Source organism: Amblyomma maculatum, chromosome 11, assembly GCF_055883805.1.
Source record: "Amblyomma maculatum isolate TAMU_Amacu chromosome 11, ASM5588380v1, whole genome shotgun sequence".
NCBI lineage: Eukaryota > Metazoa > Arthropoda > Arachnida > Ixodida > Ixodidae > Amblyomma > Amblyomma maculatum.
Window position 1 is genome coordinate 51,018,408 of NC_139354.1, and position 144,179 is coordinate 51,162,586.

At 43.1% G+C, this 144,179-nt stretch overlaps 1 protein-coding gene across 1 annotated transcript; it reads left to right on the forward strand.

Annotated features, from left to right (window-relative positions):
• Nucleotides 1–25,490: 25,490 nt before the first annotated feature.
• On the forward strand, nucleotides 25,491–26,473 carry LOC146173788 (uncharacterized). Its single transcript, XM_084583156.1, has 5 exons — nucleotides 25,491–25,638; nucleotides 25,768–25,812; nucleotides 25,993–26,040; nucleotides 26,113–26,154; nucleotides 26,252–26,473. Exons 1-5 carry the CDS (start codon nucleotides 25,529–25,531, stop codon nucleotides 26,382–26,384), a joined length of 378 nt encoding a protein of 125 aa, XP_084439282.1. The 5' UTR covers nucleotides 25,491–25,528; the 3' UTR covers nucleotides 26,385–26,473.
• The last annotated feature ends 117,706 nt before the right edge of the window (nucleotides 26,474–144,179 follow it).

The window sequence follows — 144,179 nt, forward strand, 5'->3', positions numbered from 1 at the left end:
ATCTCGGGCACAATAATGATGGGGCCAGCGTCGGGAAGCAATGTGTCTAAGGGCCGTAAGGGTTCTCTTCCAAAGAGAAGATAGAATGGAGAGTATCTTGCACTATCATGGCGCGAAGTGTTGAATGTGAAAGTCACAAATGGCAGGGTAATGTTCCAGTCGCGGTAATCGTCGGATATGTACATAGCGAACATGGCGGTAAAAGTGCGGTTTGTCTGAGCATGGTAGGTTGTGGTGAACTTGTGACTATTGGAGCACTAACAAAGTATTTCGTCAAATCGGGAAAGAACGGCGGCCATGGTCGATAAATAGTTGACGAGGAGCAATATGGTGGAGTATTACGTCGTGCCAAACGAAGTCAGCAAGGTCAGTGGCGCATCTGGTAGGAATAGAGCGAGTGATCACGTACCGCGTGGCTGATGCCCCTTGAAGTCTGCGCCGAGTGCCGTCTATCGCAGCGCAAGTTCTAATAAATACTACCCCGTAACAATATTGTTCCCCTAACATCATGAACCACTTTGTTAGTAATGAAAATATCATGCCATCGAATATAGATTAGGTAGTTGAGCGAGAACGCAGGGCAGTGATCACGTTAGAATTTAAGCAGCAAGCAGACGAGAACGTATGTCTAACGTTATAAACGCAAAGGCGAAATTTTAGCGCTGGTATGAGCATTTGTCGACTACTTAAGCAGTCCCTGACTATTATTGCAATTTGTAATTGGGTCTTGCTTGCAATATATATCAGAAAAATATATTGCAGCGAAGAAAAAATCGGCAGTCGCGCGAGAGGAGCCCTCGCTCTCGGCCTGTCATTAAGTCATCTTTCACCATGCCGCCATGTTCTGCCGTCTTCTTGTTTGTCGCCACGTAACATTTTGGTTAGAGGTGCGGTGTAAATCATCTTCATTCTCACCTTGGAGCGTCGATGGCATCCGTACGCCAGAACTATTGGCCGAGAGAGCGGGGATTTCGCCGCGCATCTTCGCCCCAGCCCTTTCTGCCCAGACCGGCCAGCCGCAAATACCGCCGCACCGATCCCAGCCCGGACCTGAGAAAAGGCGCACAGACGACCAAAATAGAGCCGAGACCAGTTTAAAGACCGAAAAGACCCCAAGGTACCGAAAGACACGAACACGGGAACCCCACCCATTTCCGACACGACCACGAGTCATCAATCACATGGATGCTAATGTGACGGATGGCTGAACTGCTCCAAGGGAGGTGTTTCACACAAGCATCATCATAGTTGTGGTCATTCTGGGGGCAAATAATTATCTTCTATATTTTGTTCAGCATCCTCACTGTCACATCTCCATCCACCCGATCGCTCGTTGGCTCCGGTAAGTAGTGCGAATATCAGCAGTGGCATGATAGGAGCCCTCGCGCTTGGCCAGCCATATATCATCTTTCACCCTGTCCCCATGTTGCGCCGTGTCACGAAAGTCACGAAAGTATCATGGAGTCACGAAAGTCGTCTGCCAATGATTGCCCAAGTATGTAACATTGCAACCGCCCCCATGTTACGTCGTGGCACCCAATATTGGGCTGCGAGTCTCCAACGGGATGTAGCTTCGGAAAAAAATAATTGGGAAAAAGAGCTTGATGCCCAAAATGACAACCCTAGAGAAAACGGTGCTAAGAGTGCTTCCTTAGGCGTCCCTTCCATTTTCGCCGAAAAACGTATTATTAAGGCTGACGTGTGAAACGAATATTTTTCTTTCATCCAATATTATTAGATGTAAAAATGAAACGAACCGTTATGGAAGGTATAGCTATTCTCGTTCACCCTACAACCTCCGCGCACCATCCGCAAACATGTGGCATGGATAAGCATATGCACCGCAGCCTGGGTGGTATGCTGGCAATGTATATTGCTTCTGACGACTCCAACTGGGACTGTGTTCTTCGATTCGGCACTAGTGCTTGTAACTCCGCAAGTCAAGCAACCACCGGATTCCCGCCATACTTCCTCCTGCTGTGCCTTGAGCCCTCTTGTAATACGGACATCATTTTCCATACCCACCTTATTCTCCTGAGTTAACTACTATAGTTGGCCGCTCCTTCACTTCTCACGCCCAGCAGCAGGAGAAAGCCACTCGCGATCAATCTGCACCTCTTCAAACTTATTTTTGGTCTGGCTATGGGCACTTAGGTCCCACTCTTTCCTCAATAATTCTCAGCAAGTGCCAGGGCCCCTACCGTATTCTATAGCAAACATCCCCGGTCAATTATCTCTTCGCAACCCTTATGCAGTCCACTGACCACCGTCGCCGCCACCATGAAATAAAATAAAGCAAACGCTAGAAACCTTATTACGATGCCGCCATCGTTCAATATCCATATGACGACAAGATGACGCTTTTTACCCGGGGAAGTGGTAGGACAGGCTTGTTGAAGAGTTCACTGCATGAAGCTCAAGGGCGACGACGACGAGAACCGTACAACGCTCGCCCCGAGGGTCGTGAGTATGCTCGCACAAGATATGACGACAAGTGATCACCGGACGTTATGTTAAACTGTTCATGGCGTAGCAACTTGTGAGCATTCATTTTTACAATATAATAATTTTTTCTTGAAATCAAAAGTTTGAAGCGGGAACTATAGATTATCTTCAATTATTAGCTGCTTGAGCTGTGTTCATAAAGCGGGTGTTTACTAAATATTGTTTGTTTGCCTTCATTGAAATCTGTCAAATTAGTGTCTCGTAGCTTAAATCACAGAAATAGCGCACGCCTTATGTTCCCTCAGGCTAGACCGGTTCAGGGATAGCAGATTTGCTTCACCAAATAAGTTTCGGAACACTGAAATGTCATCGCTGCGGTTACTTTTTTTCCTCTACGGGTAATAGTTACCGTAAAAATAAATATATTTACCACAAGTTCCAGCACAATGAAACAAAAAACGCAGCGATTCGTCTTTCGAGAGGAGGTATATTTTGTAACATTCTTGTAATGGCTTTGCTGGGCGGGGTTTTGGGGAATTCGCGTTTACGGCTTTTGTGAGACAAAATCGTACGACTGATAATGTATTCGCTGAAGGTATAGAAAAACCAGTGATGCCTTTTTTAAAGATTGCCCTGCAGAAAGCCAGGTAATTTACACAAATTGATATCTTTTAGGCTTAATATTTCGAACAGCATTGAAGATAAAAGCAATTAAACTACACCAAGGTATTCTATTGACAGCCTTAATATCGTTAATCTAATGTTGGCGTCTAAAATAAAGAAAAATTGATTATTGAATTTATTAAAAATGTCCTTATTACTAGAATTTATAGCCTACAGAGTATCCGCCTTTATATACAGCCAGCATTCAAAGACTACACAGACCTATATCTCACAAGATTTCAACTAATGATATACAAAGAGAGAGAAGACACCTGTCACCTTCGGAAAAGGTTTCCTATTAGGAAGTGATAAATTAAAAAACACGACTGATAAAAGCGTATTGCCAAGGAAATATTTATTTCATTCCCTGTAGCTATCTCAGCATCTTCTGGATTTCGCTGCCATTTAATGTTTGGTTTTCCTGTACAGTGGGGAGCGCGTAATCACGACGATGCAGGAATGACGTCATCTATACAGTCTAAAACGAGAAATGCTATTAAATGCGCATTGATTTCTTTCAGGATTGTTGCCTGATCCTTGATTCATATAGCACACATGAAGCCACCTACTATGTTTACAGAGTTTCAATAGATGCTTCACAATTATTGGGTAACTATATATTTATACATAAAATTTTGTTAGCAAATTATTCAAGATAGTACCTTAACTGACTAAATTTGTAAAACTGATCATGATTTTAAATGACCGCGGTTGTTCCCCACCTTCCACGTACATTTTTCTACTGAGCATTAGGAAAGCTTTTTATAGACCTTTGCAACGAGGGCCTCTTGGACGTCACCATTTTGCTCACTGGGCTGTTGTGTGCGCCTGACGTCAACACGGTGGAGGCGGCAGCGTAACCGGTTTGCAACAGTCCAGAGAGGAGGCCTTTCGGCAACCTCCTCGCCCGATGCAAAGGTCCATAGGTACCTCCCTTCAAAGAGCAAGCATTGAATAGGAAGTTGAAAGGAAGAAAGAAATCTAACAAGGTTAAGGAAACGGAAAGAAAAATGAAGCGGAGCTTATCTCTGCCACATAAGCAAGTACACAAAGGACGCACACAGCCGAAGTGTCAATATGGCGCTTCTCGCCTCGTTACACCTGATTATGCAAGCAACAATTTGATATTTACAGCCTAATTCCTACGTTGAGAATCGAGAACTCAGAAGTGCGCAAATCAATACTTTCTACGGCGCTTTAGACAAAAAAAGAACAACTCGTTTCCACCGAGTGTGGTTTCAAAGCAAAGCAATTAAAGGCACCTGCACATCTCGTTCTGCCTAATGAGTCAGGCTAGCCATCTTCTCACCTTCCTGTGCAGCGTTCAACAGTGGATTGATGTGGTGGTACGTTTCTGTGAGGGCTTTGAACTCAATATTATAATATGGAAATGGGAGTTTTTTGTTTTCACTACCTTTACCAAAAGATTGTGAAGCAAATTATGTGTAAAAAACTTCAGTATTCATAACAGGATAGATCATCCCTTAATTACTTGAAATAATAGATATTTTGAAATAACAATACATGAACTTTGCGACGACTTATGAACCTGCCTGGTATAAGTTGCAGTTGATGCAATAAAAGAAAATGTTGCACTAAGTGTGACAAAAAACAGGACAACGAAAGAAACACGAAAAGCTTTGATGAAATAGTTCATATCGCGTATTAATAATTAATTACTCTCGTGGATTCCTTTTCATTTTCCCCATCTGCTTTATGTATCGTATCTGCAATTTTCACGCATTGCTTCTATTTTCGTTTCTCGCCCACTGTTAACTGCGACTACTATCTCGGTCATCTGCCCACCTCTTTAGCGTCTTCCTTGTTCTCATTTTTCTAGAGTAGTTTATAAGATCCGTCCATGCAATATTTTCATCATTTAGTGATGTTTGTCTCTTTGCTAGGTTGTGATTGCTTCTATACCAATTTTGTTATTTTATCAGTTTTCGGTCCTCTCGTTCTAATCAATTTCTTTTTCAGTATATACTCATTCTCAACTCAGTGACATGGTACACTTCAGATCATCTCCAGCCGAGCTCAAATCTTCTTAACGTGATGTTCACCGTGTCTAACTCTCTAATCATGCTGCTGCCCCATGCTGCTTTACGCTTCTCAAACTGGCTCTGCATGCTTTTATATTAAAATCCTTTCCTCTTCACATACCAAACAAGCAACTCGCTAGTGCATCTTTTTTTTGAAAATCCCAGTTCAAATATCCGATTGTTGTGAACGCGTTTCCCTGACGAAGACAAATCCTCTGGTGAAAGTGCTGGACAGAGCTGGGAGTGTTCCCTCAATCTTTCTATTCTTCTTTTGTTTATTTAACTTCTTTCTCTGTTTTTCTTTTGTCAACTAAGTAGAAACGGCATTTTAGATCTAGTGATGATGACACAGACACAAAATGTGCATTTCATCTTTTTTTTTTTGCATTAGCAGCACAATGTCTTGCACTGCAGGTAGGCCTCACAACTGAAAAACTCTGAATTTGAAAAGAAGGCCATATAGTGTTATACTCGAGCAAATATCGCCTGCATTACCGGCAAAAATTTACAATGGTCTGAAGAAGTCTTGATCACAACCTCCAGTCATGATAGCACTAAAAGGTATCAGAATGTTCAGAACCAGTTCATTAAAATCAAAGACAAACATATTTCAAAAACAATTATTGCGTTCACTGACGTTCACTTCACATGTGAAGCAATGCATCAACAAAAAGCGTGTGTACTCTAAACCAAAACTAAGAGCCATGGATAATGATTGAAAGCTTTACAGGAATCACCATAAATAGGCGAGAGTAATTGAAGTGTCTACAGAGACATGCTTAGAGCGAAAAATTTTAATGGCTCATGGACATCGACAGACGCGGTCAGCAGAGGTGTCACTCCTTCGAGAGCTAGAGTTAAAAATAAATTAATCAACCTTCTCTCCACCAGGAATCGAACCTCAATCTATTCACTTCCCAGCCAGCGTGGAGCCCAGTGCTTAACCAACTGCACCTCTCCCCAATTTTTTTTTTCGTTATTGCCTGACTTTGGCACACGACATAACACGAAATGAAACTCTGATCAAAACATAAAAAATGACACGCAAGGTCTTTGCCAAGCGTACCCAGGCTGCATGGTGTCTTTTCACTTGTATTTTAAAGCCAATTTGTAATCCCAGGTGACCACAACTTGTTAAGAAGTGAAGACAGGAGCTCGCCTTTACTTTGTACGGACTGAAAGCTGCAGAAATGGTACGAATTCTCTGCTACCCCACTGAGAAGCGGAACATGCAGCCTGGTTACTTTCGGCAAAGATGGTATATGAATGAATTTTATGATTAACCACTGTTCGACTGGCCTCGTCGCTTTAAAACTCGCGCAGCGACAACAAAGGTTCTAACCTTGAGAGCGATTCGGGAGGTCCTGCAGCCACATTTTTAATTACAATGAACCACTCCGAACTGCCTCGAAAAAAACATTCGAGCAAGTCTGGCATTGCTGTAACAGTTATAGCCTGCCATTCTGGAGCGCCATATGCAGTGGAGGCCCATAAGCATAAATACGTCACGTGAAACCCCATGCTCATTCTTCATCGAATGCCGTGCGAGTCCAGTGGGATATTTTTTTCGTGATCCGCTTTAACACATCCCACAAATATGCCCTTCCTGACAATGTAAAAAACATGATCCATTGTTTCCGGCTGCTTACTGATTTAACAATGGGTTTCACGCACAAAAAAAGCCCCTTCCTTCCAAAAACATCTGTACTGGTATTGTCCCGGTATGTCACTTGAAAAAAAGTTTTAGCTCCTGCCGGAACTTGCATTTTCTTTACTCTGTTTAATACAACTGTACCAAAGTATCCACTCTATACACCCTGCACAAGGTTTCTGAGAAGACAATATCACACAGATCGTGGTAAATCTTTTTCCTCTTTACACCAAACGAAAATTCCAGATAGAAACGCATTGAAAGAAACTTAACACTCTCGTTGACCCCACTGGAGTATTGATAAATCCCACACGCTTCCGTTATGGTGGAGACAACAAAATCAGGCAACAGGTGCCGCCGACTAACTTGGCAGAGGGTGCGCCAGATTGGGTCGGGCACTTAGTGAAAATCAAACATTGATTGAAAAAACATGCCCGAGGCCCAAACATTTATCTTTAACCTGCGGGAGCAGATTCGTCCTATTGCAGCGTTCCAATTCCGATCATCAAAAGAAAACGGCAGAAATCCTGCGAAGCTCTTGTAAGTATAGCCGCGAAAAATGCAGCACTTGCAACACGCGCCACTGCTTGCTGATGAAAAACAGATTACATACTGCCGCTCTGGCGAAAATGGATATGTTAGCGCCTTCGCAGTTCTCTGCTTTCTCCCATATTTCTTGCGTCTTCCCTTTATATTGCTCTTTTTAGCGGTAACTATCCAGCTCGATACCTAAATACTTTGTCGGGGTATCTGCCCACGTCACATTGGTAAATGGTCAGGCTTCGATAGCCACTGTCCATGCCATTGCCCAAGGCAATTGGCCCAGTTCACCCTTTGTTACCCGCAGAAGGACGAGGAGGAATTGGTTTGAGGGACTGGAAGAGGTGTACGAGACCATGGAGCGCCCGTTTAGCATATTGAAAATCGTTTGGACATCGTGGGAATAAATATAGTCATAGGCGGCCTTGGAGTTCGCCCTCCTTATTTTACAATTTTGGTGTCGAAACCGGGGAGGTAGTGTGAGGTCCTTCATCGATCCTTCCTGGAGGTTACTAGAGGAACGACAACGACCATCCAGGAAGATACCAGGAATCGAACCCCACCGGACGAAGAGAAGAAGGCTGCGTTTGGATAGCATAGAGCGTATAGAAAGGAAAAGCGATATTAAACAAGCTTTTCTCTCACAGCTGTTTCTCAAGGAAAGAGAACTTTTAAATTTGAGCAGAGCAAATATTCTAGCGCTAAAATTATCTATTTCCATCGTCGGAAAATAATTTAGAGGGGACAAAAATCTTGTTAAACCACCAACGCTGACCTGGAACATAATCGAATCACATGCGCGGGGCTGGCAACCTTCGAGATACATCTAGACACATCTTGCACGAGAAAGGAAATAATGAAGCCGTGTATCACAACTACGATCATGTACAAAGTGTACATAATCTATCCGTGTGCTGAAATCAAAGCGAAAAGGAAGCATGACGGTAGCTCTTAAAAAAAAGGTAAATAGAATAGAGAGGTTCGGGGCAGTATTAATGGTTAGGTGTGGTTTAGTGTGTGGGGATTAACGTCAACAAAGCGACTCAGGCTATGAGAGATGCCGCAGTGGAGGACTCCGGAAACCTAGACCTCATGGGGTTCTTTAACGTTCACTGACACAGCACAGCACACCGGCGCCTTGCTTTTCGCCTTCATCAAAAACCGGACGACGAGGCCGGGATTCGATCCCGCTTCCTTGGGAACAGTAATCACGCCGTAATCGCAGCGCCAACAATGGCTCTGTTTCAATTGTGGAGTGAATTGATTACTCTGATCGAGGTAGTGTATAGTACGTTGTTTTTAGTACAGCTCGCTACGACCTTTCCTGCAGCTAAAGTGATGGCATAACGTTCGACTCTAAACACTGATGCAGATTCAGCCAGCCCACCTTTTGCGTTTTTTTTCTACAAAACCCCAACAAAAGAAAGCTGTCTTCGTATTCTCTGTCTAAAATGCTCAGGAAATGTATTTACCGTAAAGAAAAAAGTTCAGATTAGGTGGGCATATCGCCGAGAAAGAGGAAGAGAAAGTGATTTCGCGGAATAGCTTACTGCAAGCTAGGCCACCCCCGCTCCGGTCCTGCTCGCTACCAGTGCCCGCTACCAGTGCCTGGATCCCCGCTTAACACTACATGAAGAGTAAAGACCTCTTCTCGTATATGTGTGCAGTATGGTGGATTGTACTAAGTGTGTGGATTTCTTCGCATCTCCATTTAAAGCGGAAGATGCGTGTTCTGATTACATGGAGCTTATTAAAACGTATCCTGAATCAGCATTTTATAATAATTAAATAACAGATATGGTATAAAAGTCCTCAAATGTTTGAATATGTCAGCATGTAGCCATGGTTTTAGTGGTTGAAAACGGTGATTTGCTAAATTCTACATGCGTAATATTCTTAAGCGACGCCCTCTTTAAAGCAGTTCGAAAACGCAAACGTAAAATTTGTTCTGGATTCGATTTTTCTCATGACAGTCTCGCTGAGTATACACATTTCATCAATAGCGCTCTCCAGAATGTAATTAACACCGCTTCTTGGGAATATTGGTGCATATTTGAATTGGTGAAAAACTGCGCCGCGCAGAACACACCACAAGAAAGGATAAGGGACACTCTCGTCTTTTTTCTTGGTCTGTGTTTCGTTCGGCACGGTGTTTCACAAATTCAAAATATCCTAGAGTGTAAATTAGTAGAATGAACTATCTATCTCCCTCCCAGCACTTGAGTGGAAGGAAGTTTAGTATATTCCAATATCTGAAGCTTCATTTTCGATGCTTTGATATCAGGCAGCAAGGTCCCTTTTTTAAGGTCGGGACTAGAATGTTTAATTTCTCTTTTACCACTAACACGGTTTTGGTTTGTACAGTGTAGCATACTTTCAGGAAGTTCTTCACTTCGGAAAGGTAAAACAACTTTCAGGACAAGAAAAAAATGTTTAATGTTGTGTTGCATATGACTGGGAGAGCCAGCCAGAGAATCATGAAGTAGATTTCAAACACGATACCATCTGACATCGGGGCTTAGGAGTAATGCACCATATGTGCGTATTAAGCTTATTTCATTCGTGGCTGTGATCCAGTAGATTTTCGAATCTGGAATCAATGAATGAAGCCCACCGATCTGTAAAGTGCAACGACTGGTTCCAAAGGGATCAAAGGGATTAAAATAAACACTCAAAAGTTGTGGAACGCAGATTTACGTTGTTCCTCCAGGTGTAGCTGACGTACACGACTCAAAGCCAGTCGTCATGGTTAGCTCATTACTCACGCACGGAAAATGAACACGGGCTTAGGATCTTTCGACTATATTATTTTTAGTCAGCCCTACGGGAGTTTTGGCGTCAGGAGCAACACAATAAATTCAGATAAATTACGAAAATACATTCGAAGGCAACGACATCAGGTGCCCTTTGGTGTTCCGACCTCTCTATTTTTGTTGTGCTCGAAAAGTTATTTTTTCCACACGCCATTGAAAACGCGTGCATTGACACGGCACAGCAATCCTGATATTTTTTTTCTAATAAAAAAAAAGAAAATCACGGGAAAATATGCGTTACCTTTGCTAAACATTGAAGTATTCATTTTTTAGCTAAAATATTTTTACAAAGCGGTATATAGCTGTACTTTTTTCATACTACCTTCTTGTAATGCCAAAACATAGGTCTTTGTTGACTAAGATGAAGTGTACGGGCTGAAGTTCTGCAAAATATATGGCAAATATTTTTTTTGCATCATTACCTTAGGTTTTTTCTCCACTACTTATCTCTGATAAAAGAAACTAATTAACTCGGTTAATCTTGGAGCCTATGGGCCTGCACAAAAAAAAACAGTGATCATTATAATCGTAACACTAAAAATATTAGTCTTTAGACCTAGGTAATCTCAAAATAAAGCCATTCAGGTATGTCTTTACTCTCATCACGTCAATAATGGCCGACATTTTTAACCTGGCTTTCCAAATAGAAGCATTTCCCGACCAGATTACGACATGCTAAAATTACTGTTGTCTAGAAAAACGGTCAGAAAAGCCTGCCTATATTTCTGGTATTTTCGAAAGCACTTGAAAATATTATTGAATATCGTGCATCAAATTTCACTGACAGGATATGTGTTCTAATATATTGACAATGTGTTTTCCTAAACATATGTCGACTTAGTGCGCACTTTGATAATGTAAGAAAGTTTATACAAAACGTCGACGGCAATTTGTACTGTTTGGCATTCTTCGGTATTTTAGAAAAGCATTTGATTTTGTCTATGATAACTCATACTCCTAAGTCACCAGCATTAATATGAAATTTTTGGAGTACTATTGGTATACCTGAAATCTTAACTCGCGAATCGGGAACAATGCGTTTGTGCACACAATAAATTACCCTTTGTTCAAAAATAAAAGTGAAATATATCAAGGAAGTGTAGATATCAGGTACGCGAGGTAACTGAGGACGTTGTTTTGGCTTGAGGCAGAAAAGAAAGCGGTGCAGCGGTGGCGTAGCGGTAGAACATCCGCCTCGCATGCAAGAGGACCGGGGCTCAAATCCCGGTGCCGCGCAATTCACCACCGGATTTAAAAAAAAAGAAATCCGCCTGTCGATTTAATTACATAAACAGGTTTGGGGTGAGACCTGATGCTGGTGAACACCTCCGGCAACGCACTCCCTCACCAGAACAGGAGTTGGCCACCCTGGTGCAGTAATTGGACGCAACCTCTCATGATGAGCTCCATAAAACCTCTGCCCTCAGTCACCAGCAGCTGCGGAACAACTGACCACGGCGGCGGTCAGATCTGTGACGCAGCAAAGGGTGCTAAGAATTCCTGGCTCCGCTGGACAGGCCGCCATTGGAAATTGATCCTGGCAACGTTTAACGCAAGACCCCTAGCTAGTGAAGCTAGTTTAGCAGTGCTGCGAGAGGAACTAGAGGGTATGAAATGGGATGTCATAGGGCTTAGTGAGGTTAGGAGGCCGAAGGAGGCATATACTGCACTGAAGGATGGGCATGTACTGTGTTATCGAGGTTTACCAGAGAGGCGACAACTAGGATTCGGTTTCCTTGTCAATAAGTATATAGCGGGTAATATAGATGAATTCTATAGTATTAATGAGAGGATGGCAGGCATTGTAATTAGGCTTAATAAGCGGTATAAACTGAAGGTTCTACAGGCTTATGCACCTACATGTAGTTATGATGACCAGGCAAATGAAATCTTCTACGAAGATATAGAATCGGCAATGCGAAAAGAAAAGACGCAGTATACAGTACTAATGGGCAACTTCAACGCCAAGGTAGGGAAAAAGCAGGTAGGAGACCGGGCAGTAGGTGACTATGGCATTGGTTCTAGGAATAACAGGGGGGAGTTGCTAGTTGATTTTCCAGAGCGCAATAACTTCAGAGTCATGAACACCTTCTTCAGCAAACGGAAAAGGACCGGAAATCGACAAGGAAAAGTCCTAACGGGGAGACTAAAAATGAAATTGATTTAAAAATGTGATCAACTCCCGCATTGTGCAAGATGTAGAGGTAATCGGGAAAGCGCGATGCAGTGACCACAGGATGGTTAGTTCCCGAATTAGCCTAAATCTGAAAAAGGAACGCAACGGATTAGTAAGAAATAAACCCATCAACGAATTAGCGGTGAGGGGGAGGGCAGAAGAATTCAGGATCTCGCTATAGAATAGATATTCAGCTCTAACCGAAGATGGCGACATTACCCTAGAAGCAATGAACAATTATTTCAGAGATATCATTACTGAGTGTGCGGTAGAAGTAAGCGCTAGGATAATTAGAGAGGATACCGGTAAGCTGTCTAAGGAGACGAAAGATTTGATTAGGAAACGACAGAATATGAAAGCTTCCAATCCAACAGACCAGATCGTATTGGCCGAGATATCAAAGCTAATCAATAAGCCCAAGGTAACTGATATAAGAATGTATGACATGGAGAAAATTGAGCATGCTGTAAAGAACGGGGAAAGCCTTAAAGTGGTCAAAAAGAAATTGGGCACAGGCAAAAAACCAGATGTATGCTATAAGGGACAAGGTGGGCAACGTCATCACGAATATGGACAAGATAGTCAAAGTAGCCGAGGAGTTCTATACAGATCTCTACAGTAGCCAAAGTAGTCAGGACCGTAACGAGATTAGCGGCAGGGAAAAACAGTCCGACGTCCCACCAGTGACGAAGGAAGAGGTTAAGAAAGCATTGGAAACTATGAAAAGGGGGAAATCTGCTGGAGGGGATCAGATAACTACAGATTTGCTAAAGGACGGGGGGGGGGGGGGATATCGTGCTAGAAAAACTGGCCACCTTGTACACGCAGTGCCTGGTGTCATCGACGGCACCGGAACCATGGAAGAATGCAAACTTTATCCTCAGTCATAAGAAAGAGTACTCTAAGGACCTTAACAAATACAGACCAATCAGCCGACTGTCTGTTATGTAAAGGTATTTACTAAGGTAATCGCTAATAGAATCAGGACAACCTTAGACTGCAATCAAGCAAAGGGTCAAGCAGGTTTTCGGAAACGATAATCTACTATCGATCATATCCATACCATCAATCAGGTGAAAGAAAAATGCTCGGAATATAACCAGCCCTTATACATAGCATTCATTGATTACGAAAAAGCATTTAACTCTGTTGAAACATCGGCCGTGATGCAGGCATTGCAAAATCAAGGGGTAGACGAGCCGTACGTGAAAGTGCTGGAAGATATATACAGTGGCTGCACGGCAACCATAGTTCTGCATAAAGAAAGTAAAAAAATTCCCATAAAGAAACGTGTTAGGCAAGGAGACACAATCTCCCCAGTACTATTCACAGCTTGCTTAGAGGAAGTATTCAAAGACTTGGAATGGGAGCAGTTAGGGATAAGGGAAGATGGAGAATACCTCAGTAATCTGTGAATTGCAGATGATATTGCCTTGCTAAGCAACTCGGGGGATGAACTGCAAATTATGATTGATGACCTAGACAGAAAAAGTGAAAAGGTAGGCTTGAGAAATAATATGCAGAAGACTGAGGTAATGTTCAACAGCCTAGGGAAGGAACAGCAGTTTACATTAGGTAGCGAAATACTAGAAGTAGTAGGCGAATATGTCTACTTAGGACAGGTAGTAACCGCAGATCCTGACCATGAAAAGGAAATAACAAGAAGAATATGATTGGGATGGAGCGCATTTGGCAAGCACTCGCAGATTATGACTAGCAGCTTACCGGTATCGCTCAAGAGGAAAGTATGCAACAGTTGCATCTTACCTGTACTCACCTATTGGGCTGAAACGTGGAGGCTAGCCAAAAGAGTTCTACTTAAGTTGAGGACAACCCAGAGGGCTATGGAACGAAAAATGGTAGGGGTAACATCAAGAGATAGGAAGCGTGCAGAGTGGGTCAGAGAAATAACTCAAGTTGCCGACATTCTAATGGACATTAAGAAGAAATGGGCATGGGCAGGACATGTAGGGCGAAGAGAGGATAACCGATGGTCGCTTAAGGTAACAAACTGGATTCCAAGGGAAGGAAAGTGTAACAGGGGACGGCAGAAAGTGAGGTGGGCGGATGAGGTTAAGGAGTTCGCAGAGGTCAAGTGGATGCAACTAGCACAGAACCTGGTTAAGTGGAGAAATATGGGAGAGGCCTTCGCCCTGCAGTGGGAATAATCAGGCTGATGATGATGACAATGAGAAAAGCATATCACCAGCGAAAATAGACATATTTTCAGCAAAATATGGGAGACATTCTATTAGAGTTTAATTTCACAATTATTTGAAGAATCCGCCACCTCCAGAAATAACCGATTCAATCCGGCAGCGAAAACGGCTGCATGCACGAATCAGGCGGTCCTTACAGATTCGTCCATTGAGTCAGGAATGGCGCCTTTCAGAAAGTTTTTTGTAATATGTCTCCTTTTTGTTGGCCGTGCTCTCAACAACGCCCGAGACATAATAGTGGAGTGAATTGAAATCTGCGGAACGAAGAGGCCACAAGTTCGGAATGACGTAGGCATGGAAGGTGTCTGTCAGCTACTTATGGTTGACCCAGCTAGGTGGCGTGGGCCGGAGCCGAATCTTACTGAAAGACGTAAGGTGTTCCTTTTGAGACAGTATAAGTCCAGGGCTTCACAACGGTGACAATTACCTCCATGTTCGCGGCCGCATTAACGCGGAGTCCTTCTGCAAACGAGACTGGCAGCATGACGTCTCCCCCATAGCTGACAACTGCTAGCATTATCACATCGGACGGAAACTTTATATGCATCACTGTAGGTACCTCATTAGCGCTTGCGCAAAACCGTCTGTCGTTACAGCGATGAGCTTTTTGGTGTTGGTTAAAGTTCTTGTCATCTAAAAAAACAACCAAGGTACTCCCAGGCTCATCAGGTCTCTTCAGCTGTCGAAGCAAATGCTTGCACCGGAGTCGAGAATTCTTTCTGCCGAGTTTTATTGGACAAAAATTGCCTCCTCCTTCTGACACAGAAATGGTACATGAAGTCCTCCATCACCAACAAACCTGACAGTTGGCTCTCCGACTTGGAGCTAGTTCACTTACAGTTGACAGTAGACTCTCCTACTTGGGCACCTTACCAACTTCCCCTACTCTCCATATTCTGCAAACTTAATTCACTAGTTACAAAAGAAAAACATTGCCAGCGCTGCGCAAAGCTGCTGCCAGCAATATGCGTCAATAAGAGGTTATTTTTAGCATTTGTGTAAGGCTACTGGGCATAGCATGTATTTTGAACTACTGTTTTTTATGCGAGACAAGATCATATAAATGGCGAGGTTGCAGATTTCAGACACTTTACTTGTTTATAATATGACAGTACGCCACTGCGGTTTTTCTAGAAAATAAATATGACGTAAATAAATAACAGAGCCATATTTGTGACGAGAATAAAGTACTCGACTTTTTATTACTTCACCTCAGCTAGTGCAGATATGCCATAAGGCAATCAAGCCAACATCGAAGGTGTGCCTTTTTCACATTTTCTCATATGGATCGCCAAAACTATGCTCGTGAAATCGTGCTGACGTGGCTTTGCCCCAGCACGTATTTATAAAATACCGCCCATATCACTTTTCAAACCTAATATGCAAATACATCTGTTTATTTGATGTAGCTGAGTAGCCATTCACGCCATGGTGCTGTGCTCGCGAGCGCAGTTTTGCCAGTTCTTTGCAGAAAAGCCAACCCAGCTTTGTAATGATTATATAAGAAAGAAAAAATCAAACCGAAACTGAACTTCAATATTTCGGCTTTCTCTTTTGGGACCATAATCATTTCCCGTGCTATCATAATTATTTCTTATATTTATTTACAGTAACAAGCTTTTTTATCAGTAAACATACACTGAGAGTTCGGAGATGTCCTTGGCAGATTTAGCGCCTAAATAACATGATCTGCTGGGATAGTTGGTTTCGAGCGCGCACACAGTGAGGAAAAAATGAGATAGAGCAGAGGCGCTGTGCTATTCCCTATCTCCTTCTTTCCTAATTCCTTCTTCCTATCTCCTTTTTTTTTTCCTTATTGTGTGCGCGCTGCTGATAGAAAAGGTTTAGCAGGACAGTTTTCAATTGGCGTTTGCTCAGAGATAACCGTCAGTGACTCCAGTCAACGCGGAAGTGATGCGAAGCAGCAACTGCACCCGTTTATCTCGCGACAGCCGCAAAGCTAATCACTGTGGTTATCAGCGCATAACGCGCGCATCTGGCAGCGCTTCATCAAACATCAAAAGTGATCGTGGGACTAGTGGTGGAGTGGCAGCAGAGCGCACTGCCATATATTTTAATCCATGTCGTGTTTCGTTTTTGAAAAGTAAAACGAGCTATCCTAAGGCATCCTCGTCGGCACCACTTCGAACTTGTGACGTAGACAGCATTACATTACTTTGCTAATATGAAGCTATATCGAACATGGCCACTTATTGTGAAACGGCCCAAGCTCTAAATACAGCCACAGTCATTTTTCTGAATAAAATTTGGCGTATTGGCAATTGTGGTAAGGCATTTTGTGAGAGTCGTTTTAGTGAGACGATAGTTTTAGTGATTCGAAGAGAGGAAAACCGATTGTCGCTAAGGGTGACAAACTGGATTCCAAAGGAAGGAAAGCGTAGCAGGGGGGAAGAAAGGTAGGTGGGCGGATGAGGTTAGGAAGTTAGAGGTCAAGTGGATGCAGCTAGAACACGACCAGGTAAATTAGGGGAATATGGGAGAAGCCTTCACTCTGCACTGCGTATAGTAAGGCTGATAATGCTGATGTTAAGTTTGTGGCGACTAAGTGCGCTGCACATACTACAAAGTTTTGTTGGTCCAAGCGTAGTAGGGTAGCGCCTAGGGAGTGTGTTTCGATGGGTGCAACACAGGAGCGCCATTCTAAGTACTACACTATATCTTATAATAAAGCAGAAAAAGAGGGAAAGATGAGAATGTTGCTATAGCGTTTTGCGGTTAACACAAAATTTATATCGGCCTTCAAAAGCTTTTTTTAACCTGCGCGGAAACCCTACACTTTGTCGATTGTAAATGTTCCTTCCTGGCAGATTTCTTCTACCTCATACAGTGGTCCCTATGTGTGACATTTCGCAGCAGGCGCCGATTGCATCGCCACTTTAATAGCGTCTTGGACGAAAAAAAAATGGCTTGAATTTGAATTTGCTCGCTTGAGAAGGACCTCATGAGAAGCATGCTAGGCAGATTAAATAAACCAGGCCGGATTTCCCTCGGCATGCAAGCCTGTTCTTGCGGCGAGCGTTTGTTAATGCTGACTTGTGTGTCTTCCTTCAATAGCGTGCTTCGTTCACCCCATAAGGGCCTGTTTGTTGTTATTGGTCTGGTATGAGTCGTATTCTTACAAAAATGTGGCGATGAGATCATCTTCATTGCTCTCATTGTGATATGTCAACTATAGGCGATTTTTGTAATCTGCGGGCCGCATTAAAGAACATTCCCTTACAGCAGGTCCTAGGCATCCTTCCCTCTCAATACAGCCATTGTATCCTGCAACATTATTGCATAAGCGACGCGAAGATGAAAAACGTAAAAAAGGCCCCTAGACATTTGCAAACAAGTTTATGTCGAAATTAACCACGAGAGTTGTTCTCGGGGACACGAAATAACCGCTATTTCTGATTATTTCTGCTAATATAGAGAACAGAGATTCATTATTACATCTGTTAACTATTTCCCCCTAAAGTGTGATTGTTACAAATATTATGGCTTTGATTATTTTGACAAACTTACAAACTACTAGTATTTTTTATGAGTGCTTTGTATAGAATGAACTGCATATTTCTCTTTGCTTAGATTTATCTAAGAAATAAAATGTACTGTTTAAAGGCCTTCTAGCCATGCATAGAAATATATTAAACTCAACTCTGAATGATAATGACTTCTTTTTCTGCATTTTATTTTATTTGATTTGTTTTTAATAAGCCAGAACGGTCGGTTAAGTCCTACTTAAAGCATTGCGACAGTGCTTATTGGCTGTAATCGGCATCCAGCGCGCACGTGTTTAAGCCTTGGGTGCTACAGCCTGCTTGCCAAGCTTGTACGTAGCCGACCATTAGCCGGTAGATGCCCTAGAAGTCAATGCCGAAGAATTCTGTGTTCATTAAGGGTTGCAGTCACGGAAAATCGGCGTTAAAGGACCTCAGTCCAACAGAGGGCGGCATTCGGCCGCCTAATGGCCCAGCCACCGTGCCAAATTTGTAGGCGTTCAGTCAGATGTCCCATATTCGGCCTTGGAAAATGGCCGACGTCTGCAGAGCCTGGCACTTGGACAACCATGGGTCATCATTTGACCGCACATCGATGGCCAGCCATGTCGTCTACTTACCAGCTGCTGATGGTCGGCAGTTTTATAATGCCATCTGTCGGATAGCCACCCTCCAGAGGCGCACGTGCATCAATAGCTCTTTTAACCCATAAAGGTGCTTTGGAGCTCAAAACAGCCTATAGCATATATATATTGAAATAAACTTCTTCTGTCAGAGCACAGCCGGACATGTGTGCTATGTATTAATGAAAACGGACTGCGCAAGAGTATGTGTAGCAACACTCGTACTGTCTTTCAACCACTAAGTGTTAGATTCGCTACATGGGCAATATTATTTCATCAAAATGCATATTATGTGGCACACTTTGCTGAACTTTTCAGAATCGTTTGGGAAGTTGCGACAAAGCATGACGTCATAAATCTACCTCCACCGCCGTACTCGCTCTTACACAATTGTTAAATATAGCTCTCCACTAGAATAAAATTGCTGTCGTCGTATATCTCAATATAAAGAAGGCATTCGACAAAGTTAACCGCCAGATATTACTGAGAAGATTAGCAACTCTGGGTTCAGAGGTAAAATTATGGACCTAAGTCATAGCTATCTGAGTGACCGTCAAAAGCATATAGTAATAAAACATTTACTACTACGTCTCAAACGGTTTTAAGTTGCATCCCACAGGGGTTAGTACTTGGGCCCGTACTTCTCTCATTTTACATAAATAATTTCCCTGTAATCTTCAAATATAGACAACCTTTATTGTATGCCGATGACACCGCCCTCGCGTTTACAGGAGAGAATATGAGTGAAATTCAAGGAAGAATTTCTGCTGAGTTAGAAAATGCTTTTATGTGGTTCACATCTAATCAATTCCCCTTAAATCTTAATAAGACAATTTTTGATTTTAGGAAAAAGAAGTTGAACTATGAAGAACTCAGTATATCATTGCCTGGAACAAAATTTCAAGAGGTCCTTTCGTACAAGTATTTAGGTGTATTTTTTTAATCGGACATACACTGGAAAACACACATTACGCACCTTTGCTCGAAGTTGGAATGCGGATGTTTTATTTTACTTAGGTGTCGTGAATGTTTTGATAACCCATTCTGTTCATTCTTTGCTTTTCCTTTATTCAAAGTCAACTCAGTTATTGCATAGAATCATGGGAAAACATATTACTATTTACTAAGAACCTGTATTGCGTCTACAAAAACGCGCATTAGGAATTATTTCCTTTTCAGGGAGCTCGCCATGTAGCACGTACCTGTATAAGACTATTTCTGCTCTCCCAGTAAATTCACTGTACGAATACAAATACAAAATTGCTCGGATTATTCCCAGAATCATAGCAACTAAGGATCCACTTCCCATCAATTTCTTTAAAAGTCCGTTACTAAAGAGAACAGCTGCCACATTCCAAAATTTTAATCTTTCTCCGTGTCAAAACATGTACGGAAAAATCCTCGTAGCATTTAACGGCGATCTTACTTGGAATTCTATGCCACTAAATATAAAAGAATCCCCTAATTTTACTCTTGCCTGAAAGAGGTTCTTTTTTCAGAAATATTGTGTATGATGTGTAACTGTATATTTATTTCGTACAAACTATGCATGGTTATAAGCTATTGTGTTATGTAGTGTATTTATTGTTTCATTTGTTCGCGCGCTGCATTGATTTTTTATCCTATGTTGATTATGGACACGTTACTAGCCAATGGCTGTCGGTCCCTCAATATTTGTACTTTGCAAAATACGCAATAAACAAATAATGAATTAATGAATTACGGTAAGGTAAGGCCAGACGAATAAAATATTGATTTAAAATTGCTTCTGCGTGGATTGAAAAACGTTTTCCACTTTCTTCCACCGTTAGCTTATTAGTTGTCGTCTCCTTCAGGAGATCCGTTTAGACGTTAGCGCCTTCTATTCCGTGCTCAGCAGGACAGAGGAGAGGAGGAAATGTGTGGTGGGTAGAGGTGTATTAGTGGGAGTGGCTTTAACCTGCCATTTCCACTATCATTGTAATGAACATGCAGTATTCCCTAAGAGAATGCCGGTTGCCAGGGTCATAGCCGTTCACAAAGGTGGAGACCAGAATAATCTGTCAGATTACCGTCCCATATCTATTTTACCGGCTTTCTCAGAGTGTTTTGAAAAGATCTTGCTCCCACAGATATACGTTTTTGTGATAAAAACAACAGAATGACGCCCAATCAGCATGGTTTTAGAAAGAAGTTTTCATCAAAAACTGCAATACTAACACAAAAAGAGCTAATTTTTGACTCTTTTGAGCACAGACTTCTAACGCTTGGCATGACAGTTGATTTTTTAAAAGCATTCGATCGCATCAATCACAAACTTTTGTTCGCTAAACTCGAACACTACGGTTTACGCGGACAGTTCCTTCATATAATACAGTCCTATTCAAGTTCTCGATCACAAGTAAAAAGAAACAATGCCTTATCACATGTCAAACACGTGGTTTCTGGTGTTCCTCAAGGTAGTATCTTGTGACCATTGCTGTTTCTTATTTACGTCAATGACGTTGTCCCGTATCAATAATCTACCAAAATTAGTGATTTATGCTGACGACACCAGTTTATTTATCAGCGCTGCCCAATTGGTAGATCTTGAGAAACAAGCATCAAACTGCCTACAGTCGCTTCTAGAATGGTTTCAAAATAAGATTTTAAACATCAGTTCAGTTCAGGCGTTCAGTCGTGTCCGACTCTTCGTGACCCTATGGACCATGTCACGCCACGCTTTCCGGTCTCTCACTATCTTCTTAACATCTCATAGCTTCATCTGCAATGCCTCGAGAATGCCATCTAACCATCGCGTTCGCTTCCTACCCCTTCTCCGGCGACCCTCAACCTTTCCCAACATCAAATATTTCTCCAGCGACTCCTCTCTTCTCATCAGATGACCAAAGTAGCTGAGCTTTAACTTTAGAATTTGACCCTCCAATGAGCAGTCAGGGTTTATGGTCGACAATATCGACTGATTTGATCTTCTGGCAGTCCAAGGAACTCTTAAGAGTCTTCGCCAGCACCACAATTCAAACGCGTCAATTCTTCGGTGGTCAGCCTTTTTCACAGTCCAACTCTCGCATCCATACATCACAACTGGAAAGACCATAGCACGGGTTATACGGATCTTGGTTGGCAGACTAATGTCTCTGCTCTTTACTAGGCGGTCAAGGCTAACCATTGCTCTCTTTCCCAGAAGCAGGCGTCTCCTAATTTCATGGCTGCAGTCTCCTTCCGAGGTAATCTTGGCGCCCAAGAACAGAAAATCTGTCACAGTTTCCACTTCTTGTCCATTGATGCTCCAGGACTTGATAGGGCAAGACGCCATGATCTTCGTCTTTTTAATGTTCAGTTTAAGCCCAAACTTCTCACTCTCTTCTTGTACGCGCATCAGAAGTCTCTTGAGTTCCACTTCACTTTCTGCCATTAAAGTGGTATCATCCGCATATCTAAGGTTGTTGATACGTTTTCCAGCAATCTTCACTCCAGCTGAAGACTCGTCCAGACCGGCCTTTCTCATGATGCACTCTGCATATAGGTTAAATAGGCAGGGCGACAGTATGCAGCTTTGCCTCACCCCTTTCTCAATCGGAAACCAATCAGTAAGACCATGCCCAGTTCTGACTGTGGCCTCTTGCCCTTCATAAAGGTTCCTGAGGAGACAGATGAGGTGAATTGGAACTCCCATATCTTGGAGAGCTTGCCACAATCTGCTGTGATCTACGCAGTCAAACGCTTTCGCATAATCAATAAAGCAGAAGTAAATGGGTTTCTGGAACTCTCTTGCTTTTTCCATGATCCAGCGAAGGTTGGCAATTTGGTCTCTAGTTCCTCTGCCCTTGCGAAACCCAGCTTGCACGTCCGGAAGCTCCCGATCCACATACTGCTGCAGCCTACCTTGCAGGATTTTTAACATCACCTTGCTAGCATGCGAAATAAGCGCGATCGTGCGGTAGTTGGAACAATCTTTGGCACTGCCTTTATTTGGAATGGGGATGTAAACTGACCTCCTCCAATCCTGTGGCCACTGCAGGGTTGTCCAAATCTTTTGACATAATGTATGCAGTGTGTTAACAGCGTCGTGGTTAAGGTTTTGAAGCAACTCAGCTGGAATACCATCAATTCCGCTAGCTTTGTTCTTAGCAAGGCTGGCTAAGGCCCATTCAACTTCACTCTTCAGGATGCCCGGCTCGAGATCAGTAATCACAACCGGCTTATGTTGGGTTTGCACATCCGGGTCCTTCTTGTACAGTTCTTCTGTGTATTCCTGCCACCTCTTCTTTATCTCTGCGGCTTCAGCGAGGTCCTTGCCTTGTTTGTCCTTTTTCACGCCCAGCTTAGCACAGAAGCTTCCTTTGATATCTTTGATTGTCTTATACAGAGCTCTTGTGTTCCTTAATTGGCTGTTGTCCTCAACTGCTTGACACTGTATGTTCAGGAAGGCATTCTTATCTCTCCTTGCTATTTTCTGAAAATCCGCATTGAAAACCTTGTATCTTTATTTTAAACATAAACACTGAAAAAACGAAAGCTGTGAAATTGAGGCCTCGAAACAAGTTGACAAACATGCCACCACTTTGTTAAAGATCGGTGTGTCACGCATCCGAGTGCCCTCGACGGTAAAAAGCTTGGGCGTTATTTTCAGCGAGAATTTGAGTTGGAATAATTATGTTGATGTGGTGATGAATAAGCTGTCAAAGGTTGTCGGTATCATGTGTCGATTGAAATATTTTATGCTGAAGCGTATCAAGGAAATTTTGTATAGTGCTTTGTTTTCTTCTTTTGTTATATATTGCTTTTTGGTTCCGGGTACCACGGCGTTTACTAATATTAACCGCATATACCTCCTTCAAAAGAAAGCCGTTCGAATTGTTATGAATGCCCCCCGGATTGGACAAACTGAACCAATTTTCAATGAACTTCGAATTATCCGCTTGCCACAATTATACGAAACTTTACTCTTGCGGCGGTATGAAATCGGCATTCACAATAACAACTGCCTGCTGATAAAGCTGTCAAGATTTAAAGCAAAAAGTCAATATGCACTGCACGAACGACGCCCAAATGGCTTGTACCTAAGATCCGAACAAATTATGGTTACCAAATGCTGAGCTACTCCCATGCGCATTAATTAAATAAACAGTCTGAACAAATTTATACATAATGAAAAATCGGTTGTTTCATGTTTGTGCTTCTTTGTAAAAGGGATAATATGCTATATATCACTGCAATGCCTCTGTAGGGTGCGTCGGAATCGTCACACTTTCTACTGGCTTTTGCCGGCGCACCCAACATCATCAACATGTTAAATAAACATTATTCCTATTCTTATTCTTATGACTAATCTTCATGTGAATCTCGGTTTACATACGAGCGTTACTTTATTGCGGAAACCCTTTTTTTCTTCAAACCTGGCAAGAAAGAAACAACTTGACTTCTCCACTGGAGTGCATGCTCTGCTGGCCGTTTCTGTCTCTGAATGGTGCCCTGTCGTTAACGTCTTCAATTGCTTTCATGTAGCGAATAATTTTGGCTTCTGAAGGTATACCCGAAGTCGCGCAAGCGCAATACACCAAACATACTACGTAAGATTATCGCAGGTTAATGGTGAATTGTGTTAAGGCACGCTCACACTAGCGGGAAAACGCGCAACGCTGGACGTTCTCCGCGTGCCGCTTCCCGCAGAAGCCGGTTTTTTTCCCGCAGGCTGACTTGTTTGACGTTCCGCGGAGCGATGGGGTTGGGAGCTATTTTTCCCGTCCCGCAGAACGGAGTAGCTAATCGGAGCGGAGCGCAGACCGTGACGTCAGTCCAAGTTCATGACTCCCGGCGGCGGCTGCGCGGGCGAACAGAGCATCGCTGCGGTTGCTGTTTCAGCATGAACATGCGGCTTGAGGTATTTGAGCGTTTTTTGGAATGCATTCGACCCTACCGCGTCCTCTACGACAAGACACACGGCGACTATAAGGACACGGATCTAAAAAGCAACCGATGGGAATTAATCGGACTAGAGTTTGGCCTGACAGGTAAGTTTATTTCGTTGTGGAGTGTCTAGTATCTGTTGTCGATACAAGTGTCTGTCAGCATGAGAAAAACATTTTCTGCAGCTTCCCAGGCGTCCGCAAAATTTAGAAATGCAAGGGACCGTTGGCTGAAGATAGTCAGCGGCATTGACGCCACATGTCGGAGTGGGGCACCCGGAAACGGCGACAACGGCGCGAAAAAGTGGGCGCTTTTCCCCTTGATTGACGGCATGCTGCGAAGCACGCCGCACTACGCCAGCAGGTTAGTATACTGACACCTTTGCCGCTATGTTTTACCTTTTCAGTGTGCATATTTTTATGACTTGGTACATAGCCACAGTGCTCCAAAAGAGGTTCCGCTACCATTTGCGCAGTGGGAAGCTGTAGCAGTGATGTATGTTTCCTTCTTTGCTTGCCCTACTCGGAACTTTTTCAGCGCCATAATTCTTTCTCAACAACCCGTACCGCTTCTTTTCATGCAAACCTTTTCGTTCGCACTTTCGAAACGCGTGCTTAGCCCCAATATCATTGAAAAGCTAGTTAGATTTGGGTCCGACCAGGCTGCGCTAGTGGCAAGCCATACTTAGCAGTCTCCGGCTCCATTTGTGCTTGCGGCACTTTGCTATTGTGAGGTGCGAATTTAAAACACTCTTTGATATCTCCCGGGAAATATTGCAAATTCCATGTTCTCATTTCGCGTCGTTTGAACGTTTACGCCTCGGAGAGTTAGAAGAATTAAGCATATTGCCTCACTGACAGTGCTGTAAACATGTTTCTTTTTTTTTTTTTTGCACTTCAGGATCCCGACAAACATACGAAAGAAAACCGGGTATGTATAGTTATGACCTGCAGCTGTGATCTGCATGCATGCTTGTATGCCTGAGCACCAAAATGTTCTTGTGTGGCGTCTGTTATGCAGACAATCACAGGGGCCGAGTCAACCGAGTTGCAGCAGGTTTGCTACCCCAGAAAGGTAGGCAGTATTGTCGGCATGTTTGGCTGGCAAACGTATGCAATAATGTCAAGCTTCTGATTGTATTTTAAGCAGTGTTGAGGCAAGGTGAGAGGGCATTTCAATCTTCAGTGGGCTTATTTCATGCAGTACTGACACAAGACAGAGCTCTCCAGACATGGAGCTTCTAGGAATGTAAGTACACACTCAATAAGCAAGTGTGTACTGTGCTATACACTACACACTACAGGTTTCGACGTTTTTGTACCTTACAAGGATAAACCATACATTTGTGCTTCTCAGTATGTTTTCAAGCAGTGTTGGTACATGGAGAGTACAAGGAATGTCATATTTCAATACAATTATTTCATGCAGTGCTGATACAAGCAGCCAGAGCCCTGCAGAGGCACAACTTCTCGCATTGTAAGTAGACACATCCATATATAAGTCATATCATGCCATAAGTTCAGTGAACTGACATTTTATGCAATCCAGGTATGACGACACAGTTGTCAACTCGGATGACGACGACAGCAGGTAAGCATCTACCAGCCTTTTTACTGAAATTAGCAGGAACTGCCTGCAGTAATTGATATATATCAGAAAGTTTGGAAATGCATTGTTTGTCATGCAGCCCGGCACCTGCCCAAGCTAGGGTTCCAGGGTCTAGCAGCCCTACAACGGCTCAAAACTGGGGGCCGCCGCCTCTTAGCCCTGCACCAGCTGAGACTGAGCTACTTGGGCGATACACACCCCCAGCCAGGTAGACAAGCAAGCAAGCAAACTTTGTCATGTAGTCATTTATTAACTTTTTTGTGCTTTTTCTTCTCAAGGCTGTCCAAAGGAACACCTTCAGGTGGGCCATCTTCACGGTATGTACTTGCAAGTGTCATATTTCCTAAGATAAAAGATTAAAAAAATGGTGTGAAACAATGCAGTTTTCATCATTTTGCAGAAGAAAGAAAAGGACAGAGGACACTTTTGAAGACTGCGTCAAGGCGAGCCTTGACAGATGTGCTGGCAGTCTTGCTAGCATGACGAAAAAACAAAAGAATGAACAAGAATGTGACGACAGTGACGCCGCGGGCCGCTTAGTCACTGCGAAGCTTCGTGCTCTAACACCAAGGCAGCGATCGGAAGCTATATTTAAGATTTCTAAAATTTTGTACGAAGCCGAGCAAGAAAGTCTGGAATTTTGAAGGAAAATAAAGCTAACAATTGTTTGAATTCAAGAGTATCATGCCTGCATTAATTTTAAAGAATATCTTTTAGAGCAGATGCAGCATTATCCTGCTTGTTTTACCTTCCGTCCTGCACGGTTGACAATCCTTTCTTGCCATGGAACTTTGCCATCCGTGACAAAATATTGTGCAAGTCTGTCACGCACATCCATAGCAGACCTGCAACACAACATCGGAGTAGCTCAAGATACACTGCATAAAAATGTTGATTGACATAGGCTTTCCCTATTTACCTTGCAGAGTGGCAGCCTTGTCTACTTATTCCTCTAAGTCCTGGAAGGTCATTGCCGTCTGTCCTCCATAAGCCAGCAGTCTCATTTCCCTGCCAGTCCTCACTGTCGGCATAGCCAGGTGGGCTGTAGGCAGATCGTGCCAATGCGCTCTCCGACATCATGAAGTTATGCAGCACAACACATGCCTTGCAGATATTTTCCGTCGTTTCCTCTGATGCTCTAAAGGGCCTCCTTAATATTCGCCATCTTGCCGCCATAATTCCAAACGAATTTTCAATGACCCGACGAGCCCGGCTTAAACGATAATTAAAAGTAGCTCTCTGCTGGTACTCCTCACGTCCAGATGGGCTTAATCTGTGCTTCTGCAGGTCTGTAAATGAAAGCATGAGGCATATTAATTGAAAGCAACTTGCCACATTAAATCATTTTAAATCTTAGCACTACAGCATGAAGGAACAATGAAAAATAAAGTGGATAATGGCTGTATTTGACCAAATGCTTACTGCTCTAGATCATCATCAGCAGCAGCCTGACTATACCCACTGCCGGGCAAAGGCCTCTCCCATATTTCTCCACTTAACCCGGTTCTGTGCCAGCTGCATCCATTTGACCCCTGCGAACTTCTTAATTTCATCCGCCCACCTAACTTTCTGCCGCCCCCTGCTACGCTTTCCTTCCCTTGGAATCCAGTTTGTTACCCTCAGCGACCATCGGTTATCCTCTCTTCGCACTACATGTCCTGCCCATGTCCATTTCTTCTTATTAATTTCTACTAGAATGTTGGTAACTTGAGTTATTTCTCTGACCCACTCTGCACGTTTCCTATATCTTAATGTTACCCCTACCATTTTTCGTTCCATAGCCCTCTGGGTTGTCCTCAACTTAAGCAGAATTCTCTTGGTTAGCCTCCACGTCTCAGCGCCATAGGTGAGTACAGGTAAGATGCAACTGTTATATACTCTCCTCTTTAGCGATACCGGTAAGCTGCTAGTCATAATCTGCGAGTGCTTGCCAAATGCGCTCCATCCCAATCTTATTCTTCTTGTTATTTCTTTTTCATGGTCCGGATCTGCGGTTACTACCTGTCCTAAGTAGACATATTCGCCAACTACTTCCAGTACTTCGCGACCTAATGTAAACTGCTGTTCCTTCCGAGGCTGTTGAACATTACCTTAGTCTTCTGCATATTGATTTTCAAGCCTACCTTTCTAGTTTTCCTGTCTAGGTCATCAATCATTATTTGCAGTTCATCCCCCGAGTTGCTTAGCAAGGCAATGTCATCAGAAAATCGCAGATTACTGAGGATTACTGCTCTAGATGGCGCATTACAAAACGCGTCATGTCACTAAGGATGGCTTGCATTCTATATTTGACTTTAAAAAACGAGTTTGATTACTGCAAGTACCGTTGCTTTTGAGAAAAAATATGTGGCTGGTTACTGTGACAAAAAAAAATAGAGATTTTAATGTGGACTTCAAAGATCACAAACTAAACTGTCTGTTTAAATGAGCATAATGCTCTTTGGTCCCATTCGACTAGGGTACTTCACCCAGATATTTGCTCTAAAATGGAAAACAAATAACAGAATTACCTCCTGGGCAACAAGAGCAACTTTAGTGAGCATCAGGAAATTACTGGCTATAAAATGTATAATGCTATTCATAAACAGGCTCACCACGACGGGCATAGGGACGCATGAGGAATGTCTTCAAAGGGAAGGCTTCATCACCTACAATAACGTAGGGAATGTCACCTGCCGACCCGACAGTGGTGGGGGCTGGAACACCACACCAGTTGTTGGTGAGATCTTTCAGCAAATCTGAACGTAAAAATATTCCTGAGTCCCCTTCACCACCATAGTGGCAAAGATCCACATATGTGAATCTGAAACAAATGTCATAAGAGAAGGAAATCAGTAAACTAATAATGAGTGCTATACTAGCAGGTGAGAAAGACTAGGTTAAACCTCTCCAAAATAAATGACGCCACTATAGGAGAATATTTTACTCTGATATTGCTAAAAATATTAAATGCATGCTATCAGAACGTGTCTAGGACTCGTGTTTTTATAGCGCTCCGTCGTAAAATATTTCTCTGCAGATGCTCATTGTCTGCTGCTGCATTTCTTACAGCAATCAGTCAGCTTTGACATTAACGTTTACCGTTGCTACAACCAAAAGAGCAAAACACCGAGCTGTACATGGCTAGAAATAAGTTGAAACCAAGTGCAGGTAATAACTTTACCTGTAATGTGCATCACAGCAGGCCAAAAGGACAACACTGAAAGTTTTTTTGTAGTTCATGTTTCTTGACCCAGAGTTATTCGGGCATTCAATGTTTACATGCTTGCCGTCAAGGCTTCCAATGCAATTTGGAAAATTCCAATAGTTTTCCATGTCCAATGCAATCTGAAACAGACACAAATTTGGCAGCAGTAGCTGGCTTAGTAAATAATTTCATAGAAGTGGGGAGAGAGAATAGTGCATATAATGATCAACCAATTAAAATTATGCAAACATAAATGTCCTCATCTCTGCTTCCTGTTTGTTCGGCTGAAACTATTTTCTTTATGAAACATAAATAATTTCACGAGTTTCAAACATTTACACGTAGGTCTTGCAAAACAAAACAATTCATATAAAAAAATACTTAAAAACCTCTGAAGATGCGAGATTTCACTGCGTAATCACAGCACAAAAAGAATAAAGTAAAGGAGGCACTCCAGGGTGTAGCACTGACCATTCCATTCAACTTGCACTACATGTCACGGCAACATGTGCATACAATGTTTTAACAAGTTCTGCAGTTTGTTGGAGAAAAGAGATGTTTGTTTCCCAAATTTGTTTCCTTAATTTTAGATTAAGGGTTATCTGAACTGTCACTGCAAGGTGGCATAAACAGTAACGTGAAATTTATAGTCGTCCATGCAATGAGCTAGTACTGAACACCTTTGCACTGTTAGGAATGAGGTGGCAAGGTTCATATGGATAAGTAGAGTGCATATTTTTTCAACGCAAAATTAAAGACTGGACTAAAGGAGGAGACAGACAAGGAACAAACGCTGAAAAATTCATATTGGATGTTGCAACACAGCATCTATGGCCTCTATATTACGTTTTCACATTGCTATTCGTTTTCTTTTTTTTTTTTTTAGAAAAATAATTTTCTTACTTTTCTCCATTCTACCTCAGTCTGAGGAAAAGGAATGTATTCATCCCATAGATTCGTCCATATTGCAGCTGTGGTTTCTCTTATGAGGACTGAAGCTGTTGATCGGCCAATTAAAAAATTATACGATAAGCTGCGGAACGTGTCCCCATTTGCAAGAAACCTGGAAAACAATCACATATATAATAGAGATATTGAGCAGCAATAAACTGATCGGTACCTTTTGTAAGAAGACAGAACTAATTAAAAATTAAAACAACAATGTGTCTAGTTGCACTGCATTGAAAGGTACTAACAGCGCACCACATTATACGGAGCAGGTTCAGCAAATACATCTGCGGTAAGCTGTCAACCATTTTAATTGGATAAGATTCGTCATAGACACTCACCGTACTGTAATTGCCAGTCGATCGTGGGCCGAAATCGGATCTCTAAATGGAGTCACCTGACGGCTGAGGCTGTGCTTGACGAAGCCCAGCAAAGTGTCAAAGGTGCTTGGAGGCATCCGAAGGTAGCTAAAAAGGGACAGGTGATATGTCAGTTATACCCCGTACGACGAGCACCGACTTTACGAATGCATCACAAGAAACAGTACTTACTCGCGAAAGTAGGCCTCGTCTTCCGCTCGCAGCCGTGGCAACAATAGGCGTGCCTGTCCTTCTTGATCTCGACGGCGAAACATGGGTCGCACCCAAAATCGGCGCTTCCGTGCATTCCGTGCACGGCGACGGTGCACAAGCAACGAACAGACAAGTATTAGTACGTTGACCGTAGCCAAAAGTTCATCGTTAGAACCAGCCATCCTCCGGACAAAAAGGGCGACGGGAGAAAAGCTAGCAGACGATCAAGACGACGACGCGGGAAAAGTGCGCGTTTTCCCGCCTTCTCTGGTGTCACGTGACTATCACGTTCTCGCTCAACTGGTTTGGGTACTCCCTCAGCGCCTCCTCTCTCTGCATTCCACGACAACCGCAGCGGAAAAACGCGCGTAGTGTGAGCTTCATTCCGAGGAGCTGCGACGCAGCGGCGCCGTTGACGCTGCACCGCTGCGGGAAGTTTCCCGCCAGTCTGAGCGTGCCTTTAGAAGGCATTATAGTACTTTGCTCATGAGATTATCGAAGGTTAATGGTGAATAGTGTCAGAAGGCATTGTTACTACTTTGCTGTTCACATTATCGGAAGGTAAAGGTGAATATTGTCAGAAGACATGTTAGTACTTTTGTTCATGATTTTATCGCTGGTAATGGTGAATGGTGTCAAAAGGCATTGTTAGTACTTTACTCTTGAGATTATCGCAAGTTAATGGTGAATATTATCAGAAGGCATTGGTAGTACTTTGCTCTTGAGATTATCGCAGGTTAATGGTGAATAGTGTCAGAAGGCATTGTTAGTAATTTACTCTTGAGATTATTGCAGGTCAATGGTGAATAGTGTTAGAAGGCTTTGTTAGCACTTTGCTTTTGAGATTATCGCAGAATAATGGTGAATGGTGTCAGAAGGCATTGTTAGTACTCTGCTCTTGAGATTGTCGCAGATTAACTTTGAATAGTGACAGAAGACATTGTTATTACCTTGTTATTGAGATTATCGGAGGGTAATGGTGATTTGTGTCTGAAGCACTGTTAGTGCTTTGCTCTTGAGACACTCAAGGGCATCAGATGGGGGTCACATGCATCATCATCATCATCAGCCTGACAATACCCACTGCAGGGCGAAGGTCTCTCCTATACTCTTCTAATTAACCCAGTTCTGTGCTAGCTGCATCCACTTGACCCCTGCGCACTTCTTAACTTCATCCGCCCATCTAACTTTCTGCCTGCCCCTGCTACGCTTTCCTTCCCTTGGAATCCAGTTTGTTACCCTAAGCGACCATCGGTTTACCTCTCTTCGCTCTACATGTCCTGCCCATGCCCATTTGTTCTTCTTGATTTCCGCTAGAATATCAGTCACTTGAATTATTTCTCTGACCCACTCTGCACGCTTCCTATCTCTTAATGCTACCTCTACAATTTTTCGTTCCATAGCCCTCTGCGTTGCCCTCAACTTATGTAGAACTCTATTGGTCAGCCTCTACGTTTCAGGCCCATAGGTGAGTACAGGTAAGGTCACATGTATGTCTAGCACTTTTTTGTTGTGCCGAATTGTTCTTCCTCTAAAGAGTGTGCATGATTGTTTTTCTTCTCATTAAGCCCAGTTATAAGAATTCATAGGTACTGTTTTTCGGGTTAACGGAGGATAAGTTTCAACAGCTGACTGCAATTGCTGAAAAACTAGGTTGGCATTGATATAAAATATTTGTTAAAAGGCCCTAAATAGCAGAATGTATAGCCGCTGTTTTTACTCAGCAATTGATTAGTCACCTCTTTTACGACTTGTCAGCCAAACCAGCTTAATGTAGTCCTGTTCATTAGTCTGCAGTATATATTGTGTGGGAAGGAGACGAAGTGAAACTCAGTGAAACGTTTTTCAATGCTGATCATAGTTATTTCTACTTTCTAACACCCGGTGGCTATGTAAGAATTTACTTCCGTTCGTATATGCAGTCATCTTTGTGAAGTTCGATTCCTTCTTGACCTGTATGAAGGCACTTACTTTCGTAATAATAAGAACACTGTAACGGAATAAGTTGTCCCATTTTTGAGGCTCTGAATAGAAGTTCGCAACCTGTAAAAAAGTAAAAAAGAACAATGAGCTTGAACCACAGTTAACGATCCCGTTAAAATGCAATTTGATGGCGCAAAATGATATTTATCACTTCACCTATATAACAGTACAAAATGGTGAGATCTTCAAAAGCACGGGGTTATCTTCGACGACGACTTTTAACAAGAGAATATTCGCAAACTGTTGTATGAATTAATTTTGTAGTACGCTAACTAATGAGGACGGAAGAAAAGATAATTGAACATATATGGTTGGGAATAAGATATAGAGGGGTAAATGAAAATGAATGGCACTGCCAGGCACAAAAAAACCTGCGTAAAAACCTCGACCGCCGCAGCTCTCTCCCTTATCGGTTTCCTCCATTGCTATCATTGCTGAACCGCTTCGAAAGCCGGTGTTCCCACTGACTACAGTACCGCGAGGAGGTTCATTGCTCTCGAGGTTCGCTACTCGGGCATTTATATGTTTTAATTTGTTGATTGCACCAAACAGTAGCTTCCTCATAGACGCAAAATGCTTCAGGATAGTGAGAACTGCCAATATTGTGTTGCGAGCCGCAATATAAACAGATCAACAAAGCTAAGAGCGGTGTTTTCATCGGGTCACACACCTGATACACGACAGCAACCAGTAGCGTCAGCATAGGTGTACACGATGAACACGAATAGAGGAACTATGTTTAAGCTCCTATAAATAAATATTGCGCCCCATAATATGATTCACTCCACTGTTGGGTTCCACATTGTGAGCCTCTATAAAGACCGCCACGCTTCGAGAGATTTCTAGACAATTATATCCTTTAGTGAGGTCAATGTCGCGTCAAGCCTGAAACATTCAGTTGCGTTAATTTCTTTGATAATTTCAAACGGTTAATTTTTTCACTCTTTAGTAACATAGCGGTCAGTGCCAATTGCAGCATAACCAATGATCTACTTACAACAAAAAAGTCATATCTTCTTAAAGTCGTCAATGAAGTCCTAAAATTATTAGCGACGAAATTTAGCGGTTGCAAAGATTTCAGAAATGAGCATTCATGTTTTCTTTATTGCGACGGCGTTAATTAGGACATTTCGCAAAAATATCGGCGTAAATGTGGTTGCTTTGGCAGAAACTATTCAAAGCATGGCAAAAAGAGTTATTTCTAAAGAATGAAAGTCTCGACGCCCTGTGCTGGGTATTGTACCCAGGCCATCTACTTCCCTCAAAGACGGGCGAGATAGTTCCCGTAGAGGCTAGCAGTTAAGTGCATATCGGCGACGGCGTAGTGAGTACAGTGAGCGCCTTTTGTTGTGTGCGCAATGATAACATATAATGCAAGGGTGCTGTATGGTCTCTTGCTGCAATTTTTAGCATCAATGCCTTAACGAAAGCCGCTATCACGCCACACTCTTGAGGCAACTCTTACGCGACCTGCATTGTTTGCTTATTTCGTTGATAGAAGACTGTTACGAGCATATTTGCCTTTCGGCCTAGATTCTCTTATATCTCACTGGTGCTTTGCCTAAACATAAATGAGCAATGTGGGTGTCACGAAATCGGCGCACATTTTCATCAAGCCGGTACGGCGCTAGGCCCGCGCGGCGTCGCGTGGAGAGCATGGAGAGAAAAGCCCCCTTCGCCGCACGGGAGAGCGCGTAGCTTTGTACGCGTTGCCGTCACCCTCTTTCCCTTTGCCCGGGGAGGACGGTGGTTCATCGGTCTGGAATCCGCCAGAAAATTCCAGAATCTTCTATGGGACCTGGCCACTGACGACGCGCGGCTCGACGGGAGGAGAAGGGAGCGCTATAACCAGCGAAGCTAAGTGTGTGTGCGCGCTAGCTTTGTCGCGTTTTAACAGACAGACGCGGCGCGCCCTATTTAAAGAGACCGCGCCGCTTGTTAGTCAGTCAGTCAGACAGTCAGTCAGTGTTTGCGATGTGTTCGCCTGTGCTTCGGCTGGACTCCCGGGGATCACCCGCTGCTGGCAAGCCCACGGACCTACAAGGGAGCGGCGCTCGTCTCGTATGGCAGCCACATCATGACTCTTGAGGCGTCGGACTGCAACAGTGCCCGGTGAACAATTTGGTGTTTGTTTATGTAACTCTCTCGTGTTTGATCTGTTGCAAAGCCTCTGTATTTTGAAACATTCTGTAGTTGCATGCTTAGCGTTTGTATTCTGTGAACCTCTCGTCTATGTATTTCAAGTGATCTTGTGTATTCCTTTGTAACGTCTCTTGCTGTACATAAATTGTGTTCTGTTTGTTACGTCTGGCTCCGACCCTTACTCTGGCTTGAACCGGCGACCGCTGGGCACCAAACGACCACCCCCTTTTGTCACTACAAGGTAGTCGAATTCCGGCTGAGCTTGCCACGCAGGTCGAGGGCATCTCCTTTGCGACCGGAACAGCTACCCCCACTCACTCTAAGGGTGTCTGGGAGTGTGCGCACCGTTAAGGGCGCATCGTTAATAATACCCCCGTAATTATTAACGGGTGACAGTGGGACGGAACAGATAGAATTATTTTCCACACGTCGCTGGGTGATTCGATGCAAAAAAATCTCGTTGTTGGTAAGCAGCGATTTCTTCTTATAAATTTCCATAAAATGCTGCAAACATGGGCGAGAAACGAAATGTGGGAGACGGTAACATTTATTCTAGAATTTGCAAAAATGAAAAAAAAACGTCATAAAAGAAAAATGAGCGTAAATGAAGACCATACCGTGCAGATGATACATTCCATTTGGACCTTTTAGCCTTGCTCTGTGTTCTTTGGTATATACCGATGAATTCGTTTAACAATTCTGGGAAGCAGACTTTGATATTAAAGTTTCAAAAAATGAATATAAAACCGAAGATATCGAGGTAGGTTATTAAGAACTTTTAGAAAATTCGCAGATGCTGTTGTATACTGATACAAGTGGAGAATATATGGAGAGAACAGTATTTTGAACGTTGACTGGAGCAGGAATACCTTCCCTCAAATTATGTTGTGTAAAGGGAAAGTTTATTTCGAGGCAATCGGAAAGGCTGGACACAACTACCCCAGTATGGTCATCTCAAATTATTATAGATTTGAGAAAGCAATGAAGCCGAGGAAGACGGCATAAGTGTACAAGCGATGGACGATACCATCGCAGATACCAATATTTTGTATGGGGTAGAAGTAGCAGGCAGATAAGCGAAGATACCGATATATTATCGAAGAAGGCGATTAACTTGACCCAGAACAGGACAAAGTATCGTAGCCTCGAATCAAGCATAGGGGATAGAGCTGTCAGAGATATCAAAGGTAATCAGTACGTGCAAATGGCCCGATATCAAGAAGTATTATACGGAGGAAATCTAGCTTTCTCTAAAAAAGCGGTTGCAGCTTGGAAGGGATGAACAGATATTAAGTATAAATAAAAAAATTAGGTAAATGAAAAAGGTGTCAAGGCGGACAGCACCAGTGCTATATATGGACAAATAATTGATGTCACCGAGAGATTTTGTACTTGCCTGTTGAGTAGACGAACTAGTCAGGACAGTAATCAAATGGATCAACGAACGACGCCGTTAAGGTAGGATTATTTGCTGTTGAAGAAGTAGATAAAGCGCGTCGTTCAGTTTACTGTTAACGAGCAATATTTCAAAGCATTGAGATCACGAGTTTCCTGCTGCGAAATTCAGGAGGACTGTTAACTAGTATATGCGACTGCCGCTGCCTGCATCGACACTTTGAGATTGAGGACAAATTAGAGAATGTTATACTAGAAATAGCATGCATAGCGGTTACCATATGCGACAACTGTCGGCCGATTACTCTTCTCGAAACACCGAATTTCCCTCCCTTATTGAAATCATACTTTCCCTAGCAGGCTTTGGTAATCGCATCAGTGTTTATAAGATAATGAAAAGGGGGCTTTAATTTGGTGGCGAATATTGTCACAACCTAGATTTCACTGCTTAGACTAAGCACTGTTACACAATTGTAACGGTAAAAAATAAAAACAACACGTGTGGACTGCATGAACTGATCATGGGAGCAATCCTCCTAAGGTGGAGTAGTATTCCAAAAGCTGAGTTATGGCGGTCGCCTCTTTTTCACACCCTTATAAACAAAAAGATACGGCAACGGCTCATCAGTTATTCACCCTGAGAACAAGTTTGGGTTCCGGGCTATGTGAGACTCCGAGGACTGTCGGTAAATTGATGTGCGGATGCTTCGGTTCATACGGAATCATGCGCAGTTTAATGGAACTCACGTATGAAATCTTTCCCGAAGCTATCAGTCAAACGAGCCGTCGCCAACCTCACTTCCATGTTGCACATTGTGTGACAGAAACTTTACATTATCAGGTGATTTGTGATGCCGTTGTGGGGACGTGTTACCCCGGGGTGTTAACCCGCACATTGATTACCTTCTACTGCCGCATCTGATGCTTCTATGATTTTGTTCTTTTCTTTTTAATGGGAGAAAGTAACGTCACCTGGCTTACCAGCTGGCAGAGAAATAAGAAAGTGCTCGCGCAGTTGTGTGCTACAAATGCTGACGATGCACTTTAAGCTTACATGCTTATACCTGGATATTTGAGGTAATATTACCAGCGCTGCAGTGAATGAATGCGAAGAAATGAGTCAGTTAATACAGAATTGCCGGATAATTTTAGAGATATGCAGCGTAAATCGTAGGTGCTTGCCCCTAATTGCAGCCACAGCGTTGTACTCAATATTGCCATTTACAGCATATTTCAGCAGTCTCAAGAAAGCCACAAGCCTAACTGCTATCCTTTATTTTGTTTAAGGCAGTTTTCAGCAGTATCTGAAAGAATGCTTGCATCTTCCTCTAGTACTTATGCTAGGTGCCACACAGTCGCTACTTTGCTTATTTCACTTCGAAATATACAATATCGTATAGCTGGAGTGCACTCACCATTGTCGCCGTCGCTGTTTTCTGCGTAAAGTACAAAACATGACCCTTCATCGTCGGTCTTCATAAGCATCAGGGTAGTATTCAGTTTTGCTAGAACGTTATTAGAAACAATTAAGCGCGTTAAACAACTTGTGCATCATGAACAACATGCAGTTAGGGCGCGCATTTAGAATATCTCGTTTCCAACAGCTAATTGCTTTATTGATTTTGGTGTCAGCTCCACTTTCCTCATATTTTTCGTATTGTTTATTACCCTCAACGCGTATTACGTATATTATGTCATATTTAAATAACGAACTTTGTGTGGTAGGGGGCGTAAAACACCGTGGATATGTTTCAATGTCCCTAATCCGAAAAGCTTTGAAACGCATAGATTCGAACATAATGAAGCTTGTGCCTCGCTCACGTTCTTGGTTCGCCAATATGAGCACGGTTACATGATATCTTGTTGCTCGCATGATGAATCATCAGTGGCTAAACTAGGAAGCGCTGCCCATTAATCACTCTACTTCACGCACTCTATTGTAAATTGCGGTTAACTACGAAAACAAACCAAACAATTGTTGTTGCGTTATGAGTACGAGATCATCTCCCTTTACTCTGTACGTGGCTAAACATAATTATCTATAGATCTCGGCAATCCCTGCTCATTGTAATCGCGTCCTGCGCCTAAGAATACCTATCTGGTACACCAGAATTACTGCCGCAGATCCCGTAGAATCTTGTAATCCATTTGGACTGTCATTAATATTAGCCGTACTTCAGGCAACATTTTATTAGAAGTTCACATTAATATTCATTTAGCCTCATAGCAATATTTCCCTCACACATCACGAAATTATAAAAACAATATATATCAACGACCATGTGCGTGAGGGCTGAACCTGACGCTAAATACCCGTCAGTGTTTGTACTCCCTATTTTGCTGCACTCATAAATGAGTAAAATATAACAGTTTTAAGCAAGTGAGCCGAATAATTTCATAATAGCACGCACAATATTATCGACTTAACTAGCCGCCCGAGCATTAGTAATTAAGGTTTCGTCCTTTGCCACTGCAATATTGTAAACGAAGCTTGATTGGTAAAAGTAAGGCTGAGGACAAGAATCGCCAAATATTATATTTTGGAATTGTCATCCAAGTTAAGTTATTTTAAATCGGTAAGAGACGTATCGCGAAGTATGCGCGGTTTCAAAATATGGTTTTTTAGGGCTCACTTTTGTTGTATTGAGGATTCTTGCTTTGGAGAGAAGCAATTTTAAGGTGTGGCGTAAAATTGTAAAAAAAAAGTATTTATATCTGCTGTAAGATATTTTTTCATACATATGCATATATTAGGATGTTATTCAATGCGCTCACTCTGCCACAAAGAAATATTCTTTTTGTACCTAAAATTATCTGGACAATTACTTTCGGGTAAAAAATACTTGGAAAAATGTTTCGCTTGTTCTTAAAATAAACTGGACACTTGCTTGCGGGTGAGAAATACTTGGCCTTATAAATGGTCGGGTGTTCTTTGCTCGCAAAAAAGTCTACAGTTACATCTACGTCAGCGCTGCAAAAGATTACACTACGTTAGCACTTCTTGCCAGCAGAAACCCTTAAAAAGAGGCAAAAAATAGCCATCAGTAGTTGGTCATGCACACAACGGTTAACTAAAAAAAATCCTTTTGTTGCTTTAACCTAATTGCGTTCGCAAACGAATGCCCGCAAACTAATATGTGCGCAAAACGAGAGGCACAATGTAAGAGAGTATATCATAAATCCATAGAAAAGCGCGCACACGAGGATCAGCATGCAAGTACCATTAACGCTACTGTGTAATGCTGGTATATGGCGGCCTCAACTGTTTCTTAAATATATATATATATATATATATATATATTGTTTGTGGGTGTGTCTGTGGGTGTAGGTGTGTGTGTGTGTATAGAAGCTATATAAATTCAAAATTGGCTTGATATGATGATCGTCTCAATCAATGAAGTAGTTCGCGTGGCAAAGGAGAACATTTGGTCATTGTTTTCCTTATTGTGGTGTTGAAGTGTATTATTACTATAATTTTCTCGTTTATAAGTGCAAAAAAATTACACAATGTAGAAGAAAACATCAACCTACCGCTAGTAGAATTATGCATATACTGGACATTGTGGTGAGACTTTTTGGAGTAAAAAATTATTCTGTAATATTCAGGGCTTCCTTTCTTGCAGCGCGAACAATGCCGCTCGTTGCAAAGATATTACAGAGAGTAAATTTTTGTTCGCATCTTGAATAGGTCAGTGGTTAGGGAATTGAGAACCAAATGGGATGTTATTTACAACAAATAATTGAAGCAGCTAAATGCATGAATGAGGAGTTTCAAACGCAGCTGACAATATCAAAAATGCTTTTTGAGGGCACGCTGCTTCTTATTGTGCGGCTATCTCCGCTTCAGAGAAAAAGTAATAGAGTAATAGCTACCAGAGTATATTTCTTTGTAGCGAGACACATCTCTATTTGTAGCGAGACATATCTCTATTTACTCACTAAGAAGCCGAAGCGGATTCGCCATTTCTTCCACGCAGTTTGTACTCATACTGAGTTGTTTTTATTGCTTTCACCTTCTTCGCCGAAAGGCACCTGTACTGCGTTTTTGTGTGATGCGTTCGTCTCACAACGACAAGGGCTTCATTCACCTTTGCCATCTGAAAGATTAGACAGGCATCTGCTGTTACTAGGACAAAAAGGCTTTATTTATTCAGTAATTAAAGCAGCCAAGATATATTCTAAAAGCTGCGTATTAGCTTTCTTTCGTGAATTTTCTAGATGTACTTAGAAAAAAGTCATTCCTTCAGGCGACAGTTCTCGAACTAAGACTGTCAAGGCAAAGAGCTGCGCTGTTCCCAAAGTTTCTGTCATTGTTATTGTAACAATGTGTTTCCGTAGGTTAAAAAAGAAGCCACACAAAAAAAATCCAAATTTCGCATGCTAATCGGTGAATAAAACGGCATTTCCTTCGGATGTCAAAGCACGGATTACCGAGGAATACAGTGTGGCTATATGTGTTGGCCAATGATATGCTTGTTTGTTATATATCTTGAAATTCAAGTGTATTATTATGAAAAGCACGTGAACTACGCGAACAATGCTGGGACACAAGATGCATTTGCAAGAAGGAGGACAAGATTGAAACTTTGATAAAACTTACTTGCTCCTTCTCGCTTTCAGTGATAAAATATTAAAATTTGGAATTTCTTGTTCATAAATTATGTCCGTGATTCAAGCGTCAAGTAACATGCTATAATAAGAACCGGTGGCATTAAAAAGTGCCCGAAATGATTGGGGAACTACTTTCGCTTCTTTAAAAAAGGAACTATTTTTCCACTACTGTAGCCCTGTATTTGACTGGCCATTCTACGTTGAGGAAAGACACAGTAAATATTTATCTGACGCTGAAAGTCAAAATTGTAAATGGAGATTTTACACCGCATTCATCTGCCAAAGTAAACTTAGATATAATTCTCCGCCACTCTAAATTAAATAAAAAGCCGAAAAACTTGCATATTTTTAGTTTAGCAGCCATATCTATAACCTCGTTTCGAGTTCTGAAGCGAGTGCGGATGTCCGCTCTCACTGCTGACACATAAAAAAATGGGGTCGTAGTGCATAAATGCAATACAATACAATTAGGCAAAAACCCCGAAGTTCGGAAGTTTGCCTGATGTGACGCATTTGCAAGCGTGGATTCTCACGAGCATCCACATAAGCCTCCGCATTTTGAAGACATGATTCGCCAAATTGTCCGTGATGAACTATCACGGCATCAAAATGTTGTGAACCACAGTGCAATCCCCTGTGATAGCTGCTCCCTGCAGGCTGCTCCCATCCAGTTCTCTTCTTCTTGGGGTTCTACCGCTCCTCTCCTTGTCCGTGATCCCCGAAACTTACTCCTACGGCCCGGCACCCCTACCTCTTTCTGACTATAGAGCGCCACCTCCACTGCAACGATCCCAGCGGCTGGACGTTGCTGATCGCTTCGATTACTTCAACTAACCAGCTGATGTGCTAGATTCATTGAATTGACTCCTGCGAACTTACCCTCATGAGCTACCTAAGTTTCTGCCAAAACTTGATAGGCTTTCCTTTATTCATAATCTAATAAATACCCTTTTCGACCATCACATATTCTCCTCACTTCATTCGCTCCCCATCTACACTTCTTCTAGAGTTCTAATGAAAAATGATTAATCCGAGTTATACACACAAAGTACTTCAACTGTGCTTTTTCAAATATCATAGTTATGACGTTCTTTATCTAATTTGTGAACTTTGCCGGCAAATTTTACGTTAAGCGTAAGTATTCATTTGCCTGCAGTGTCCAATATTAGCCTTACACTATTGCCGAAATCTGTCCTGGCAAACTCACGTGCTTATCGTTCTGGTGACTGGCTGCCTGTGTGTGGTGAATGCAGGGACAATTCAGCAATCTGATATTTCTTCCGGGTCAATCGATACATTTGGCGCTTATAGCGAGACTGTACCTGGCACTCTATCAATGACGCTGCCTTAATGTTCAAACGTGTAAAATTCCTACTTAAAGTTTTTTGATCCATTTGAAATTTAATGGCATTCGTACGCACGTGCGACATGGCGTGTGTATCATGCATTGATAAAAAAATATTGACCTTCAAACGACTCGGTTTTTGTTTTCCTTGGGGCTGTTCCTGATCTAGGCTCATAGGTAAAAATTGTGATCGCATGAAAGATGGTAAAATATCTAACTGTCCTGTAATGCACCTAATGCAAGCAGCGAACAGTGCCGATTTAAATCTTGGATCTTCAACATAAACTGCTCTTTTGACAGTAAATGTAGCGAGAATACCATTCATGCTTAACCGCTTCTCATCAATCTCGGTTGTTGCATATTTGCGCGCTTTTTTAAATAAGTAGATATTCCAGCACTTACAGAAGTCAGTATTAAAAATGACTACTTTCACCTACTTGCATTATGTCTACTAGATCCGTATCTTTAGGTGGCTCGTTTGCCTTGACCGCTGCAGTTGCGATGGCACCGAGGCATAGTGCGAAAGTGAGCATGATGCTTTTCGATCTCTTTGGTGGCTGATCTGGAGAGTGCTTCTTGAGGTCATGTTAGAGCGTTTTTATAATAAACCTTGCGTGTGATTGATGACGTCCAGGTGCACGCAAAGGTGTTAGATTGTGACTTCTTATTCGAATAAATACATGAAAAACTAAAGTATATGCTTCAGGCAACAGCAGATGTCAAGCGCATCAACATACAGTTACAAAAGGGTGAATAAGGAGTGGAGAAAGATCTTACAATGATGGGTATTTAATTTTATTGTTCGTTTTAACACATGATTGACGTACGGTCTGCATACATGAATAGGCTAGCTCAATGGGATTATCATATTTAACGCTCCTACTATCACTAACACCGTTTAAAAGCTCAATTTCAAATCCTGTTTCCCCTCATAAACTATAACACCTTATCTTAGATACAAAATAGAGATCACAGCATAGGATGCAAGGGCGTGTGGCAGGACATAATGTTCCCTGCAAAAGTCATAAATTCGATTTTATTTGGTTGTATACGCAAGCGCTGAGTTGAAACTGTTCGCGCAGGTTAATCATAGAGAACAGATGCCCGCTGAACACACCATATTTCTGCTGAACGTAGAATATTTCTGAAATAGTAATGCAGAACAGGTGTTAGTAACTACAATTATTTTTATTGCGACTGCATCACACACACCTCTTTTGGTCTGTACTGCACCGTGGATGATGCTACCAAGAGCGTAAAGTGTCACAATATATCAGATGCCAGTCTGTCTGCTTCATTACAATTGAAGGGCACACTGAGAGGGTATCCATTGCGGTATAACGTGTGGTAGCTCGCAGACGTTAACATGTCACATATTATACTCGACTAGATGTATTGAATACGCACTAATTCAGCTAATACAGTACAGAGTGACATATGAAAGACCATATATATGCTGATGTGGGTTGTTCGAGATTTAAAAAAAAATAAACCCTTCACGTCGATCAGCGAACTTGGTAGTAGATGTCTAAGGCAATGGTTGAGGCTTGTTGAGCTGCTCGTGTGTTTATGGTATCGAAAACATGACTGCATTTAAGGTGGAATCTGCACAGCGGGAAATTTAGCTGTAGCTGTGAGGCCTGTAGCAGCCAGGGAGTAAGTCAATATAATGTATTTAACTGTCTGCCCGTGGCTGCAAACTTTGCCTTAATGTGAAGTATTATCATAGAGATTTAGTCAGAACACAATTTAGCGTCTGCAAGGTAACATTACAGCGCTGATAATGCAGTTGGAAATTATCGGAAACTTCGGACGTGCTTTTCGCTGCAAGTGGATCGCTAGGTTCGTCCATAACAACCCGCAGCTGGACAGGAAGCTAGCAAGGCTGCCAGCATGAACGTGTGTTCTCTGCTCAAGAAATCATGCTGGTGTTGTCAAAGAAAGCCGGGACGGGCACGTAACATTGAAACTTGCAAGATTATAGTTAGCTTTTTACTTCATTGTGAGAGGCTCCGAAAAACAGAATATGCCAAACAGGAATAGTATAAAGCACTCCATGCATAGCCAACGATCATACCATACGCGTTTTAGGAATGCAGTGCATGTCTAGGCATTCATATCCTCGGTACAATTCTAATCGGACACAGGGAAATTAACCTCGTCCTTCAGCCATACAAGCTACAAAATTTTATTTGAGAAACACTTTGTGACTTTAGGCCATATTCATACTATCAAGATGAGAACTACTGCATCATTTACCAGTATTCTACAAAAAATATCAATTCAATTTCACTGGCGCACGCAGAATAAGGTAGATGTGTCATGGTTAGGCAAAAGGGAAGGAAATAAAGGCTGAAAAGTTCGTAAATATATGCAATGCAGGCATTGGTATAACCTAGATGAAGAGGTTGACCACCACACCAACAGGACAACGGCACCCTAGTCATTTATGCGGAAGAGCTAACTGAGATGCCCACAGCATGTATCATCAAAGCACTTTAACCAACAGCTGTCGGTAACTGCATGGACTCCGGCATTGTGCGAGCATAAAATGATTTTCTTATTTCTTGATGAGATTAGAAATCTTATGGACATAAGCTGCTCCACGCTTAGTAAAACACAAACATTTGTGTTGCGCCCCAAGCATTTAGATTGGTGAAGGTATAGAAAGCCCACACAAAATTTATACCTATCAGGAGTGCTCGTTCTCCTGAAGTTTATATAATATAATTCTATCTGCTCAGGCCGATTAGCGTTCAAATACTGCCAATGGCTATGCATACTGCTCTTACTATCGGTGACCATGCTTTCTTTCACGTTGAAAGAAGCGCAAAAAACAAGCACTAAGAAGTGGGACACGAAACGAGCGCCTTTCTTAATTAAAATTTTATTTAAAACGACGGAATAAAACCACCATCTCATAAATATAAAAACAAAATAACGTGATAGCATCATGATAAGTGTACAGGCCACCAAATTTGGTGGGAAGGGGGGGAGATAATGTGGAAAAACTAGGAACTTCATAGTCACAATGGCGAGCAACAATTATTGAAAGGAAGGCAGGATTCGACGGAAGAGATTAGTTCGTATGTGGTCTAGATATGCAAGCTTCTTTTTTGGTAAAGAAATTTAGCGGTGCATTTATGCATGTATTTGCTTGTTTAAAAAAGTAAAAAGTATCCTTGATTTCATGTTTAAGTCGTTCCTTAGGGGTTGATTATACTTATGCCAGCTCATAAAGGGGCTTACATTTTTTTTGCACACCGCCCTACATTCCGGCTTACTGTTTGGATTACATTTTTCACATTTATGGCACTGGTCAACCAGAGATTAGCCCCTGAACACCGATACTATTTTTCATGTACATTTAGCCATATATTTACGCAACGTCGCGTCGGACCTATGTAGGTATTTCCACAGGAAACTGGTAGCTCGTATACAAGCTCCGTTTGGCAAGCAATTATCCCTTAAATATGACATGGTTTACATCTTTTCTCATTCAGCAACACATCCACCAGGTTGTCAGAGTTTGGAACAAAAAATGGGTATATATTATGTATTCAAGATAAGTACTGTAATAGATAGCTATATATGAGATGTTGCCATCTGTTCCTTTCTGTAACAATAACATGGATAGGTATATTGGCTGTTGTGTTTTTGCAGAAAAGATGATAACCAAATGCGTACCTCTCGCAGTCAATACTCTCGTTGCAAGACGGTGCAGGATTATACCTATTATATGCTTGGTAGCCTGCTTTGTAAGCTTCGACACTTTGTGACATGGTTTAGATATTTTCTCATTTTTATTTTTACCATCGTTTTTGCTAATATTCTGCTTATTTTTTTTTTGCTTTATCATCAGTTGCTTTTTCTTTTGCGTCACATTTTACCCAGCGGATAAGTGTATTGCGCTGTCCGAATAGACTGATGCTTTTATTCTATTTACGTGTTCATGACAGTATTTATCGATGTCGCGGGTGGAAGGGGTAACCAGGACTGAATGTAGACATGGAAGAACAAGTCTATTGTTCATTGCAGTTTATCTCCGGTTGGAAAATTAAACGCGAATTATGCTATTTCTATATTCTCAGAAGACCTTGAATATCTTCACGACACGACAGAACGCCAAGGAGGACCCAAAGATAGGACGGGTTTAATAACCAACTAGGACGAGTCTTGCGATCAAACTTGCTTCTCTTCCAGGCTCTCGTTTGTGGGGCCAGTCATATCTTTGGCGTCGTCTTCTATGCGGCATTTGCCCCCCTCCTTAGGAAGCATCGTCCCGATTAGCATAAAAGGAAGCAGGAGGTCAAGGTCAGTCAGAGTTGTACGGCTTCATGCGTACAAAGTGGACGACGTCGGCTTGGTGCTGGCGTCGCTTTGAGGTCAACACCCCGTCTGGCTCCACCTCACAAGTGACGTCGGTTAAATGTCGCTGAACAGAACGCCCAGAACTATTGCCGCAATAGTTTTTCAGTCCACGGCGGCGAATAGGCGTCCAGACCCACACTTTGGCGCCAGATTCGTACATGATATCTCGGTGTCTATGATTGTAGCGTCGTGCATCATGCTCTTGCTGTTTTGTGATCCACACAAGCGCTAGTTGGCGAGATTCCTCTGCACGCTGAGTTACTTCCTCGGCGTCCTGATCGAGATCATCTGTGTCGGCATTCGGGAGCAACATTGCATCCTGCATAGTTGTTACTGGTCGCCCGTGTATGAGGCTGAATGATGTATACGAGGGGTGTCTTGGCGTGCGCCGTATTGTAGGCGAACGTGACGTAGGGAAGAATTTCGTCCCAATTCTTGTGGTTCACGTCAACGTACATGCAAAGCATGTCTGCGATGGGTTTATTGAAGCGTTCCGTCAACCCATTGGTTTGGGGGTGATAGGCTGTAGTTTTACGGTTACTGGTTCCACTGAGGCGGAGAACGGTTTCCAAAAGTTCGGCCGTAAATGCAGTTCCTCGGTCAGTTATAATGAGCGCCGGAGCGCCATGCCTCAGGAAAATGTTCTGAATGAAGAAGCGAGCTGCTTTAGATAATCTGTGGCGACAATTATCCATTTATTCCCGGCTTTAGAAGTCGGAAATGATCGCAGGAGGTCCATGCCGATTTGCTTAAAAGGTGTTGTTGGCACTTGAAGAGGGCGGAGTAGGCCAGCTGGTTTTACTGGGAGTGATTTACGGCAGTGGCAGTCTATGAATGTACGTACATAGTGTTTCACAGACGCCGGCAGTTTTCGCCAGTAGTATTCGTGCTGGAATCTAGCCAACGTGCGGGTGTAGCCTAGGTGACCGGCGGTTGACTCGTCGTGACACGCTTGCAAAACTTCACTGCGGAGAGGGCTGAAGTTCTTTTAAAGCACGTTGTAGCGAATAAAGAATGAACAGATCACTGGGGCGAAAATATTAGGCGCGAACTTAGTTCGTTTTTGCAAGAAATCAATAAGAGAAAGCAATTCCTGGTCTTCTCGCTGCTGCTGGAAACGCGATGCGACATCTATGACACCTAAAAACGCAGTGTCTTCATCAGTCATAGTGGAAGGTTCGACCGGCGCTCGCGAAAGGCAGTCAGCATCCATGTGCTTTTTCCAGATTTGTACATAACTGCCATGTCGAATTCTTGTAATCGAAGTCTCCAAAGTGCGAGTCTCCCTGAAGAGTCCTTTGGATTCGTCAGCTCACAGAGCGAGTGATGGTCGCTAACGACTTGAAAGGGGCGAGCGTACAAATAAGGGCGGAACTTCATAACTGCCCATACTACTGGAAGGCGTTCTTTTTTGTTGCCGTGTAGTTCGCTTCTGCTTTAGATAGGGTCCTGCTGGCGTAAGAAATTACTTTTTCAACACCATCCTGGCGCTGCAACAGCACAGCACGTAAGGCCACGTTGCTGGCATCCGTATGAAGCAGTGTAGGGGCGTCGTCATCAAAGTGCGCCAGGACAGGTGGTGTCTGTAAACGCTTCTGCAGCTCATTAAAAGCTTGTTGCTGTTCTTCACCCCAGAGAAAGACAGCTTTGTCGTAGATGCTCGGCGTAGATGCTCTTCAAATATGGCCGAAAACACAACCACGTCTTCAAGATAAAAGAGGCATGTTTGCCACTTACGTCCCGCGAGCACATATCCATCAACCTCTGAAATGTTGCTGGTGCTGAGCATAAACCGAAAGCAAGGACCTTAAACTCGTACAATCCGTCGGGAGTGACGAATGTTGTCTTCTCTCGATCTCTCTTGTCTACTTCTATCTGCCAATATCCACTTTTCAAGTCCATTGATGAGAAGTAACGGGCATTTCGTAGGCGATCAAGGGAATCGTCGATGCGAGGAAGAAGGTACATGTCTTCTTTAGTTACTTGGTTGAGCTTGCAGTAATCTATGCAAAATCGTAAGATGCCGTCCTTCGTTTTAACAAGTACCACGCGGGAAGCCAAGGGGCTCTGTGACGGCTGGATAACGTCGTCTTTAAGCATTTAGGCCACCTGGCGCTGAATGGCTTCACGTTCTTTCGGAGACACACGGTAAGGATTTTGTCGAATCGGGCGATTTGAGTCATCCGTGATGATTCGATGTTTTGTCAAAGGCGTTTGGCCGATCCGCGAATCGGAAGCAAAGCAGTCTCGAAATTGATCTATGAGATCCAAAAGACGATTCCGTTCTGAAGAAGACAAATTTGGACTCACATCGACGATGGTTACGGGCGTCTTGCACATTCATCCTTCCTGTTGCAGTGAGAAGCAGTGCTGCGCATTTGGGAGGCTGTCCAAAAAGGCCACAGTAGTGCCTTTCGGAATTTGCTGACGCTCATCGCTGAAGTCTGTCACCAGCACTTCGGTCTGCCCATTGGTCGAGGTCCTCGAGCTATAGAAACACCTCGGCTTACTACCAGGGCGACTGCCCTTTCGGTCGCCGGTATGCGCCATGTCGCACTTCACTTAAACAAGAGAGAATGATCGCGGAGCTAATGTCACCGTCTCATTGGCGACGCGTAAGGGCATCAGTGGTACTTCCGCATAACCAAGGTCTTCATGATTGTTTGTGAAGGCAGCGACGCTGTCACGAATGGTGATCAGAGCCCCATGAAGACGCAGAACGTCCATGCCCAAGATGAGGTCTTTGCAGCACGAAGCTGCCAGCAAACACCACGTTTCCTATTCCTATCCGGGCAGTGCACTTCCCGGTCGATGCCAGTAGCTGGCCCCCAGCACTTCTTATTACTGGCCCAGTCCATTCTGTTTTTACTTTGCGCATCGTGGCAGCCAGTTCCTGGCTAATAATTGAAAAGTCCGCCCCGGTATCCACCAGAGCATATACCTCGAGCCCATCAATGGAAACAGCGAGGTCAGCGCAAACAACGTTATCTGGGTTGCTCGTCTCTTTCGGCACTTGCGGCGGAAGTGTGGCAATGTCGGCGGTGTCAGCTTCGTCGTCGGGGCTGCTCATCTGGTGCGGTATTTTCGGCGGTAATGTATGCGGCATTTTCGGTGGTAGTGCGGCAATGTCAATGCTAACGGCAGCGTCAGAAGCACGGGTTGTCGGCGATTGCGGCGGTGGTGAGGGTTTTGACACTTTTCGACTATGTGAAACCTCCCATCGCGAGGTTGCGGCTGTTAGTTTTCCCGGTGAGGGCTAGGGGACCGCCGTCCGCTAACGTCAGCATTGCCCCGACGCATCGGCGAAGAATAACGCTGTGGCGACGGAGAAGAGCGGCGGCGGAAGCCCGGGGATTCGGTTTCCCTGCTGACCGGAATGCCGTCCTCGGTTTGGGCAGTGTCAGCGTCGAAGCGGCGGCGAGCAGAAGCAGGTGGAAACGCCTGCCCCTCTTCGCGGTAGCGGCAGTACCGATATACGTGGCCAGGTTGTTTGCAGTAGAAACAGAGTGGCAGGCTGTCATAACTGCGCCACCTGTCAGTTCGGCTTGGTTGAGAGCGCCTGGAAGGCGCCCACTTAGGCATCTGGAAGAATCGCGTCTCCTGACGGCTTGGTGAGCTCGGTGGGGCGTGGTCTGGAGGCGGGCGACGTAGGACCGCTGCATAGCTCTCAGATTGCGGCACTTGATAAGGTGCAGGAGTGTTGGCCGTGTAGTTGACCGGTTGTGGAACGCGGCATGGTTCGGAAATGGCTGCCGCGTTGTCGACTGGATGAAACTCGTTGCATGGGCAGACGGTGATAAGGAGCACCGAATTTCATTCCTTACAGCTTGCATGAAGGCCTCTGACCACTGAGCTTTCGTAACGGTAATTCGCTGCAGCTCCTCAAAGAGAAATTTTCTAATCATGTCTCGAAGAGTGGTCTGGTCTGTTGTAGTCAGCGCCGCCGCAGTCGTCGGGACAAAGCTGACAGGTCGGTTGTACTGGTGGCACCGATCTTGGAGGGCTCGCTATATATCCAAAGCGTCCTTAATGAACTCACTCATGGTTTTAGGTGGGTTGCGCACTAAGCCAGCAAACACCTGCTCTTTGACACCGTGCGGTTATGGGAACAGCAAAGAAGCACTCTTCTATTTCCGATACAAGTGACCGTAAACCAGAATTCACAAGATCGCTAAGCAGTAGCTGGGATTAGACCTACAAGTTTGTGTCCTAAGGCATTTTTGCAACCTGTCGACACATTCTTCAACGGACATGAGACGAGTCCGTTCTGGCACATTCTGGGCGATGGCTCAACCAAAGGACAGTGCGTCGATTGGTGTCTAGGTCGGTCGGTGGGTGAAATATGGTCCAGCATTTAGGGTCTTAAGTTGTCGGCTCGAAAGGCACTGGTTCTCGCAAACCAGGAATTTTCTTCATGTAGAAGCGCTCGTATCGTCTTGCGCAGATGAATTTTGTGGTCCGTTGCTGTGTCGCACCTCTTCCAATACACATATGCTTGTTGATTATATGACATTTTCCGGTCACAAGCCAGACGCAGCACGTCCTTGTAACGCTTGACCTGCCCCCAAACTTCGAGCTTAGGGTACGGTCAACCCGTCGGTCAAGGCCGGTTGACTGAGGGAAGCATCCACACAGGCTGATGATTTTCGGAAGGCAGTTGCCCTATCTTGAGTATCATAAGGCAATCCTTGGTTTCATTAGATATATAGATAATAGCATGGCCAGCGAGGCCGGTCTAGAGAAGTGGAAGTTAAAACACCCAACAGAGCCACCTGGAGAAGAAATACACAGCCGTAAGATGCACATATCCTTAATATTAAAAACATTCAACTCGCCCAATTGTCAATCTTACTAATGACTGCTTTGTTCTTTGTCCTACGGCATTATTTCTTACTGACCAAGCGATGATCAACTGTGTTAAGGGAAAGGTAGAAATATAAATTTCTGCATCTGGAAATAAACGTCAGCACAAATTAATTTAGACAATAGTTCAATCCACATTCTGTACATTAGTCAAGGTCAATGGCGCAGCGTATTAAAATAGAACGCGAATATTTTATTTATTAGGCAATGCGCCTTTACCAGGGTTGGAGTCGTAGTTCCGCGAATAGGTAAATGCTTTCTAACAGTTCAGTTTTCCTAGCATGATTTTCTAAAACTAAGATGAAGTTTGTTTTAGCCCATGAAGAATCAAATATTGTAAATACAAAACAATTGTTGGCACAAACGCCAGCAGCTGATTCCTGACCATTTTGAGACTGAAATTTGTATTTCGTTATTGAGAATGACATCTGGTGTGTTTATGAGGGCGGTGGTTTATTTATTTTCGTATTAATGGACCAATCAGTGCAGTGGTGTGGATGTACGTGTAGGGGAAGAAATCAAGAACTGACTGCTTAGCCACAAGAAAATATATGTACAGCGATTCCTATTGTCAATCATTACATCGACAGATACCCGGTTATTTCTAATTATGCTGCAGAAGATTTGTTTGGCGACGTTGAGGTCTGCGGAAGCAGCGCCTCGATGTAGTTTGATGTAAGCCAAGTCGAGAAACGCTCGCCCAGAAGCGATAGCGTACAGGCTTTTTAGGGATGCAGTTCTCTGTTCAATTTGAACAGGATACCTATGTACGCATTTCTATCCCGCAGAAATTAACGCGTTGTTTGTGCATCAAAAATGAAAGTATTGCTTGACCGGTATTATTTATGGTGTAGTCAAATATGAATTTTCTATTGTTTCTGTTTGGTTTGGCTATATCGTAGAAAATAAAGAGGAGCATTAGTGATTAAATTGCGTTCTTCGATGAATTACTTCTGAAGTCGCAAAGTGATAAGCTACATAAATACAGATCGCTTTATTCCATTCATTGCCCAGGTCGCAGTTCGAAACATACATATTAGATTGCGTCTGTTTAACTTTACTTGCTTTTATGGAATGCGCTGTTTGCATACATATATTTTTTTGGTATAAAACGTTTTAACTCTATGAATGAGAACTTTTACAGAATTGCTGACTTCAACGAAGAGAAAAGTGAATGTTATATTTACCGTTGGGTACGCAGTCTAATGTAGACAATTATTTACATATGTTGTAAACAACTTAAATGTTTTCGAAAATTTTATTATTTTGCATACCCTTCTGCGTCGACCTTCTTTAGCAAATTCGTAATGGCACTAAGGTGGAGCAATGAAATGTGCATCCTGAAAACATATTTTATCTGTTTCCATCTGTAGTATCTAAAGCATACCTGGGTCAATAATGTACTTTGAATAAGGAGCTAGAAAAAATGTACATGCCCCCAAAATTCTATATCTGTTCTGCTTTTGATATCAGGTGGAAAAGACAGACTAGACGCAAACAGTAGGCGGGGAGTTACACACTGTAGATAAAGATTGAAAAATATTCAATCCAAGAAGCTCTCCGCAGTTTCCGATACAAATCGAAACATGTATCTTCTCTTTATTGCTAGGAAAATTTTGAATTGTAATTTCTAGATATGATGAAACACAGTAGCAGGTTTGGCATGTTTCGGCTATAGTTTCGTGCACTCCTGAGACGCTTGGTCGTGATGGACATTGGGTTTCAAATCAGGTTATTGTAGGAAGCCTCTTTAAAAGTGTGAAATTCATAGCCGGAGATGATCAGAATCAAAAATAAACAAAGAGGTGGTTGCTCAATCTTTGATTCAAAGTTTATGCGAAGCGCCTTTATCAACGCCTGTTATTTGCGCAAAATATTGTTACGAAGCGACAAGCCGATGAAAACAGGGGAACAAAGGACAGAAAGATGTTCGATGGCAGTGAGATGTTTTATGAAAATGTTGCTGGGCCTAGCACTCGCGCTCCTGTCCGCGCAGCTGCCCGATTCTTCTTTCTTAATCGTTCATAACATGACCCAGGGCCACCGAGCGATCGTCCCGATCGTGGAGGAGGAAGTTTACCGATGATGATGAATACATGGCATGATGATGGGCGTGTCTGGATACTTGAAGAAGAGGAAGAAGAAAGGATAAAACGGCTTGCCAGCACGGTGTCTCCCGATGAACCTTGGCCCAGGACACTCTCGGCCAACACGTTCCCACGACTCGATGGCGGAGGCCAAGGCACGCACCGCATGGTATAGGCAGGGGAGGATGTCTTGAGGTATAGATGTATCTTGGGTCGTGGGGTATTTGGTCGGTATATCTGGTTAGTGGAGTCACATATGATCGTTCGGGTCTCTTCTTCTGTCTTGTGGTCATGTGTGACGTCTCGGGTCAGTCTCTCCTTCGTCCTGTCTTGTGGTCGGGGCGGGGGGAGTGGGCGGAGGAACGCCGATGTCTTGCTATCTCCGGCAGGCTAGGGAACAGCCATGCGATGCCTCCTAACCTTCAGCAGACGGCGAAAGAATTCGCAGGGCACCAAAGCTCTGGACAAGGATGAGGAAGTGATGATGAAGTACCCAGCACCTCCAACCAAATGTTATGAAGCGGCAAGCCGATGAAAACAGGAGAACAGAGAGATGTTAGATGGCAGTGAGATGACTCTTTATGAAAATGTGCCGGGCCTAGCGCGAGCGCTCCTGACCGCGCCACTGCCCGCTTCTTCTTTCCTAATCATCCGTAGCAATATTATTTGTTTCATTTCATTGTTGTTTTTTTTTACTACTTAAGTTTTAAAAGTCACCTACAGTTGTCACAGGCGCATATATTGTCTGCAGTTTTCCTATTATAGAAGCTGCGTTAGAACATATACACACTGTCTTCCATCTTGACTACCAGATGACTGCTCAAGGAGTGGAGAAATGGTGCACTCCCCAAAAAAGAGCGCTGCATAAAACTTTTGCGTCACAATTTTTATTAGAAGTAATGCGCGCATTTTTTTTTTCGACACGATGTTTATAAGCTGGTTTTTACGGCATCGGCAGTACCTTTTCGGCCACGGAGCTCTGTACGCCTCGTCTAATACTCAAAAATACATTAAAAACGAAGCAATGATGCAAGCTATCGGTAGATATTTATCGAAGTAGATCACCTAGCTCTATGATCACCTTTTTCTAAGTAGCAATATGTCAATATAGTAAGTTGTAGGCTCTTGTTTCTGAGATAGGGATGATCCTGTTCCCATTGCTAGCAAATATGCCACCGGCAAGTGTGACGGCCTAATAGGAATGGCCGCAATGCGAGTGTGCTCCGCCCAGCATTGAAATAACTTTACAGGTAGCTCCGTATTTCTGATCTTAAGTGTGCATCCTGGGAGTGGACAGCAACTGCGAGGAATTGCTCACTCTCATCAACTCGAAGCCAGCTAATCCTCGATAAGTCGCCAGTATGCGTATACACGACTGACCATTGCTCAGAGTACTTCTAATCCCGGTACATAGCCCAACAGAAAACATCGTCATTTCTGCCTTCGCAGGCTTCATGGACCGGAAGCAGGCGCAGCCTTCTTGCGATGTCTGCAAAGCAATTTTCTCTGTTGTTTTGTTCATTTTCAAATCTCCCAAGTAAAAGCCCATAGAAAGTCATAATATGTTTATTGTGAGATGTTCAATACGCTTAGCTCATGTCATCACTGTTTGCCTATTAATGTGGTTACTGCATGCACTCCTGTATAATGCTGCCACTGTACCTATATCGCGAGACTAAATTACGGATACCTATATGAAAACACCACGCTTTTGTATTTGATGTGCAAAGCCCTGATACTGACGGTAACGTAAGAAATAGGCTTGATAATTGATTATGATGGCGGTAGCATCACACATCATTTCATAAATATTATTTCATATAAGCACTGCGCAATTTTTGTCTTCGCTCTGCGCTGTTATCGAGCGCGTGCATCCTCGATGCGAGGAAAGTGAAATTTTCCCGTCGTGGCGCTGGCCCTGCACAGTTCGCTGCCGCTCTGTGCACTGTGGTCCCCGGTGGTATTTGAAGAGACTACTCGGTGATATCTGTGCATGCGGTATCCAACGCGACGAATTCCCCGAAAGCTTCAAACCAGCCGAGACTCCAACCATCAGAGATATCTTAACTTCAAAAATGCGCCTAACCATCGGGTTTGTTGGCAGTTTCGAGGTCTTGAGCCGGGATACACACCGCTGAAACTCAGCGCACTACGAGGATGCCACTATTTTATCCGGCGCCACGTTCACCGACCACACAAGACCCCATAATGGTGCAGGTCGATACCTCCGTGCTGTCCATAATGTAGCAGACGCGGGAGATAATCTCCTTCCAAGGCTATCCTGGCGGTGGCCCAGAAAAATGGCTACATTTGAGGGTAGTAGTCTAGTAGAATTGCTGGTGCGACGAACGAAAGCTGTAGCGTCTATTTTTTTGTCGACGGTGAAGCCGGCACCTGGTATGAAACGATGAGACCACTATCACAGAATTAAGTTACTCCAAAGACCAGTTCCTACAAGCTTTCGCCATCTTTCTCTGCAAAAGAACATGCCGAGATGCTCCTACACGCGAGAGATCATCTCCCTAATGATAGCGCTCTCGTTTACATCGAAGACATGACGAGCTTGTTCCATCGGGCGGATGCAAACATATCCGAGAACAAGCTTCATTATATCATTAGGGGAATGAACAGATCTTCACTGCTTTAGCGCAATTGCCCTCGAACACAATAGGGGACTTTGTGTCCGAGGCCACTACCATCGAGAAGGAGCCAGGGATATCAACCCGAGTACTAAGAACGGGCGGCTATCTTTATGACTGCCTGCATCTTCGACACTGATCATACTGACGTGCTCAGCGAGCCCAGACGGGTCGTCGTTCGCTAGGAGCTGCAAAAACCTTTCAAAAGCAGCACCGGCTTATGCACCCTGCCTTTCGCAGATGATTCAGGATGAGGTCAACAAGGTGCCCACTAAGTATCAGCCGCTCCAAAAATACCACCTCAGGATATGACCTAGACCGATGTATCCCGTCGTGCCTGTCGACCTACGAATCTGCACCCAAGAAGCCTTCGGATGCATCCATTCGGCACCTTCAGCTCGACCTCCTCGCAGTGCGTCCAAGAGAAACCGACGTCTGGCTCACTCGCGATCATAGGCTGCAATGCTACCACTCTGGCCAGGCTGTTCATCTGTACCGCAATTGCTATTACGAAACATAAGTCGGTCAGGATTTATAGCCTACGCGCGTATATCTTAGCCTGGAGAATGGCTACTGCCACAGATCCTTACTTCCCTGCAATATTAGAAATACAATAAGAGTTTTCGCGCTCGCCTTCACCCCTCAAATATCTTGAACGGAACGAGGAAAATAGGAGCGGCAATGTTTTGCAGGAATATCGCTCATCAGTGCAGTTCTCAAGATCCTCCACCACTGTAACCGGATGGCCATACCGTTCCACTACGACACAAAGCGCTTCACCTTGATCCGCTGCCTTGGCGCTTCTGTTTTCCTACGGCACAAAACCAGTTAATGCTACACCGCCGTGGCCAGACCCCACGAAGTTCCGGCACCTCTACAGCTCTAACCGCCCTGCTGAACATTTCATTGGGCGAAAGCTATGCGACAGTGTTCGTTGTTGGCAGCGCAGATTATTGTGATACGTGGGCTAATCGCCACCACTCAGAAAAAGGTTACACAAGGGACAGGCCCGCAATTTCGTACTGCCGGAGGACACCTATTCACACTGACCATTATGCACTGCTATGGTAAGAGTGCATTAATCAATGTACCTAGCAATCTTCGTCGTACTTACACAGTGTTCTCGCGACGTAGTCATTTACATGGATATTGTAGCAGACAATGGAGTAAATATCGACTTGCAGTCCAAGTCAGTGACCTTACCGACGGAGAACGCAATACACAGCGCTTCATAACGACCGACAGCACTGTAAATAATTCATGATCACTTCCCCATTACGGCTCATTTTAAGTGTGATGACATCTTGAGCTGCGAAGGCGCTGCGAAACGTCAAAGGTTTCGTTTAGAGCTAACAGATCCTGCTTGTCGAAACAAAACCTTGCTATCACCAGGGGAATAGTTCGTAGCAAGGATGGCAAAGCAGATATCCTACTCACTAATTGTAATGGTGAGCATTACCATTTAAGCATTGAGAGTGTCGTGGCTCGCATTTGGGGTATCACATTCGTTTCCGCCGAAGCGTGAGCACCCGCACAAGAACAGTAGAGCGGCGTTCTCGCGTGGCGTTTTTCGGGTTATGTCAATTGTATAGTTTCGGTCGCGTGCGACCCAAAAAACACGAAGTTTTTCTACTTCGGTGATTAGGGCCTCGTTAAGGGTTATCTTGTCCATTTTGGCCAAACACTTATCCCTTTTGGCGGAACACTAGGCGCGAACGAACAGTGTGCGTGAATGCACGTTGCTCCTTGGACACGCGCATCAACTTTGTCGAGAAAACAACTAAGTTCCGCCAAAACGATTCTGCCGAGATACGCAGAGAGCAGAGTCCTTTGTTGGCAAACCAAAATAATCAAAATGGCGTTTGACTGGAAGCTGACTGATGTACTCCAGCTGTGACGTCAGGGGACGCGCCGCGCTGGGCGTTTTTTTTTTTCTACTTCACGTAGTACCACGCGGCAGAGTGATTTTGTGCTAGGCACGCGTAAGAATTATGAATGCGTCCCACCATCCGCGCGGCAATCGCGCACTAAATCGCGCCATGCGGTTCCAGCTTTACGGAGTATACTGTGCCCCCTCTTGACAGTAACCTTACCGAGTGTCTACGACTGAACGCGCCATATCACCTCCAAATAAAAGAGATGTTTCGCGACGATATCATCCAGCCCTCACGGTGTCTGCTTTCAGCACCTGTCGCTATGGCAAAGAAATAGGATGGCACGCCAAGGTGTCACTTGGGGTAACACTTGCTAAATAAAATTACAAATAAACATCTATTGCCTGCCTCGAATTGACGACGCTCTGGGTCAGCTATCTTCCGTGAAATATTTTTCTTATTTTTCTTCGATGAACATGAAGTCTTGATATTGGCAACTAGAGGTAAATGAGAGGGACCTATATAAAAAGGCGTTTATTACCTCTGGTGAGCTCTAAGAATTTATGGCTATGCCCTCTGGTGTTTGCACTGCGCCAGCTCCTTTTTTAACGACTTACGGAGAGTGTACCTGCAGATCTGAAGTGGCATATACGTCTTATTTACCTTTATGTCATCGCGGCCGTCGCCCCAATCTTCTAGAAGCACCTTCGGTGCCTTAAAACGCTTTTGCGAACTATCAAATCCTGTGAGCTTGCCCGTAGAACGAGAAGTGTAATTTTACTTAATCCGGCCTCAACATCCTGGCCCATGTCTTAAGCTAGGCTGATGTCCTGCCATTTCCTGAGAAACCGGCAGCCATCGGCAACTTTTCAGCACCGTTAAACGAAAAAGCTGTTTGACTGTTTCTTTTGGCAATGTGCTTACAACCGGCACTTTGTCAAAGTTTCACTCTCTCGATGAGCCCCTGAACAGTCTGACAATGACAGACATGCCTTTACCTTGGCACAAGCCACAGGGTCAAGCATTCCAAAAGCTTCAACTTGCCTGCAAGCACCTCGCATATTCACTCACTCATAAAAACGCTCATAGAACAACGTTCATGCATAAGTGTGACGTTCCGCTTCACATCTACGCAAGCATAGTATGCCTGGGCGCAGTCCTAGTTGGAATTAAAGGCAGCCAGAAATGTGTAATACTTTAAGCTAGTCGCAGTCTGGCTAAATCTGAATCTATTTAATCTGCAACACAGAAAGTATGTCTAGCCATACTGTGCGTGACGTCGAAATTTTGGCCTTATATTTATGGGAAACGATTCAATCTTGTTACTGACACACCATCGCCTGCGTTTGCAAGCGAACCTAAAAAATCCAGTCAGCCCGCCTTGTGAGATGGAGTCCCACACCATTGGAGTACGACATAACTACCAAGTACAAGTCTAGTTCTCAGGAGTCCGAAGCCGACTGGTCCTTGAGTGCCCCGTAGGTCCCCCAGCGGTGATAATCCTGATGCCGAATACCCCTGAATGTCATCAGAGCCGAGTGCCTCGCTGAACGACAATCTGCATTGCGAACGATGACGCATCATGGACCATCTAAACGGTGCGTATACAAGTTCCCTAGGAGCTTTATAGCGTGTTCTACTATCGCTATATCGTCGCGACTGTGTTCTGATGATCTGATGAAGAACAATGTTTCACTCACCAAAAGCGTACCTAATTTAATTACCTATTTGAATAAATTATGACATTTTACACGTTTGCCTTGATGAACCTGCTTCAGGACGTGCAAGTATTCAGCAATAGTGCTACTGTCCTCGTTTTAATGCAGACGTTTCACACTATATCTAAGCTTGTCACGGTTGTAGCGTTGCAAGGTGTCACCGATAAAATTCAGTGGGTTCATGAAGCCAAAGACCAACCATAGAGGCCCCTCCAACAGATTGGCATGAATATGCCGAGATCACTTCGCTTTTAACACTACGGTAACCGGTGGGTCATCGTTGCAATAGATTAGCTTACACAATACGCAGAATACTGCGCGCTTTACAACCGTACTGCCTGAGAGATTAGAAAGTTTTTCTTCCATCTGAATGACGGCGCCATGGCACACACGAGATTCTGATCACATCACTTACTACGGTGCCGCACTCACAGCCGATTTGCTGAAGCAGATATTGCTTCACAGGTATCTCGAACATAGGAAGACAACATCATACAAGCCTCAAACCACAACCGTGGGAGAGTGATTGAAGAAAAAAAAGCCGCACATGCTGTCGATGTACGACGACGTTAAATACAAAACATGATATGAAATGCTACCATACGTCTCTGTAGCATTCAATACAGTGGTCCAGGAACCAACGAACATGCCACATTTCCGTCTACACCATAGCCGCAATGTGACCTAGATCTTTGTGGCATGTTACCACGACTAGATGACGAGAACCAACTTGATATTCAGAACTTTCTGCACATCGCCGTAGAGACCTGTCTGACGTTCGGCTACGCATTCAGTGCCAGACATACCCAGATGCCTAAAGATACAACCCTCGACTCCGCGATGCTCGGTACACAACTAGAGACCTTGTCTGGACCTTGTTTCCTATTCCTCGACAAGGCTTTAGCGAGACACTCCTCGGTCGATGATTTGGCGCGCAAAACGTGCTAAGACCGGTTGTTGGCCTATCCAACAAGGCCATGCCTAATGGCTTTCAACTAGCACGACGCTACGCGCGTTCGTAGGTGGTCAACGTGTCCCGCCTGAAACCTTATTAGGGCCGATAGTTTTTAATCTCCGAATATTGAGCTGCTACTCTCCAATAGGAAGTACCGTCGGAAAAAAATATTTGGGAAAAAGAGAGCTTGAGTGTGGTCCTTTTGTTTCCCCACCGCGAACCACGATGACTACAGCGGCAATTAGACCACTCAGCTTCCCGTGAGTGCCCAGCAGCTGATCTGTCATACTCCACGTATGCCCACACCGTTTCATGGCGACAAGTTCGAAGACGTTGAGGACTGGCTGACCAGCTACGACCGGGTCGCTGTATTTAATGCGTGGGACGAGGAGCGAAAATCACAGGATGTTTATTTCGCACTAGAGGACTCCGCCAAGATGTGATTCGAAAACCATGAGGCTACCATTTCCACCTGGCAGGATTTCCGGCGGCAGCTGCTCGAAACATTCGGCAACGATGCAAGAAAAGAGATGACCGAACTCGCTCTACAGTCCCAGCACAGCGGCCTAATGAAAGCGTCGCCATGTTTGTGGAAGAAATGACCCGCCTTTTCAACCGGGCGGATCCCTCCAGGTCGGAGGTAAAGAAGGTGCGCTACCTTATGCAAGGCGTCAAGGAGCAGTTGTTCGTTGGCCTTGTACGTGACCCTCCACGTACTGTTGCTGATTTTACGAAAGTAACAAGCATCGAGCGTGCCTTGACTCAGCGATTTGTACATTTTGATCGCTCTGCGAACATCGCTGCCATAGACTTCCGCTTGCCAATGGCTGGAAATGACAGGGAAACCCTTCGCGAACTTATCCGAAGCATCGTGCGCGAAGAGCTGCAAAAGCTACCCTCTCTCGAACAACATCCACGTGTTGGGGGCATCTCGGATATGGCGCGCGAAGAGCTCCGCCAAGCAGTGCCATCAGTACCGTCACCCCAGCCGCCTGCGTCACAGATCATGACGTACAGCGACGTGTTACGTACCCCTGCGCCTGAACAATTGGCACCCTGCAACCCTGCTCCTCCCGCACGTCCTCCACCCCAATATACAGTTTCGACTGGTGTGCCTGAAGCTCGACCACCCGTTCGCAAAGCACACGCGTGGCGCACACAGAACAATCTGCCTTTGTGCTTCCACTGCGGCGAAGCCGGTCACGGTCTGCGCCACTGCCCGTACCGTCGGATGGGCTTGCGCGGATTTTCCCCGGATGCCCTTCGGCCGCGCTATGGCGAACGACCTCGGGACATGGACCAATACCTCAGCGTCCACATCCCACCTGCGTCCCTCCAGCGACGCCAGTCCAGGTCACCACCGCCGAGACAGGTTTCAACTAGCCGCCGTTCTTTCCTCAGGCTGTCCGCACCGGGAAAACTGAAGACGGCGATCCTCGGGGGTAGGGCCGCCGTCGATGGGCACTACGACCAACATCCTCCGCTCACCGATTCGATCACACATACCGACCTCCGACCCTTCGCTGCGATCAACAATCCGACCACTTTTCGATGATCGCCTAAGCTTTCCTCCGACGCCCCCAATCGACGCAGCGCAAGAACAACGAGTCCGATGACCTCCCGACGATCACAGAAGCTTACCTTCGACGCCGTAATTCGATTCAACGAACGACCCGTCAGCCCGACGATCCCTGACACGCCGCACTTTGTCGACGGTGAGCTACATTCCGCCGAGATACCGATCGTCGTTGATAACCACAACACGACTGCCCTTGTAGATACCGGCGCTGATTTTTGCGTTATGCGCCATGGCCTTGCTACCATTCTGCGAAAAGTCCTGACTTCTAGGCACGGAGCCCCGATAAGGACAGCCGGAAGGCACGTGGTAACGCCGCTCGGAGTGTGCACCGCTCGCGTCGAGATTCACCACGAAACTTTCTCGTGCTGCTTTGTTGTGTTAGCAGAGTGCTCCAAGGACCTGATTCTCGGCCTTGATTTTCTAGAGAAAATGATGCAATCATCGACCTCCGTGACTTCATGGTGACGTTTTCCACTCACCGCGCAATTTCCGACGAGTACAGACAGCACAGCGGCGACTACACAGACAGGCCAGTTTTCCGAGTGTGCGACGACCATGTCACTCTACCTCCACGCACCAGCGTGTTTGTTACAGTGCAGTGCGACAACCCCCCCGCCTTTCAAGGCCTCGCGGAAACGAACGTGAATTTATTGTTGAGCCTACAAGTCTGCGTGGCTCGGGGGGTCTTCACCTTTAAAAGTCAACGAACTGAACTGCTTTTAACGAACTTTAGTGCCGAATACCGCCATTTACCGCAAGGTACAGCTATCGCTTATTTTGACGAAGTCAGTGCGCCATCCGCCCATTGCGCCCTTTCGCTGGCCAACGAGAACCCTCCAGAGAGCACAGGACATACTTTTCAAACTGACGTGAGTCCAGCTTTGTCTCTTACCCAGAAATGCCGCCTTGAAGCAATTCTGGACACTTACCGTGACTGCTTTGCCGTCCCTTCCAAAGTGAAACAGACGTCAGTAACCAAACATCGAATTATAGTTGATCCCACCGAGCGCCCTATCCGCCAACACCCCTACCGAGTATCGCCGAATGAACGAGAGGCTATTCGGGTGCAAGTTGATGAAATGCTCCGCGACGATGTGATCCAGCCGTCCACAAGCCCATGGGCGTCACCAGTTGTGCTGGTCGCTAAAAAGGACGGAGCACTCAGATTCTTCGTCGACTATAGAAGGCTTAACAAAATTACGAAAAAGGACGTCTTCCCATTGCCTCGAATAGATGACTCGTTCGACCGACTTCGCCACGCCCGATACTTTTCATCGCTCGATCTACGCAGCGGGTACTAGCAGATCCAAGTCGACGAACGTGATCGAGAGAAGACCGCATTCATTACTCCTGACGGACTGTACGATTTTAAGGTGCTTTCATTCGGTTTGTGTTCCGCTCCCGCAACCTTTCAAAGAATGATGGACACTGTCCTAGCCGGCCTGAAATGGCAGACGTGCCTGTCTACCTTGACGACGTTGTCATTTTCTCTGTGACCTACGAAGAGCACCTGAAACGATTGACGGCCGTGCTAAATGCCATCCGAGGGGCCGGACTCTCGTTAAAACATGAAAAATGCCACTTTGCATTCCAACAGCTCAAGTTCCTGGATCACATCGTAAGTGCTGAGGGAATTAGCCCTGATCCAGAAAAGACGGCTGCCGTAGCTGCTTTCCCGACCCCCCCTGATAAAAGTTCCGTACGTCGGTTTTTGGGCCTCTGTGCACATTACAGACGATTTGTGCACGACTTCTCTCGAATAGCGGAACCATTAACTCGTCTAACAAAGGACGACCAGCCTTTGATCTGGGCCGACGAGCAGCAAAGGGCCTTCGAGGAGCTTCGCAAGCGCCTTCAAACAACGCCCACACTTGGCCACTTCGACGAGGAGGCCGACACAGAATTGCATGCCGTCGCCAGTAACGTTGGCCTCTGCGCAGTTCTCGTTCAGGGGAAAGAAGGCGTTGAACAGGTGATTGCTTACGCCAGCCGCACCCTGTCTCGTTCCGAACGGAATTATTCTACTACCGAAAAGGAGTGCCTTGCAGTTGTGTGGGCGGTAACAAATTTCGCCCGTATTTGTATGGTCGGCCATTTAGAGTTGTCAGCGACCACCACTCACTCTGCTGGTTAGCGAACCTTAAAGATCCTTCAGGCAGGCTAGCCCGCTGGAGTCTCCGCTTACAGGAGCTCGATGTCACTATTGTGTACAAGTCCGGCAAGAAACACAGTGACGCTGACTGCCTATCCCGAGACCCTATCCCGTGTCCTTCAAGTGAAACAGATGACTCCGTCTTTCTCGGCGCTCTCTCGACGTCAGATCTCGCTCAACAGCAGCGAGACGACACCGAACTGCGGCCCCTCATCGATTACCTCGAAGGAACCGCCTCATCGCCGCCTCGCCTTTTCACGCGTGGCCTGTTATCGTTCTGCTTGCGTGACGGCGTCCTCTATAAGAAAAACTACGCTTCCACAGACATTCAGTATCTGCTGGTTGTCCCAACGCCGCTCCGTACCAACGTTTTGCAGGCATGCCACGACGAGATTTCTGCCGGACATCTCGGTTTTTCGAGCACCTTGGCACGAGTACGACAAAAGTACTAATGGCCCAAGCTTGCCGCTACGGTTCAGCGCTATGTTAGGACGTGCCGTGATTGCCAACGTCGGAAGACACCACCTATCAAGCCGGCCGGCCTGCTGCAGCCTACTGTTCCTCCGCGACTACCTTTTCACCAAGTCGGTATAGACTTGCTCGGGCCATTTCCTACGTCATCATTGGGCAACAGGTACATTATAGTCGCCACAGATTATCTAACCCGCTATTGTGAGACGAAAGGTCTTCCCAGCGGCACGTCTACTGATATTGCAAACTTTTTCATCTTTAATCTAGTCCTTCGTCACGGTTCCCCTGCGATCGTTTTAACTGACAGAGGCACGGCATTTACTTCAGCTCCAACCCAGGAAGTGATGCGGCTCAGTGGCACTTGTCATGGCAGAACAACAGCTTACCACCCTCAGACGAATGGCCTTACTGAGCGACTCAATAAGACCATCGCCGATATGCTTTCTACGTACGTCGACGAAGATCATAACAACTAGGACCAGATACTGCAGTATGCAACATTTGCTTATAACACCGCAGTCCAGGAAATGACCCGCTTTACACCGTTTCGTTTAGTGTACGGTCGCGAAGCTGTCACCATGCTGGACGCAATGCTACTGCCACATGTTGCCAACCCATCGATTGCCGGTGCCGACCAATTCGTCCAGCATGCCGAGGCCGCTCGGCAGCTGGCTAGACTGAGAGTCCGGACACAGCAAGTTAAAGATGCTCGCCGGTATAACCTTCGTCACAGGGAGGTAATTTACAACCCTGGCGATCAGGTTTGGGTGTGGACACCTCTTCGCCAGCGGGGCCGCTCCGAGAAGCTTCTGCGCCGCTACTTCGGCCCGTACGAAGTACAACGCAAAGTCAGCGACGTCACCTACGAAGTGACCCCGCAAGGAACTGTTCGCTCATCCCGACGGCAAGCACAATCGGAAGTCGTACATGTCGCCAGGATGAAGCCCTTCTACTCCCGCTAGGTCAAGCTACATGTGTTTTTTTTTCTTTGCTTCCTCTAACTACTTGATGTGAACGCGCATCCTCGCCGACTACGGTTATCCTCGACCTCGCCACTCGGCATGAGGACGATGCCTTTCCCACCGGGAGGGGCAATGCCGCAATGTTATCTTACTGGCGCCGCCATGTGGCGAGCTTGGGAGACTGGCACGCGCTCGTCTGCTTCGCTCTCGGTGCTCGCCCGCCAGTAGGTTCCGTGCCTGATCTTGCCGGTACTTTTACTTAGTTGTAAGTAAACCTGCTGAACCAGTTTCACTGGCTTCTGTGACAATATCTTTTAAGCTAAACATTTCGAAGAGCATTGAAGACAAAAAATAATTAAACTGGACCAAGGTATTCTATTGACAGCCTTAATATTGTTAATCCAATGTTGGCGTTTAAAATTAAGAAAAACTGATTACTGAGTTTAATAAATAATGTCCTTATTACTGTAATTTATAGTCTACACAGTATCCGCCTTTATATAGAGCCAGCATTCACGCACTACACAGACCTATATCTCACAAGATTTAAACTAACGATATGCGAAGAGAGAAAACACCAGGTAGTAGTTCGGTCACCTTTGAAAAGGTTTCCTAGAAGGAAGTAACAAATTAAAAAACACGACTGATGAAAGCGTATTGCCAAATAAATATTTCGTTCATTGCCCGTAGCTATTTCAGCATCTTCTGGATTTGGCTGGCATTAAATGTTTGGTTTTCCTGTACAGTGGGGAGCGCGTAATCACGGCGATGTAGGAATGACGTCATCTATGCAGTCTAAAATGACAAATGTAATTAAATGCGCATTGATTTCATTCAGGATTGCTGCCTGATCCTTGATATATATAGCACACATGAAGCCACCTACTATGTTTACAGAGTTCAATAGATGCTTCATAATTAATGGGTAACTATATTTATACATAAAATTTTGTTAGCAAATGATTCAAAATAGTACCTTAACTGACTAAAATTGCAAAACTGAACATGATTTTAAATGACCGCGGTTGTTCCCCACCTTCCACATATATTTTTCTACTGTGCATTAGGAAAGCTTCTTATAGACCTTTGCAACGAGAGCCTCCTAGACGTCACCATATTGTTCGCTGGGCTTTTGTGTGCGCCTGACGTCAACACGGTGAAGGCGGCAGCGTAACCGGTTTGCAACAGTCCAGAGAGGAGGCCTTTGCGCAACCTCCTCGCCCGATGAAAAGGTCTATAGGCACCTCCCTCCAAAGAGCAAGCATTGAATAAGAATCTGGAAGGAAGTGAAAAGTCTAACATGGTTAAGGAAACGGAAAGAAAAACGAAGCGGAGCTTATCTCTGCCACATAATAAGTACACAAAGAACGCGCACAGCCGAAGTGTCAGTATGGCGCTTCTCGCCTCATTACACCTCGTTATGCAAGCTAAAATAAGGTATTTACAGTCAAATTCTTATGTTGAGAAGCGAGAATTCAGAGGTGTACAAAAAAAGTTTAAACAAATATTTAAATATATAGTGTGGTTTCAAATCAAGGCAATTAAAGGCACCTGCACATCTCGTTCTGCCTAGTCAGTCAGGCTTGCCGTCTTCTCAGCTTCCTGTGCAGTGTTCAACAGCGGCTCGATGTGGTGGTACATTTTTGTGAGGATTTTGAACTCAATATTCTAATATAGAAATGGAAGCTAATTGTTTTCACTGCCTTTACCAAAAGATTGTGAAGCAAATTATGTGTATAAAAACTTCAGTATTCATAACAAGTTCGATCATCGCTTAATTACTTGAAATAATAGACATTTGGGAATAACAATACATGAACTTTGCGATGACATATGAACCTGTCTGGTATAAGTTGCAGTTGATGCGATAAAATAGGATGTTGCACAAAGTGTGACAAAAAACAGGACAATGAAAGAAACACGAAAAAGCTTTGAATAAATAGTTCATATCACGTATTATTAATTACTCTCGTGGATTCCTTTTCATTTTCCTCATCTGTTTTATGTATCTTATCTGCAATTTTCACGAATTGCTTCTATTTTAGTTTCTCGCCCACTATTTACTGCGACTACTATTTATGTCATCTGCCCACCTCTTCCACTTCTTCCTTGTTCTCATTTTTCTAGAGTAGTTTATAAGACCCGTTCCCGCAATATTTTCATTATTTAGTGATGTTTGTCTCTTTGCTAGGTTGTGATTGCTTCTATACCAATTTTGTTATTTTATCAATTTTTGGTCCTCTCGTTCTAAGCAATTTTTTTTCTCAGTATATACTCATTCTCAACTCATAGACATAGTACATTTCAGAACATCTCCAGCCGAGCTCAAATCTTCTTAACATGATGTTCACCGTACCTAACTCGCTAATCATACTGCTGCCCCATGCTGCTTTGCGCTTCTCAAACTGGCTCTGCATGGTTTTATATTAAAATCCTTCCCAATTCACATATTTCACAAGCAACTCGTCGGTGTATCTTTTGGGGAAAATCCCTGTTGAAATATCCAATTGGTGTGGACGCATTTCCCTGACGCATACATATCCTCTGGTGAAAGTGCTGGACAGAGCTTTGTGTTTTCCTTCAATCTTCCTTATTTTCTTTGCTTTATTTAACTTCTTTCTCTGTTTTTCTTTTGTAAACCAAGTAGAAACGGCGTTTTAGATTTAGTGCTGATGACGCAGTCACGAAATATGCATTTGAACTTTTTATTGCATTTGCAGCAACAATTTCTTGCACTGCAGGTAGGCCTTAGAACTGAAAAACTCTGAATTGCAAAAGAAGGCCATATACGGTTATACTCCAGCAAATGTTGCCTGCATTACCGACAAACATTTATAATGGTCTGAAGAATTCTTGAGCACAATCTCGTGTCGTGATAGCACTGGAAGGTATCAGATTGTCCAGAACCAGTTCATTAAAATCAAAGACCAACATATTTCAAAAATATTTATTACGGTTACTAACGCTCACTTCACATGTGAAGCAATGCATCAATAAACAGCGTGTGTAATCTAAACCAAAACTAAGAGCCTTGTATAATGATTGGAAGCTTTACAGGGATCACCAGAAATATGCGAGAGAAATTGAAATGTCTACAGAGACATGCTTAAAGCGAAAGCCTTTAATGGCTCATTGATGTCGACAGAAGGGGTCAGCAGAGGTGTCACAACTTCGAGAGCGAGAGTTAAAAATAAATTAATCCACCTTCTCTACACCAGGAATCTAACCTCAATCTATTGACTTACCAGCCAGCGTGGAGCCCAGTGCTTAACCCACTGCACCACTCCCCGATTGTTTTTCTTTATTGCCTGGCTTTGGCACACGACATAACACGAAATGAAACTCTGATCAAAACATAAAAAATGACACGCAAGGTCTTTGCCCAACGCACCCAGGCTGCATAGTTTCTTTTCACTTCTATTTCAAAGCCAATTTGTAATCCCAGGGGATCACAACTTGTTAAGAACTGAACTCAGGAGCTCGGCTTTACTTTGTACGGAATGAAAGCTGCAGAAATGGTACGAATTCTCTGCTACCAGAAGCGGAACATGCAGCCTGGTTACTTTTGGCAAAGATGGTATATGAATGAATTTTATGATTAGCCACTGTTCGACTGACCTCGTCACTTTAAACTCGCGCAGTGACCACAAATGTTCTAACGTTGTGAGCGATTCGGGAGGTCCTGCAGCCACTTTTTAATTACAGTAAACCACTCCGCACTGTCTCGGAAATAAATTCGAACAAGTCATTGCTGTAACAGTTGTAGCCTGCCATTCTGGAGCGTCATATGCAGTGGAGGCCCATATGCATAAATATGTGACATGAAACCCCATGATCATTATTTATCGAATGCCGTGTGAGTCAATGGGAAATCTTTTTTCATGGTCCGCTGAAATACAACCCAAAAATATACCCCTTTCCGACAATGTAATAAACATGATCTATTGTTTCCTGCTGCTTACAGATTTAACAATAGGTTTCCCGCACCAAAAAAGCCCCTGCCCTCCAAAAACGTCTGTACTGGTATTGTCTCAGTATGTAACTTGAAAAAAGGTTTTAGCTCCAGCCGGAACTTGCATTTTCTTTACTCTAATACCAGGAATCGAACCCCACCGAACAAAGAAACGAAGGCTGCGTTGAGATAGCATAGAGCGTATAGAAAGGAAAAGCGATATCAAACAAGCTTTTCTGACCCAGCTGCTTCTCCAGGCAAGAGAACTTTTAAATTTGAACACAGCAAACATTTTAGCGCTAAACTTATCCATTTCCATCGTCTGCACCTAATTTAGATGGGACAAAAATCTAGTTAAATCACAAACGCTGACCTGGAACATAGTCGAATCACATGCGCGGGGCTGGCATTCTTCGAGAAACATCTAGACATATCTTGCACGAGAAAGAAAATAATGAAGCCGTGTATCACAACTACGATAGTGTACAAAGTGTACATAATCTATCCGTGTGCTAAAATCACAGCGAGAAGGAAGCATGCCGGTAGCTCTTAAAAAAAGGTAAATAGAATAGAAAGGTTCGGGGCAGTATTAATGGTTAGGTGAGGTTTAGTTTGTGGGGAGCAACGTCAACAAAGCGACTCAGGCTATGAGAGATGCCGTAGTGGAGGTCTCCGGAAATCTAGACCTCATGGGATTCTTTACCGTTCACTGACGGAGCACAGCACATGGGCGCCTTGCTTTTCGCCTTCATCAAAAACCGGACGACGAGTCCGGGATTCGATCCCGCTTCCTTGGGAACAGTAATCACGCCGTAATCGCAGCGCCAACAGTGGCTCTGTTTCAATTGTGGAGTGACTTGATTACTCTGATCGAGGTAGTGTATAGCATGTTGTTTTTAGTACAGCTCTCTACGATTTTTCCTGCAGCTAAAGTGATGGCATAACGTTCGACTGTAAACACTGATGCAGATTCAGCCAGCCCACCTTTTGCGTTTTTTTTCTACAAAACCCCAACAAAAGAAAGCTGTCTTCGTATACTCTGTCTAAAATGCTCAGGAAATGTATTTACTGTAAAGAAGAAGTTCAGATTAGGTGGGCATATCGCCGAGAAAGAGGAAGGGGAAGTGATTTTGCGGACTAGCTGACTGCATGGGTATGTGCCATAAGTTATTTGGACAACAACAACAACAACAGCTGACTGCAAGCTAGGCCACCCCCGCTCGGTCCTGCTCGCTACCAGTGTCCGCTACCAGTGCCTGGATCCCCGCTTAACACTTGGTGGAGGTTGCGGGATTTCTCCTCCATTTCCTCGCCCTGGAGTTCCGCAGCCGCCGAATTCCTACCTCAATGACTGACTCCAGCAACACCACCGGCCCCGCTACCTCGGCCCCTTTTATTCCATTTTCCGGGGCGCTTCGCCAACGGGAGCCGCCGGTCTTCAGCGGCACCGACGATCAGGACGTGGAGGACTCGCTTTAGTCGTATGAACGCGTAAGCACCCACAATAAGTGGGATGACATCTTGAAGCCTAACAACGTGATATTCCACCTCACGCAAGTCGCAAAGTTGTGGTTCACAAACCACGAGGCTTACATTCCAACTTGGGCCTCGTTTAAATCTCACTTTGTGGATGTCTTCGGTCACCCTGCGGTCCGCAAGCTTCGCGCTGAACACCGTCTGCGCGAGCGGGTGTAGCAGACAGGCGAAGCCTTCACAAGCTACATCGAAGACGTTTTAGATTTGTGCCATCGTGTAAATGCATCGATGAGTGAAGCTCAGAAGATTCCCACATCATGATGGGCATCCATGAAGGCGTATTCGATATCCTCATGTCCAAAGAGCCCCGCACTGTAAGTGATGTTGTCACGATGTGTAAAAGCTACGACGAACTTCGTCGCCAACGCATCGTCCCTCGACAACCTGAAGGCACAATCGCGGCTATGTCTGATGGCACTGTCAGCTCTGCACTTATCCAGGAAATCAGACTTCGTACGGGAAGAAGTTGCCCGGCAATTATCATTAATTTCAAACGTTCCGCAATCCAGCTCACACCTCGCTTCGAACATACGCCAGGTTATTCAGGAACAAGTTGCCGAAGCACTTCCGCCCCCTCGACAACCACCTCTTCATGCCGCTCCACTCACAGCTCCGCTCATTCATGCCGACGCTGTCCCGACGCCCGGACCCAGTCCACTGTCTTATGCTGAGGTTGCCGCAAGACCACCCCCTTCTGCGCCTTTTCCATCCTACGGTTCGCCTCAGCGGGCATTTTTCACTCAGCGTCGTGCGCCACCTATTCTACGCCCTTGGCGCACAGCTGACAATCGACCGATTTGCTTTGCATGTGGTCTCCCTAGCCATGTTGCACGCCTGTGCCGCCGTCGACCGGCACCGTACGCTTTCGATCAGAGCCCGGTCAACTACGCGCAGCCGCCGTCCCCTCTCCGTGCGCCCCTTCAGCCCTCGTCTCACTTTGGCCACTTCTCGCATGACAACCGCCCAACCTATAACAACCGCTCAACCTCTCCGCGCCATCGCTCTCCGTTGCCGATGCGCCGCCGTTCTACCTCGCCAATGCCGGAAAACCACTAGACGCAGTTCCGCAGGCAAGAACTGCGCTTTCGTCGAACAGTGAAAGTCCTGCTTCGCCACCGAACTATTTAATAGAAGTTACCATTGAAAATGTTTGTACTCTTGCGCTTGTAGATACTGGTGCTGCTGTGTCGGTTATTGACGTTAGACTGTGCCGCTTGTTACGAAAAGTTGTTCTGCCATATTCTGGGGTTTCTTTGCGCACCGCCACTGCTGAGCACATCAAACAGCTCGGTACTTGCAAGGCTCGAGTCACCATTCAGGACGTTCTCTACGTCATCAGTTTTATTGTTCTTCGTGACTGCTCTCATGGCATTATTTTAGTGTGGGACTTCTTGTGTCGCAATCGCACCGTAATTTATTGCGCTCGTGCCGAAGTAGAGCTTTCACTGCTGTGTACCGCACCGACCACTGTTGGCGTTCTTGGGGAAGCCAAATGCCACGTTGCGGATGCTACTGATATCCCGCCTTTATCTGCCGCTATTGTGCCTATAAACTGTGCCTCTCTTCATGACTGTACAGTGCTCTTCACCCCATCTTCCCTTTTCGTCGCACGACGCTGTCTTCTCCTGCCCTTCGCCGTCCTGAGTGTACGAAGCAGCCGCACCGAACTAGCCATTACTAATGATTCGTTCTACCCACTCACGTTGCAATGTGGCGAGTGCATTGGGCATGCCGACCCTGTTCGTTCAGAAAATTTTGTAACCGTCCCGCCGCTTCTCTCCGCCTGTGCCGACACAATCTCCAGCAGCATAAGTGCCATTAGCCCACCTCGTTCCTCGTCTCCTCCATCGCCTCTTGCTGCCTTTGACAAAGCCATCGACAGTGCTCTCGCTGCAGATCAACGCGCCAAACTCTTTGACTTGCTGAACCGATTCCGAACTTCCTTCGACATCCAGCAGCCATCCTTGGTTCGGACATCGACTGTTGCCCACCACATCTATACTGGTACGCACGCCCCGTTACGCCAACGTCCTTACCGTGTATCAGCATCAGAGCGCTGCATTATTGATGAACAAGTCGATGAGATGCTCCGTAGAGGTGTTATTAAGCCTTCCAGTAGCCCTTGGTCGTCCCTGGTCGTTTTAGTCAAGAAGAAAGACGGGTCTATTCGATTCTGTGTGGACTACCGCCGAATTAATGCGATCACACGAAAGGACGTCTATCCGCTGCCACGCATAGACGACGCGCTGGACACTCTGCATGGTGCGGAATTTTTCTCTTCAGTCGGTTTACGATCTGGCTACTGGCAAGTACCAATGGCTGCAGGAAGACGATCGTCCCAAGAAAGCTTTTGTCACTCCCGACGGGTTCTATGAGTTCAACGTCATGCCGTTTGGCCTGTGTGACGCGCCCGCCACCTTTGAACGCATGATGGACAATATTCTCCGCGGTTTGAAGTGGCACACATGTCTCTGCTACTTGGATGACATCGTCGTATTTTCATCCGACTTCGCGACCCACCTAACTTGCCTTGAAACTGTCTTGCAATGTCTTAGCGACGCTGGTCTGCAGCTCAATCTGAAAAAGTGCCATTTCGCCGCTCGCCAACTTACTATTTTAGGGCATTCAGTGTCCAAGGATGGCATTCTTCCTGATCCATCTAAACTCCGCGCAGTCGCTGAGTTCCCGAAGCCAACATCTATCAAGCAACGGCGCAGCTTCATAGGCTTATGATCCTATTTTAGGCGTTTCGTTCGGAACTTTGCAACCATCATTGCTCCTCTGACGCGACTTCTCAGCGCCCCCAAAGATCTTTCTGCCTGGTCGCCGGCTTGCGATACTGCTTTTACGAAATTGCGCACAATACTTACCTCACCCCCCGTATTGCGCCATTTTGATCCGGCTGCTCCTACCGAAGTGCACACCAATGCCAGCGACGCCAGCCTCGGCGCAGTTCTTGCCCTACGAAAACCCGGTGTTGATGAACACGTTGTGGCGTACGGAAGTCGAACGCTGACCAAGGCCGAGACCAAATACTCGGTGACAGAAAAGGAATGCTTGGCAATTGTTTTGGCGCTTCAGAAATTTCGGCCATACTTGTATGGGCGCGCATTTGATGTTACGGACCACCACGCTTTATGTTGGTTGTCTTCACTAAAAGACCCCACCGGCCGTCTCGCGCGCTGGTCGCTTAGACTACAAGAGTATGATATCCGAGTCATCTATCGTACAGGGCGTAAGCATTCCGACGCAGACGCTTTATCTCGCTCGCCAGTGTCGCCTGACGCTCCGTTGTCCCCTGCCTCCTGCTCCGCCTTGTCTTCCTTGTCTATCGACGACATGCCACCAGAACAGCACAAGGATTCATGGCTTACATCACTAATCGATCTTATAACGAACTCGTCACTTTCACCGGCTCCTCGCGCCCTTCGTCGTCAAGCGCTGCATTTCGCCCTTCGTGACCGTCTTCTCTATCGACGCAACTATATGCCAGATGGCCGTAAGTGGCTGCTCATCGTACCTCGCCACTTCCGAAGTGATATCTGCGCATCTTACCATAACGATCCGCAGTGTGGCCATGTGGGTGTATTTAAGACTTATGAACGGTTACGACAGCGCTTTTACTGGCGCGGTATGTATACCTTCGTTAGTAAGTATGTGCGTTCGTGCATCGATTGCCAACGTCGCAAGCCGCCTCCTCTGCATCAGCCGGCTCCACTACAGCACCTTCCGGTCCCATACCGACCTTTTGATCGTGTTGGCATCGATTTGTATGGACCTCTGCCGTGCACACCTGCAGGAAATCGTTGGATAATCGTGGCCGTCGTTCACCTCACTCGCTATGCGGAGACAGCAGCACTTCAGGATGCCACCGGACCCACTATCGCGTCCTTTCTTCTTCATAATTTCATTCTGCGGCACGGGGCCCCCCGTGAACTTCTAAGTGATCGAGGCAAATCTTTCCTATCCGAGGTTGTCGAAGCGCTCCTACGCGAATGTCAAACCATCCATCGGACAGCCAGCGCGTACCACCCTCAAACCAACGGACTGACAGAGCGCTTCAATCGCACACTAGGTGATATGATGTCCAAGTACATCGCCTCCCATCACTCCGATTGGGACAAGATTCTCCCATTTATAACCTACACCTACAACACCGCCGTTCAAGCAACCACCGGATTCTCGCCATTCTTTCTGCTGTACGGGTGTGAACCTTTGTCTCCACTCGACACCATCCATCCCTACCGTCCCGATATATGAGAGTATACATCGCTTTCAGCAGCTGCCAGGCACGCTGAAGAATGTCACAAACTGGCTCGCTCACTCACTTCGGAAGAGCAAGCCCAGAAACAAGCTCACAGCGACAGCAGCCACTCTGTCCACCAATTTTCTCCCGGTGCTCACGTGTGGCTCTGGGTCCCATCGACACCACCCGGTCTGACCAGCAAGTTTATTTCCAAGTACCACGGACCCTACCTAGTGCTCGAACAGACTTCTCCCTTCAATTACCTAGTTGAACCGCTAGCCGCTTCCACCGACCTTCGCCGCCGTGGGCGTGAGATTGTTCACGTCGACCGTTTGAAGCCTTACTACGATCCCGCATTCCTTTCGTCTCCTTGAGTCTCCAGGATGGCTCCTCTTTTCTGCGGGGGCCAGGTTGTAAAGAAGAAGTTCAGATTAGGTGGGCATATCGCCGAGAAAGAGGAAGAGGAAGCGGTTTTGCGGACTAGCTGACTGCAAGCTAGGCCACCCCCACTCCGGTCATGCTCGCAACCAGTGCCCGCTACCAGTGCCTGGATCCAAGCTTAACACCACATGAAGAGTAAAGACCTCTTCTCGTATATGTGTGCAGCATGGTGAATTGTACTAAGTATGTGGATTTCTTCGCATCTCCATTTAAAGCGGAAGATGCGTGTTCTGATTACATGGAGCTTATTAAAACGTATCCTGAATCAGCATTTTATAACAATTAAATTACAGATATGGTATAGAAGTCCTCAAATGTTTGAATATGTCAGCATGTAGCCATGGTTTTAGTGGTTGAAAACGGTGGTTCGCTAAATTCTACATGCATAATATTCTTAAGCGACACCCTCTTTAAAGCAGTTCAAATACGCAAACGTAAACTTTGTTCTGGATTCGGTTTTTCTCATGACAGTCTCGCTGAGTATACACATTTCATCAATAGCGCTCTCCAGAATGTAATTAACACCGCTTCTTGGGAATGTTGGTGCATATTTAAATTGATGAAAACCTGCGCCACGCGGAACACACCACAAGAAAGGATACGAGACACTCCCGTCTTCTTTCTTGGGCTGTGTTTTGTTCGCCACAGCCTTTCACTAATTCAAAATATCCTAGAATGTAAATTAGTAAAATGAACTATCTATCTCTCTCCCAGCACTTGAGTGGAAGGAAGTTTAGTATATTCCGATATCTGAAGCTTTATTTTCGGTGAGTTGATATCAGTCAGTAAGGTCACATTTTTAAGGTCGGGCCTGGAAAATTTAATTCCTCTTTTACCGCTAAAAAGGTTTCGGATTTACAGGGTAGCATACTTTCAGGAACTTCTTCACTGCGGAAAGGTAAAACAATTTTCAGGACTAGAAAAAAATGTTTATTGTTATATTGCATATGACGGGGAGAGCCACCGAGAGATTCATGAAGTAGATTTTAAACACGATACCATCTGATATCGAGACTTGTTAAAGGAGTAATGCACCATACGTGCGTATTAAGCTTATTTCATTCGTGTCTGTGATGCAGTACATTTTCGAATCTAGAATCAATGAATGAAGCCGCTGATCTGTAAAGTGCAACTACTGGTTCCAAAGGGATCAAAGGGATTAAAATAAATACTCAAAAGTTGTGGAACGCAAATTTACGTTGTTCCTCCAGGTGTAGCTGACGTAAACTACTCAAAGCCAGTCGTCATGTTTAGCTCATTACTTACGCCCGAAAAATGAACAAGGGCTTAGGTTCATTCGACTACATTATTTTTAGTCAGCCCTACAGGCGTTTTGGAGTCAGAAGCAACACAATAAATGCAGACAAATGACTAAAATACATTCGAAGGGAAATGATACCAGGTGCTCTTTGTTGTTTCGACCTCTAGATTTTTTTTGTGCTCGAAAAGTTATTTTTTCCACACATCATTGAAAACGCGTGCATTGACATGGCACAGCAATTCCGACTTTTTTTTCTAATGAAGAAAAAGAAAATCACGAGGAAATACACGTTGCCTTTGCTGAACGTTGAAATTTACATTTATTAGGTGCAATAACTTTAAAAAGTGGCATATGGCTGTATTGGTTTGAGACTACCTGCTTTTAATGCCAAAACATAGGTGTTTGTTGGCTGAAATGAAGTGTACAGGCTGAAGTTCTGCAAAGTACATGGTAAATACTTTTTTTTTGCATGATTGCCATTGGTTTTTTCTCCACTACTTTTCCCTGTCAACAGAAACTAATTAACTGGGTGAGTCGTGGAGCCTATAGGCCTGCACAATAAAAACAGTGATCATTATAATCGTCACACTTAAACCATTAGTCTTTATACCTAGGTAATCTCAAAATAAAGCCATTCAGGTATGTCTTTATTCTCATCACGTCAATAATGGCCGACATTTTTAACCTGGCTTTGCAAATAGGAGCTTTTCCCGACGAGATAACGACATGCTAAAATTACTGTTGTTTACAAAAACGGTGAGAAAAACCTGCCTATATTTCTGGTATTTCCGAAATCACTTGAAATTGTTATTGACTATCGTGTAACAAATTTCAATGAAAGAAAATATTGTTCTAATATATCGACAATTTGGTTTCCGAAAAATATGTCGAACTAATGCGCAGTGTGGTAATGTAAGAAAGGTTTTAGAAAACTTCGACGACAATTTGAACTCTGTGGCATTCTTCTGTATTTTAGAAAAGCATTTGATTTTGTCTATGATAACTTATACTTCTATGTCAGCAGCAATCATATGGTATTTTTGGAGTACCATTGGTATTCCTGAAATCTTAAATTACGAATCGACAATAATGCATTTGTGCACACAATAAATCTCCCTTTGTTCCTAAACAACAGTGAAGTATACCAAGGAAGTGTAGATATCAGGTGCGCGAGGTAATCGAGGACGCTATTTTGGCTTGACCCAGAAAAGAAGATCACCAGCAAAAAAAGACATATATTACGCAAAATTTGGGAAACACTTCTATTACTGTTTATTTTCACAATCATTTGAAGAATCTGCCACCTGTAGAAATAACCGATTCAATTCGGCAGCGAAAACGGTTGCATGCACGAATAAGGCAGTCCTTACAGAACCTGTCCATTTGAGTCACGAATGGCGCCCTTGAGAGAGTTTTTTGTAATGTCTCCTTTTGTTGGCCTTGCTCTCAACAACGCCCGAGACATACTAGTAGAGTGAATTGAAATCTGCGGAACAAAGAGGCCACAAGTTCGGAATGATGTAGGCATGGAAGGTGTCTGCCAGCCACTTATGAATGACGCAGCTAGGTGGCGTAGGCCGGAGCCAAATCTTGCTGAAAGACGTAAGGTGTTCATTTCGAGACAGGATAAGTCGAGGGCTTCACAACGGTGGCAATTACCTCCACGTTCGCGGCCGCATTACCGCGGAGTCCTTCTGCAAATGAGTCTGGAAGCATTACGCCTCCCCCATAGCTGACAGCTGCTAGCATTATCACATCGGACGGAAATTTTATATGTATCACTGTAGGCACCTCATGAGCTGTTGCGCAAAGACATCTGTCGTTTATGGTGTTGGTTAAAGTTCTTGTCAATTAAAAAAAAAAAGCAAAGTACTCCCAGGCTCCTAAAGTCTCTTCAGCTGTCCAAGCAAGTGCTTGCACCGGAGCAGAAAATTATTTCTGCCGAGTTTTAATGGACAAAAATTGCCTCTTCCTTCTGACATAGAAATGGTACCTGAAGTCCTCCATCACCAACAAACCTGACAGTTGGCTCTCCGACTTGAAGCTGCTGTTGACTTACAGTTGACAGTAGACTCTCCTACTTGGGCACCTTACCAACTGCCCCTACTCTCCATATTCTGCAAACTTAATTTTCTGTTACAAAACAAAAACATTGCCAGCGCTGCGCAAAGCTGCTACCTGCAATATGCGTCCCTAAAGGGCTATTTTTAGCTCTTGGGTAAGGCTACTGGGCATAGCATGCATATTGAACTACTGTTTTATATGCAAGACGAGATCATATAAATAGGAAGGTTGCAGATTTCAGACACTTTACTTGTATATAATATGACAGTACGCCACTGCGGTTTTTGTAGAAAATAAACATGACGTAAATAAATAACAGAGCCATATTCATGACAAGAATAAAGTACTCGACTTTTTACTATTTCACCTCAGAAAGTGCAGCTATGCCATAAGGCAATCAAGCCAACACCGAAGGTGTGCCTTTTTCACATTTTCTCATATGGATCGCCAAAACTATGCTCGCGAAATAGTGCTGACATTGCTTTCCCCCAGCACATAATTATAAAATACCGCCCATCGCACTTTTCAAACCTAATATGCAAATACATCTGTTTATTGGATGAAGCTGAGTAGCCATTCACGCCATGGTGCTGTGCTCGCGATAGCAGTTTTGCCAGTTCTTTGCAGAAGAGGCAACCCTGTTTTGTAATGATTATTTCAGAAAGAAAAAATCAAACCGCAGCTGAACGTGAATTTTTCGGCTTTCTCTTTTGGACCATAATTTTTTCCCGTCTTATCATAAATATTTCCGATTTTTATTTTAAATTAACAAGTTTTTTATCAGTAAACACACACTGAGAGTACGGAAATGTCCTTGGCAGCTTTAGCGCCTAAATAACACGATCTGCCGGGATAGTTGGTTGCGAGCGCGCACACAGGGAGGAAAAAATAAGATAGGACAGAGGCGCTGTGCTATCCCCTATCTCCTTCGTTCCTAATTCCTTCTTCCTATCTCCATTTTTTCCTTACTGTGTGCGCGCTGCTGATACAAAAGGTTTAGCGGGACAGTTTTCAATTGGCGCTTCCTCAGAGATAAGCGTCAGCGACTCCAGTCAACGCGGAAGTGATGCGAAGCAGCAGCTGCACCCATTTATCTCGCGACAACCGCAAAGCCATTCACTGTGGTTAGCAGCGCATAACGCGCGCATCTGGCAGCGCTTCATCAAACATCAAATGTGACCGCGGGACTCGTGGTGGAGTGGGAGCAGAGCACACTGCCATATATTTTAAACCATATCGTGTTTCGTTTTTGAAAAGTAAAACGGGCAATATCCTATGGCATCCTCGTCGGCACCACTTCGAACTTGTCACGTGGACCGCATTACATTATTTTTCTTATAGGAAGCTATATTGAGCAAGGTCACTCTATGTGAAACGGCCCATGCTCTAACTACACTAACAGTCATTTTTCTGAATAGTTAGGCGATATTTTTAGTGAGACGAAGAGAGGATAACCGATGGTCGCTTAGGGTAAAGAACTCGATTACAAGGGAAGGAAAGCTTAGCAGGGGCGGCAGAAAGGTAGGTGGGCCGTTGAGGTAAAGTAGTTCGCAGGGGGCAAGTGGATGCAGCTAGAAAAGGACCGGGATAATTGGAGGAATATGGGAGAAACCTCCACCCTGCAGTGCATATAATAAGGCTGATAATGATGATGATGAGTGTCTGGCGAATAATTGCGCTGCACATGCTACAAACGTTTGTTGGTCTTAGCGTATCAGGGTAGCGCCTAGAGAATGTGTTTCGATGGGTGCAACATAAGAGCGGCAGTATAAGAAAACAGATAACGAGGGAAAGATGGGATTGTTGTTATTGCGCTTTGCGGTTAACGCAATATTTATATCGGCCTCTAAATGCTTTTTTTATCTTGCGCGGTAATCCTACATTTTGTCGATTGTAAATGTTCCTTCCAGACAGATTCCTTCCTCCTCATACAGTCGTCCCTTTGTGTGACATTTAGCTGCAGGCGCCGATTGCATCGCCACTTTAATAGCGACGTGGACTGAAAAATATATCTTAAATTTGAATCTGTTCGCTTGACAAGGACCTCATGAGAAGCATGCTAGGCAGATTAAATAAACCAGGCCGGATTACCCTCGGCATGCAAGCCTTTCCTTGCGGCGAGCGTTTGTTAATGCTGCGTTGTGTGTCTTCCTTCAATAGCGTGATTCGTTCACGACACAAGGGCCTGTTTGTTGTTATTGGTCCGGTATGAACCGTATTCTTGCAAAAATATGGCGATGAGATGATCTTCATTGCTCTCATTGTGATACGTCATCTATAGGCGATTTTTGTAATCCGCGGGCCGCTTTAAACAACACTCCCTTAAAGCAGGTTCTAGGCAACCTTCCCTCGTAATAAAGCCATTGCGTCCTGCAACATTATTGTATAAGCGACGCGAAGATTACAAACGCAAAAAATGCCGCTGGACATTTGCAAACAAGTTTATGTCAAAATTACCCACGAGACTTGTTCTCCGGGACACGAAATAACCGCTATTTCAATAATAATTCTGCTAATATAGAGAACAGAGATTCATTATGACATCTTTTAACTATTTCCCCCTAAAGTGTGATGGTTCAATAAAATATGGCTTTTGTTATTTGGACAAACTGCACCAAATACTAGTATCTTTTATGAGTCCTTTTGGTATAGAATAAACTGCCTATTCCTCTTCGCTTAGATGTATCTAAAACACAAAATGTACATTTTAAAAGCCTTCTAGCTTGCATGGAAATATATTGAACTCAACTCTGAATAATAATGACTGCCTTTTCTGCATTTTGTGTTATTTGATTTGTTTTTAATTAGGCCAGAACAGCCGGGCAATGTGCTACCTAAAACATTGCGACGGTGCTTCATGGCTGTAATCTGCATCCAGCACGCACTTGTTTGAGCTGTGGATGCTACAGCCTGCTGGCCCAGCTTGTACGTAGCGGACCATAGGCCTGTAGATGACCTAGAAGCCATTGCCGAAGAGGTCGGTTTTCATTAGAGGTTGCAGTCGCGAAAAATCGGCGTTGGCTGACTTCAGTCCAGCCTAACTAGTTGGCCGCACTGACCCGCCTAATGGCCCAGCAACCGTGCCCAATTTGTAGGCGTTCAGTCAGATGTCCCATATTGGGCGTTGGAAAATGGCCGACGTGCGCAGAACCTGGCACTTGGACAACCATGGGTCGTCATTTGTCCGAACATCGTGGGCCAGCCAGGTCGGCTACTTACCAGCTGCTGATGTTCGGCAGTTTTCCAATGCCATCTGTCGGATAGCCACCCTCCAGACCGGCTTACGTGCATCAATAGAGCTTCTTACCCGTAAAGATGCTTTGGCGCTCAAAACAGCCTATGGCATATATTTATTGAACTAAGCTTTTTCTATCAGAGCACAGCCGGACTTGTGTGCTATGTATTAAAGAAACGGACTGCGCACGAGTATGTGCAGCAACCCGCGTACTGTCTTTAAACAACTATATGTTAGATTCTCTGCATGGGCAATTCTATTTCATCAAAATGCATATTATGTGGTGCGCTTTGCTGAACTTTTCAAAACCGTTTGTGAAGTTGCGACTACGCATTACGTCATAAATCTACCTCCACCGCCGTTCTCACTCTTACACAAATGTTAAATACAGCTCTCCACTAGAATAAAATAGCTGTCATCGTATATCTCAATATAAAAAAGTCCTTCGACAAACGTAACCACCAGATATCACTGACCAAGATTAACAACTATGGGTTCAGGGATAAAATTATGAAATTATTTCATTGCTATCAGAGTGACCGTAACATCATATAGTAATAAAACGTTTACTTCTAGGTCTCAAACTGTTTTAACTGGCGTTCCACAGGGTTCAGTACTTGGGTCCGTACTTCTCTCACTTTACATAAATATTTCCCTGTAATCTTCAAGTAGAGACAACCTTTATTGTATGCCGATGACACCGCCCTCGCGTTTACAGGAGAGAATATGAGTGAAATTCAAGGTAAAATTTCTGCTGAGTTAGAAAATGTTTTTATGTGGTTCACATCTAATCAATTCCCCTTAAATATTAATAAGACGAAGTACACAATTTTTCATTTTAGGAAAAAGAAGTTGAAATATGAAGAACTCAGTATATCATTGCCTGGAACGAAATTTCAAGTCCTCTCGTACAAGTATTTAGGCAAATTTTTTTAATCGGACATGCACTGGAAAACACACATTGCACACCTTTGTTCGAAGTTGGTATACGGATGTTTTATTTTACTTAAGTGTCTTGAATGTTTCGAATACCCCATACTATTCATTCTTTACTTTTCCTTTTATCAAAGTCACCTCTGTTATCGCATAGATTCATGGGGAAACACCTTTACGAATTACTAAGAACCGGTATTGCGTCTAAAAAAACGCGCATTTAGAATTATTTCCTTTTCAGGGAGCTCGCCATGTAGAACGTACCTGTACAAGACTATTTGTGTTCTGCCACTAAATGCACTGTACAAATTCAAATTGCTCGGATTATTCCCAGAATCATAGCAACTAATGATCCACTTCCCATCACTTTGTTTAAAAGTCCGTTACTAAACACAACAGCTGCCACATTCCAAAATTTTAATCTTTCTCCGTGTCAAAACATGTACGGAAAAATCTTCGTAGCATTTAACGGTGATCTTACTTGAAATTCTTTGCCACTAAATATAAAAGAATCCCCTAATTTTACTCCTGCCTGAAAGAGGTTCTTTTTTCAGAAATATTCTTTATGATGTGTAACTGTATATTTATTTTGTATAAACTATGTATGGTTATAAGCTATTGTGTTATGCATTGTATTTGTTGTTTCATTTGTTCGCGCGCTGCATTGATTTTTTATCCTATGTTGATTATGGACACATTACTAGCCAATGGCTGTGGGTCCCTCAATGTTTGTTTGTATTTTGCAAAATACGCAATAAACAAATAATGAATGAATGAATTACGGTAAGGTAAGGCCAGGCGAATAAAATATTGATTTAAAAGCTTCTCCATGGATTGAAAAACGTTTTCCACTTTCTTCCACCGTGAGCTTATTAGTTGCCGTCTCCTTCAGGAGATCCGTTTAGACGTTAGCACCTTCTATTCCGTGCTAAGCAGGATAGAGGAGAGGAGGAAATGTGTGGTGGGTAGAGGTATATTAGTGGGAGTGGCTTTAACCTGTCATTTCCACTATCATTGTAATGAACATGCAGTATTCCCTAAGGGAATGCCGGTTGCCAGGGTCACAGCCATTCACAAAGGTGGAGACCAGAATAATCTGTCAATATACCGCCCCATTTCTATTTTACCTGCTTTCTCAAAGTGTTTTGGAAAGATCTTATTCACACAACAGATATACGTTTTTGGGACAAATACAAAATAATATCGCCCAGTCAGCATGATTTTAGAAAGTCGTTTTCAACAAAAACTGCAATACTAACACAAAAAGAGCTAATGTTAGAGCCTTTTGAGCACAGACTTCTAACTCTTGGCATAATCGTTGATTTTTCAAAAGCATTCTATCGCGTCAATCATAAACTAAAGTTGGCTAAATTCGAACACTACGGTTTCCTCGGAGAGTTCCTTCATATATCACAGTCCTATTTAAGTTCTCGATCACAAGTAAAAATGAACAATGACTTATCAGATGTCAAGCACGTGGTTTCTGGTGTTCCGCAAGGTAGTATATTGGGACCATTGCTGTTTCTTATTTACGTCAATGACATTATCCCGTACCAATATTCTGCCAACATTAGTGATTTATGCTGACGACACCAGTTTATTTATCAGAGCTGCCCAATTGGTAGATCTTGAGAAACAAGCTTCAAACTGCCTACAGTCGCTTCTTGCTTTGCTTTTTGTATTGCTTTGTATTGCTTTATTTGTATTGCAGTATTGCTTTTGGTTTGGGGTACCACGGCGTTTAGTAATATTAACCGCTTATACCTCCTTCAAACGAAAGCCGTTCGAAATGTTATGAATGCCCCCCGACTTGGACATACTGAACCAATTTTCAATGAACTTCGAATTATCTGCTTGCCACAATTATACGAAACTTTATTCTTGAGCGGTATGAAATCGGGGTTCACAATAACAACAGCCTGGTGATAATGCTGTCAGGATAGCAAAGCAAAAAGTGAATATACACTACACGAACGACGCCCAATTGGCTTGTACCTAAGATCGGAACAAATTATGGTTACCAAAGGCTGAGCTACACTCTTCCGCAATAATTAAATAAACAGATTGAACAAATGTGTAGATAATGAAAAATCGGTTGTTTCATGTCTGTGCTTGTTTGTAAAATGCCTCTGTAGGGTGCGTCGGCGACGTCAGGCCTTTCTGCTGGCTTTTTGCCGGCGCACCCAACATCATCAACATGTTAAATAAACATTATTCCTATTCTTATTCTTATCATGTTTTGACTAGTCTTCATGTGAATATTGGTTTACATAGGAGTGTTACATCCTTGCGCAAACAGATTTGACCGCTTATATTGAGCGCATTTCTTAAGCTCTGCTTTTCAAGGAACGATGCGACCCTTGGCTAGTCCTTATGATTTACGTTCCCGTTACGCACATTGGCTTGATAATTTTTATTTTATCGGTGCCCCTACATATCACATGGAATCTCACAAGTACGTAGCTCATAGTTCGAGCGGATCTGTTAGCAAACCCAGTCATTGTTTCAACGAAATTTTTCTTTGAATCCGTTCACCAACTTCTACTACGTCAATCTTCAAGCGTCTCAGCACTACCATTCAAACAGCAGGATTTTGCTTACAATGACTGGGTAGGGTATAGCCCCACTGCACTCTGTCCCTAGTACATTTAAACTTCGGATTTTTGAATATCACTGGATAGCATTAAGGATTCTAACGAGCTCGAAGATTCAGTTCACCGGAGAATGTGAGTCGCCACTTCTACATGACCATAGCAGATTGCGGGAAGCTCAGCACATTCTGTGCCCTAGAGGTGCAAGTACCGCATGTAAAAATGTTGGCCCTGAACAACCCTTGGTCTCCTCGCCGGCGATGTAATCAAGGCTATCACTGAAGATTGGAACGGGAACCTCACGTCTGCTCTATGAATGATAGCATGACCATGCGGCGCCGGCGTATCGAGGCTACTTATTACTTATTAAATAGAGATGACGTTCTGATAAATAATTGGTTTCGTAAAAAGAACAATTCGCGCAGATCACATACAAAGAACATTGCATGGTACCTTCATATTTGGATTGTTTGGTGTTCATCAGCTGCCTCCTTCTGCGGGATAAATGCTTTCGAAGGTTTTCTACTTCAGCGAAGGCAGAAGTTGGAGAAGGCAAAAACAGATGTTGCGGTTTTATTTATTTCAAACCTTAACAAATGAATTTTCTCATATTAGTGTAATCAGAATATTTTGCAAGCGCTTCAGGGAAAACCAGATATAGTATTTGCTAAAAACGCTGAATGGTGTCACCATTGTACCTTTCCAATTTGTATCTCTTGATTTCTGTAACACCCTCCATCATGCATGCCGCAAGGATGCTATATCTTAGAAACATGCTGCAAACTTCTCTTCTTGCTTCTAAATTCCACGGTGGACTAAGTGTGAGCTGATTAGAATTCTTTTAAAGCACAGCAGAGCTTCATGGTAATTTGCATGCTGCCGTCGATAATTGGAGTGCAATTACAGCCGACCACATCAAAAAGGCAGTGATACAGCATCGTCCTATTTTTACTATTTATAGTTGAGACATTGTATAGCGCGTGGTAAACATTTGGGCTTTACGTGCACATTAAAAAAGCAAAAAAGGGCCGTAATCTTCGGCAGTAATTTTCATATTATGTGAGAGCATAATTGTCAAGATGCCTTTATGTGACGATCAATTGCAGACCTAGTTTGAAAACATTTACCAATCACTTTGGGTGCGCAAAACCGCACTGCAATTTTATCTTGAGTCCCTTGAAAATTTCAAAGATGTAAGCAATCGAAAAAGAAAACAAAGGCCCTTATCAACTTTATTCAGGCATAGAGAGACATGGAGGGGATGCTCTGAAAGTTCGAAGATCATGAATGCTGAAGTTAATTTGATGTTGAGCTTGTGTCCGTTGGAAGTTTTGGTTGAACATTCATCTGATAATGCAACATTAGGAATTTTCCTAAAGGCGTAGGAATGCCTGCTGATTGACAAACTTATAACGAATCCATGTTTTTGTTAGCAAAATCTTGACGTAATACGTACAGTCATCACTCACTTTTCGTTTCTTTTCAGTCCAGCTCAAAGCTAATTATGACTACAACAACTACACGAAACAAGTTAACCGATAAGCATTTCTTTTAATTGGGGGTCGCTCTGTTGCGTCGCCTTTTTTTCTTCAAACCTGGCAAGAACGACACAACTTGACTTCTCCACTGGAGTGCATGCTCTGCTGGCCGTTTCTGTCTCTGAATGGTGCCCTGTCAACGTTTTAAATTACTTTCATGTAGCGAATAATTTTGGCTTCTGAAGGTATACCCAAAGTCGCGCAAGCGCAATACACAAAACATACTACGTAAGATTATCGCAGGTTAATGGTGAATAGTGTCAGAAGGCATTGTTACAGATTATCGGAAGGTAAAGGTGAATATTGTCAGAAGCCATGTTAGTACTTTACTCATGATATTATCGCTGGTAATGGTGAATGGTGTAAAAAGGCATTGTTAGTACTTTGCTCTTCAGAGTATCGCAGATTAATGGTGAATAGTGTCAGAAGGCCTTGTTAGTAATTTACTCTTGAGATTATTGCAGGTAAATGGTTAATAGTGTTAGAAGGCATTGTTAGTACTTTGCTCTTGAGATTATCGCAGATTAATGGTGAATAGTGTCAGAAGGCATTGTTAGTACTTTGCTCTTGAGATTATCGCAGATTAACTTTGAATAGTGACAGAAGATGTTGTTTTTACTTTGTTCATAAGATTGTCGGAGGTGGTTAATGGTGAATTGTGTCAGAAGCACTGTTAGTGCTTTGCTCTTGAGGCAGTGCTTTGCTCAAAGGCATCAAATGCAGGTCACATGTATCATCATTATCATCAGCCTGATAATACCCACTGGAAGGCGAAGGCCTCTGCTATACTCTTCTAATTAACCGAGTTCTGTTCTAGCTGCATCCACTTGACCCCTGCGAACTTCTTAACTTCATCCGCCCACATAACTTTCTGCCGCCACCTGCTACGCTTTCCTTAACTTGGAATCCAGTTTGTTACCCTAAGCGACCATCGGTTTTCCTCTCTTCCCTCTACGTGTCCTGCCCATGCCCATTTCTTCTTGATTTCCGCTAGAATGTCAGTCACTTGAGTTATTTCTCCGACCCACTCTGCCCGATTCCTATCTCTTAATGTTACCTCGACAATTTTTCGTTCCATAGCACTCTGCGTTGTCCTCAACTTATGTAGAAACCTATTGGTCAGCCTCTACCTTTCAGCCCCATAGGGTAGTACAGGTAAGGTCACGTGTATATCTAGCACTTTTTGTTTTGCCGAATTGTTCTTCCTGTAAAGAGTGTGCATGATTGTGTTTGCTCTCATTAAGCCCAGTTATTAGTATTCATAGCTACTGTTTTTCGGGTTAACGGAGGATGCGTTTCAACAGCTGACTGCAATTGAAGAAAACGTAGGTTGGTATTCATATAAAATATTTGTTAAAAGGTCCTAATTAGCAGAAATTATAGGCGCTGTTTTTACTCAGCAATTGATTAGTTACCTCTTCTACGACTTGTCAGCAAAAGCAGCTTAATGTAGTCCTGTTCATTAGTCTGCAGTATATATTGTGTGGGAAGGAGACGAAGTGAAATTCAGTGAAACGTTTTTCAATGCTGCTCATAGTTATTTCTACTTTCTAACACCCGGTGGCTATGTAAGAATTTACTTCCGTTCGTATATGCAGTCATCTTTGTGAAGTTCGATTCCTTCTTGACCTGTATGAAGGCACTTACTTTCGTAATAATAAGAACACTGTAACGGAATAAGTTGTCCGATTTTTGAGGCTCTGAATAGAAGTTCTCAACCTGTAAAAAAGTAAAAAAGAACAATGAGCTTGAACCACAGTTAACGATCCCGTTAAAATGCAATTTGATGGCGGAAAATGATATTTATCACTTCACCTATATAACAGTACAAAATGGTGAGGTCTTCAAAAGCACGGAATTATCTTCGAAGGCGACTTTTAACTAGAGGATATTCGCAACTGTCGTATGAATTAATTTTGTCGTACGCTAATTAATGAGGACGGAAGAAAAGATAATTGAACATATATGGTTGCGAATAAGATATATAGGGGTAAATGAAAATGAATGGCACTGCCAGGCACAAAAAAAAACCTGCGTAAAAACCTCGACCACCGCAGCTATCTGCTTATCGGTTTCCGCCATTGATATCATTGCTGAACCGCTTCGAAAGCCGGTGATCCCGCTGACTACAGTACCGCGGGGAAGTTCATTGCTCTCGAGCTTGGCTACTCGGATATTTATATGTTTTAATTTGTAGATTGCACCGAATAGTAGCTTCCTCATGGAAGCAGAATGCCTGAGGATAGTGAACATTGCCAATATTGTGTTGCGAGCCGCAGTATGAACAGATCAACAAAGCTAAAAGCTGTGTTGTCATCGGGTCACACACCTGATACACGACAGCAACCAGTAGTGTCAGAATAGGTGAACACTACTAGCACAATAAAGGAACTATGTTTAAGCTCCTATAAAAAAATATTGCGCCACCATAGTATGATTCACTCTACTGTTGGGTTCCACATTGTGAGCCTCTATAAGGACCGCCACGCTTCGAGATATTTTTATACAATTATATCTTTCAGTGAGGTCAATGTCGCGTCATGCCTGAACTATACCGTTGCGTTCATTTCTTTGATAATTTCATGTTTAATTTTATCACTCGTTTGTAACATTGCGATCAGTGCCAATTGCAACATAACTAATGATCTACTTACAACAAGAAAGTCATATCTTCTTAAAGTCGTCAATGAAGTCCTAAAATTGTTTGTGACGAAATTTAGCTGTTGCCAATATTTCAGAAATAAGCATTCATGTTTTATTTATTGCGACCTCGTTAAGGAGGACATTTCGCAAAACTTTCGGCGTAAAGGTGGCTCCTTTGGCAGAAACTAATCAAAGCACGGCAAATAGAGTTATTTCTAAAGAATAAAAGTCTCGACGCCCTGTGCTGGGTATTGTACCCCGGCCATCTACTTGCCTCAAAGACGGGCGAGATAGTTGCCGTAGAGGCTAGCAGTTAAGCGCATATCGGCGACAGCGTTAGTGAGTACAGTGAGCGCCTTTTGTTGCGTGCGCAATCGTAACAAATAATGCAGGGGTGCCGTAAGGTCTCGTGCTGCAATATTTAGCATCAATGGCTTAACGAAAGGCGCTATCACGCCACACTATTTAGGGAACTCTTACACGACCTGCATTTTTTGCTTATTTGGTTCATAGAAGACTGTTACGAGCATTTTTGCACTTTCGGCCTAAATTCTCTAATATCTCACTGGTGCATTGCCTTAACATAAATGAGCAATGTGGGACGGAACAGATAGATTTATTTTTCACATGTCGCAGGGTGATTTGATGCAAAAAAATGTCTGTTGGTAAGCAGCGATTTCTTCGTTTAAATTTCCATATAATGCTGCAAACCTGGGCAAGAAACCCAATGCGGGAGACGGTATGTTATTCTAGAATTTGCAAAAATTAAAAAAAAAGTCATAAAATAAAAATGAGCGTAAATGAAGACCATAACTTGCAGATGATACATTTCATTTGGACCTTAAAGACTTGCTCTGTGTTCTTTGGTATATATCGATGAATTCGCTTAACAATTCTGGGAAGCAAACTGTGATATTAAAGTTTCAAAAATGAATATAATACTGAAGATGTCGAGGTAGGGTATTAAGGACTTTTAGAAAATTGGCAGATGCGTCTGTATACTGATACAAGTGGAGAATATATGTAGACAACGTATTTTGAAAGTTGACTGGTGCAGGAATACCTTCCCTCAAAATATGTTGTGTAAAGGGAAAGTTTATTTAGAGGCAATCGGAAAGGCTGGACACAACTACCCCAGTATGGTAATCTCAAAGTATCCTAGATTTGAGAAAGCAATGAAGCCGATAAGGATGGCATTAGTGTACAAGCGATGAACGATACCATCGCAGAGAGAGAGAGAACAACTTTTATTTAAAATGCCTGCAGAATCGGTTAGGCTCCCTCCAAGCAGGGAGGACAAGCTTTTACCGCGACGCGGCCACTACGTCAGTCTCGTGCGTTGTGCTCCTTGAGGTCTTGTTACGTCCCTCGCTACTTCCGCGGGTTCGAGAGGGCCGCAGCCCCCTTCTTGGGGTGCTGCCCCCACTCTCCTCGGTTTCGCTCGGTCGCTGCCTCTCTAGAGCTGCCGAGACCTGCTGGACGGTCTTGAGTTGTGTCTCTTTATCACAGCTCCTCGTTGCAGCCTCTAGCTGCGGCGGGATCGTCGTCTTCTCGCTGGCTTCGCGCGGATTTACGCTACAGTCCCAAAGGATGTCCAAAGGATGTGAGCCGCGGTGGCTCTCTCCTTCGCGCACAGTCTACACATGTCGCTCGCGTGCACACTCGGACACATGTGCTTAGCTAGCACCGGGGTGAGCAGGGACCCCGTCTGTAACTGTCTGTATAACACTGCCTCCTTCCGGGTAAGCCCCGGGTGAGGTGGCGGCATAGTCTGTCTGTTCAGTCTGTACCATTTCACTATTTCGTTGAAGAGTGCCGCCTTATACGCCTTGCGTATGGTGGCGTCTATCTTGTTACGTTCACTCGGCCTCCAGTTGTGGAAGGCGGCCACGTACGTTATGTGGCTAACTGCGAAGGATTGAACGAGCCTAGTCAGGCTCTCCTCCTTCATCCCCGCTTTTCTGTTGGACACCCTCTTGATGAGTCTGATTGCCGCAGCCGCTTTGTCCGCGAGCTTGGTGACCGTTATACCATTATTTTGTATGGGGTAGAAGTAGCAGGCAGATAAGCGAAGATACCGATATATTATCGAAGAAGGCGATTAACTTGACTCAGAACAGGACAAAGTATGGTTGCCTCGAATCAATAATAGAGGATAGAGCTGTCAGAGATATCAAAGGTAATCAGTAGGTGCAAATGGCCCGATATCAAGAAGTATTATACGGAGGAAATCTAGCTTTCTCTAAAAAAGCGGTTGCAGCTTGGAAGTGATGAACAGATATTAAGTATAAATAAAAAAAATTAGGTAAATAAAAAAAGGTGTCAAGGCGGACAGCGCCAGTGCTAATATGGACAAATAATCAAAGTCACCGAGAGATTCTGTACTGACCTGTAGAGTAGCCGAACTAGTCAGGACAGTAATCAAATGGATTAACGAACGACGCGGTTAAGGTAGGATTGTTTGCTGTTAAAGAAGTAGATAAAGCGCGTCGTTCAGCTTAGTGTTACTGAGCAATATTTCAAAGCATTGGGATCACGAGTTTCCTGCTGCGAAATTCAGGAGGACTATTAACTAGTATATGCGACTGCCGCTGCCTCCATCGACACTTGGAGATTGAGGACAAAGTAGAGAATGTTATGCTAGAAATAGCATGCATAGCGGTTACCAGATGCGACATGCGACAACTGTCTGACAATTACCCATCCCGAGACACCGAATTTCCCTCCCTTACTCAAATCATACTTTCTCTAGCAGGCTTTGATAATCGCATCAGTGTTTATATGATTATGAAAAGGCGGCTTTCGTGTGGTGGCGAATATTGTTCCAACCTAGCAAGCAATTACAAGGTGTGGCGTAAAATTGTAAAAAAGAGTATTTATATGTGCTGCCAGATATTTTTCAGTCATATGCATATATTAGCACGTTATTCAAAGCGCTCACTCTGACACAAAAACATATCCTGTTTGTGCCTAAAATTAATTGGACAATTACTTGCGGGTAAAAAATACTTGGAAAAATGTTCGCTTGTACCTAAAATAAACTGGACACTTACTTGCGGGTGAGAAATACTTGGCCTTATAAATGGTCGGGTGTCCTTTGCTCGCAAAAAAGTCTACAGTTACATCTACGTCAGCGCTGCAAAAGATTACACTATGTTAGCACTTCTTGCCAGCAGAAACCCATAAAAAGAGGCAAAAAATAACCATCAGTATTTGGTCATGCACACAACGGTTAACTAAAAAAAAATCCTTTTGCTGCTTTAACTTAATTGCGTTCGCAAACGAAAGCCCGCAAACTAATATGTGCGCAAAACGAGAGGCACAAAATAAGAGAGTATAGAATAAATCCCTAGAAAAGCGCGCATACGAGGATCAGCATGCAAGTACCATTAACGCTACAGTGTAATGCTGGTATATGCCGGCCTCAACTGTTCCTTAAATATATATATATATATATATATATATATATATATATATATATATATATAATTGGTGGGTGTGTCTGTGGGTGCAGGTGTGTGTGTGTGTGTAGAAGCTATCTAAATTCAATATTGGCTTGATATGATGATCGTATCAATCAATGAAGTAGTTCGCGTGGCAAAGGACAGCATTTGGTCTTTGTTTTCCTTCTTGTGGTGTTGAAGTGTATTAGTACTATAATTTTCTCGTTTATAAGTGCAAGAAAATTACACAATGTAGAAGAAAACATCAACCTACCGCTAGTAGAATCATCCATATACTTGACATTGGGGTGAGAACATTTTGGAGTAAAAAATTATTCTGTAATATTCAGGGCTTCCTCTCTTGCAGCGCAAACAATACCGCTAGATGCAACGATATTACAGAGAGTAAATGTTTGTTCGCATCTTGAATAGGTCAGTGGTTAGGGCATTGAGAACCAAATGGGATGTTATTTACAAATAATTGAAGCAGCTAAATGCATGAATGAGGAGTTGCAAACGCGGCTAACAATATCAAAAATTCTTTTTGAGGGCACACTGCTTCTTATTGTGCGGCTATCTCCGCTTCAGAGAAAAAGCAATAGAGTAAGAGCTACCAGAGTATATTTCTTTGTAGCGAGACACATCTCCATTTGTAGCGAGACACATCTCTATTTACTCACTAAGAAGCCGAAGCGGATTCGCAATTTCTTCCACGCAGTTTGTACTCATACTGAGTTGTTTTTATTTCTTTCACCTTCTTCGCCGAAAGGCACCTGTACTGCGTTTTTGTGTGGTGCGTTCGTCTCACAACGACAAGGGCTTCATTCACCTTTGCCATCCTAAAGAATAAGCAGGCATCTGCTTTTACTAGGACAAAAAGACTTTATTTAATCAATTATTAAAGCAGCCATAATATATTCTACAAGCTGCGTATTAGCTTTCTTTCATGAATTTTCTAGATGTACTTAGAAAAAAGTCATTCTTTCAAGCGTCAGTTCTGGAACTAAAACTGTCAAGGCAAAGAGCTGCGCTGGTCCTAAAGTTTTCTTCCGTAGGTAAAAAAAGAAACCACACAAATATAATCCAAATTTCGGATGCAAATCGGCGAATAAAATGGCGTTTCCCTCGGATGTCAAAGCACGGATTACCGAGGAATACAGTGTGGCTATATTTGTTGGCCAATGATATGCTTGTTTGTTATATATATTGAAATTCAAGTGTATTATTATAAAAAGCACGTGAACTACGCGAACAAAGCTGGGACACAAGATGCATTTGCAAGAAGGAGGACAAGATTGAAACTTTGATAAAACATATTTGCTCCTTCTTGCTTTCAGTGATAAAATATTAAAATTAAGTTTTTCTTGTTCATAAATTATGTCCGTCATTCAAGCGTCAAGTATCATGCTATAATAAGAACCGGTGGCATTAAAACGCGCCCGCAATGATTGGGGAACTACTTTCGCTTCTTCAAAAAAGGAACTATTTTTCCCCTACTGTAGCCCTGTATTTGACTGGCCATTCTACGTTGAGGAAACACACACTAAACATTTATCTGACGCTGAAAGTCAAAAATGTAAATGGAGATTTTACACCACGTTTAGCTGCCAAAGTAAAGTTAGATATAATTCTCCGCCACTCTAAATTAAACAAAACAAAAAGCCGAAAAAATTGCATATTTTTAATTTAGCAGCCATATCTATAATCTCGTTTCAAGTTCTGAAGCGAGTGCGGATGTCCGCTCTCACTGCTGACACATAACAAAATGGGGTCGTAGTACATAAATACAATACAATACAATCAGGCATAACCCCGAAGTTCGGCAGTTTGCCCGATGTGGTGGATTCTCACGCGCATCCACATGAGCATCCGCATTTTGCCGACATGATTCGCCAAATTGTCCGTGATGAACTATGACGCCATCAAAATGTTGTGAACCACAGTGCAATCCCCTGTGATAGCTGCTCCCTGCAGGCTGCTCCCATCCAGTTCTCTTCTTCTTGGAGTTCTACCGCTCCTCTCCTTGTCCGTGATCCCCGAAACTTACTCCTACGGCCCGGCACCCCTACCTCTTTCTGACTATAGAGCGCCACCTCCACTGCAACGATCCCAGCGGCTGGACGTTGCTGATCGCTTCGATTACTTCAACTAACCAGCTGATGTGCTAGATTCATTGAATTGACTCCTGCGAACTTACCCTCATGAGCTACCTAAGTTTCTGCCAAAACTTGATAGGCTTTCCTTTATTCATAATCTAATAAATACCCTTTTCGACCATCACATAATCTCCTCACTTCATTCGCTCCCCATCTCCATTTCTTCCAAAGTTCTAATGAAAAATTCATTAACCCGAGTTATACACACAAAGTACTTCATCTGTGCTTTTTAAAATATCACAGCATGACGTTCTTTATCTAGTTTGCGAACTTTGCCTGCACATATTGCGCTAAGCTTAAGTATTCATTTCCCTGCAGTGTCCAATATTAGCCTTACACTATTGCCGAAATCTGTCCTGGCAAATGCACGTGCTTATCGTTCTGGTGACTGGCTGTCAGAGTGCGGTGAAAGCAGGGACAATTCAGCAGTCTGATATTTCTTCCGGGTCGATCGAGACATTTGGCGCTTATAGCACTCTATAGCACCTGGCACTCTATCAATGACGCTTCCTTAATGTTCAAACGTGTAAAATCCCTACTTAGAGGTTTTTGATCCATTTGAAATTTAATGGCATTCGTACGCACGTGCGAGATGGCGTGCGTATCACGCATTGATAAAAAAATATTAACCTTCAAACGACTCGGTTTTTGTTTCCCTTGGGGCTGTTCCTGATCTAGGCTCATAGGTAAAAAATGTGATCGCATGAAAGATGGCAAAATATCTTACTGTACTGTAATGCACCTAATGCAAGCAGCACGCAGTGCAGATTTAAATCTTGAATCTTCAACATAAACTGCTCTTTTGACAGTAAATGTAGCAAGAATACCATTCATGCTTAACCGCTTCTCATCAATCTCGGTAGTTGCATATTTGCGCGCTTTTTTAAATAAGTAGATATTTCCGCACTTACAGGAGTCAGTATTAAAAATAACTATTTTCACTTACTTGCATTATGTCTACTAGATCCGTATCTTTAGGTGGCTCGTTTGCCTTGACCGCTGCAGTTGCGATGGCACCGAGGCATAGTGCGAAAGTGAGCATGATGCTTTTCGATCTCTTTGGTGGCTGATCTGGAGAGTGCTTCTTGAGGTCATGGTAGAGCGTTTTTATAAGAAACTTTGCGTGTGATTGATGACGTCCAGACGCACGCAAAGGTGTTAGATTTTTACTTCTTAGTGGAATAAAAGCTTTGAAAAAGTAAAATATATGCTTCGGGAAACAGCAGGTGTCAAGCACGTCAACATACATTTAAAAAAAGGCGAATAAGGAGTGGAGAAAGTTCTTATAATGATGGGTATTTTATTTTATTGTTCGTTTTAACACATCAATGACGTACGGCCTGCATGGATGAATAGGCTAGCTCAATGGGATTATCATATTTAACGCTCCTACTATCACTAACACCGTTTTAAAGCTCAATTTAAATCCTGTTCCCTCTCAGAAACTATAACACCTTTTCTTAGAGACAAAATAGAGATCATAGCATAGAATGCATGTGGTGCGGCATGACGTAATGTTTCCTTCAAAATTCATAAATTCGATTTTATTTGGTTGTATACGCAAGCGCTAAGTAGAAACTGTTCGCGCAGGTTAATCATAGAGATCAGATGCCTGCTGAACACCAAATTTCTGCTGAACGTAGAATATTTCAGAAATAGGCATGCAGAACAAGTGCTAATAATTACAACTGTTTTTATTGCGACTGCATCACACACAGCTCATTTGGTCTGTACTGCACCGTGGATGATGCTACAAAGAGCGCAAAGTGTCACAATATATTAGATGCCAGTCTGTCTGCTTCATTACAATTGAAGGGCACACTGAGAGGGTATCCATTGCCGCATAACGTGTGGTAGCTCGCAGACGTTAACATGTCACATATTATACTCAACTAGATGTATTGAATACGCACTAATTTCAGTGAATACAGAAGAGAGTGACTTATGGAGAACTATACATTAGAAAAGTAAAACGAGCTATCCTGAGGCATCGTCGTCGGCACCACTTCAAACTTGTCACGTGGACAGCATTACATTACTTTGCTATTAGGAAGCCATATCTAACAAGGTCACTTTATGTGAAACGGCCCAAGCTCTAAATACAGCCGCAGTCATTTTTCTGAATAAAATTTGGCGTATTGGCAACTGTGGTAACGCATTTTGTGAGAGTCGTTTTAGTGAGACGATAGTTTTAGTGATGCGAAGAGAGGAAAACCGATGGTCGCTTAGGGTAACAAACTGGATTCTAAGGGAAGGAAAGCGTAGCAGGGGCGGCAGAAAGGTAGGTGGGCGGATGAGGTTAGGAAGTTCGTAGGGGACAAGTGGATGCAGCTAGAACAGGACCAGGTAAATTGGGGGAATATGGGAGAAGCCTTCACTCTGCAGTGCGTATAGTAAGGCGGAGGATGCTGATGACAAGTTTGTGGCGAATAAGAGCGCTGCACCTACTACAAAGTTTTGTTGGTCCAAGTGTAGTAGGGTAGCGCCTAGGGAATGTTTTTCGATGGGTGCAACACAGGAGCGCCAGTCTAAGTACTACACTATATCTTATAACAAAGCAGAAAAAGAGGGAAAGATGAGAATGTTGCTATAGCGTTTTGCGGTTAACGCAATATCTATATCGGCCTCCAAAAGCTTTTTTTAACCTTCGCGGAAACCCTACATTTTGTCGATTGTAAATGTTCCTTCCTGACAGATTTCTTCCTCCTCATACAGTCGTCCCTATGTGTGACATTTCGCAGCAGGCGCCGATTGCATCGCCACTTTATTAGCGACATGGACGAAAAAAAATGGCTTGAATTTGAATCTGTTCGCTTGTCGAGGACCTCATGAGAAGCACGCTAGGCAGATTAAATAAACCAGGCCGGATTTCCCTCGTCATGCAAGCCTGTTCATGCGGCGAGCGTTTGTTAATGCTGACTCTTGTGTCTTCCTTCAATAGCCTGCTTCGTTCACGACACAATGGCCTGTTTGTTGTTATTGGTCCGGTATGAGTCGTATTCTTACAAAAATATGGTAATGAGATCATCTTCATCGCTCTCATTGTGATATGTCACCTACTGGCGATTTTTGTAATCTGCGGGCCGCTTTAAAGAACATTCCCTCACAGCAGGTTCTAGGCATCCTTCCCTCTTAATACAGCCATTGCATCCTGCAACATTACTGCATAAGCGACGCGAAGATTAAAAACGCAAAAAAGGCCCCTAGACATTTACAAACTAGTTTATGCCGAAATTAACCACGAGAGTTGTTCTGGGGGACACGAAATAACCGCTATTTCTGATTATTTCTGCTAATATAGAGAACAGAGATTCATTATTACATCTGTTAACTATATCCCCTAAAGTGTGATTGTTACAAAAATTATGGCTTTGATTATTGTGACAAACTTACAAACAACTAGTATCTTTTATGAGTCCTTTTGCATAGAATAAACTTCATATTCCTCTCAGCTTAGATTTATCTAAGAAATAAAATGTACAGTTTAAAGGCCTTCTAGCCGTGCATGGAAATATATTAAACTCAAATCTGAATGAAAATGACTGCTTTTTCTGCATATTATTTCATTTGATTTGTTTTTAATTAAGCCAGAACGGTCGGCTAAGTCCTACTTAAAACATTGCGACGGTGCTTATTGGCTGTAATCGGCAACAGGGCGCACGTGTTTAAGCTGTGGGTGCTACAGCCTGCTTGCCAAGCTTGTACGTAGCCGACCATTATCCGGTAGATGCCCTTGAAGCCAATGCCGAAGAAGTCTGTGTTCATTAAGGGTTGCAGTGACGGAAAATCGATATTGGAGGACTTGAGTCCAACCTAACAAGAAGGCTTCATTGGGCCGCCTAATAGCCCAGCAACCGTGCCCGATTTGTAGGCGTTCAGTCAGATGCCCCAGATTGGGCCTTGGAAAATGGCCGACGTCTGCAGAACCTGACACTTGGACATCCGTGGGTCATCATTTGACCGAACATCGATGGCCAGCCAGGTCGTCTACTTACAAGCTGCTGATGGTCGGCAGTTTTCTAATGCCATCTGTCGGATAGCCACCCTCCAGAGGCCCACGTGCATCAATAGTTCTTTTTACCCGTAAAGGTGCTTTGGAACTCAAAACAGCCTATAGCATATATTCATTGAACTAAGCTTCTTCTATCAGAGCACAGCCAGGCATGTGTGCTATGTATTAAAGACACGGACGGCGCAAGAGTATGTGCAGCAACCCTCGTACTATCTTTCAACCACTATGTGTTAGATTGTCTACATGGGCAATTGTATTTCATCAAAATGCATATTATGTGGTGCACTTTGCCGAACTTTTCAAATTTCGTTTGTGAAGTTGCGACAACTCATGACGTCATAAATCTACCTCCACCGCCGTACTCGCTCTTACACAAATGGTAAATATAGCTCTCCACTAGGATAAAATTGCTGTCATCGTATATCTCAATATAAAGAAGGCCTTCGACAAAGTTAACCACCAGATATTACAGAGAAGATTAACAACTATGGGTTCAGGGGTAAAATTATGAACCACACACAGGGTTTAGTACTTGGGCCCCTCTCTCACTTTACATAAATAATTTCCCTGTAATCTTCAAGTATAGACAACCTTTAATGTATGCCGATGACACCGCCCTCGCGTTTACAGGAGAGAATATGAATGAAATTCAAGGTAAAATTTCTGCTGAGATAGAAAATGCTTCTTTGTGGTTCACATCTAATCAATTCCCATTAAATCTTAATAAGACGAAGTACACAACTTTTCAATTTGAGGAAAAAGAAGTTGAAATATGAAGAACTCAGTATATCATTGCCTCTAACAAAATTTCAAGAGGTCCTCTCGTACAAGTATTTAGGTGTATTGTTTTAATCGGACATGCACTGGAAAACACACATTACTCACCTTTGTTCGAAGTTGGAATACGGATGTTTTATTTTACTTAAGTGTCGTGAATGTTTCAAATACCCCATCCTATTCATTCTTTACTTTTCCTTTATTCAAAGTCACCTCAGTTATTGCATAGAGTCTTGGGGAAACACCTTTACTATTTACTAAGAACCTGTATTGCGTCTACAAAAACGCGGATTAAGAATTATTTCCTTTTAAGAGCGCTCGCCATGTAGCACGTACCTCTACAAGACTATTTGTGTTCTGCCACTAAATGCACTGTAAGAATTCAAAATTGCTCGGATTATTCCCAGAATCATAGCAACTAACAATCCACTTCCCATCACTTTGTTTAAAAGTCCGTTACTAAAGAGAACAGCTGCCACATTCCAAAATGTTAATCTTTCTCTGTGTCAAAACATGTACGGAAAAATCCTCGTAGCATTTAACGGCGATCTTACTTGGAATTCTTTGCCACTAAATATAAAAGAATCCCTAAATTTTACTCCTGCCTGAAAGAGGTTCTTTTTTCAGAAATATTGTGTATGATTTGTAACTGTATATTTATTTTGTATAAACTATGCATGGTTATAAGCTACTGTGTTTTGGATTGTATTTGTTGTTTAATTTGTTCGCGCGCTGCTTTGAATTTGTATCCTATGTTTATTATGGACACGTTACTAGCCAATGGCTATGGGTCCATCAATGTTTGTTTGTATTTTGCAAAATACGCAATAAACAAATAATCGCAATAAACAAATAATGAATGAATGAATTACTGTACGGTAAGGCCAGGCGAATAAAATATTGATTTAAAAGCTTCTCCATGGATTTAAAAACGTTTTCCACTTTCTTCCACCGTTAGCTTATTAGTTGTCGTCTCCTTCAGGAGATTCGTTTAGACGTTAGCACCTTCTATTCCGCGCTAAGCAGGACAGAGGAAAGGAGGAAATGTGTGGTGGGTAGAGGTATAATAGTGGGAGTGGCTTTAACCTGCCATTTCCACTATCATTGTAATGAACATGCAGTATTCCCTAAGAGAATGCCGGTTGCCAGGGTCATAGCCGTTCACAAAGGTGGAGACCAGAATAATCTGTCAAATTACCGTCCCATATCTATTTTATCTGCTTTCTCAAAGTGTTTTGAAAAGATCTTGTTCACACAGATATACGTTTTTGTGATAAAAACACAGAATGACGCCCAATCAGCATGGTTTTAGAAAGAAGTTTTCAGCAAAAACTGCAATACTAACACAAAAAGAGCTAATTTTAAACTTTTTTGAGCATAGACTTCTAACGCTCAGCATAATAGTTGATTTTTTAAAAGCATTTGATCGCATAACTCACAAAATATTGTTCGCTAAACTCGAACACTACGGTTTACGCGGACAGTTCCTTCATATATCACACTCCTATTTAAGTTCTCGATCACAAGTAAAAATAAACAATGACTTATCAGATGTCAAGCAGGTGGTTTCTAGTGTTCCGCAAGGTAGTATCTTGGGACCATTGCTGTTTCTTATTTACGTCAATGACGTTGTCTCTTATCAATATTCTACCAACATTAGTGATTTATGCCGACGACATCAGTTTATATTTCAGAGCTGCCCAAATGGTTGATCTTGAGAACAAGCATCAAACTGCCTACAGTCGCTTCTAGAATGGTCTCAAAAAATATTTTAAACATAAACACTGAAAAAAACGAAAGCTGTGATATTCAGGCCTCGAAACAAGTTGACAAACTTGCCACCACTCTGTTTAAAGATCGGTGCATCGCGCATCCGAACGGCCTCGGCGGTAAATAGCTTGGGCGTTATTTTCAGCGAGAATTTGAGTTGGAATGATTATGTTGATGTGGTGGTGAATAAGCTGTCAAAGGTTGCCGGTATAATGTGTCGATTGAAATATTTTATGCCGAAGCGTATTGAGGAAATTTTGTATAATGCTTTCTACTCATCTTTTGTTATGTATTACTTTTCGGTTTGGGGTACCACGGCGTTTACAAATATTAACCGCTTATATCTCTTTCAAACGAAAGCCGTTCGAAATGTTATGAATGCCCCCCGACTTAGACACACTGAACCAATTTTCAATGAACTTCGAATTATCCGCTTGCCACAATTATACGAAACTTTACTCTTGCGGCGGTGTGAAATCGGCGTTCACAATAGCAACTGCCTGGTGATAAAGCTGTGGTTAGCAAATGCTGAGCTACACCCAAATTAAATAAACAGTCTGAACAAATGTATAGATAATCAAAAATCGGTTGTTTCATGTTCGTGCTTGTTTGTCCATCACTGAAGGCTATCACTGAAGATTGGAACGGGAACCTCACGTCTGCTCTATGAATGATAGCATGGCCATGCGGCGCCTGCGTATCGAGGCTACTTATTACTTATTAAATTGAGGTGACGTTCTGAAAAATGGTTGGTTGCGTAAAAAGTACAATTCGCGCAGATCACAGACAAAAAACTTTGCATGTTTCCTTCATATTTGGATTGTTTGGTGTTCATCAGCTGCCTCCTTCTGCGGAATAAATGCTTTCAAAGGTTTTCTACTTCAGCGAAGGCAGAAGTTGTAGACTGCAAAAAAAGAATGTTGCGGTTTTTTATATTTTAAACCTTAATAAATGAATTTTATAATATTAGTGTAATCAGAATATTTTGCAAGCGCATGGGGAAAACCAGATATAGTATTTGTAAAAACGCTGAATGGTGTCACTGTTGCCCCTTTCCAGTTTGTATGTCTTGACTTCTGTAACACCCTCCATCATGCAGACTGCAAGGATACTATAACTTAGAACAATGCTGCAAACATCTCTTTTTGCCTCTACATTTAATGGTGGACTAAGTGTAATCTGATTAGAATTCGTTTAATGCACAGCAGAGCTCCCTGTTAATTTACATGCTGCCGTCGATAATTGGAGTGCAATGACAGTTGACCACATCAAAAGGTCAGTGATACGGTATCGTTGTATTTTTACTATTTATAGTTTAGACATTGTATAGCGCATGGTAAACATTTGTGCTTTACGTTCACATTAAAAAAGCAAAAAAGGTCCGCAATTTTCGGCAGTATTTTCATATTATGTGAGAGCATAATTGTCAAGATGCCTTTATGTGACGCTCAATTGCAGACCTAGTTTGAAAACATTTGCCAATAATTTTTGTGCTCAAAACCGCACTGCAATTTTATCTTGAGTCCCTTGAAAACTTCAAAGATGTAAGCAATCGAAAAAGAGAACAAAGGCCCTTATCAACTTTATTCAGGCATAGAAAGATATGGAGGGGATGCTCTGAAAGTTCGAAGATTATGAATGCTGAAGTTAATTTGAGCGTTGAGCTTGTCTCCTTTGGAAGTTTTGGTTGTACATTCATCTGATAATGCAACATTAGGAATTTTCTTTTAGGCATAGGAATGCCTGTTGATTGACAAACTTATAACGAATCCATGTTTTTATTAGCAAAACCTCTATGGAATACGTACAGTCATCACTCATATTTCGTTCCCTTTCAGTCCAGCTCAAACCCAATTACGACTACAACAACTACACGAAACAAGTTAACCGATAAGCCTTTCTTTTGATTGGGGGTCGCTCTGTTGGGTCGCCTTTTTCTCTTCAAAACAAGGCAAGAACGAAACAACTAGTCTTCTCCACTGGAGTGCATGCTCTGCTGGCCGTTTCTGTCTCTGAATGGTGCCCTGTCAACGTTTTCAATTACTTTCATGTAGTGAATAATTTTGGCTTTAGAAAGTATACCCAACGTCGCGCAAGCGCAATACAGAGAACATACTACGTAAGATTATCGCAGGTTAATGGCGAACAGTGTCAGAAGCCATTGTTACTACTTTGCTATTCATATTATCGGAAGGTAAAGGTGAATATTGTCAGAAGGCATGTTAGTACTTTACTCATGATATTATAGCTGGTAATGGTGAATGGTGTCAAAAGGCATTGTTAGTACCTTACTCTTGAGATTATCGCAAGTTAATGGTGAATATTATCAGAAGGCATTGGTAGTACTTTGCTCTTGAGATTATCGCAGGTTAATGGTGAATAGTGTCAGAAGGAATTGTTAGTAATTTCCTCTTGAGATTATTGCAGGTCAATGGTGAATAGTGTTAGAAGGCATTGGTAGTACTTTGCTCTTGAGATTATCGCAGAATAATAGTGAATAGTGTCAGAAGGCATTGTTAGTGCTTTGCTCTTGAGGCACTCAAAGGCATCAAATGCAGGTCACATGTATCATCATTATCATCAGCCTGACAATACCCACTGGAGGGCGAAGGCCTCTCCTATACTCTTCTAATTAACCCAGTTCTGTTCTAACTGCATCCACTTGACCCCTGCGAACTTCTTAACTTCATCCGCCCACCCAACTTTCCGCCGCCCCCTGCTACGCTTTCCTTCCCTTGGAATCGAGTTTGTTACCCTAAGCGACCATCGGTTTTCATCTCTTCGCTCTACGTGGCCTGCCCATGCCCATTTCTTCTTGATTTCCGCTAGAATTTCAGTAACCTGAGTTATTTCTCTGACCCATTCTGCACGATTCCTATCTCTTAATGTTACCTCGGCAATTTTCGTTCCATAGCCCTCTGCGTTGTCCTCAACTTACGTAGAACCCTTTTGGTCAGCCTCTACGTTTCAGCCCCACAGGTTAGTAAAGGATAAGGTCACATGTATATCTAGCACTTCTTTGTTTTGCCGAATTGTTCTTCCTCTAAAGTGTGTGCATGATTGTTTTTTCTCTCATTAAGCCAAGTTATCAGAATTCATAGCTACTGTTTTTCGGGTTAACGGAGGATGCGTTTCAACAGATGACTGCAATTAAAGAAAACGTAGTTTAGTATTCATATAAAATATTGGTTAAAAGGCCCTAATTAGCAGAAATTATAGCCGCTGTTTTTACTCAGCAATATTAGTCACCCCTTCTACGACTTGTCAGCCGAACCTGCTTAATGTGGTCCGGTTCATTAGTCTGCAGTTTATATTGTGTGGGAAGGAGCCGAAGTGAAACTCAGTGAAAAGTTTTTCAATGCTGCTCATATTTATTTCTACTTTCTAACACCCGGTGGCTATGTAAGAATTTACTTCCGTTCGTATATGCAGTCATCTTTGTGAAGTTCGATTCCTTCTTGACCTGTATGAAGGCACTTACTTTCGTAATAATAAGAACACTGTAACGGAATAAGTTGTCCCATTTTTGAGGCTCTGAATAGAAGTTCGCAACCTGTAAAAAAGTAAAAAAGAATAATGAGCCCGAACCACAGTTAACGATCGCGCATTTTATGCAATTTGATGGCGCAAAATGAGAAGATTCATCACTTCACCTATATTACAGTACAAAATGGTCAGATCTTCAAAAGCACGGAGTTATCTTCGAAGACGACTTTTAACGAGAGGATATTCGCAAGTGTCGTATGAATTAATTTGGTCATACGCTAACTAATGAGGACGGAAGAAAAGATAACTGAACATATATGGTTGGTAATAAGATATATAGGGGTAAATGAAAATGAATGGCACTGCCGGGCACAAAAAAACCTGCGTAAAAACCTGAACCGCCGCAGCTCTCTGCCTTACCGGTTTCCCCCATTGCTATCATTGCTGAACCGCTTCGGAAGCCGGTGTTCCCACTGACTACAGTACCGCGGGGAGGTTCATTGCTCTCCAGCTTCGCTACTCGGATATTTATATGTTTTAATTTGTTCATTGCACCGAATAGTAGCTCACTCATGGAAGCAAAATGCTTGAGGATAGTGAACACTGCCAATATTGTGTTGCGATCCGCAGTATAAAAAGATCAACCAAGCTTAAAGTGGTGTTGTCATCGGGTTACACACCTGCTACACGACAGCAACCAGTAGCGTCAGCACAGGTGTACACGATGAACACGAACCGAGGAACTATGTTTGAGCTCAAATAAATAAATATTGCGCCACACAATATGATTCACTATACTGTTGGGTTCCACATTGTGAGCCTTTATAATTATCGCCACGCTTCGAGAGATTTCTAGACAATTTTATCCTTTAGTGAGGTGAATGTCACGTCATGCCTGAAATATTCAGTTGCGTTCATTTCTTTGATAATTTCAAACGCTTAATTTTTTCACTCTTTTGTAACATTGCGATCATTGCCAATTGCAGCATAACCAATGATCTACTTACAACAAAAAATAGTCATATCTTATTAAAGTCGTCAATGAAGTCCTAAAATTGTTTGTGACGAAATATAGCGGTTGCCAAGATTACAGAAATAAGCATTCATGTTTTCTTTATTGCGACGGCGTTAAGGAGGACATTTCGCAAAAATTTCGGCTTAAAGGTGGTTGCTTTGGCAGAAACTAATCAAAGCATTGCAAATACATTTATTTCTAAAGAATAAAGGTCTCGACGCCTGAGCTGGGTATTGTACCCAGGCCATCTACTTCCCTCACAGACGGGCGAGATAGTTCCCGTAGAGGCTAGCAGTAGAGGCTAGCAGTTAAGCGCATATCGGCGATGGCGTAGTGAGTACAGTGAGCGCATTTTGTTGCGTGCGCAATGGTAACATATAATGCAGGGGTGCCGTATGGTCTCGTGCTGCAATGTTTAGCATCAATGCCTTAACGAAAAGCGCTATCACGCCACACTCTTGAGGCCACTCTTACTGCGACCTGCATTTTTTGCTTATTTGGTTGATCGAAGACTGTTACGAGCATATTGTAAAAGAAGGCAATGTCGAGACGGCGAGGTGGTGACGGCAAGGACAGCGAAGCCTTGTCTAGCGTTTACATCCGATCACGAACCCAGGCGCGCGCCGGAGCCGGCATGTACAAATGAGATCATGGCATGTAAAAATGAAAGAAGGTCCACAGAAGGCTCACAATATTTGCACTTTCGTCCTAGATTCTCTTATATCTCACTGGTGCATTGCCTAAACATAAATGAGCAATGTGGGACGGAACAGATAGATTTGTTTGCCACATGTCGCTGGGTGATTTGATGCAAAAAAATCCCTTTGTTGCTAAGCAGCGATTTCTTATAAAATTCCATATAGTGCTGCAAACATGGGCAAGAAACCCAATGCGGAGAAGGTTATATTTATTCTAGAATTTGCAAATATTAAACAAAACGTCATAAAATAAAAATGAGCGTAAATGAAGACCATACCTTGCAGATGATACATTTCATTTGGACCTTTAAGACTTGCTCTGTGTTCTTTGGTAGTATATCGATGGATTCGCTTAACAATTCTGGGAAGCAGACTTTGATATTAAAGTTTCAAAAAATGAATATAATACTGAAGATGTCGAGGCAGGGTATTAAAAACTTTTAGAAAATTGGCAGATGCTGTTGTATACTGATACAAGTGGTGAATACATGGAGAGAACAGTATTTTGAACGTTGACTGGTGTAGGAATACCTTCCCTCAAATTATGTTGTGTAAAGGGAAAGTTTATTTGGAGGCAGTCGGAAAGGCTGGACACAACTACCCCAGTATGGTCATCTCAAATTATTCTAGATTCGAGAAAGCAATGAAGCCGAGGAAGACGGCATTAGTGTACAAGCGATGGACGATACCATCGCAGATACCATTATTTTGTATGGGGTAGAAGTAGCAGGCAGGTAAGCGAAGATACCGATATATTATCGAAGCAGGCGATGAATTTGACTAAGAACAGGACAAAGTATGGTAGCCTCGAATCAAGCATAGGATAGAGCTGTCAGAAATATCAAAGGTAATCAGAAGGTGCAAATGGCCTAATATCAAGAAGTATTATACGGAGGAAATCTAGCTTTCTCTAAAATAGCGGTTGCAGCTTGGAAGTGATGAACGGATATAAGGTATAAATAAAAAAATAAGTAAATAAAAAGGGGCAAGGCGGACAGCGCTAGTGCTAATACGGACAAATAATCAGTCACCGAGAGATTCTGTACTAACCTGTAGAGTAGCCGAACTAGTCAAGACAGTAATGAAATGGATTTACGAACGACGCGGCTACGGTAGGATTATATGCTATTAAAGAAGAGAATAAAGCGCGTCGTTCAGTTTAGTGTTAACGAGCAATATTTCCCAGCATTGGGATCACGAGTTTCCTGCTGCGAAATTCAGGAGGAGTGTAAACTAGTATATGCGACTGCCGCTGCCTGCATCGACTCTTGGAGATCGAGGACAAAGTAGAGAATGTTATGCTAGAAATAGCATGCATAGCGGTTACCGGATGCGACAATTGTCTGACAATTACTCATCCCGAAAGACCGAATTTCCCTCCCTTATTCAAATCATACTTTCTCTAGCAGGCTTTGGTAATCGCATCAGTGTTTATATGATTATGAAAAGGGGGCTTTCATTTGGTGGCGAATATTGTTCAAACCTAGATTTCACTGCGTAGATTAGGCACCCTTACACAATTATAATTGTAAAAAATTAAAATAACATTTGGACTGCATGAACCGATCATGGGAGCAATCCTCTTTAGGTGGAGTAGTATTCCAAATGCTGAGCTATGGCGGTCGCCTCTTTTCCCCACCCTTCTATATATTAAGATACGGCAACGGTTCATCAGTTATTCACCTGGAGAACAAGTTTGGGTTCCGACCTATGTGAGACACCGAGGACTGTCGATAAAATTGATGTACAGATGCTTCGGTTCATACGGAATCATGCGCAGTTTAATCGACCTCACGTATGAAGTCTTCCCCGAAGCTATCAGTCAAACGAGCCGTAGCCAACCTCACCTTCCATGTTGCACACTGTGTGACAGAAACCTTACCTTATCAGATGTTTGTGATGCCGTTGTGGGGACGTGTAACGCTGGGGTGTTAACCCGCGCATTGATTACCTTGTACTGCCGCATCTGATGCTTCTATGATCTTGTTCTTTTTTTTAATGGGAGAAAATAATGTCACCCGGCTTACCAGCTGGCAGAGAAATAAGAAAGTGCTCGCGCAGTTGTGTGCTACAAATGCTGACGACGCACTCTAAGCTTACGTGCCTATAACTTTATATTTGTGGTAATATTAGCAGCGCTGCAGTGCACGAATGCGTAGAAATGTGTGAATTAATACAGAATTGCCGGATAATTTTAGAGTTATGCAGCGTAAATCGTAAGTGCTTGCCTCTGATAGCAGCCACAGGGTTGTACTCAATATTCCCATTTACGGCATATTTGAACAGTCTTAAGAAAGCCACATGCCTAACTACTATCCTTTATTTTGTTTAAGGCAGTTTTCAGCAGCATCCGAAAGAATGCTCGCATCTTCTTCTAGTACTTATGCTAGGTGCCACACAGTCGCTACTTTGCTTATTTCACTTCGAAAAATACAATATCGTATAGTTGGAGTGCACTCACCATTGTCGTCGTCACTGTTTTCTGCGTAAAGTACAAAACATGACCCTTCATCGTCGGTCTTCATAAGCATCAGGGTAGTATTCAGTCTTGCTAGAACGTTATTAGAAACAATTAGGCGCGATAAACAACTTGTGCATCATGAACGTGCAACAACATGCAGTTAGGGCGCGCATTTAGCATATCTCGTTTCCAACAGCTAATGGCTTTATTGAATTTGGTGTCAGCTCCACTTTCGTCATATATTTCGTATTGTTTATTACTCTTAACGCGTATTACGTATATTATGTCATATTTAAAAAACGAACTTTGTGTGGTAGGGTGCGTAAAACACCGTGGATATGTTTCAATGTCCCTAATCCGAAAAGCTTTGAGACGCATAAATTCGAACGTAATGAAGCTTGTGCCTCTCTCACGTTCTTGTTTGTTTTTCAAGGTTTGCCAATATGAGCACGGTTACATGATATCTCGTTGCTCGCAGGATAAATCATCAGTGGCTAAACTAGGGAGCGCTGCCCATTAATCACTGTACTTCATTGCACTCTAATATAAATTGCGGTTAACTACGAAAACAAATCAAACATTTGTTGGTGCGTTATGAGTACGAGATCATCTCCCTTTACTCTGAATGTGGCTAAACATAATTATCTATAGATCTCGGCAATCCCTGCTCATTGTATTCGCGTCTCGCGCCTAAGAATACCTATCTGGCGTAGAACCCGTAGAACCCGTAGAATCTTGCAATCCATTTGGACTGTCATTAATATTAGCCGTACTTCAGGCAACATTTTATTAGAAGTTCACATTAATATTCAAATTTCCTCATAGCAATACTTCCCTCACACATCCCGAAATTATAAAAACAATATATCAACGACCATGAGCGTAAGTGCTGACCCTGACGCTAAATACCCGTCAGTGTTTTTACTCCCTATTTTGCTGCGATCCTAAATGAGTAAAATATAACAGTTTTAAGCAAGTAGCCGAATAATTTCGCAATAGCATGCGCAATATTATCGATTCAACTAGACACCCGAGCATTAGTAATTAATGTTTCGTTCTTTGCCACTGCAATATTGTAAACGGAGCTTGATTTGTAAAAGTAAGGCTGTGGACAAGAATCGCCAAATCTTCATATTTTGGAATTGTAGTCCAAGTTAAGTTATTTTAAATCGGTAAGAGACGTATCGCGTGTTATGCGCGGTTTCAAAATATGTTTTTTTTAGGGGTCACTTTTGATGAATTCAGTTTTCTTGCTATGGAGAGAAACAATTATAAGGTGTGGCGTAAAATTGTAAAAAAAAAGAGTATTTAGTTCTGCTGTCAGATAGGTCTTCAGTCTTATGCATATGTTAGCATGTTATTCAAAGCGCTCACTCTGCCACAAAAAAAAATATTCTGTTTGTACCTGAAATAATTGGACAATTACTTGCGGGTAAAAAATACTTGAAAAAATGTTCCGATTGTAACTAAAATAAACTGGACACTTACTTGCGGGTGAGAAATACTTGGATTTATAAATGGTCGGCTGTTCTTTGCTCGCAAAAAAGTCTACAGTTACATCTACGTCAGCTCTGCAAAAGATTACACTACGTTAGCACTTCTGGCCAGCAGAAACCTTTAAAGAGAGGCATAAAATAATCATCAGTAGTTGGTCATGCACACAACGGTTAACTACAAAAAATACTTTTGTTGCTTGAATTTAATTGCGTTCGCAAACGAAAGCCCGCAAGCTAATATATGTGCAAAACGAGAGGCATGAAGTAAGAGAGTATAGAATAAATGCCTAGAAAAGCGCGAACACGAGGATCAGCATGCAAGTACCATTAACGCTACTGTGTAATGTTGGAATATGCCGGCATCAACAGTTCCATACATATATATATATATATATATATATATATATATATATATATATATATATATATATATATATATATATATATTATTTGTGGGTGTGTCTGTGGGTGTACGTGTGTGTGTGCATAGAAGCTATCTAAATTCCAAATTGCCTTAATATGATGATCGTATCAATCAAAGAAGTAGTTCGCGTGGCTAAGGAGAGCATTTGGTCATTATTTTCCTTATTGTGGTGTTGAAGCGTATTATTACTATAATTTTCTAGTTTATAAGTGCAAGAAAATTACATAATGTAGAAGAAAACATCAACCTACCGCTAGCAGAATTATGCATATATTGGACATTGGGGTGAGAACATTGTGGAGTAAAACATTATTCTGCAATATTCAGGGCTTCCTCTCTTGCGGCGCAAAGAATGCCGCTAGATGCAAAGATATTACAGAGAGTAAATGTTTGTTCGCATCTTGAATAGGTCAGTGGTTAGGGCATTAACCACCAGATGGGATGTTATTTACCACAAATGATTGAAGTAGCTAAATGCATGAATGAGGATTTGCAAACGCGGCTAACAATATCAAGCATCTTTGTGAGGGCACACTTCTTTTTATTATGCGGCCATCGCCGCTTCAGAGAAAAAGCAATAGAGTAAAAGCTACCAGAGTATATTTCTTGCCTAAACATTTGTAGCGAGACATATCTCTATTTACTCACTAAGAAGCTGAAGCGGATTCGCCATTTCTTCCACGCAGTTTGTACTCATACTCAGTTGTTTTTATTTCTTTAACCTTCTTCGCCGAAAGGCACCTGTACTGCGTTTTTGTGTGATGCGTTCGTCTCACAACTACAAGGGCTTCATTCACCTTTGCCATCTGAAAGAATAGACGGGCATCTGCTGTTACTAGGACAAAAAGGCTTCATTTATTCAATAATAAAGCAGCTACGATATATTCTACAAGCTGCGTATTAGCTTTGTTTCGTGAATTTCCTAGATGTTATTAGAAAAATGTCATTCTTTCTGGCTACAGTTCTGGAACTAAAACTGTCGAGGCAAAGAGCATGTAAATGGAGATTTTACACCGCATTCAGCTGCCAAAGTAAACTTGTATATAGAATTCTCCGCCACTCTAAATTTAAAAAAAAAAGCTGAAAAAATTGCATCTTTTTTAATTTAGCAGCCATATCTAGAATCTCGTTTCAAGTTCTCAAGCGAGTGCGGATGTCCGCTCTCACTGTTGACAAATAACAAAATGGGGTCGTAGTACATAAATACAATACAATACAATCAGGCATATCCCCGAAGTTCGGCAGTTTGCCCGATGGGACGCATTTGCAAGCGTAGATTCTCACGAGCATCCACATGAGCCTCCACATTTAGCCGACATGATTCGCCAATTGTCCGTGATGAACTATCACGGCATCAAAATGTTGTGAACCACAGTGCAATTCACTGTGATAGCTGCTCCCTGCAGGATGCTGTCATCCAGCTCTCTCCTTCTTGGGGTTCTACCGCTCCTCTCCCCTCCGTGACCCCTGAAACGACTCCTACGGCTTGGTACCCCTGCCTCTTTCTGACTATAGAGCTCCACCTCCACTGCAACGATCGCAGCGGCTGGACTTTGCTGATCGCTTCGATCCTGATCGCTTCGATTACTCCAACTAACCAGCTGATGTGCTAGCTTCATTAAATTGACTCCTGCGAACTTACCCTCATGCGCCACCTAGCTTTCTGCCAACACTTGATAGGGTTTCTTTCATTTGTAATCTAATTTGTTACCCTTTTCGACCATCAGATATTCTCTTTACTTCATTCGCTCCCTATCTACATTTCTTCTAGAGTTCTAATGAAACAATCATTAACCCGAGTTATACACACAAAGTACTTCACCTGTGCTTTTTAAAATATCATTGTATGACGTTCTTTATCTAATTTGCGAACTTTGCTGGCAAATTTTACGTTAAGCGTAAGTTTTCTTTTGCCTGCAGTGTCCAATATCAGCCTTACATTATTGCCGAAATCTGTCCTGGCAAATCCACGTGCTTATTGTTCTGGTGACTGGCTGCCTGAGTGTGGTGAATGCAGGGACAATTTAGCAGTCTGATATTTCTTCGGGGTCAATCGAGGCATTTGGCGCTTATAACGAGACTGTACTTGGCGCTCTATCAATTACGCTTCCTTAATGTTCAAACGTGTAAAATCCCTACTTAAAGGTATTTGATCCATTTGAAGTTTAATGGCATTCGTACGCACGTGCGACATGGCGTGTGTATCGCGCATTGATAAAAAATATTAACCTTCAAACGGCTCGGTTTTTTGTTTTCCTTGGGGCTGTTCCTGATCTTTGCTCATAGGTAAAAATTGTGATCGCATGAAATATGGCAAAATATCTAAATTTGCTGTAATGCACCTAATGCAAGCAGCACACAGTGCTGATTTAAATTTTGAATCTTGAACATAAACTGCTTTTTTGACAATAAAATGTAGCAAGAATACCATTCTTGCTTAACCGCTTCTCATCAATCTCGGGTGTTGCATATTTGCGCGCTTTTTTTAAATAAGTAGATATTTCCGCACTTACAGAAGTCAGTATTAAAAATTACTTTCACTTACTTGCATTATGTCTACTAGATCCGTATCTTTAGGTGGCTCGTTTGCCTTGACCGCTGCAGTTGCGATGGCACCGAGGCAGAGTGCGAAAGTGAGCGTCATGCTTTTCGATCTCTTTGGTGGCTGATCTGGAGAGTGCTTCTTGAGGTCATGGTAGAGCATTTTTATAAGAAACCTTGTGTGTGATTGATGACGTCCAGACGCACGCAAAGGTGTTAGATTTTGACTTCTTAGTGGAATAAGAACTTTGAAAAAGCAAAATATATGCTTCGGAAAACAGCAGGTGTCAAGCGCATCAACATACATTTACAAAAGGGTGAATAAAGAGTGGAGAAAGTTCTTATAATGATGGGTATTGTATTTTATTGTTCGTTTTAACACATCAATGACGTACGACCTGCATGGATGAATAGGCTAGCTCAATGGGATTATCATATTTAACGCTCCTACTATCACTAACACCGTTTTAAAGCTTAATATAAATCCTATTTCCTCTCATATATTATAACACCTTATCTTAGAGACAAAATAGAGATCATGGCATAGAATGCATGTGGTGCGGCATGACGTAATGTTCCCTTCAAAATTCAGAAATTCGATTTCATTTGGTTGTATACGCAAGCGCTAAGTTGAAACTGTTCGCGCAGGTTAATCATAGAGATCAGATGCCTGCTGAACACCAAATTTCTGCTGAACGTAGAATATTTCAGAAATAGGCATGCAGAACAAGTGTTAGTAATTACAATTGTTTTTCTAGCGACTACATCACACACAGCTCTTTTGGTCTGTACTGCACCGTGGATGATGCTACAAAGAGCTCAAAGTAGTCACAATATGTCAGATGCCAGTCTGTCTGCTTCATTACAATTGAAGGGCACACTGAGAGGGTATCCATTGCCGCATAACATGTGGTAGCTCGCAGACGTTAACATGTCACATATTATACTCGACTAGATGTATTGAATACGCACTAATTTCAGTGAATACAGTACAGAGTGACTTATGGAAGACTATATATGTGCTGAAGTGGGTTGTTCGAGAATAAAACAAATAAACCCTTCATGTCGATCAGCGAACTTGGTAGTAGATGTCTAAGACAGCGTTGAGGCTTGTTGAGCTGGGCGGGTGTTTATGGTATCGAAAACATGACTGCATTTGAGGTGGAATCTGCACAGCGGGAAATGTAGCTGTAGCTGTGAGGCCTGTAGCAGCCGGGGAGTAACTCAATATAATGTATTTAACTGTTTGCTCCGTGGCTGCAAACTTTGCCCTTAATGTGAAGTATTATCATAGAGGTTTAGTCAGAACACAATTCAGCGTCCTTAAGGTAACATTACAGCGCTGATAATGCAGTTGGAAATTATCGAAAACTTCGGACATGCTTTACGCTGAAAGTGGATCGCTAGGTTCGTCCATAACAGCCCGCAGCTGGACAGGAAGCTAGCAAGGCTGCCAGCATGAACGTGTTCTCTGCTCAAGAAGTCATGCTGGTGTTGTCAAAGAAAGCCGGGACGGGCACGTAACATTGAAACTTGCAAGATTATAGTTAGCTTTTTACTTAATTGCGAGAGGCTCCGAAAAACAGGATATGCCAAAGAGGAATAGTATAAAGCACTCCATTCATAACCAACCATCACATTGGATGGTAAGGCACTGAACCTCGCTAATAATCACCCTTTCTTAAGTTCACCTATTTCTCCTGTTATGTTCATCAAGATATAGGTGTAAGCTCCTACACTATGTACAAGATAACCAGCCGTCGAGGTCAAGAAGCGGTTTAGCCATGCCGAATTAACAAGCGTACGTGTTTTTTGGAAATGCAGTGCATGTCTACGCATTCATATCCTCGGTACAATTCTAATCGGACACAGGGAAATTAACGTCGTCCTTCATTCAAGCTACAAACTATTATTTGAGAAAGACTTTGTGACTTTAGGCCATATTCATATTATTAAGGTGTGAACCAGTGCATCATTTACCAGTATTCTACAAAAAATTTAAATTCAATTTCACTGGCGCACGCAGAATAAGGTAGATGTGTCATGGTTAGGCAAAAGTGAAAGAAATAAATGGTGAAAAATTCGTAAATATATGCAATGCCGTCATTGGTATAAGCTAGAGTAAGAGGTTGACCACCGCAGCATCAGGACAACGGCACCCTAGTCGTTTATACGTAAGAGCTGAGATGCCCAAAGCATGTATCATGAAAGCACTTCAACCAACAGCAGTCGGTAACTGCATAGGCTCCGGCATAGTGCAAGCATAAAATGATGAGTTTCTAATTTCTTGATGAGATTAGAAATCTTAAGGACATAAGCTGCTCCACGCTAAGTACAATACAAACGTGTTTGCACAGATATGGGATAAACATTTGTGTTTCGCCCCAAGCATTCAGATTGGTGAAGGTATATAAAGCCCACACTAAATTTATACCTCTCAGGAATTCTCGTTTTCCTGAAGGCTGTATAATATAATTCTATCTGCTCAGGCCGATTAGTTTTCAAATACTGCCAATGGCTATGCATACTGCTCTTACTGTCGGTGAACACGCCTTCTTTCATGTTGAAAGAAGCGCAAAAAACAAGAACTAAGAATTGGGATACGACACGAGCGCTTTTCGTAACTAAAATTTTATTCAATACCACGGAATAAAACCCTCATCTGATAAATATAAAAACAAACAAAAAACGTGATAGCATCCTAAGTGTACGGGGCACCAAATTTAGTGGGAAGGGGGAGAGATAATGTGGAAAAACTAGGAATTTCATAGTCACAATGCCGAGCAACAATTATTGAAAGGAAGGCAGGATTTGACGGAAGAGATTAGTTCATATGTGGTCTAGATATGCAAGCTTCTTTTATGGTAAAGAAATTGAGCGGTGCATTTATGCATGTATTTCCTTGTTTAAAAAAGTACAAAGTATCCTTGATTTCATGTTTAAGTCGTTCCTTATGGGTTGATTATACTTAAGCCTGCTCTTAAAGGGGCTTACATTTTTCTTGCACACCACCTTACATTCCGGCTTACTGTTTGGATTACATTTTTCACATTTATGGCACTGGTCAACAAGAGATTAGCACTTGGACACCGATACTATTTTTCATGTACATGTAGCCTTATATTTACGCAACGTCGCGTCTCACCTATGTAGGTATTTCCACAGGAAACTGGTAGCTCGTATACAAGCTCAGTTTGGCAAGCAATAAACCTTAAAATATGACATGGTTCAGATCTTTTCTCATTCAGCAACACATCCACCAGGTTGTCAGAGTTTGGAACAAAAAATGGGTAAATATTATGTATTCCAGATAAGTACTTTAATAGATAGCTATATATGAGATGTTGCCATCTGTTCCTTTCTGTAACAATAACATGGATAGGTATATCTGGCTGTTGTGTTTTTGCAGAAAAGATGATAACCAAATGCGTACTTCTCGCAGTCAGTACTCTCGTTGCAAGGCGGTGCAGGATTACACATTTTATATGCTTGGTAGCCTGCTTTGTATGCTTCGACGCTTTGTGACATGGTTTAGATCTTTTCTCATTTTTATTTTTACCATCCTTTTTGCTAATATTCTGCTTATTTTTTTTTTGCTTTATCATCAGTTGCTTTTTCTTTTGAGTCATATTTTACCCAGCGGATAAGTGTATTGCGCTGTCCGAATAGACTGATGCTTTTATTCTATTTACGTGTTCATGACAGTATTTATCGATGTCGCGGGTGCAAGAGTTAACCAGGACTAAATGTAGGCATGGAAGAACACGTCTATTGTTCTTTGCAAATTATCTCCCGTTGGAAACTTAAAAGCGAAACATGCTATTTCTATATTGTCAGAAGACCTTTAATATTGTCACGTCTCGATAGAACGCCAAGGAGGACCCAAAGATAGGACGGGTTTAATAATCAACCAGGACGAGACTTGCTTCGTGATCAAACTTGCTTCTCTTCCAGGCTCGCGCTTGTGGGGCCAGTCATCATCTTTGGCGTCGTCTTCTATGCGGCATTTGACCCCCTTCTCAGGAAGCATCGTCCCGATGAGCATAAAAGGAAGTAGGAGGACAAGGTCAGTCAGAGTTGTACGGCTTCATGCGTACAATGAGGACGACGTCGGCTTGGTGCTTGCGTCGCTTTGAGGTCGACACCCCGTCTGGCTCCACCTCATAAGTGACGTCGGTTAAACGTCGCTGAACAACATAGGCCCCGAAATATCGCCGCAATAGTTTTTCAGAGTCCACGGCGGCGAATAGGTGTCCAGACCCACACTTTGGCGCCAGGTTCGTACATGATATCTCGGCGTCTATGATTGTAGCGTCGTGCATCATGCTCTTGCTGATTTGTGATCCGCATACACGCTAGTTGGCGAGCTTCCTCTGCACGCTGAGCGACTTCCTCGGCGTCCTGATCGAGATCATCGGTGTCGGCATTCGGGAGCAACATTGCATCCAGCATAGTTGTTACTGGTGTCGCCCGTGAATGAGGCTAAATGGTGTCATACGAGTGGTGTCTTGGCATGCCGTATTGTAGGCGAACGTGAGGTAGGGAAGAATTTCGTCCCAATTCTTGTGGTTCACGTCAACGTACATGCAAAGCATATCTGCGATGGCTTTATTGAAGCGTTCCGTCAACCCATTGGTTTGGGGGTGATAGGCTGTAGTTTTACGGTTACTGGTACCACTGAGGCGAAGAACGGTCTCCAAAAGTTCGGCCGTAAATGCAGTTCCTCGGTCAGTTATAATGAGCGCCGGAGCGCCATGCCTCAGGACAATGTTCTCAATGAAGAAGCGAACTGCTTTAGATAATCTGTGGCAACAATTATTCATTTATTCCCAGCTTTAGAAGTCGGAAAAGATCACAGGAGGTCCATACCGATTTGCTTAAAAGGTGTTGTTAGCACTTGAATAGGGTCGAGCAGGCCAGCTGGTTTTACTGGGGGTGATTTACGGCACTGGGAGTCTATGCATGTACGTACATAGTGTTTCACTGTCGCCGGCAGTTTTCGCCAGTAGTATCCATGCTGGACTCTAGCCAACGTGCGGGTTTAGCCTAGGTGACCGGCGGTTGGCTCATCGTGACACAATTGCAAAACTTCACTGCGGAGAGGGCGGAAGTTCTTGTAAAGTACGTTGTTGAGAATAAAGAATGAAGAGATCACTTGGGCGAAACTCTTAGGCACAAACGTAGTTCGTTTTTCCAAGAAATCAATAAGAGGAAGCGATTCCTGGTCTTCTCGCTGCTGTTGGAAAAGCATTTCGTCAACTATGACACCTAAAAACGCAGGTCTTCATCGGTCATAGTGGAAGGTTCAACCGGCGCTCGCGATAGGCAGTCAGCATCCATCTGCTTTTTTCCAGATTTGTAAATAAGTGCCATGTCAAATTCTTGTAATCGAAGACTCCAACGTGCGAGTCTCCCTGAAGAGGCGTTTAGATTCGTCAGCACACAGAGCGAGTGATGGTCGCTAACGACTTGAAAGGGGCGAGCGTACATATAAGGGCGGAACTTCATAACTGCCCATACCACTGCAAGGCATTCTTTTTCGTTTGCCGAGTAGTTCGCTTCTGCTTTAGACAGGGTCTTGCTGGCGTAAGCAATTACTTTTTCAACACCATCCTGGCGCTGCACCAGCACAGCACCTAAGGCCAAGTCATTGGCATCCGTATGAAGCAGTATAGGGGCGTCGTCATCAATGTGCGCCAGGACTGGTGATGTCTATAAACGCTTCTGCAGCTCATTAAAAGCTTGTTGCTGGTCTTCACCCCAGCAAAAGACAGCTTTGTCACGCGTCAGCGAATTTAATCCCCAGGCATTTCATGAAAAACCGGCAATAAACTGACGATAATAGGCGCAAAGACCCAGGAAGCTCCGCAATGTCTTTTTGTCGGTAGGTGTTGGGAACGTGGCGACTGCGGAGAGCTTTTCAGGATCAGGCCGGACACCTTCTTGGCTAACAACGCGACCTAAGAACTGCAGCTCCTCGTAACCGAAGTGGCACTTCTCGGGGTTTAGTGTGAGGCCCGCAGATCGTATGGCATGAAATACAGCTAGAAAACGGCCTAGATGCTCGTCAAATGTGTCCGAAAACGCAATCACGTCGTCAAGATAAACCAGGCTTATTTGCCACTTATGTCCCGCGTACACAGTATCCATCAACCTCTGAAATGTTGCTGGTACCGAACGGAAGAACCTTAAACTCCTACATTTCGTCGGGAGTGACGAATGCTGTCTTCTCCCGATCTTTCTCGTCTACTTCTATCTGCCAATATCCACTTTTCAAGTCCATTGTTGAGAAGTAACGTGCATTTCGTAGGCGATCAAGGGAATCGTCGATGCGAGGAAGAGGGCACATGTCTTCTTTAGTTACTTGGTTAAGCTTGCGGTAATCTATGCAAAATCGTAAGATGCCGTCTTTCGTTTTAACAAGTACCACGCGGGAAGCCCAGGGATTCTGTGACGGCTGGATAACGTCGTCTCAAAGCATTTCGGCCACTTGGCGCTGAATGGCTTCACGTTCTTTCGGAGACACACGGTAAGGATTTTGTCGAATCGGGCGAATCGAGTCGTCCGTGATGATTCGATGTTTTGTCAAATGCGTTTGGCCGATCCGCGATTCGGAAGCGAAGCAGTCTCGAAATCAATCTATGAGATCCAAAAGACTATTCCGTTCTGAAGAAGCCAAATTTGGACGCACATCGACAATGGTTACGGGCGTCTTGCATATTGATCCTTACTGTTGCAGTGAGAAGCAGTGCTGCGCATTTGGGAGGCTGTCGAAAAAGGCCACAGTTGTGCCTTTCGGAATTTGCTGACGCTCGTCGCTGAAGTTTGTCAGCAGCACTTCGGTCTGCCGATTTGTCAAGGCCCTCGAGCTATAGTAACACCTCGGCTTAGTACCAAGGCGACTGCCCTTTCGGCGATACCATCGCCGGTATGCGCCATGTCGCACTTCATTTCAACAAGAGAGCATGATCGCGGAGGTAATGTCACTGTCTCATTGGATACGCGTAAGGGCATCAGTGGTACTTCCGCATAACCAAGGTCTTCATGATTGTTGGTGAAGGCAGCGACGCTGTCACGAATGCTGATTACAGCCCCATGAAGATGCAGAAAGTCCATGCCCAAGATGAGGTCTTTGCAACAGTCAGGGGAAATAACGAAGCTGCCAACAAACACCGCGTTTCCTATTCGTATTCGGGCAGTGCACTTCCCTGTCGGTGCCAGTAGCTCGCCCCCAGCACTTCTTATTTCCAGCAATTTCATACTGCCGGAGGCCGCTTATTCACACTGACCATTATACACTGCTATGGCAAGAGTGCATTAATAAATTTACCTTGCAATCTTCGGCGTACTTACCCACTGTTCTCGCGACGTTATCATTGACATGGATATTTTAGCAAACAATGTAGTAAATATCGACTTGCAGTCCAAGTCAGTGACCTTACCGACGGAGAACGTAATACACAGCGCTTAAGAACGACTGACAGCACTGTACATACTTCATGGTCACGTCCCCATCAAGCCTCATTTTAAGTGTGATGACATCTTGAGCTGCGAATACGCTGCAAAACGTCAAAGGTTTCGTTTAGAGCTAACAGATTCTGCTTGTAGAAATAAAACCTTGCTATTGCCAGAGGAGTCGTTTGTAGCAAGGATGGCAAAGCAGGTGTACTACCCATTAACTGTGGTGGTGAGCATTACCCTTTAGGCATTGAGACTGTCGTGGCTCGCATTTGGGGCATCACATTAGTTTCCGCCGACGCGTGAGCACCCGCACAAGAAAACTGGAGCGGCGCTCTCGCGTCGCGTTTTGCGGGTTATGTTATTTGTATAGTTTCGGTCGCGTACGTCCCACAAAACGCGAACGATTTTACTTCGGTGATTAAGGCCTCGTTAAGGGTTGTCTTTTCCAATTTGGCCAAACAATTATCCCTTTTGGCGGAACACTAGGTGCGAACGAACAGTGCGCGTGAATGCACATTGCTCCTTAGACGTGCGCACCAGCTTTGTCAAAGAAACAACAAAGTTCCGCCAAAACTTTTCTGCCGAGATGCGCGGAGACCAGAGCCCTTTGTTGGCAAACCAATATAATCAAAAAGACATGTGACTGGAAGCTAATTGTTGTACTCCAGCTGTGACGTCAGAGGACACGCCGCGCAGGGGAGTTTTGTTTTTATACTTCGCGCAGAACTACGCGGCAGAGCGATTTTGTGCTAGGAACGCATAAGAATGACGAATGCCTGCCACCATCCGCGCGGCAATCGTGCACATCACGCCACGCGGTTCCAGCCCCTTCTTGACAACAACGTTACCGAGTATCTCCGACTGAACGCGCCACCATCACCTCCAAATAAAAGAGATGTTTCGCGACGATGTCATCCAGCCCTCACGGAGTCTCGTTTCAGCACCTGTCGTTATGGTAAAGAAACAGGATAGTACGCCAAAGTTTCGCTTGGGGTAACACTGGCTAAAAAAAATTACAAACTCATGTCTATCGCCTGACTCGAATTGACGATGCTTTGGGCGTGGCCTCCGCGATCGGCTCCGTTGCTCCGGCCGTCCCATTCGCACGGAGAGAGCGTAATGCGGTGTGACTGCTGCTCTCGCCGCGCGTGGCGCGCGCTCCCCATGGCTCGCTTCCCCTGATGCGGACGGGCGCAGACGACGAAAACGCACTTATCGCAGGCTGTGTGCGACGCGCAAGAGAAAATTACCGCCCAGGAGTGCTGGTGAAAAACAAAGTAGCTTGCTGGTGCAATTAGGCAATTGCTTCTTGAATTCTGATGCTGACTTATAACCGGGGAAAGGCAAATCGTCATGAGAGCGTGCCTTTTGCAACATGCAGGCAATTTTCTTTGTGTAGCTGTTCAGGGTTTCAAAACACGAAATATTTTGCAGTTGAACAGAGCGGTTTATTTTAATTCTTAAATTCTTGTGCATATTAGCTTAGAACGAGAAATTACTTGCACTCGTATTCGGTTTAGACCCCTTGCATCGAACTGCTTGCGTAGAAGAAGGTCATCGGTAGTTTGCGTTGCGCAATCACTAGGCTGCTGCTTCTCATATCGTGCACCGTTAGGACTTGCTTCATCTCCTTCCAAGGATGAATGAATCAGGCTGCCTTCATGTACTAGAGAAAATGAGCAGGCAGAAGTTGATGAACGGCTTGTGCTTTCTTCGCGACCATAGGCTGACTCTGAATCTTCATCGCGGCTGCTCTATAAACTTGATGCCCTTTCTTGGTTTGGTGCGGAATTCTGCGACAATCGCTCTATCTTACGTCTTTTTTGTGGCTGTTGCGGCTGTATGTAGCTCGGGTAACCCGCGAACACGCTCGGAACAGCATCCCGTTTCAGACGGCGCACCTTTGTGGACCCCAAATTATAATCCGAGTCTAAAAAGTGATGGCTGCAGTTCGTTAAAACAGATGCTTGGGCAAGTTGGTAAATCATTTTGACCGGAACAGCGCGCACTAAGACACAGACAAGAGGAGAGACACGACACACTCGAGCGCTGTAGAACATACGTTGGAACACGTTTTTCCTTGACGAGAAAAGCCAATGATCGAGCGTTGCATACGGCGACAGCAATGTAGGTGACGAGAATACATGGATGGACGGACAGACAATTAATAGGGCCCGATGTACTAGAAATGAAATTCGTTAAAACAGATGCTTGGGCAAGTTGGTAAATCATTTTGACCGGAACAGCGCGCACTAAGACACAGACAAGAAGAGAGACACGACACACACAGCGCTCGTGTGTGTCGTGTCTCTCTTCTTGTCTGTGTCTTAGTGCGCGCTGTTCCGGTCAAAACGTCAAGATGGCTGCAGACGACACTGCTAGCAGACTTGTCATTTGGCCCAAAATCTTTTCTTGATATGGCTTTTAGCCATGCTTGCCTACGCTCATCATTTGAAGGAAATTCATGGAAACTTATTCCGTGGTTCTTTTTTCTATCGGAGCGACAGAAAGGGACACAGCAATACATTTATCTGAAAAATAAAGAAAGAGATAGGATTGCCGTGTGAAGCGGATGACAGAGAATCGATGCAGCTTTCGTCACACCGCAAATAATTTAATAGCGGGATCACATTAGCTGCGCGAAACCACTTTAACCTAGAGGGAGCACATGCAACATAGCAAAACAAAGGCCACGAAAGTATTTTCGCTGAAACTACTCTACTCAAGTACAAAAAACAGAAGTCAGAACTTGTGACTAGCGTAGTGGCGTATAGCAATGCACGAGCGCTTATCGTAATTATATGTTCGAGCCAGAGAGAGCATAAATAAACGTCGCCTGAAAGGCACAAAAAGGCATGCGTAAGTTGTGTCATATAGCGTGGGAACTTTTGCAGCACACACACATATACACAAAAAAATTCAGCACAATAGCATGCACACCGGACGACATTCTGCACGGTAAAAGCCTCGGTTGCCTCAATCACATTTTAAACGGCCACAAAAACTGCACGCAAAGGCGATCCTAAGTAGAAGTCGAAAGAAATTGACAACGCATTCACGGCTGTTCCGCGTGGAAACGTGCCAAAAAAACTGACGACGTGACTGAAATCGCAGGCAGTGCCGGCCACGCGCGCGCCGCTCGAGCCATGGGCTAAGGTCGCCACCTCGCGGCGTGTTACGGAGCTAGCGAAATTACAATTTTCCGCTGGGGCGCTCGCCGAATGGGACGGCCGGAGCAACGGCGCTGCGACGGAGCCGATCGCGGAGGCCACGCTTTGGGTCGCCTCTCTTCCGCGACATATTTTCTTATTTTTATTGCATGGACATGAAGTGTGGATACTGGCAACTAGATGTTGATGAGAGGGACCTATATAAAAAGGCGTTTATTACCCCTGATGGGCTCTAAGAATTTATGGCTATGCCCTCTGGTGTTTGCTCTGCGCCTGATTTTTTTTAACGAATTATGGAGAGTGTGCCTGCAGATGTGAAGTGGCATATACGTCTCATTTACCTTTATGTCAATCGTGGCCGTCGCCACAATGTTCCAGAAGCACCTTCGGTGCCTTAAAACGGTTCTGAAAACTATCACATCCTCCGGGCTTACCATAAAGAACGAGAAGTGTAATTTTACTTACACCGACCTCAATTTCCTGGCGCATGTCTTAAGCCAGGCTGGTGCCCTGCCATTTCCTGAGAAAACGGCAGCCATTGGCATCTTCTCAGCACCCTTAAATGAATAGGCTGTTCGTCTGTTTCTTTTGGCAATGTGCTTACAACCGGCACTTTGTCAAAGTTTCACTCTCTCGCTTAGCCCCCGAAGAGAATGAAAAAGACAGACATGCGTTTACCTTGGGACAAGCCACCGGTTCAAGCATTCGAAGAGCTTCAACCTGCCCACAAGGACCTCCCATATTCACTCAGAGAGGAGGCCTTTGCGCAACCTCCTCGCCCGAGGCAAAGGTCTATAGGCACCTAACTTCAAAGAGCAAGCATTGGATAAGAAGTTGGAGGCAGGTAAAAAATCTAACAAGGATAGGGAAACGGAAAGAAAAATGAAGCAGTGCTTATCTCTGCCACATAAGCAAGTACACAAAGGACGCACACAGCCGAAGTGTCAGTATGGCGCTTCTCGCCTCGTTACATCTCTTTATGCAAGCAACAAATAAGTATTTACAGTCTAATTTCTATGTAGAGAATCGAGAATTCAGAAGTGCACAAATAAATATTTTCTACGGCGTTTTAGACAACAAAATACCAACTCCTTTCCAGCGAGTGTGGTTTCAAAGCAAAGCAATTAAAGGCACCTGCACATCTCGTTCTGCTAATGAGTCAGATTAGCCATCTTCTCAGCTTCCTGTGCAGTGTTCAACAGCGGCCTGATGTGGTAGTACGTTTTTGTGAGCATTTTGAACTCAATATTCTAATATGGAAATGGGAGCTTATTGTTTTCAGTACCTTTACCAAAACAATGTGAAGCAAATTATGTGTATAAAAACTTAAGTATTCATAACAGGTTAGATCATCGCTAAATACTTGAAATAATAGACATTTTGGAATAACTATAGATTAACTTTGCGATGACATATGAACCTGCCTGGTATAAGTTGCAGTTGATGGAATAAAAAAGATTGTTGCGCTAAGTGCGATAAAAAACAGGACAACGAAAGAAACACGAAAAAGCTTTGATGAAATAATACGTGTCACGTATTATTCATTACTCTCGTGGATTGCTTTTCATTTTTCCCATCTGTTTTATCTAATGTATCTGCAATTTTCACGTATTGCTTCTACTTTCGTTTCTCGCCCACTATTAACTGCGACTACTATTTAGGTCATCTGCCCACCTCTTTAACGTCTTCCTTGTTCAAATTTTTTTAGAGTAGTTAATAAGACCCGTCCACGCAATATTTTCATCATTTAGTGATGTTTGTCTCTTTGCGAGTTTGTAATTGCTTCTATACTAATTTTGTTCTTTTATCAGTCTTCGGCCCCTCGTTCTAAATAATTTCTTTTCTCAGTGTATACTCATTCTCAACTCAGTGACATGGTACACTTCACAACATCTCCAGCCGAGCTCAAATCTTCTTAACGTGATGTTCACCGAATCTAACTCTCTAATCATGCTGCTGCCCCATGCTGCTTTACGCTTCTCAAACTGGCTCTGCATGCTTTTATATTAAAATCCTTCCCTCTTCACATACCTAACAAGCAACTCGCCAGTGTATCTTCTTGGGAAACCACCAGTTCAAATATCCGATTAGTGTGAACGCGTTTCTCAGACGAAGACAAACCCTCTTGTGAAAGTGTTGGACAGAGCTGTGAGTGTTCCTTCAATCTTTCTTTTTTTCTTTTGTTTATGTAACTTCTTTCTTCGTTTTTCTTTTGTCAACTAAGTGGAAACGGCGTTTTAGATCTAGTGCTTATGACACAGTCACAAAATGTGCATTTGAACATTTTTATTGCATTAGCAGCAACAATTCCTTGCACTGCAGGTAGGCCTTACAACTGAAAAACTCTGAATTGCGAAAAAAAAGCCATATACTGTTATACTCGAGCGAATATCGACTCCATTACCGACAAAAATTTACAATAGTCTGAAGATTTCTTGAGCACAATATCCTGTCATGGTAGCACTGGAAGGTATCAGACTGTTCAGAACCAGTTCAATGAAATCAAAAACAAACATATTTCAAATATAATAATTACGTTCACTAACGTTCACTTCATATCAGAAGCTATGCATCAACACTTAGTGTGTGTACTCTAAACCAAAACTAAGAGCCATGGATATTGATTGGAAGCTTTACAGGGATCACCAGAAATGGGCGAGAGTTATGGAAGTGTCTGCAGAGACATGCTTAAAGCGAAAGCCTTTAATGGCTCATTGATGTCGACTCAAGTGGTCAGCAGAGGTTTCACTCTTTCGAGAGAAAGTTAAAAATAAATAATCAACCTTCTCTCGACCAGGAATCGAACCTCAATCTCCTGAATCCCCAGCCCGCGTGGAGCCCATTGCTTAACCAACTGCACCACTTCCCGATATTTTTTTTTCCTCATTGCCTGGCTCTGGCACACGACATAACACGAAATGAAACTGTGATCAAAACTTGAAAAATGACACGCACGGTCTTTGCCAAACGTGCCCCGGCTGCATGGTTTCTTTTCACTTGTATTTTAAAGCGAATTTGTAATCCCATGGGGATCACAACTTGTTAAGTGAACACAGGAGATCGCCTTTACTTTGAACGGACTGAAAGCTGCAGAAATGGTACTAATTCTCTTCTACTCCACTGAGAAACGGAACATGCAGTCTGGTTACTTTTGGCAAAGATTGTATATGAATGAATTATATGATCAGCCAGTGTTCGACTGGCCTCGTCGCTTTAAACCTCGCGCAGCGACAACAAAGGTTCAAACCTTGAGAGCGATTCGGCAGGTCCTGCAGCCACATTTTTATTTACAATAAACTACTCCGCACTGTCTCGAAAAAAAATTCGAGCAAGTCATTGCTGTAATAGTTACAGCCTGCCATTCTGGAGCGCCATATGCAGTGGAGGCCCATATGCATAAATACGTCACATGAAACCTCATGCTCATTCTTTATCGAATGCCGTGTGAGTCTAGTGCAAAATCATTTTTCATGGTCCGCTGTAATGCATCCCAAAAATATACCCCTTTCCGACAATGTAAAAAAAATGATCTATTGTTTCCGGCTGCTTACAGATTTAACAATGGGTTTCCCGCACCAAAAAAAGCCCCTTCCCTTCAAAAACATCTGTACTAGTATTGTCACGGTATGTAACTTGAAAAAATGTTTTAGCTCCTGACGGAACTTTCATTTTCATTACTCTATTTAATACATCTGTACCAAAGTCTCCAGTGTATACATCCTGCTCAAGGTTTCTGAGAAGACAATATGTCACTGACCGTGGTAAATCTTTTTCCTCTTTACACCAAACGAAAATTCCAGATAGTAACGCATTGAAAGAAACTTAACACTCTCGATGACCTCACTGTGGTATCCATAAATCCCACACGCTACCTTTTTGGTGGAGACAAAAATTTAGGCAACAGGTGCCGCAGACTAACTTGGCTGAGGGTGCGCAAGAATTGGTCGGGAACTTCGTGAAAATCAAACATTGATTGGTCACCTCGCCTTAAAAAACATGCCCGAGGCCCAAGCACTTATCTTTAACCCGCGGGAGCACGTTCATCCTATTGCAGCGTTCCAATTCCGCCCCCCGAAAGAAAACGGCAAACGTCCTGGGAAGCTCTTGTAAGTTTAGCCGTGAATAATGGAATACTTGCAACACGTGCCATAGCTTGCTGGTGAAAAATAGATTACATACTGCAGCTCTGGCGAAAATGGATATGTTGGCCCCTTCGCATTTCTGTGCTTTCTCCCATATCTTGCGTCTTCCCTTTCTTTATATTGCTCTTTTTAGCGGTACCTATCCAGCTCGATACCTAAATACTTGGTCGGGGTATCTGCCCACGTCACATTGGCAAAGTGGTCAGGCTTCGATAGCCACTGTCCATGCCATAGCCCACGGCAATTGGCCCAGTTCACCCTTTAATACCCGCAGAAGGACGAGGAGGAATTGGTTTGAGGGACTGGAAGAGGTGTACGAGACCATGGAGCGCCAGGTTGGCAGGTTGAAAATCGTGTGGACATCGTAGGAATAAATATAGTCAGAGGCTGCCTTGGAGTTTTCCTTTCTTATTCTACAATTTTGGTGCCGAAACCGGCAATGTGAGCTCCTTCATCGAACCTTCCTGGAGGTTACTAGAGGAATGACAACGACCCTCCAGGAAGATACCAGGAATCGAACCCCACCGGACAAAGAGATGCAGGCTGCGTTGAGATAGCATAGAACGTATAGAAAGGAAAAGCGATATTAAACGAGCTTTTCTGACCCAGCTGTTTCTCCAGGCAAAAGAACTTTTAAATTTGAACGCAGCAAATATTCTAGCGCTAAACTTATCTATTTCCATTGTCTGCGCCTAATTTAGGGGGGACTAAAACCTTGTTAAACCATAAACGCTGACATGGAACATAATCGAATCAGATGCGCGGGTCTGGCACCCTTCGAGATACATCTGGAAACGCCTTGCACGAGAAAGGAAATAAAGGAAGCATGCCGGTGGCTCTTTAAAAAAAAAGCAAATAAACTAGAGAGGTTCGGGGCAGTATTGTAGTTTAAGTGTGGTTTAGTTTGTGGTGATTAACGTCAACAAAGCGACTCAGGCTATGAGAGATGCCGTAGGGGAGGACTCCGGAAGCGTCGGCCTCATGGGGTTCTTTAACGTGCACTGACACCGCACAGCACACCGGCGCTTTGCTTTTTGCCTTCATCAAACAAAGGACGACGAGGCCGGGATTCGATCCCGCCTCCTCGGGAACAGTAATCACGCCGTAATCGCAGCGCCAACAATGGCTCTGTTCCAATTGTGGAGTGACTTGATTACTCTGATCGAGGTAGTGTATAGCATTTTGTTTTTAGTGCAGCTCTCTACGACCTTTCCTGCAGCTAAAGTGATGGCATAACGTTTGACTGTAAACACTGATGCAGATTCAGCCAGGCCACCTTTTGCGTTTCTTTTGTACAAAACTCCAACAAAATAAAGCTGTCTTCGTATACTCTGTCTAAAATGCTTAGGAAATGTATTTAAATGAAGAGTTAGGACAGCTTCTCCTATATGTGTGCAGTGGATTTCTTCGCATCTGCATTTAAGCTGAAGATGCGTGTTCTGATTACACGGAACTTATTAAAAATATTCGGAATCAGAATTTTATAATAATAAATAACAGATATGGTATAGAAGTCCTCGAATATTTAAATATGTCAGCATGTGGCCATGGGTTTAGTGTTCGAAAACGGTGGTTCGCGAAATTCTACATGGATTTTATTCTTAAGCGACGACCTCTGTAAAGAAGTTCAAATACGCAAACGTAAATTTTGTTCTGGATTCGGTTCTTCTCATGACAGTCATGTTGAGTATACACATTTTATCAATGGCGCTCTCCAGAATGTAATTAACACCGCTTCTTGGGATAGTTGGTGCATATATGAATTGTTGAAAAACAGCGCCGCACGGAACACACCACAAGAAAGGATAAGAGACACTCTCGTCTTCTTTCTTGTGCTGTGTTTCTTTCGGCGCAGCGTTTCACTAATTCAAAATATCCTAGAATGTAAATTAGTAAAATGAACTATCCATCTCCCTCCCAACACTTGTATGGAAGGAAGTTTAGTATATTCCAATATCTGAAGCTTCATTTTCGATGCTTCGATATCAGGCAGCAAGGTCCCTTTTTTAAGGTCGGGCCTAGTAAGTTTAATTCCTCTTTTACCACTAACACGGTTTCGGTTTGTACAGGGTAGCATACTTTCAGGAAGTTCTTCACTGCGGAAAGGTAAAACAATTTTCAGGACTAGAAGAAAATGTTTAATGTTGTATTGCATATGACTGGGAGAGCCAGCCAGAGAATCATGAAGTAGATTTTAAACACGATACCATCTGACATCGAGGCTTAGGAGTAATGCACCATATGTGCGTATAGTGCTTGTCGATCAGTGCTTGTCGATTGTCGATCACAAGCGCAATTTTGTAGTTACGCATGGCTAGGTACGATAGTATACTGTTGTAATCAAAAATGTTGCTGCTGGATTGATCAAAATTGCTAGTTGTTATTGCATTCAATACCCGCTTTTGAAGACGATGTAAAGGCGACAAATATGTTTTATATGTTTGACCCCAAGATTCACAGCAGTAACTGATATTTGAATGGAAAAACGAGAAGTAGAGGGAACGTAGTATATCCTAAGGATAATAGTATCTCGCCTTAATGAGCGGGTGGCACCCAAAGGCTAATTTTTTGCATTCGTTGTTAAATTGTTCTTTCCAGTGTAAATGGAAATTAAATATAACCAATAAATATTTAAAAGTAGAAACTGGTTCTATTAACGAGTTACCTAGAGTAAGTGTAAATGTATTGTTAATAGTCTTGTGTCTAGAGTGAAAAATTATATACTTTGTTTTGGTAATGTTCAGCGTTTAGCGATTGTTGAGGAACCAGGAAGACAGCAGTGTCAGCTCATTCATTATGAACGGTTAAATTGCCTGAAGAGATTCCCCAGTAACTACAAGAGCAGTGTCGTCTGCGTACAATAGTACTTGAGAAAAGCGTAGCACTTGCGGGAGATCGTTTAGATAAAGTGAGAACAACACGGGACCCAACCGAACATAGTTGACATCTGATATAAAATCATTAATAAGTGCTCTTTGCTTACGGTTAGATAGATAACTGTGAAAACGTTTAGACGATTTATCGACAAAACCGTAACTTTCAAATTTCTGCAACAATGTAGGATGACATACCGTATCAAATGCCTTTTGAATATCTAAAAAAAACAACAGCTATTTTGCTCTGATGCAGGGCAGAATTATTAGCTTGTGATAAAGTTAACATTGCTGTGGAAGTGGACCTATATTCGACAATTCCATGTTGCTGAGGTGTAATGATATTATTGTTGTCAAGAAATGTTTTTACTTGTTCTGCTATTCGTTTTTCGAAACATGTATTAATCACACTTAGTGTAGATATCGGCCTGTAACTACCTGGCTGGTTACAATCTCCTGCTCTTTATATCGGAACTATTTTAGCAACTTTCAGTGTATCAGGTTAGCGATTATTTTCTAGGGAACGATTGAACAAGTGGCAAACGTAAGGGCAGAGGATATCTATGATATCTTTGACTACCCTTGATTGAATGCATTCAAGACCGGTTGCTTTGCTTACTGCCATCTTACTTACAACAGCGTTTATGTCTTCAGTGGCAATAGCGCGATAATGAAAATTATTGCATACAGTTAATGGTACAGATGAACTAGATAGTGATAGTGGGGATTGGCTAGAAATGCTATTACAAATGTTAGTGAAGTATTCGTTGAAATCATTAGCAACTTGCCAAGAAATGCTTTGGGGGTGACTTCTTTGTGTTTATTTATACTAGTTACATTTCTATCTTCCCTAGTTGTTTCGTGTCCCCTTTGTTTTGACTAACCAGTTTAGTGTAATACAGTTTTCTCGATTTTCTGATTATGGCTACTGACTTATTCCTGTAATATTTGAACTGCGCTCGGTAATAGTCATTTAGTTTGTTTTTGTTGCACTTATTGTACTGTGAATCCTTTCTGTTCAGGACGTCCAGTATATCCTGAGTTATCAATGGGCATATAGGATCTTTGTAGTTGCGTTTGAGACACTCCCGTGTTGATTGGCTGATTGCATTTTTGATGCACGAGAGAAAAATTTCAAATTCAATATTTACGTCATCTATACATATAGTACTGAAGGTAATGCTCTTAAGTATATTTCTAACTCGCGCGTAATCAATACGGAAAGATCGCTTTGGATGATTTTGACTAGACGGTGACATACAGGATCGGGGCAAGAACATAAATGTCGGACAATGATCACCAATTAGAACATCACACACACCTGCCCGAAAATTCATATCAAGGTTACACAACATATGGTCGATGAGGGATGAAGTTTGAATGGTTATCCGAGTTGCAGACTTGATGACATTTTTAAAATTGAGTGATTGAAGAAGAAAAACGTATTCACTGCAGTTGTCTGATAATAGGTCAATGTTGAAGTCGCCACAGATAACAATGGGATTTTTTATACTGGCATATGACATCAAAATGGTTTACATGTCAGAAATGAATTGTGGTATTTTAGAACTCGGAGGACGGTAAACCACGCCAATTACGGGGCCACATTTAAGTTTAATGAAAAGAGCTTCAATTGCTTCATTGCTGTGTTTCTTAATATCGGAGCTACAATAATGTAATGAAGTTTTGACAAAAAGGGCAAACACCACCGCCACGTGTACTGCCAGACCTTGATAGTGACAGCATTTCGTAGCCTGGAATAAAAACGGATTCGGCCTCTCTAAACCACGTCTCTGTGATAGCAATCACGTCATATCTGAAGGAAAACTGTCACAGGTACGCTAGAGGATTGTCACCATTTTTGCGAATGCTTCGTACGTTGCAATTTAAGATAGGTGAGTCATCGTGCGCAAGCCTGGCTTGCTCTATCTGGGAAATATTGTATGCCTTCTGTTTAGACAACTCTGCTCACATCTTCGACGCATGTCACAAGAAGTACCTTTGTTTTGTCTGCCTTTCGCATGAGGATTTTGCCGTCGGGTACCCAAGTATACTTCCAATTTTTTTCTCGTTTTGCTGCAAGAGCTTTTCCAAGGAGCAGTTTATTCGCCGGACAAAGGTGTTCATTAATGAAGATGGGGTCGGGATCATCAGAACCTAGCGCAGACGTATTTATAGCCGGCATTTCTTAGCTGCTCTCAGGACACCGTCCCGAACTTTCTGGGAAGTAAACTTCACAATGATATTTGACTTGCTTTTGTCTTTCGTTGGGACGCGATGTATAACTTCTATGTCTGTTTCTTGAATATCTGATTTCAATCAAGTGCAAATGGTTTCCATGGTCTGAAAGAGGGCTTCCTCCCGTTCTAAGGGAATGCCCTTTACCTCTAAGTTTTTCTTTCAACTGTAATGCTGGAGGTCAATAATCTCGCTTCTGAACTCCTTCAATTCTTTACCAAGACGGTTATTTTCCTGTCTGAGCCCGTGAATTTCATCCTTTACAGTAGCAAGTTCTGTTTTCAGCGTAATCGTCTCAGTCCTGAATTCTTCAAACGTTTCGTTCATGAACTGCACCAACTGTTTCACACTTTCCAGTTCTGTCTCGATTATTTCTTTCAAGGCCTCTTTCAACCTTTCTTCTTTGGCGTCAAAACGAGCTTTGAAGTCTGCGAATGCCTTGGCCAACTCGTTCGTAGTCGTAGGTGGCTTGTCACGCATTTTGTTAACAAAGTAAACACTAATGACTAGTAACACTAAAAACCAGCACAGAAATCAAACACACTTAAAACTTAAAATAAACACACTTAAACAGGTGGCGTGGGTCGGAGCCGAATCTTACTGAAAGACGTAAGGTGTTCCTTTCGAGACAGTATAAGTCCAGGACTTCACAACGGTGGCAATTACCTCCATGTTCGTGGCCGCATTAACGCGCAGTCCTTCTGCAAACGAGACTGGCAGCATGACGTCTCCCCCATAGCTGACAACTGCTAGCACTATCACATCGGACGGACATTTTATATGTATCACTGTAGGCACCTCATTAGCGCTTGCGCAAAACCATCTGTCGTTACAGCGATGAGCTTTTTGGTGTTGGTTAAAGTTCTTGTCATCTAAAAAAACAAACAAGGTACTCCCAGGCTCATCAGGTCTCTTCAGCTGTCCAAGCAAGTGCTTGCACCGGAGTAGAGAATTCTTTCTGCCGAGTTTTATCGGCCAAAAATTGCCTCCTCCTTCTGACATAGAAATGGTACCTGAAGTCCTCCTTCAACAACGATCTGAGTTGACAGTAGACTCTCCTACTTGGCACCTTACCAACTGCCCCTACTCGCCATATTCTGCAAACGTAATTCACTGTTACAAAACAAAAACATTGCCAGCGCTGCGCAAAGCTGCTGCCAGCAATATGCGTCAATAAGATGTTATTTTTAGCTTTTGGGTAAGGCGACTGGGCATAGCATGTATATTGAACTACTGTTTTATATGCGAGACGAGATCATATAAATGGGGAGGTTGCGGATTTCAGACACTTTACTTCTAAATAATATGACAATAGGCCCATGCGGGTTTTCTAGAAAATAAACGCGACGTAAATAAATAACAGAGCAATATTTGGGACAAGAATAAAGTACTCTACCTTTTATTACTTCACCTCAACTAGTGCAGCTATACCATAAGGCAATCAAGCCAACACCGAAGGTGTGCCTTTTTCACATTTTCTCATATGGATCGAAAAAACTATGCTCGTGAAATCGTGCTGACGTGGCTTTCCCCCAGCACGTATTTATAAAATACCGCCCATCGCACTTTTCAAACCTAATATGCAAATACATCTGTTTATTGGATGCAGCTGAGTAGCCATTCACGCCATGCTGATGTGCTCGCGAGGGCAGTTTTGCCATTTCTTTGCGCCAACCCAGCTTTGTAATGATTATTTCAGAAATAAAAAATCAAACCGCCACTTAACGTCAATATTTCGGCTAATTCTCTTTTGGGACCATAATCATTTCCCGTGCTATCATATTTATTTCTGATATTTATTTACAATAACAAGCTTTTTTATCAGTAAACATACACTGAGAGTACGGAAATGTCCTTGGCAGCTTTGGCGCCTAAATAACGTGGTCTGCCGGGATAGTTGGTTGCGAGCGCGCACACAGTGAGGAAAAAATGAGATAGGACAGAGGCGCTGTGCAATCCCCTATCCCCTTCTTTCCTAAATCTATCCAATCGCCTTTTTTTTCCTTATTGTGTGCGCGCTGCTGATACAAAAGGTTTAGCGCGACAGTCTCAATTGGCGCTTCCTCAGAGATAACCATCAGCGAATCCAGTGATGCGAAGCAGCGGCTGCACCTGTTTACTCGCGACATGCGCAAAGCCAATCACTGTGGTTAGGAGCGCATAACGCGCGCATCTGGCAGCGCTTCATCAAACATCAAATGTGGTCGCTGAATTCATGTTGGAGTGCCAGCAGAGCGCACTGCCATATATTTTAAACCATGTCGTGTGTCGTTTCTGAAAAGTAAAACGAGCTATTCTAAGGCATCCTCGTCGGCACCGCTTCGAACTTGTCACGTGGACATCATTACATTACTTTGCTAATAGGAAGCTATATCGAACAAGGTCACTTTATGTGAAACGGCCCAAGCTCTAAATACAGCCACTGTGATCTTTCTGAATAACATAATTATCGTATTGGCATTTGCGGTAATGCATTTTGTGAGAGTCTTTTTAGTGAGACGATGTTTTAGTGAGGCGAAGAGAGGATAACCGATGCTCGCTTAGGGTAACAAACTCGATTCCAAGAGAACGAAAGGGTAGCAGGGGCGGCAGAAAGGTAGGTGGGCGGATGAGGTTAGGAAGTTCGTAGGGGTCAAGTGGATGCAGCCAGAACAGGACCAGGTTAATTGAAAGAATATGAGAGAAGCCTTCACTCTGCAGTGCGTATAGTAAGGCGGAGGATGCTGATGATACGTTTGTGGCGAATAAGTGCGCTGCATAAACTACAAATTTTTGTTGGTGGAAGCGTATAGTAGGGTAGGGCCTAGGGAATGTGTGTCGATGTGTGCAACACAGGAGCGCCAGTCTAAGTACTACACAATATCTTATAATAAAGCAGAAAAAGAGGGAAAGATGAGAATGTTGCTATAGCATTTTGCGGTTAACGTAATATTTATATCGGCCTCCAAAAGCTTTTTTTTAACCTGCGCGGAAACGCTTCATTTTGTCGATTGTAAATGTTCCTTGCTGACAGATTTCTTCTACCTCATACAGTCGTTCTTATGTGTGACATTTCGCAGCAGGCGCCGATTGCATCGCCACTTTAATAGCGACTTGGACGAAAAAAGTGGCTTGAATTTGAATCTGTTCGATGACAAGGACCTCATGAGAAGCACGCTAGGCAGATTAAATACACCGGCCGGATTTCCCTCGTCATGCAAGCCAGTTCTTGCAGCGAGCGTTTGTTAATGCTGACTTGTGTGTCTTCCTTAAATAGCGTGATTCGTTCACGACACAAGGGCCTGTATGTTGTTATTGGTCCTGTATGAGTCGGTATTCTCACAAAAATATGGCGATGAGATCATCTTCATCGCTCTAATTGTGATATGTCACCTTCTGGCGATTTTTGTAATCTGCGGGCCGCTTTAAAGAACACTCCCTCACAGCAGGTTCTAGGCATCCTTCCCTCTTAATACAGCCATTGCATCCTGCAACATTATTGCATAAGCGACGCGAAGATTAAAAACGCAAGAAATGCCCCTAGACATTTGCAAACAAGTTTATGTCGAAATTAACCACGAGAGTTGTTCTCGGGGACACGAAATAACCGCTATTTCTGATTATTTCTGCTAATATAGAGAACAGATTCATTATTACATCTGTTAACTATTTCCCCCTAAAGTGTGATTGTTACAAATATTATGGCTTTGATTATTTTGACAAACTTACAAACTACTAGTATTTTTTATGAGTGCTTTGTATAGAATGAACTGCATATTTCTCTTTGCTTAGATTTATCTAAGAAATAAAATGTACTGTTTAAAGGCCTTCTAGCCATGCATAGAAATATATTAAACTCAACTCTGAATGATAATGACTTCTTTTTCTGCATTTTATTTTATTTGTTTTATGGTCGGAAAAAGTTCTACTTAAAACATTGTGACGGTGCTTAATGGCTGTAATCGGCATCCAGCACGCACTTGTTTGAGCTGTGGATGCTACAGCCTGCTAGCCAAGCTTGTAGGTAGTCGACGATAGGCCGGAAGATGCCCTAGAAGCCATTGACTAAGAAGTCGGTGTTCATTAGAGGTTGCAGTCACGGAAAATCGGCTTTGGAGGACTTCAGTCCAGCCTAACAAGAGGGCGGCAACCGTGCCCGATTTGTAGGCGTTCAGTCAGAGGCCCCAGATTAGGCCTTGGAAAATGGCCGACGTGTGCAGAACCTGGCACTCGGACAACCATGGGTCGTCATTTGATCGAAAATCGATGGCCAGCCAGGTCGGCTATTTACCAGCTGCTGATGGTCGGCAGGTTTTCAATGCCATCTGTCGGATAGCCACCCTCCAGACAGGCGCACGTGCATCAATAGCTCTTCTTACCCGTAAAGGTGATTTGGCACTCAAAACAGCCTATAGCATATATTTATTGAACTAAACGTCTTCTATCAGACCACAGCCGGACATGTGTGCTATGCATTAAAGAAACGGACTGCGCAAGAGTATGTGCAGCAGCCCGCGTACTGTCTTTCAACCCATATGTGTTAAATTGTCTACATGGGCATTTGTATTTCATCAAAATGCATATTATGTGGTGCACTTTGCTGAATTTTTCAAATTTCGATTGTGAAGATGCGAGAACGCATGACATCATAAATCTACATCCACCGCAGTTCTAGCTCTTATACAAATGTTAAATACAGCTCTCAGGCAGAATAAAATTGCTGTCGTCGTATATCTCAATATAAAAGGCCTTCGACAAAGTTAACCACCAGATATTACTGAGAAGATTAACAACTATGGGTTCAGGGGTAAAATTATGAAATTATTTCATAGCTATCTCAGTGACCGTCGACACCATATTATAATAAAACGTTTACCTCTACGTCTCAAACTGTTTTAACTGGAGTGCCAGAGGGTTCAGTTCTTGGGCCCGTACTTCTCTCAATTTAAATAAATGATTTCCCTGTAATATTAAAGTATAGTCAACCTTTATTGTATGCTGATGACACCGCCCTTGCGTTTACGGGAGAGATTATGAGTAAAATTCAAGGAAAAACTTTCTGCTGTGTTAGAAAATGTTTTTAGGTGGTTCACATCTAATCAATTGACCTTAAATCTTTATAAGATGAAATACACAATTTTTCATTTTAAGAAAAAGCAGTTGAACTATGACGAACTGAGTATATCATTGCGTGGAACAAAACTTCAACAAGTCCTCTCGTACAAGTAATTAGGTGTATTTTTTAATCGGACATGCACTAGAAAACACACCGTACATACCTTTCTTCTAAGTTGCAATACGGATGTTTAATTTTACTAAGAGTCGTGAATGTTTCAAATACCCCATCCTATTCATTCTTTACTTTTCCTTTATTCAGAGTCACCTCAGTTATGCATTAGAGTCATAAGGAAACACCTATACTATTTATCAAGAACCTGTATTGCGTCTACGAAAACGCGCATTATGAATTATTTCCTTTTCAGGGAGGTCGCCATGTAGCCCGTACCTGTACAAGACTACTTGTGCTATGCCACTAAATGCACTGTACGAATTCAAAATTGCTCACATTATTCCCAGAATCATAGCAACTAATGATCCCCATCACTTTGTTTAAAATTCCGTTACTAAACACAAGAGCTCCCACATTCCAAAATTTCAATCTTTCTCCATGCCAGAACATGTACGGTAAACTCCTCGTAGAATTTAACGGCGATCTTGCTTGGAATTCTTTGCCGCTAAATGTAAAAGAATCCCCTAATTTTACTCCTGCCTGAAAGAGGTTCTTTTTTCAGAAATATTGTGTATGATGTGTAACTGTATATTTATTTTGTATAAACTATGCATGGTTATAAGCTATTGTGTTAAGTATTGTATTTGTTGTTTCATTTGTTCGCGCGCTGCATTGATTTTGTATCCTATGTTTATTATGGACACCTTACTAGCCAATGGCTATGGGTCCATCAATGTTTGTTTGTTATTTGCAAAATACGCAATAAACAAATAATCGCAATAAACAGATAATGAATGAATGAATTACGGTAAGGTAAGGCCAGGCGAATAAAATATTGATTTAAAAGCTTCTCCATGGATTGAAAAACGTTTTCCACTTTCTTCCACCGTTAGCTTATTAGTTGTCGTCTCCTTCAGGAGATCCGTTTAGACGTTAGCACCTTCTATTCCGTGCTAAGCAGGATAGAGGAGAAGAGGAAATGTGTGGTGGGTAGAGGTATATTAGTGGGAGTGGCTTTAACCTGCCATTGCCACTATCATTGTCATGAACATGCAGTATTCCTTAAGGGAATGGCGGTTGCCAAGGGTCACAGCCATTCACAAAGGTGGAGACCGGGATAATCTGTCAAATTACCGTCCCATATCTATTTTACCTGCTTTCTCAAAGTGTCTTGAAAAGATCTTGTTCCCACAGATATACGTTTTTGTGACAAATACAACATAATGACGCCCTGTCAGCATGGTTTTAGAAATACGTTTTCAACAAAAACTGCAATTCTAACACAAAAAGAGCTAATTGTAGAGTGTTTCGAGCGCAGACTTCTATATCTTGGCATAATCGTTGATTTTTCAAAGCATTCTATCGCGTCAATCACAAAACAATGTTGGCTAAACTGGAACACTACGGCTTCCGCGAACAGTTTCTTCATATATTACAGTCCTATTTAAGTTCTCGATCACAAGTAAAAACAGACAATGACTTATCAGATGTCAAGCACGTGGTTTCTGGTGTTCCGCAAGGTAGTATCTTGGGACCATTGCTGTTTCTTATTTACGTCAACGGCGTTTTCCGGTACCAATAATCTGCCAACATGAGTGATTTATGCTGACGACACCAGTTTATTTTTCAGAGCTGCCCAATTGGTAGATCTTGAGAAACAAGCCTCAAACTGCCTACAGTCGCTTCTAGAATGGTCTCAAAATAATCTTTTAAAGATAAACAGTGAAAAAACGAAAGCTGTGCTGTTCAGGCCTCGAAACAAGTTGACAAACATGCCCTCACTCTGTTTAAAATTGGTGCGTCACGCATCCAAACGGCCTCGGCGGTAAAAAGTTTGGGCGTTATTTTCAGCGAGAATTTGAGTTAGAATGATTATGTTGATATGGTGGTGAATAAGGTGCCAAAGGTTGTCGGTATCTTGTGTCGATATATTTTATGCCGAAGCGTATTAAAGAAATTTTATATAATGCTTCGTTTTCTTCTGTTAAGTATTGCTTTTTTGTTTGGGGTACCACGACATTTACTAATATTAACCCCTTATACCTCATTCAAAAGAAAGCCGTTCGAAATGTTTTGAATGTCCCCCGAATTGGACTCATGGAACAAATTTTCAATGAACTTCGAATTATCCGCTTGCCACAATTATACGAAACTTTACTCTTGCGGCGGTATGATATCGGCGTTCACAATAACAACTGCCTGGTGATAAAGCTGTCAGGATTGCAACGCAAAAAGTCAATATACACTACACGAACGACGCCCAAATGGCTTGTACCTAAGATCCGAACAAATTATGGTTACCTAATGCTGAGCTACCCTCTTCCGCTATAATTAAATAAACAGTCTGAACAAATGTATAGATAATGTAAAATAGGTTGTTTCATGTTTGTTCTTGATTGTAAAAGTAATATTATGCTATGTACCACTGCAATGCCTCTGTAGGGTGCGTCGGCCTCGTCAGGCATTTCTACTGGCTTTTTGCCGGTGCACCCAACATCATCCACATGTTAAATAAACATTATTCTTATTCTTATTCTTATCATGTTTTCACTAGCCTTCATGTGGATCTCGGTTTACATAAGAGTGTTACTTTCATGCACAAACACATCTGACCGCTTATATTGCGCGCATTTCTTAAGCTCGGACTTTGAAGGCACGACGCGACCCTTGGCTACTGCTTACGATTTACGTTCCCGTTAAGCACATTGCGATTGGCTTGATAATTTTTATTTTATCGGTGCCCCTATATATCACATGGAACTTCACAAGTACGTAGCTCACAGTTTGAGCGGATCTGCTAGCAAAGCCGGTCATTATTTCAACGGAATTTTTCGTTTAATCCGTTTACCAACTTCTACCACTCAATCTTCAAGTGTCTCAGCACTACCATTCAAAAAGCGCCATTTGCTTACAATGACTGCGTAGGGTATGGCCCCGCTGCACTCTGTCACGATTACATTTAAAGTTCGTATTTTAGACTATCACTGGATAGCATTAAAGACTCCACGGAGATCGAAGATTCAGTTCACCACAGAATCTGAGTCACCACTTCTATATGACCATAGCAGATTGCGGGTAGCTTACCGCAATCTGTGCCCTAAAGGTGCAAGTACCGAATGTAAAAATGTTGACCCCGAACAACCCTTGGCCTGCTCGCCGGCGATGCCATCACGGCTATCGCTGAAGATTGGAACGGGAACCTCACGTTTGCTCTATGAATGATAGCATGACGATGCGGCGCCGGCGTATCGAGGCTACTTATTACTTATTAAATAGAGATGGAGTTATGATAAATAATTGGTTTCGTGAAAAGAAAACAATTGGCGCAGATCACAGACAAAGAACATTCCATGGTACCATCATATTTGGATTCTTTAGTGTTCATCAGCTGCCTCCTTCTGCGGGATAAATGCTTCTGAACGTTTTCTACTTCAACGAAAGAAGAAAGAAGTCAGAGGCGACAAAAACAGAATGATGGGGTTTTTAATATTTTAAACCTTAATAAATGAATTCCCTCATATTAGCGTAATCGAAATATTTTGCAGACGCTTAGGGAAAAAAAGATACAATATTTGCTAAAAACGCTGAATGGTGTCACCATTGTCCCTTTCCAGTTTGGATCTCTTGACTTCTGTAAACCCCCCCATCACGCAGACTGCAAGGAGACTATAACTTAGAAAAATGCTGCAAACTTCTCTTTTTGCCTCTAAATTTAATGGTGGACTAAGTGTAAGCTGATTAGAATTCGTTTAATGCACAGCAGAGCTCCCTGTTAATTTACATGCTGCCGTCGACAATCGGAGTGCAATGACAGTCGACCACATCAAAAGGTCAGTGATACGGCATCGTTGTATTTTTACTATTTATAGTTTAGACATTGTATAGCGCATCGCTGGTAATGGGGAATGGTGTCAAAAGGCATTGTTAGTACTTTACTCGTGAGGTTATCGCAACTTAATGGTGAATATTGTCAGAATCATTGGTAGTACTTTGCTCTTGAGATTATCGCAGGTTAATGGTGAATAGTGTCAGAAGGCATTATTAGTACTCTGCTCTTGAGATTATCGCATATTAATGGTGAATAGTGACATAAGGCATTGTTATTACTTTGTTCTTGAGATTATCGGAGGTTGATGGTGAATTGTGTCAAACCACTGTTAGTTCTTTGCTGTTGAGGCACTCAAAGGCATTAAATGCAGGTCACATGTATTATCATCATCAGCGGCCTGACTATCCCCAATGCAGGGCGAAGGCTTCTCCTATAGTCCTCTAATTAACCCAAATCTGTGCTAGCTGCATCCACTTGACCCCTGCGAACTTCATAACTTCATCCGCCAACCT

Coding starts and splice junctions, on each gene's coding strand:
- LOC146173788 (XM_084583156.1), top strand. CDS start 25,529: ATGCATGCTTGTATGCCTGAGCACCAAAATGTTCTTGTGTGGCGTCTG. Junction 25,813..25,992: donor GACATGGAGCTTCTAGGAAT/GTAAGTACACAC, acceptor TATTTCATGCAG/TGCTGATACAAGCAGCCAGA. Junction 26,155..26,251: donor TCGGATGACGACGACAGCAG/GTAAGCATCTAC, acceptor TTTGTCATGCAG/CCCGGCACCTGCCCAAGCTA.